Below are 102,909 nucleotides of genomic sequence, written 5' to 3'. Positions count from 1 at the left end.
TACTCAGCAAAAAGGAAAGCTTAAGCAGAACTTACACTATGGATGTACCAGATCAAAGATGCTTCACTGCTGTCAGACATCAGGAAACTCTTGGTGGCAGCATGTGACTGAACGAGCCTGAGGAGCAGGCTTGGCATGAATGAACGTAGAAACACCTCCCTGCACCTGCTGGCCATGTTTCTTTTGATCCAGACCAGGATGAAGGTGGCCCTGTGGGATGCAAGAGTACACTGTCACGTCATGTTGAGCTTCCCCATCCCCAAAACCCCCACATCTTTCTCCTCAGGGTTAGTGTCAATTCATTCTTCACTCAGATTATTTTTGTGCTAGGGATGGCCCTGACCCACATGTGGGACCTTGCACTTGGCCTTGTTGATCACGAGATTGGCACAGGCCCATCTCTCAAGCCTGTCCAGGTCCCTCTGTATGGCTTAATGCTGAGCTCAGCCCAGCAGGTACACAACTGTCTCACACTGGGGAGCCCAGAACTGAACACAGCACCCCAGATGTGTCCTCATCAGTGCTGAGTATTTCCTTCCACCTTCCTTGCCAGTCTGAGCAGCAGAAAAGGCCTTGGCTCTGTGCAAGCACAGCTCAGCAATAAAGAACCCCTAATGTTTACATGGAGATTCTGGTGAGAAGAAGGGAATCAGTATATTGTTAGCAGAGGAAACATTTCCATCTACTTCTCTATGTACTGGTAATGGTGAGAAAGAGGAGGTTTATTCCGAATGTTTCCATTGATGTTTTAGACTAGGAGATACAGGAGGACATCCTGTCCTGCTTGTTCTATTAGAGATATTTTTGTTTTACACTAGAGCATGTGTTTTTGAGCTTTTGAGCAATGGCTTTGGTTAAAGGAACTTACACCAGCCAGGAATAATATCTGTGATCTCTGTCTCTCGCTGGGAAGTGATTCTTGCTTCCCTTTGGTCCTTGCTCCTGGGATTTGTTAATCTCTGGCCAGGGGTAAACCAGGCCTCTTAGGATGCAGGTGCATGTTGGCCTCATGAACCCAATGCAATGTCCTGACAGCCCCTGGAGCTGTTCTGAAGTTTTTAAAAAATCCTAACTCTCTCCAGCTCTGATGTTACAAGGGGGTATAGCATCAAAAGAGGCAGTGTTCCCAGTCTCATCTAGATTTGCATTGATGTGATCCTGCCATTCCTTCAGAAAATTAAATATTTGTGTTTATTAAAAAGCTAAGAGCAATTATCTGGAGTTAACAAGGACTTCTGCAATTAGACTCACTCCTGAGATTAAGAACTTTTCTAGCTGGTGATTGGTTCTCTCCCCAGTTCTCTACAGCCCAGTATCTCCCCTGGGAGGGACTCAGCTAAACACAAAGGCCTAGTTAAAACTTGGTGAAACTCTACTGCCTTGGGACCTATGCACTCAGTGTCTTGGAAAGAAACTTCATTGAGAAGAGGGAATAGGCAGCAAGGGAAGTGAGCAAGGGCACAGGGGAAGAGCTGAAGAAACTGAAAGACAGAGGTAAATTGAAGATATTTATAATATCAGTGACTGCAGACTGACATGCTGCAGTCAGTTCCTGATCTGTCCCAATTTAGGATCAAAGTAATCTGCTCATTAGCACAAGAATAATGGTCTTGTTTCAGAGCAGATTTGCTGTGAGGCCTGAAGCATTATACCTGTTATGTCCAGGGCTGATTCCAGAGAAGGTCAGTTCTGTGAGGACTTTGGCAAACAGGCTGGCAGAAAGGCAGGGCAGCAAGGTCATAGAATCACAGAAAATCCTGAGTTGGAAGGGACCTGCCAGGATCATCCAGTCCAGCCCCTGGCCCTGCACAGGACACCCCAAGAGTCACAACATGTGTCTGAGAGCATTGTCCAGACATTTCCTGAGCTCAGACAGACTTGGTGCAGAGACCACTTCCCACGGGAGCCTGTTCCAGTGCCCAACCACCCTCTGGGTGAAAAAGTTTTTCCTGATATCCAACCTAAACCTCCCCTTACTCAGCTCCAGCCATTTCCTCAAGTCCTGTCACTGGTCATGAGAGGGAAGAGATCAGTACCTGCCCCTCTCTGCCCCTCGGGACGATGGTGAAGACCACAATGAGGTCTGACCTCAGTGTCCTCTGCCCCGCAGCAGAGCTCTACAGCTTCAAAGGAACCTCTTCACAGGAGCAGCACACAGGAGCCACACGATCCCAAACGATGCCATTGTCCAGTGGAGGGCTTCAAAGAGGATGAGGCGACCGGAGAATCCCTCTTAGGAGGACAGGCTGAGGTAGCTGGGTCTGGTCATCCTTGAGAAGACTGGGAGGGGATTTTATCACCATATATGAGTACCTGGAGGGAGGCTGTGTAGCAGGGCATTCCCCCCACAAGAGCTTATCTGTTGTTTGTTACCCAGTCAGGTAACTCAACCAGGCCAAGCTGTCCTGTAGAGAGTTATTTTGGTGCCATTTGGTTAACGCTGGCCTGGAATCTCGCAGCTGCCCAAAAACATCTCACTGTTGAAGCAAGATCTGGGAGATAAGCTGGATTTCTGACAGACACACACCTCGCTTTACAAACTTTATAAAAGCTACACCAAACTTTCACAAAGCAGAAATCTTCTACACATTCCATGGACATGTGTGGAGTTTCTCCTGTGAGCAGGGATGCTGCTTTGTACTTTCTCCCCTGAGGTTAAGTGAAGGAATCTGTACATTATCACCATTTCTCTGGTAAATTACATTTCACTAATGTAATTAGTGCTAATCAATTCTATTTCTTTTGCTAGCTTTAGTATGGGTACCTTGATATAGTGCACTGTTTTATGTTATGCTGTCATCTACTGGTAGTTCTTCAGGTTATTTTCTAGTTGCATCAACAGTGATATAAAATATGTCTCAAATATGCTTTTATATTTAAAATCAGAGATGAGATTTGAAAATATGATGAATTAAATCTTTTATTGGTGGCTCATTTTCTTTTTTAATTAATGCTGAAAAATATTCTACATTTTTCTGGTTTAATTGATTTTTTTGGGTACAAATTAAGATGTAATTAAAAACAAACATGTTAAGCTTCTGTAAAGAGTTACACCTTATAATTTTTCTGTGGAATTACAAACTCTCAAGATAAAAATTCATATGACATCAAATTAAGAACACTGGACTTTTATGATGCTTGTTTTTACAATTTTCAGGAATGAAGGATTAATTTAAGGAGTAATTCATGTCCCTAACTTCCTAATATCATTTAAGTTTTGAGGATTTAATATAAAGAATTTTATACACAGTTACAGAGCATTGCAGTGGTTACGTTCTTCAAATGTCTAGACTTGGTCTAACATGTTTAAAACAATTACTCTAAAATTAAAGAAAGATCTTTGGGACAGTGGGGCAGGAATGCAATTTTGCACACTTTTTTTTTTTTTTTCCCCCCCAATAACAATCTCAGAATTAATAATCACTACTCATCAATTTCCTGGGCTCTACATTATAGCCTGAATTATGTCCTCTCCTTTCCCCAAAGAAATTTACTAAACATCTTCAGGAAATAAATGCAACTTGATGAAAACTTATTCTTCTCAGTTCTTTCAGTAAAATCAGGCTCCTGAATATTACTCTTTTGTTCAAAAAGTCAGAAGTATGTAAAACACAATTTTAAAGTTTCTGAAAAATAGTAAGGAAAAGAAAAATTAAACAGAAAAAGGTTTATTTATTTAAGAATTTCTTAAGTATGTGGAAGAAGTTTCCTTCCAAAATCTTACCATAGCTTCTAACACTCCCTCTTACAATTGAAAATCTCCACTCTTCTCCCTCTTTCCTCCCCAAAAGCTGGAGTGTTATTGGGAATTATCTGGAAATTAATCTTACTGAACAAGAATTTAGAGTGAAAAATACCACTATGAACACCTGAAACAAAGCAAATATTCTATTTCATTTCCACACTGAACTAATTTTTCTCCATTTTTTCCTCAGGGCTCCTTTCACCTCCTTATTCCTCAAACTATAAATAACAGGATTCAATAAAGGAGTCACCACAGAATAAGAAAGTGAGAGGAACTTGTCAACAGATGCACAGTAGCTGTATTTTGGCCGCAAATACATGGAACCTGCAGTACCATAAAAAAGAGTCACAACCAAGAGGTGTGAGGAGCAAGTGGAAAATGCTTTCTGCTGGCTCTCAGCTGATGCCATCTGAAGAATTGTGGAAATGATACGAATATAGGAATAAATGATCAGTAAGAAAGGACTCAGAATAGCAAAGACAGCCACCACAATGACTTGGATTTCACTTGGAAAAGTGTTGCCACAAAGCAGGTCCAAGAAGGGCTGAATCTCACAGAAAAAGTGGTTGATGGCAGAACCACACAAGGGTGAGCTGAACGTTATGAGGGTGTGTACTAAGCCCACAGCAGTTCCACAAATGTAAGTTCCAGCAACCAGGCTTCTGCAGACCCTGCTGTTCATGATAATTGTGTAATGCAAGGGGTAGCAAATTGCAAAATAACGATCAAGGGACATGGCAGCCAAGAGAAAACATTCAGCAACTCCAAAGAAAAGGAAAAAAAACATTTGCATTGCACATCTTGTCTTGGAAATACTTACTGTTCCCACCATCAGATTCTCAAGAATAGTTGGGATAATGACTGACAAATAGCAGATATCCAAACAGGACAGCTGAGTGAGGAAGAAATACATAGGGGTATGAAGAGTTTTATCACAATTTATTACAAAAGCTATCACGGTGTTGGCCATCAAGGTGAGAATATAAAGAGATAATACAACTACAAAAAGAAAAGGATGCAAATGAGAGATTTCAGAAAAACCCAGGAGTCTGAATTCACTCACTCCACTGAGGTTCCCAAGGATCATCCTTCTTTGGTACCTAGTGGAACTCTCTTCGTTTAGTGTTCAGTGGCTGATGAAGCTGCAAACAGCCAGGCAAATCTGCAACCAAAATACAACTGCATGATTGAACAGACAAAAGGATGACTAGCATTTAGAAACCATCCAGATTTTGAAGAGATCTTCTGAACAGATTATAAAAGTTTCTAAAGAACATAAGGTAGTCTCATGCATATATTTTTTGTCTCTGTTTTTGACTGATTCTTCTTCTTTCATATCATTGCCTTTAAACTTTGCGTACTCACTACTGTCTTCAAATGCTCAGCTACCATTTTTACCCTGTAGAACAAGAAAAAAAATTACAGCACATATCTTTTTATTGATTAAACAGTTTAAGTCGCAATATCATCAGTAGCAACATTAGAATATAACAAAGGTAATTTCTCTGCTACCTTTTGTGGAGTGTGGGGGAAGAAGAGGAAGGAAAACAACCCCTAAATTATGAGGTCTCCAGAAAAGCTTTCTACTCGGAGCACTCTGCAGTGAAGCAGAAGAGATGCTTTTCCACAGTGCTTTATACTATATATACATATATATATGTGTGTGTGTGTGTTTATGAAGTCCACTGAGACTGGCTAGTGCTGATTGGAGCAATAAGGAATAGTTGTTAGAGGCTGGCTAAATATGATCCATGTAGATTAGTTGACTCACAGACACCTCTAGTTTTACACAGCTTGGAAAGCATTTCTATATAAACCCAGATATCCTACTGCAATCTTGAGATCTGGCTTTTACTTTGCAGTAATTACTATTACTTCATAATGCAGCCAAATTAATGACAGAGTTGCTACACAGGCTTACCACACTTAAGCTTTCTCAGTCAAATTTGAAGGTAAAGCAAAGATGCAGTCTACATTCATTTGGGGATAAGGGACATAAGACTCACTCGTTACCAATCTTAATCTTTATTGTGTCCTATTAAAAGTTCTTTTTTATGGAGCTGTTGTTGGGTTTATTACGTGGTTTCTTATTCAGATCCATTAGCAACCCTGCATCGTCTCTCTCACCACAACGCCCCTCTCAATGCCAAAGGGATTGATTAAAAGCTGAATTACTGGCTGATACTCACATTTCCAGTCTTAAGACATCTCACTCAGTCTGATCCTTTTTCACCTGGCCTTAGGACTGTCTTTGCCCACTTTTATCCTTAGTCATTGACTGCAGAGTGACCTCTGCATCACAGTCACATTCTGTGAACAGCAGAAAGAAAGTGATTTTGTAGGGAAGAACCACCTAATGTGATGTAGGTGTCTTCTGTATGATAAGGTGACAGCTCAGAAGTGCAGTATCTTTGTTTAATTAAACAGAAATACAATATGATTCACATAAATAAAGACAGAAATCCATAGAGGAAAATTTCTGAGAAATCTGAAGGACCTATCTGAGATGGCATGATGTGTTCTCTCACGGCAGAAGGACAGGTGGAATACAAATAATGCCTGAAGAGTTGCATTCATGCAGCTCATGAAGCAGGAGACACACACGAGGAGCACACAGAACCTCTTGGGCATAAGCACAGGGTAGAGCAAGGGGTTGCAGATGGTTATAAAGCACCATGTGGGCTTAGAGCCAGCAGGGAGCATTCTCCTGTCCCTGCAGTGCAGAACAGAAGAGAGGAGCTGTGCGTGCTGTGTGGGATATGATTTTTGTGTCAGCTAAAAAGGTCACGAGTGTGCCAGGTATGATGATGGTGGAGCAGCTGGCATCGGCATCTGAGAAGAAAAGGCTGCTGCTGAAGAAGTACATGGGGGTGTGGAGCTTGGAGTCAAGCTGGATGAGCACAGTCATCCCCAGATTTCCCACCAGGGTCAACAGATAGATCAGTAGGAACACCGTGAAGAGAAGGACCTGCAACTTCAGCTTGTCTGTGAGTCCCAGAAAGACAAACTCAGTCACCACAGTGTGATTCCCTTCTGCCACCTAGTGCGGGGGGAAGAATCAAGATTACACTGCAAAAGACAAGGTAAAAGAGACTGGTACACAATGAAAGAATAATTTTATGTATCTTCCTACTCGTGTTTTTCGAGTTCTGAACTCAAAGTATCTCATAGGCATTTTCTGCCTTTTAGAGGTCTTTATTCTTTCCATGTACTCTGAAAGAGTCTGCTTATTAAGGCTAAAAATAAGCTTTCTGAGCCCAGGAACAAAAAACTTTAAAAAGACCTTTCAAGAACTGATTTTTACCACTTTCCTTTTCCAAAGAAGAGTAAATTTTACTTATGCAATGATGTAACCAATGTATTTTGGTCTAATTTGTTCATTAAAATCTACAGTACTACAGATTTCCCATGGTCCCTAGTCACTTTTGTTTCTTCTTAAAAATTAATGTTATTTAGTTTTCTGCCAAAGATTAAACCAAATTTTCCCACTGTAATTTAATTGAAAAAAAATTTTATGTCCCCCCCTTCCATTGTGGGCAGAAGAAAATCACTTTTCCCCTTCCACCATTTCATAGAACCATAAAATCATAGAATATCTCAAGCTGGAATGGACCCATAATGTTCATCCAGTCCAATTCCCTGCTCCTTGCAGAAGTTCTCAGTGGTGAATGAAGAATAGACATGCTTCAGACAAAGTGTGTCAGAGAAGCCCTCCTGTCAAGTCAGCAGGAACAGAAGGGACACTCTTGCTTTCTAAACTCCTTCTCAGAGAGGAGTCCGGATGCAGCTGGATCCCATCCCAGCCCCAGACTCCTCAACAGTTGAGCGGCGCGGCCCGGCCCGGCCCGCACAGCCCCGAACGCGACCCCGGGAAGAGCGCGCGGGCACCAGCAGCCCCGACAATTCCAACACGGGAGCGACCGAAAGAGAGAGCAAAGAGGCAGCGAGACAGAAAACAGCAGCCACTCGGAAAAAGGAAAAGATCATAGTAACTAAGACCTTAGGGATAGTAAAATGGTATAATGTTAAGCAAAATTATGGTTTTATAACAAGGTGTGACAACCAGCAAGACATATTCGTGCATAGAACTGCTATTAAAAAGAATAACCCTGAAAAATGCATCCCAAGCTTGGGAGATGGAGAGGTGGTGGAATTTAATATTGTACTAGGGAGAAAAGGGTTACAAGCATCGCAGGTCACTGGGCCTGATGGTGTTCCTGTAAAAGGCAGTATATATGCAAAAAATCGTAGTCATGTTAGACAATATCTCCATTGTAAGCCCCCCCTACAGTTTCCCTTTCCTAATCCCACCTTTCCCTTTTACCCTATGTCCTATTACCCCCAGTGTATTCCCAATCCGTTTTTTCATCCATGGTTCCCCTCACAAAACCATGCTTTTGCCAATTGTTTCCCCAAAAATCCCTTTCCAATGCCGAGTGGGGGATGAAAAGGGGGAGGGAAGAAGTTAAACCCTCTCCTGCCTCAGTTTCCCCACAAAGCATGCTCAGAGAATTCTGTCTCCCTTCTGTCAGCCCTAAGATGTCCCACAGAATCTGTTTGGACATTTAAAGACTCAGGAGGGTGGCTTGTTTTGTTTTGAAACTGTTCTTGTTATGTTTATCCAGTTGTTTTCATTCTCCTTTTATTAAAATAAAACGGGTGAGGTGTTGGGGTCCCTCCCCCGCCGTGTAGCCCTGGGAGAGGGGCCCTGAGGGCACAGACACGGGGTTTCCCTGCCCCTGCTCAGCCTCGTTCCCATTGGTTGGTTTGTGTTCCCTGCGCGGGCAGAAGGACCCTTGGTCCCGTGACTGGAACAGTTCCTGGGCAGAGCTCCGGCCATGCGGCTGGAGAAATAAACATCTCTGAAACAGCTATCAAGAATCTGTCTGTCCATATATATTTCCTTTCCACGGGACTCCTGGTTTGGTATATGCATGTTGCAGGATCCCCACTGCAACAACAGTTTATGTCTAAAGGGTTACAGAGATGTAATTGAGCCTGTGTACAACTTTGTCCCATGGGATTAAGGATTTGGCAAACCAAATACATTTATATAAATAAAATGAAGTATTTATTTAAATTAATTGCAATGATTAAGCAAAATAACTAAATCAGAATTATTTGCCAGATAGTAAAGGTGGCCATAGTGTACAGTATACTAGTGTAGTAGAGTGCACTATTTTTGAAGTAATAGAGGAGCAACTATATTAAATCTAGCAAAAGAATTACTAAGTAGAGATTCATGTTACCCATACAACAACCATGAGCAAACCTATTTTGCTCAGCCTTGAGAAGTGACCTTAAGGGGCTTCCCTTCTCAAGGGAGGGATCTTCACATGCCTCAGGGAGGTGTGCTAGGAGTTCTTGTCATGCAAGAGTGGGAGTGCCTTTTACAGCATAAAGTGATTGGCTGCCAGTCATATACATTTTTAGGTTATGTGTTGTCAGGTTTAAAATATGCTTTGCTGCTGAAAAAGGTGTTAGCAGCTCTTTGGGTTCTTCCACTTGGCACTTCTGACTCCCGTATGAGGGCCTGGACGTCCTTGCTGCTCCCACCCTCAAATCAGGGAGTACCTGTTTTGCACATCCTCTTGGTGTTGGAAATGATATAACTTTACTAATACCTTTTCTAATTAATTGTTTTAATTAAGTTTTCTAATTAATTGTTTTAATTAATCATAAGCAGTGTAATTTTCCACTGTCATATGCCACTGGAGTCAACATTTAGCAAGGTTTGTCATAAGCTGCTACAGTGGGAACGCAGCTTGGGAAAACTCCTGAAGCTTCAAGTTTTGCTAAAACAATTGTAATCAACCTTGATCTGCTTCAATGATCTCAGACCTGGAAGAGAGATATATTGCTGAAGCTGGACACAAGGAATTTATGAACCACAAGCCCAATTTGCAGAACCCTGAGATAAGGAGGAAACTAACACAGAAAATTCAGCAATTGCACCATAATCCCATTGTCCTGGGTTCAGCTAGGGTAAAGTTAATTTCTTCTCAGTAGCTGTTCCAGTGCTGTGGTTTGGATTCAGAATGAGAATGGTGTTGATAACACACTGAAGTTTTGGGTTCTGCTGTCATGTTTATCTTAAGTCAAGGAATGTTTTTCTCCTTGTCTTCTGCTCTGCCAGTGAGGAGGTTCACAAAAGAACCTGGGAGGAAGCACAGCTGGGACAGGTGACCTGAGCTGACCAAAGGGATGTCCCACATCACAGAACATCATGCCTGGTATATAAACTGGGAGGAGCTGCCTAGAAGGGCAGCTGATCTTGGCTGGGGAAGGGGGCTCTGGCATCAGTCAGCAGGTGGTGTGCAACTGCATTGTGCATCACTTGCTTGGTTCCTTTTCATTATCATTATTAATTACTACTATTGTTGCATTTAACTTTATTTTCAATTATTAAACAGTTCTTAATTCAACATACAACTTTTACTTCAAATCTCCTCCCCATTCCACCAGTGAGGGGAGAAGAAGAGGTGGTTGAGCAAGCAGCTGCGTGGTGCTTAATTTCCATCTGGGTTTAAACCACAATACCTCTCTATCTGGGAAAAAGATAATAAAAAGACTGAAAATGTGGACTAATTAGCATGAGAAGCAAGAAGTCAATAACCAATAGAAGACAGAAAACTAATTAATGAAGAGCATTATGCAATTTATAGCCAATGAACATTAATTTCTTTGCTAAAATGTATAAATAGTGCAAAGTTTTGAAAGAGTGTGTGCATGTTTAGAGGAGCCCTGTAATAAAGTAATGCCTGCTTTCTAATACTAAAAGTAGTATTAGAGAGCTTGATTTATCCTGATGTTTTCAGTGACAATGGTGGGTATGACAGTTTGGTCAAGCTGGTCTCAGCATTCTTTAACACTAAAAACAGGAGACCCTCCTTGCTCAAGCTATTACTGGTAAAGTGTAAACAAGCCACAGTTGGAGCTGCTGTATCCCTGCTTAGGCAGAGTGTCCTGCTCCAGCTGGCCCAGCTCCCCGAGCAGCACAGTCCATCACTTTAGACTGTAAAATGGGACAGACGTTGTCTTGGGGTGACCTTATGATGTGTATCCCATATCACTGCCTATGCCCCGAAATTAATTTTTGTGCCTTTCTATGCCTCCAAACTGAGCCTGAGAGGAGGAAGGAAAAAACTGAGCAAAACTTTCTCAAAGCAGTTTGCAGCTTGTTCAAGGTCACATAAAGATAGCACGTTATTTTTCCCCAGCTGGGGCGGGGGGAGCGAGGAAGCACCCGGCTGGCTGCTTTCCAGTCAGCTTTTGGCCAGTTTTTTCCAGTTTCTTGTTCTCCGGAGAGAGACTGACAGTTGAACTTTTCCTTCTCTGGAATTTCGGATTTTCTCCCTTTTCTACTGGACTGCTTGATTGCTTTAACATCAGAGCACATCGGGAGGACTTTCCACTGGGCACAGAGGGCCTGGCCCCGGCCCAAGCCCCAGCTCCGAGGAGACCAAAGGGAGGACTCGAACACTTTCCCAGGTTTTTCCTCTACAGCGAAAGATTTTACCATTTAACATTATTTTCCTTCCCATGTGTTTGGTAAATAAATAGTTTTATCTTCTTCACTTTCCTTTGAGGAAAATTTATTTTTTCCCGAACCTGGTGGGGGAGGGGTGGTTGTGCCTTCTCTCAGAGGATATATTTCTAAATTTGGCCAAACCGGAACAGACTTCTAACACCCCCCTTCCCCGAGTGTGTGTGGACATTCCTCCCCTGAGTGGGGACACCCAGCAAGGTTTCGCCGTGAGAAAAAGAGACTTGTCCAGGGCTGTTGGCAAGGGTCTCTACTTAATATTTATTTTCTAGCTTTAATACAATTGCTTCAATATTGCTTCCAAATACTGTACTATATTAGCAGCTATAACCATCTACACTGTGGAATAAAGAATTCTAATTAAAGCCTTTTAGTCTAATCACTAGCATCATCATCCATTTAAATAAGTTGTTCCCTCATGTCTGAGAAGGTGTGTTGAGAAAACAAGGGCACCTTTGCTAAAAAATGCAGTGCTAATCTTCCATTCTGCTTCAGCCAGGGCCATAACCTCCCAGAGTGCCCTGAGCACTTGTTTGACATGGATCTCTGGGGCATGGAAACCCTCCTCTTCCTCCGTGAAGGGTAGTGGTCTGTGCACTGCACAAACCGTCTGCGGAGATCATAGCCCCACTGTGAGGATCTTCTCTGCTCTGTCCACCTTGGTTGGGTTTGCTGCCGACCAGCCCTGAGCATGGGAGGCCGCCTGAAGCTGGTGTTGGAGGGCCCTGGAACTGCATTATCCACTGGGACTTCGTCACAGTGTGGAGGACTTGTTCTCCCCCTCTTCCTCTTGCTCAGTGAGGGCTGGTGGTCTGTGCACTGCATGAACTGGCTGCGGCCATCACAGCCCTGCTGTGGGAATCTTCTCTGCTCTCTTGGTCGGGTTTGCTCCCGAGCAGCCCTGAGCATGGGAGGCTGCCTGAAGCTGGTGTTGGAGGGCCCTGGAACTGCCCTAGGGGTTTGGTCACAACATGGAGAACTTGTTCTCTGCCTCTTCCTGTTCCTTGATGAGGGGTCATAGTCTGCGTGTCGCACCAAGCGGCTGCGGAGGTCGTAGTCCCGCCGCATGGATCTGCTCATCTCTCTCTGCCTCAGCTGGGTTTGCTCCTGAGCAGCCCTGAGGGGAGCAGCCCACTGGAAGCTCCTGTTGGAAGGTCCTGAAGCTGCACCATCCCTGGGAGCACGGCCACAGCTTGGAGGGCCAGTTCTCCTCCCTGCGGAGTGGTCACAGTCCGTGGTGTCCACAAACGAGCTGTGGACATTCCTGCCCCACAGCGAGGATCTGCTCCGGGCCTGCTCCCTGCCAGTGTCTTCCACGCCCAGCGCCACATCCTGCAAAGAGAGCTGTGGAGAGTTCCTGCCCTTTCCTCCTGAGAGGACCAGAGTCACTGGGGAACCCCCAGAAGTTCTGGGAGGGGACATTTCACTGGAGGGCTGCCAAGGCCAAAGGGCCAAAGGCACACAAATAGGATGGAACCAGGTGGGATGGTTTGAGAGGAAGCAGCATTGTGGCTGTGAAGAATGCTGCAGTGTGGGAGGGAAAAGGAGAAATGTTGAGATCCTAGAAAGAAATCAACTGCTCCTCTGGTGCCCTGACCACCTCCCCAGAGTTACCTTAGTCCTACCAGGCAAACCCTGTGGTCCAATAGAAGCCACCTGGCTGCTGGCTGCCCACTGCCTGAGGAAGGAAGGGGCATATGGTGGTGCCAGCGAGGAAGAAGCCCTTTCTCCAATTTTCAGATCAGAGCATCTGGAGAAAAAAAGAGTGATCTCTGTTTTGGGCTGTTGTTGCAGCCTCCTCTGGGGTTCAGTCATTTTCTTGGAGAGGTTTCTATGACAAAGAGAAGACTTAACCAAGGCCACTAATAGAAAATTCAGCTTCCCACCCAGTCTTCCCACTCAGCCTGCTCCTATCCCAGCAAAACCTCATCTTTATACCTTCTACAGCCTCCATTTCATAAATCCACACACTTGTTTGGGTTGGAAGGGACCTTAAAGCTCATTTTGTTCCACCCCCCTGTCATGGGCAGGAATACCCTACAGTAGACCAGGTTTCTCCAAGCCCTGTCCAACCTGGCCTTGAATACTTCCAGGGCCAGGGCACCCCAGCTTCTTCTGGCAGCCTGTGCCAGGGCCTCACCACCCTTCAACTGAAGCATTTCTTCCTAATATCCAATGTAAACCTGCCCTGGCTCAGCTGAAAACCTATACCCTTCATCCTGGCCAACGCTCCCCGATAAAGAGTCCCTCCCCATCTTTCCTGGCGAGCCCCTTTAAGTTCTCTCCCTCTTCTCTACATAAGTCCAGCATCAGAAAGCAGACAAGTAGCAGGTTACATCAGGGCAGCAGCCTGAAGGACAGATACGGGGCAGTACAGATTTTGAATGGTGCAGGTAGCAATTGCATTCAATGAGGAAAACACTCAGGAGTGTGAGAAGCAAAACAATAAACAGGGAAAAGGAAACGTCTTCTGAATGCTGGTTATTACCTGGCATAAAACAGCAGGTAGGCTTGCTGCCTGAGAGCTGTGTCAATGCAACGAAGCTCCACAGACTCATCATCCATCTGGTACCACAGTCCGTCGCTGGCCTGTAAAAAAATAGGAAAGGATGTCTGCATGGTTTCTCTCTGAAAACACAGGCAGAAAATTACCAAAGAGTATGTCAAAACAAATCCAGTCCAGCCCCTAAGGAAACCTTCTGCCCCAAAACCTTGTCTGTCAGTAACACTAATGGGGAAGTTTATCTTCCCCAGCCCACATTTTTCCCCATTGGAAAGGAAGGAAGTTGCTCTTTACCTTTGTGTAGCAGAAATAGTGTCCTCCATAGCAGCTGACCCCACTGTGCACCAGGACGGCGTATAAGGAGTAATGGAGGGGTTCCCCATCTGCCTGAGACATGTATGGGCGAAGATCCAAGTACTCGGGGTACTGCACAACCTACAGAGACACCGAGGGGGCTCAGAAGTGATCCTGATCCGTCACATGAAATAGCCTGCCAAGTCCAGGGGCCACAGGTGTGTAAATACATCTTTGGGGCTCATGAACAGCTGGTTTTCCATAAAGTCTGCGTGGCAGGAAACTGTTCTTGGCCAAAGCAGCTCTGCTGGAGAAGAGCGCTTGCCTGTCTTCCCAAGGGAATTTTTCTCTCCCCAGAAGGGAACACGACTAACCCAACAAAAGTGACTTGTGACAAGGGTACTGCTCTAGGAAATCTGCTCCAGGAAGAGAAAGCTGCACACCAGCTGTGTACACACCTTGCTGATCTTCCCGCCGGTGAAACAGTCAAACCTTTTCAGACACACCGTGAGAACCTTGGGTGCACAATGGATTGTGAACCTCTTGGAGGCGGCAACATTCTTCTTACACCTTGAAACAAAGCACAGACCCCAGTGCTGAAATGCACCCAATCCTCCCCCAAGGTGGCCAGGCAACCTTTCCTGTCTCACACAGCTTTTGCTATCCTAAGGTACTCACTGCCATATTTTAAAAAAGCTGCATCTCATTCGTGTGCAGTAAACCTCCATGAGAAGATGCCTTCTCCCCAGTGACATGCAGCCCCCTCCCACAGGACCTCATGTTAATATGTTCTTAGTAATCATCTTACTTGCTACATTTAAAGCAGTTTTCACCATCCAGGTGCTCGGGAGTCACAAAGTCCTCCAGAGCTCCAGTGAGGGACGAGGCTGCCTGGAGGAGTGAGAAATGAGCGCACTGAGCTGTGGGAAATGCCCTCACCCAAACACTTCCCAGGAGTTCACAAGAAGACCTCTGTAGCTGATGCTGAAGAGACCCACCATGAACCTGCAAGCAGTGTTCAGAAGGAGGCAGAAGGAGAGTGGGATGCTGAACATTTCCCTGTGTCCCAGGGGCTCCTAGAGCCGTCAGGAGCTGCCTCCCTGTCCCACTGCTCAGTTCAACTAATGACAGTGTGCAGGGCCATCAGTGGTGCAAACAATCCAATCCATCAGTCTGGGAGCCAGACAGGTGTTTAGGAGGGCAAAGGGAAGAAGGATGAGGATGTATCAAGGGTGCAGAGAGAATAATGCTGCTTGTTGAGCTTAGAGACAGCACCCACGGCCTCTGCAGGAGGACACCACCCATTTCCCTTCCCACCCACCACCAAGATCTCTTATGTTCACAGTCTACATTTTCGTAGACTACATGTGTTGACTCTGGAAAGCTACAGGGGCCTTGGGATGTCTTGAAGCACAATTGCAAAGCCTCTTACTTTGATATCCAAAGGGACATCCAGGAACGCCTCGTAGGAATCAGAAACGGCTTTGCAGCTGAAGCAGGTGACTGGAAGGAAAAATCCAAATGCTGAGCAATGGGGAGCTGACTGACATTGCCCATTTACACGTGTTTTACCTGTCCCACCAGTCCCAGGACCAACTGTAAGGCACAGGCAGACAGAAGGGCACAGGCAATGTTTAAGAGAGCAATATTTGTGGAAACGTACCTCTGGATCTCAGAAAGCCCCCAAATATTTGATGGACAATGGTAGTAGACTGAGAAGAGATGTCCAAGCTGGAAACAAGTGGTAAGACAGAGCATTATCTCCTCCAAGAATTTTGCTTTGCCTGAAAGCCCTTGGTTTAGGTTTTCCTTGATGGGAGCCCATCAAGCAGTCCAAAGGGCTCAGAACTTTGTAAGGGTAATTTGCTTGTGCTTACTCGCTGCTTGCACTCAGACAAGCTGTCTGCATGGCATTGACAGTACAGCATAAGAAGTCATGGGCATCTTCCTCCCTGCCAAGCTGAAAATGTTCTCCTATGCCTAAGAAAGAAGTTTGTAGTTCTCTCATACAAGAAGGGAACAAAACCTGTCAAAGCACCTGGAATGACTTACATCTGAACGCCTTGAGGACAGCCAGAGGCAGGATGGCATTGACAGAGGAATGCAAGACCTTGTTAACGTGTGTTTCCATGATGCACATCATGCAGAAACCTTGCTGGTGACCTGAAGAGAGAAGGAGGGAAGGTCCTCAGGTTAGCAAAATACCCATAGCAGTGGGATACTCCTCCTCTTCCACTCCCACTCCAGTGCAATACTCCACCCCTCCCAATGTCCCAACGATCCCAGGGCATTTTAGCGTGCAGAAAATGTTCTTAAGAGGGATGCTAAACTGACAGAAGTTTTCTGTGCAATAAGCCAAGAGGGTTTAACTTGCAGGAATAGAGACCTGGAGCTAGAAAGAGGTGCCCTCATGAAGAGTATGACAGCTGCATAGGACAAGTGCCTTCTAGGCTTGAATGTTCAAAGAACATAAACTCATGGGGCTGAAAAAGGGCTGCTGTTCTCCTAAATCAAATTCCAGATTCCGGGAATCTTTGGGATTTAATTATTAGATTGGCAAGGAGATGCTCCTAAAAGCACTCACAGGCCTGGCTGTGCTCTCGGGAGAGCAGGTAGTTGGCCAGTGGGGGGGTGTAGGTCAAGCACTGCAGGACAGCATTGAGGAAGCATGTGTTGCCCACGTTGAGGAGTCCTGCTCCAGCACTCTGTCTCTGCTGCCAGACCATGCAAATCTTCTCCGGTGGAAAGAGGATTCTTTTTGGAGGAGCCATTCCCTCAGCAATGACTGCAGAGAAATTCCATTTGAAAAGAGATGAGATGAAGAACGAAAGCATATTTAAACTTTGAGCTCTCTACACAAGCACTCAGGACAACCAGGTCAAACCTTCAACTCAATATCAGGGGAAGCCTGGCACTGCCATTGAAATTTACTGGCTTGGAAAAGTCTGTCCCCCTGCTTACTTTGCCAAGAGTCCAACAAACCCAGATCTGATTTCTTGGCCTCAGGCTACCTTCCTTTCTCACTAGAGCAATAGACTGGATTATCAGGTCAAGCTTTCCCTTTTCCTGATCGTAACTTAATGAAAACAAGCAAGGACTGAACACAGAAGGTGACTCAAAGGATGTCAGACCTCTCTATGAGCAATGATGTTTCAAAGCCTTGTACATAGTGGCAAAAGAGAGACAAAAGGTGTTTTCCTGTGACTAATCATAAAGTCAAAAATCACCCGGGTCAGTCTGGCTGCTCTCAGGAAACATCCCAGAGTTCACTCTAGATTGTGAGCACATCATTCTGGGATCTGACCACCAGCCATGTCAGCTGTCTGTGGGAATTCAGAAAGTCCAAACATGCTGGTGAAGTTGATACTCACAGGAATTGTTCCCTGTTGTGGCCATTGCCTCTCTCAGGAACAGAGGACAAAGCTCTGGATGACCAAGGACGTCAGGACACGCTCCAGAAAGAGATCAGTGTCAATCCCACCACCTGATTGCAAATAAATTACTGTAGCTCACCAAAAGTGTGAAAACTCCAAATAAACACAACCTATAGAACAGCAAATGCCATCAAGTGTTTCAGAGGTGCTCGTACTGCTGCCGAACTGCAGGCTCACACCCTTATGATCAGTGCCAGAGCCCCAGTTCACAGCAGCTTCAAAGGTCCTTTTGAAGTGCTCCAGTACATGTTACCTTCTCTGAAGAGGCCCTGCTGCTGCTCTCCTGCCACTGCATCAGCAGCAGAGCTCTCTGGCTTTCCCACCTCCTATGCAGGAGTTACCAGCTTTCAGCCACTAATTTAACTACTGCCTTTGCTGCTCTCCTTTTCCTGTCTCGCTCCCTCCTGCAGCAGGCAAGGTGGGCTTTTTTGGGTTGACTCTAGGCTGAGTCCAGCCCCTCAGACTACAGTCACCCCCTACTTACCTATCCGAGGCTATAGTAAAGAAACAAGAATCAGCAAATAGGAACTCTACCCTAGCCCATATCTGGTCAGCCTATAAAGGTGTAACAGCTCAGCCTACAGCTAGGAAGGTATAAACCAGCCTAGACTTTTATCCCATATCTCCTTCCTCTGTGATCTATCCCAAGAGTCAAATCATAATCACCTTTGGGAGATGAAAGGTGAGGAGGACAGTAAACAACAAATTTGTTTAAAAGACAGGCACACGAGCAGCAGAGGAAGAAGCCGAGTGATCCTGAAGGCCAGCCTGCTTTCAGGACACCAAGCACTGGGCAGGTGAGGTCACAATCACTGGAGAGGTGCCACATCTCTGCCCCTCTGTGACACGAGGCCATAGAACCACATGGTTCCCAAGCACACAAAAATCCACATGGCTCCTCTCGCAGGTGGAAGTCACCAGGACTCCCCTGTGCTGCTGATGAAGAGCTGCTCATCTGCTGGCATAAGTAAAATATAGTCAGTAAAAGCCTGCCAAGACTAACGAGTAAAGGCCCCCAAGAGCTGTCACAAGCCTGGTCACAGTTTTGTGTGGTGCACAGGGTGCTGGGGATTTCTGTCCCACTCCTCCCAGGCACAGTCCTGTGCCTGTGAGACTCGTGCAGCAAAGCACCCAAGGTTCATTTCCAATGAATTTTATCTGCCCTCAAGGTACACCCACGGGCTGACCCTGGACTGGCACCACCAAAGGGACCCTTCAGAGGCTGCGCTGGGTGAACCTTGGCTGGCTGCCCCCACCCAGCTGCTGTCTCTCCTGGGCAGGTTTTTAGCACCTTGACATTTACTCCTTCCTCCAGGCTTGGTTAGGTTTTGATCAGACACAGCTTTAGCCATGTTGGAACCCAAAGCGCAGGGAATGTTTCTCTGCCTATCCTGAGGGATCCATCCCCCCAGGGAAACGCTCTTTTTAACCTTCATCCATGGAGAGAGCTGCCAAGGCTTTGGGATGAATTAGAATCTACAAGGGTGTGAGTTAGATTATAGTACAATATATAGTTTGTCACAGGGTGAAAAATTTAAAGTTGTAGGTTTATTAGTATGGTAAGTGGATGAAGACAAAATGGAGGATCCCTGTGGTTTTTCAGGTCTCTTCCTTCTTCTTTACCTACTCCATTTCCTGCAGTGTTGGTAGCACAGGATGATTGGTTAGGAAATGCCACAGCACAGGCCACAAGAATGGATAGTTCATTAGGCATTGGTAGAACAGTCAAAAGAATGTACATTCTTAGTGACAATTGGGTGATTTATCTTTAAAAAGGCCTTGAGTTTCCTGCATTTTGTCTTTTGGTACTCGCTCTGCTTCATGCTATTCAGCAGCATGTAAGTTACTGATAAGATACAACAAACAACCTGAAGACCAAGAAGATCCAAAAGTCCCGTTCATCTCTTACTCCTGGCAAGGACTTTCTCCCCCATCCAGGGAGGACACGTGGGGGTTGAGAACTGCCACAAGCCAGATTCCCACTCAGGGTGGCTGCAGGCAGTTTTGTTCCTGGTGCATTTAACACAGTTTTGGGCTCTCCTCTGGACACCTGGAGTTCTGACCAGCTCTGCCCAGCAGGCAGTTGGTGTTTCTTGCGCTCCAAGGAGGCAGCTGGTTGCTGTTCACCCCCACTTGACCCGGCTGCTTTGGGCCCTGCACAGCCTGGGCCAGCAAGTTCCACCCATTTCTGCTCAGGGCAGGTGGTTTTACCCAGCTCAGCCCAGTTCAGCTGGCTCCCCCTCCAGTCATGGGGTTCCTTTTTTATGGCTTGGGCCATCCAGTTGGGGCACAGCCTTGCTCAGATGGCTTTTTTCATCGTGTCTTGCAATGGCTGGTTTCCCCCATCCTTTTTTTGCCCCTTACCCAGACAGGGGCTCTGGATTTACTCCTGCATTACACCTGCTCAGGTGACTCTTTGTGCCCCTGCCCTAAGCTGCTGTTTGGGTCCTGCATTGTTGCCCTCGCAGCAGCACTTTGGGAACTCTGATGGAGGCAATTAATGATGGCACCTGTGACCACTGCCCCGCTCATATGGGGGCACGGTAGTTTTTGAAATTATATAACTTTAAAAATTAACTTTTAATTATTTTTAATTACCTTTTAAATAATTATTTAATTAATCATAGCCAGCATATTAATCATAAGCAGTGTGTTAGCTTTAATTCACTTTTAGCCAGCATTTAGCAAAGCTGCTATTGTGGGAACAGAGTTTGGGAAAATTACTGACATTTTAAAGTTTTGCTAAACTAACCCTTATATGCCTCGATGAGCACAGTCTGGAGAGAGAGATGTATTGCTGAAATTGGACACAAGGGATGCAGAATTTATAGGCCACAAGGACATTCTGCAGAAACCAGAAGACAAAGAAGAGACCAACAAAGACCATCCAGCACATAACAGAAAACGCTGCTATATTGTGATTGTTGTATCGATATGCCAAGCCAAGGATTAAGATTTTCCCCAGCCTGCAGAGGGTCCAGGTGATGAAGCACCATAATAAAACTGCTCCCACCAGAGGTTTGGTCTGCTCCCTCGGAGCTGGGGGGAAGCTGCAGCTTTATGGAGGCAGGTCTGCTTTCTGCACTTCATGTTGATGCCTCATCAAAACCACTGCAAGATTTAGACACAAATCAAAGGGTAAGCGACAAAGAAGGCTCCTGACTGCCTTAACAAAACAGACTTTGTATCCTGATTGCTCCCTTTAGGCTGCAGCACTTCCATGGTCAGAAAGCTGCTCAGCCTGCCTGAGGCCAGACACAGCCCAGGGAGAGCTCGGCCCTGCTGATTTACCAAGGTATGAATATCGATCTAATATTGGTATCCAACTGAGATGGACAAAAACTCTCTAACAGTTTAGAAAGTGCATGTTTTATTTGGCACCGGGCACTGCTTGGGATAGCTCCCTAAGACACAGGGCCCCGATCCAAGCAAACACAGTACCTTTTATTCCCAAATATTATGAATATCCACAATACAAATGCATATTCATAACATTAACACCTCCCATTCTCTGCTTCATATGGAAATGAGCTTAAATGTCATTAAGCATGCATAGTGTGTGATCTGAATGGAGTCAGTGGTCTTGAATTGGGTCAGTGGTCCCAAAAAAGATGAAGTAACTCATCTTCCTCACTTTGACCTTTTTGCTTCTCTGAACTTTAACAATCCTAATTACTTTAGTGACCTCTAAGTTTCTTCTTGCGTGACTTTTGGATGGGTTCCCATCAAGGGAGGGAATTGGTAATTGTCCTTGTTCCCTACACCAACTTATCAAAGTTTCTATTCCTCGTTCTAAGCACAGCTAAGCAAACATGCAAATGACAGATCATCAGTTATTTGATAATCAGTTACTAACATCTAAAACCCTATTTCAGGTCCAGCTCTCCTATTTTAATTAACTCTTACTGGGCCCAAGCCTACAACTGAAATCCCAAGCCTATGACTAAAACCTTTATGTTTCCTCTAAATCTATGTTTCACTGCCCTTGGTCACCGGGCACCCCAGGCTGGCACCAGGGCCCCTCTCCTCCCTGGGGGGACCCTCCCTGCGCACAAAGGAGCGAGGCCAAGGCTGGGGGGGAGACGAGGCCGGGGGGGAGCGAGGCCGGGGCGGCGTGGGCCGTTCTAGTCAGGCGCTGCGCGGGCAGCCCCCGTCGCTGTGGTGACGGGGACCTTCCATGCAGGCGGCGCGCACGATGATCCCCAAGACCGTTCTAGTCAGGCGCTGAGCGGGCAGCCCTCGTCGCTATGGTGGTGGGGACCTTCGATGCGGGCGGCGCGCACGATGGCGGCCCCCGGCCGGGGAGCTCCGGTTCCCACGGGCGAACCGTGGGAGTTGTTTTGGGGCGGGTTGAGAAGGGAGGTACCAGGGTGGGGAGAGTTCTCGGCCCCGGGGCTCCACACGTGTTTGGCAGGGCGGCTCGGGACCCAAAGCGCTGGAAATTTCCTGCTCTCCGCGCCCTCTTCTCTCCCCAGCCCACGGTCCCCCGCCTGCGTTAGGCAGAGCAGTTGCCGTCCCTGGGGCTCTGCGTGGTCAGGCCGCGTGGTTCTCCCATCTCGGGTGATTGGGCAAAGCGAGTCCTTGGTGTGAGTTTGACATTGCCCACCCAAACTGCCGCAGGAGCGCCGGGCTGTTTGGGGGAGTTGGGGGTGTTCTGAAGACGCGGCTGGAGCCTTGCTCTGAGGGACTGGGAGAGGCCCAGCAGCACGGAGCCAGCCTGGCCGGTGCAGAGGGCCACCGAGCAGGAGACAAAACCTGTTCTGGAGAGGTGCCACTGGCCGCAACAGCAAATGAGGAAATCTTCCTCTCCCGTCAGCTCAGAAGTAGCAGTGGGTGTGATCAGCGGCGTTTGATCCCCCTGTAGCGTGGAGGTGGAGATGGGAACAGCCTGTACACGGGCTGGCTGGAGCAGGGGAGGGCTGGGGCGCTGCAGTGGTCAGTGGGACGTGGGACAGGCCTGGTCAGTGCAGATCAGATGCTCTGGCACCTCTGTTTGGAGGCACGAGGCATCTCAGGGGCTGGAGGCCCAGCTGGTGTCAGGAGAGGCTGCGCTCACCGGTGCCTCTGAAGTTGAGAATCCCTCTCTGATTCCCTTGCGGCTCAGGTGCCATTTCCCAAACCTGCCTCTGCCTTTAGTGTGCCTTGAGAAAGCCCAGCTCAGACCTGCTTCGTTTTCTAGTGAGGGGATTTGTCTTTCTCCCCAGGCTGCAGAACCCAGGAGCAGGGTACCATGTGTGTACAGTTGGGTGTTTTCCTTTCAAGGACCGCTGGGGCTTTGGTCCTGTGTAAATGCATGGGGCAGAGGGTGGGGGACACTGGGATCAGGTGGCAGTGCTGGCTGCTGGAATGTTTCAGGATCCTTGGCTGCAAGCTGCAGCTGAGTGCACTCTGAAATTCCTGAACCACAGATGCTCACCTGCCTCTCCCATCAAGTGGCTTTGTTTTTTGGGGTCCTATATTTCTTTCTTGTTTTCTTTCACAAATCCAGGGAAAATCATATGCATTTTTTTTTCAGTTCCTCCCCTCACCTAATCCCCTAGCTGCTTGTTTGGAGGCCTCTTGCAGCCCCTGATACTGAAGCAGTCTTTTTGGGGTTACCCAGGGATCCTGAGAGACTGCGGGGTGAGAGCTCACAGATTCAATGCTGCTTGTGGCCAGGGCCTAAGGGAATGGCAAGCAGCTGGCTCGCTGCAGAGAGAGATCTCATTTCTGGCTAAGTGAACCCATTTCTGGCTCTTACTCGCAAATCAAGCCCAGGCAGTTCTCTCTAGACTGCCTGCACGTGCTTGGTGAGTGCACCTGTGTCAACACCTTTAATTTTTATTTTTTTTGGACTCCACTGATGATGTGCTTGATGACCTTCTGGGATCCCATGGCAAAATGAACCTTCTTTTCAGCTGCAAGGGTAGCACCTTCACTACTCCCCTTCTGCAGGAGGTGCCGCCACATCAGCCATTGACCCTCTCCAGGCGAGTGAAGCGGGGTGGACAGGAGAGCACAGCATTTCCCAGAGTCAGAGGCTGTGGAACCTGAGCTTGGGGAGGCAAAGTGGAGTTCATCTCATATTAAAAGCCTCTGTGGCCTATGGGGAGACAGCAGATCTCCCTCTGGAGAGCCTAGGTCAGGAATATGCCACAGCCCAGCCTTCCTGGGTGCACTTCAGGTAAGGTGGTGTAGGAAGGACCTTCACCCAAAGCTTTGGGTTTTCCCACTGCTTCTCCCAGATGCAGCAGGATGTCAGAAAAGGCCCCAAAGCACAGAGGATTTCCAGTGAAGAAGACACTGGGAGGAGTTGGACATGTGTTCTTCCACTCCATAAAATGAGGAAAACCAGGGGCCAGAGTGAGAGCTGAGGAGCTTCTGAAGTCTGCTAATCTCTGCTGACTGCCCTCCCTGGCATGCAGGGATCCAGTGGCTCTGGCACAGACCCCAAAGCTGTGCTGCAGATGATGAAGGTGAATGTCCTGGTTCTGGCCAGGATGGGGCATGGCCAGGACCTGGAGGTTATTCTGTACCACCTCACATCCCTTTCCAGGGACAGGGGAAGAAGTCCCCTCTGGGTCACATGCTGGTGGCCTGGTCAGGTATTGCCAGGCTCTAGGGGCTGGATGGTTGCATGTGAATTGTTCCACTCCCCTGTACACTCCATTATTAATATTGGTGCTGATACTGTTCATTTTCTTATTTAATTGCTGTTTCCAGTGTATTGTTCTTGTCTCAACCCATGATCTTTACCTTTTGTGCCTCTAATTCTCCTCTCAAGGTCACTGCAGAAGGGAGGGGAAGGGGAGAGGGGAGTGAGCAGCATGTGGTTTGCAGTGTTCCGGTGGGAACGCTGGATTGGGGAATACCATTCCTAAATCGCAGCAGTGAGTGCATGAACATTCTCCATCTCGGCCCCTCGTGCTCTGCAGCCACGACCTCCAGCACCAGCCTCCAAAACGAGAGGCAGTGCTGAGGCATTTGCAGTACTCACCCTGCTCCAAACATGGAAGATGTATAAAGAGGCTCACAAGGGCTTCCCTATGGCATTGAAACTGCTGTCAGCTTCTCACACACTCTGACACAGTCAGCAATTTCTGTTGCAACACTCAGGAGTTTCCCAGGTTTGTTCCACTGGCTAAGGCTCATTTGCCTTAACACATCCCCCCAAGTTGTTGGCATGTGGCATTGTTCCTTCCTGTCCTCTTCCTAGCCTTGATGTGCCAGTTTTCACCATCCTGTGGTGGCTCTGAGCACCCTCTCTGACCAAACACTCCCTTTGGAGAGACCCTCTCCCTTTGTGCCAGATTTGTCTGCCCAGGGCATTGTTTTGCAGGTGCCAGGCACGGGACTCCCTTGCCTTGCCTTGAAGGGATCTTCAAGGTCCCTTCCAACCCAAACCATTCTGTGGTTCTCTGAGGCTGTGGCCTTTCCCTGCCCTCTGAGGGCACCGTGCCCAGAACCTGGAACCAGCCACTCTGTGACATCAGCCCCGTGGTCATGGGTGCCATGGGCCCTGCAGCTGCTGCAGGCACTTGGGTCAGTGGCTGCACTGGAAGAGACAAGCTTTTGTTTCTTGAAGCTTACACACGCCACAGGCAGTGATGAATCTGCTGTACCTCTTCATCCTGCTGGCTGCGTACATGCCTGCACATGGCACCTGGGACACCTGCAGGTACGGCCCCGGGCTCTGGGAGGGTGCTTGTCCCCCGTTGCCACACCCCATGTCTTCCCAAACCCCTTGTGGAGCCTCCTTGCCCCAGGTGCTGGGACAAAGGCACAGCGTGAGCAGCAGCAGCCCGTGGGCAGGGCACCAATGACCTTCTGCTTACAGAGGGACCTGCGGGCTCCGGCCCATGGCTTCTGACTATGACTCCATAGCTTCTGACTACAGCATGCCACACGTCGTGGGTGCCACAGGTGCCCAGCCAGGGGCCTGGCCCTGGATTGTCAGCATCCAGGATCCCAGGAAAATAGGCACCGGGCATACGTGCGGAGGGTCCCTCATCAGCCCACGGTGGGTCCTTACAGCAGCCCACTGCTTCATCCGGGTCAGGTGAGGAGGAGCAAGTGATGAGGACATCCCCACAACTCAAACAGTTGCCCAGGCTGCAGCACCACATACTGCTCCCATCCTGTTTCCCTGCATTGTGCCCAGTGCCTCGGCCCTGCAGAGCCCAACTGAGGGCCTGCTCGGAAGGCTGGGCTTGTGCCACTGCTGCCCAGCAGCCTCCAGCGTGGCATTCCCAGAGCCTCAGGCATGCTAGGGCAGTCACACTCTCTGCTGCTCTGCTTTCCCCTCTGCTGCTCTGCTTTCCCCTCTGCCTCGGGAAGCAGAAGGCAGGGGGGTGCTGAGCTGCCACGGCCCAGGGCTCTGCTCCCTCTCACCCCTCTCTCTGCCTTCCAGGAATGTCACCATGTGGCGAGTGCTGATCGGGGCCACCCGGCTGACTCACCTGGGCCCCGGCGCGCAGGTGCGCCACGTGAAGCGGCTCCTGACTCACCAACACTACGCTGCTGCTTCACAGCAGAACGACATCGCCCTGCTGGAATTGGACCAGCCCGCGGAGTGCAGTGAATACGTCCAGCTTGCCTGTGTGCCCAATGCCTCGCTTACTGTGTCAGAGCTGAAAACCTGCTACATTGCTGGCTGGGGTTCTGCCAGTGCAAAAGGTGAGTTCCCAAAAGGGACCTGTGCCCTGCAGGCAAGCTGAGCACACCGGAGAAATGGGTTGGGCTTCCTGACAGCAGAGACCAAAGTCAGGCTGTAGGATGTATGCCTCTGGAGAGATGGGCCTGGCCCGCTCCCCAAAGCCAGACAGAAAGGACATGGCACTTCAACAGCTGCTCCAGGGGCAAAGCCTTAGGGAAGGACTTCACCCCCAGACCAGGGAGTAGAACCAGCAGCAAGCTCATTCCTTCCTGTGCTCACAGCTCAGGGACCAAGTGATGTCCTGCAGGAAGCCAAGGTCCGTCTCCTTGATATCCAGCTCGTTAACAGCAGCCAGTGGTATGCTGGGACCATCCACACCCACAACCTGTGTGCTGGCTACCCACGGGGTGGCATCGACACCTGCCAGGTACGAGTGTGCTGTGGGTCAGCCAGCCCCCAGCTGTACCCCCCAGTACCCCATCACCACCATGCAGGCATAGGCCAGCATGTGCTTTGCCTGGAAAATCACTTTTCCAGCCCTGGGTTCCCTCCACTGGTGGAGTTTCCTTCCTTCCCCTTCCCCGTATCTGTGGGTCCGTGCCCAGTGCCCGTGTTCCCAAGGCCTGGCACTCTGCCACAGGTCCAGATGCTGGATCATCCATGCTCTGCACATCCAGGATCACTGTGCAGATACAAGAGGGGGCACTACTTCACAGACACCCAACTGTTCCCAGCTAAGGTTCTGGAGACTCCAGCACCTGAGCAGAGCCCTTTTGTGCTCAGAACACACCTGTGGCAGGAGCTGCAAGAGAGAAGCAAACCTCTAGTGCTGCCAGCAGCCACCCAACAGCACCCTAATCCTCTTTCATCTGCTGCAGGGCGACAGTGGAGGGCCTCTGGTGTGCAAAGATAACAGGGCCAGCTACTTCTGGCTTGTTGGAGTGACCAGCTGGGGAAAAGGTTGTGCCAGAGCAAAACGGCCTGGAGTCTACACCTCCACTCAGCACTTCTACGACTGGATCCTGGTCCAGACGGGCCTGTGCCCATCTGTAACAGCCACTCCAGCACCAGAACCAGGCTTCATCGCAGCCCCCTTCGAACAGCCAGGGCCAACACCAACAGAATTGGGCTGCTCTACGCCCACCCCACATCCACGGCCAGTTGTAACAACCACTCCAATGCCAAAGCCAACCTTCACCTCAAGCCCCTCTCAGCATCCAGGGCCAACACCAACAGAATTGGGCTGCTCTACGCCCGCTCCACATCAGCACCCAACTGTAACAGCCATGCCAACGCCAGAGGCAGCCTTCACCTCAACCCCCTTTGAGCAGCCAAGGCCAATGCCAACGCAACCTCTCCAGCTTCCATCCGCTCCACATCCATACCAGGTACTGGTGCACTTCTTAACGCGGGTGCACGAGATGCTGCAGGACCTAATGGGAAAAAAGACGTGAGCAGCAGGTGAACAGGATCCAGTGCAGGCTGCAGTGCACCGTGACCATTTCTTACTGGGGCAGTGCCTGCTGATCCAAAGACAGCCTCAGGGTCAAAGGCATCCTCTGTCCTGCCCATCTTCCTCCTCTGCATGCACACAAATGCTGAAGTTGATTTAGCTGTGGAAATAAAGTTGCCTATTGTCACTGTTAGCATGTCCTGTGCAAGGCAAGGAGTCCCTGGCCGGGCACCAGCAAAACGAAGCTGTGATGGGAGAAGGGAACACAGGTCACAGGGGCTACAGCTCTTGAGGACAGCAGCTGGGAACAGTTTTAGGCTGCCCATCAGTGGGATCCCTGGGTGTGGGACTTGAAACTGAACTCTCTCATGACTCAGGGGACATGGTTTTAGAAAGACTCAAGGTCTGCACCAAGGACTGTGCAAGGAGCTTGATATCCAGTGGGGAGAGAAGAATCAGGGAGAATTGGACTGCGGGAAAAATGGGAAACCAACAGCACCTTCTCCTCCCACAGCGCCCCGCTGGGAGCCAGAAAAGTGCAAGAAGAGAAGCCACAAGAATCACATTCAGTAGACACACAAAATGATTAGAAGCTAGAAATTACAAAGAAGACCAGAAAGTTGACACCAGGAAAGATGAGAAAGTAGAATACAAAGCAGGCACTAAGAAGATGAATAGAAAGTAAAATAGAAAATATGTATTAGGTGAATATCAAGATATATTCACACACAGGTAGCACAGCCCTGCACTCCCTTCAGTTTATTCTCTATTGTCTTGGAGGTGGTCAGCTGGTTTAGTCTCAAGGGTCTTAGAGGACTAGCTGGCTTTTATATTTTTTACAATGCAGTTTGCTTTTTAACCCCTTTTTATGCTGCTTTGGGTTGTAACCTCCCTTTTTTGGAGGGGCCCTGTATGACCCACCTGCTCCCCCCCACCCACTCCTCCTCCACATCATCGCTGTCCCAGTGACACTGGGGTGCTCCCAGTGACACCCTCACCCTCCCAGGCTCCCCCATTTTTACTCACCTCCAAAAAAAGGCAAAAAATGACTTAAAACTGCCCTGGGCAGCACCTTGCTGATCTAATAATCTAATCTAGTTAATGTCATTTACATCTGTACATGCCCCACCCCCACAAAGGGAGGGAAGCCCCCAAACAGGGGAAGCCCCCCCAGTTCCTGTCCCACAGCAGAGGGGGAGTGTGCCCAAGGATGGTGCCTCATCTCCTGGAGCTGCTTTGCTGTCAACATACCCATGCACATTCGAGTAAAGAATGCTTGAGACCCAAGGTGGTTGGAATTTTATTTTGTAATAATTTTGGCAGTTCTGGACAGTAGGGAGAGTCATCATCATGTAAGACTTCATGCTGTCATCTAAATATTCCATACAAATACAGTTGATAAATGAAAATACAGATTTGAGCACATATGTATTGTTGAAATTCATGTTGAGAACAAATAAACAATGACAAGCAGCAAATCTTATGGCTGCACAAAACGCCATTTTCCAGTTTCACACCGTAGACAGATCAAAAGCAAGAAATAGTTATGCAAGCCAAGCCACTCCTAGCTTGGATACATCACTTTACCATCAAGGAATGCATTGCCAAACAATATGGCCACTGCCACCCCTTTTAAGTTTGACTGAATTTTGTCCACACAAGAGCAGAATTTGATCCTTCTATTGGAGACTGCTTTGCTGGTACTGGTGTTCTGGGGATGAACACCCTGTAAGCTGAGCTACTGAACACTGTTCACAAAACAGCCAGGTGTGTTTATACTTACTAACAACCAGGAAAGAAAAAGCCTCTCTCACAGACAGAGGTGGATTGAGCTGAATAGCAATAAATATCAAATTTACAAAATTACTGAGAATCATATATAAATGGAGAAAGCAAATATAACAAAATGAAAATCAGCAACATCAAAGACATTACCATTAATTAGTAAAACTCTGAGATGTGTAATGACAGAGCATTATTTAGCACTTTGCTTTTATTTACTTACCATGTCTCCAAACTGAAATTTCATTTAGTTGCAGTATAAAACACACCATTAAATTGAGCTACCGATCTCAAGTTTCCTTCACAGTGAGTGGTGATATAGTCATTAAAATTCAACACGGGATCCACCAAATCAAATGCTGAGGTCTAATTCTGGACAGGATAAATGATCATCATGTTTATGAGAGCTCATGTGAGTCCAATGACCCAAAGGTTATTGCACACTGCTTCCTCCACCTGAATGATCATGAATGAGACACTGGGAGCACAGAGCGAGCATGCCACAATCACTGGGAAAGAAGGATGCACCAGGAAGGCCACTTTCCAAAGGGGTCACTGAGAGAGAACTGAACTATGGCTGAGCAGTGTCACATACTCTTCTTGTGTTCAGCTGTTCTGTACACCAGGAACAGTCCAGGATCTGAGCTGCACAAAGCTGTGTTTCAGCTGATGTTACGCCCTTCTTGGTTCCATCTCGGAATGTTTCACTCTCTGACTAAGCATCTGATCCTGGCTTTGTGAAGAAGCCTCTGCATACATGGAAGACAGTGTGGATTTGCAATGAGCATGCTGATAAACATCATCAGGGCAGGAATCTCTTTGGCATGAAAGGGTAACCTCACTGCACCTCAAAGTCCTAGTATGCTACCTAAATTAGATCTGTACAGAACAATTATACAAAAAGGATCATTCTTCCTGAAAGTGGGAAAACCAAGTTATGACTTTACTGTGGAACAACTCTTTCAGGGCAGCAGTCTCAAATGCAGTTTATCAGCAACAACTCCTGTTTCCTAGCTCTTGAAAGACGTGATCAGAGTTCATTTTTCAAAGTTTGGCAGGAAAATTATCTTCCAACTTCACCTCTAGAGCGCCCATACTTGGAAAATCCTTCTGTGACTCAAGATCACTGGTAGACTGAGTCAGAGCCTTGGCCTTTATTTTTAAGGCTTTTAGCTGCATCCTGTCATCACTGTCTTCACCATCATAGATGGGACTCATTTCTTGAATTTTCAAGAGATCTCCAGTACTGGAAGTCTTCTCTGTGTTACTGGAACTCATTCTCGGGGCTCTTTGTGGAAGGCCTTCCTTTCTCAAGCTGATCTTCTGCAGTTTAACAGGAAGCTTGTTCTTCTCTCCTGTAGTATCAACACAGTCAAGTGGACAAACCTGTTCTCTTCTGGTTTTCTTATCAAAAGGACTATTCAAAAGAGATGACTGGGCAAGGTTTTCTTCTTGCTCTTTAACACTGTAAGGAGGAGTGGGGACTTCAAACGTGGCATGAAACTGAGAATAATCAACACGGAAAAAGCCATCTTCCAGAGACATTACTGGGAGGAACCTGTGACCCCAAAGAACTTCATCTTCTGTGTATGAGGTCCTAGCTTGACACGTCATTCCTATGGAAATGGACAAGAGCATGGCATTCTAATGTGAGCAAGCAGAACATAGAACAAAAAATACATGGTAAGGCTGGCAGATAAAAATCAATTGCTGCCAGTAAGCCAACAATTTTATAGATTATAAAATGGGGCAGTTGTTCCTAGACAATCTTCTGACAGTCAGTGGAGTGCCTCTAATTGACTGACTAGATTTTTATGCAAATACTGGATTAAATATTACAGACTTGCAACCAAGCAAAAGCAAAATGTAAAATTAGAACAGTATTAGCTTGTGTGCTGGTTTCAGCTGGGATGGAATTAATTTTCTTCACTGTGTCTAGTACTGGAAGCCTACAATTAGGTCATCCCAAGCTTCTCTTTTCCAGGCTGAACAATCCCAATTCAGCGTTGAGAGAGTAAGTGATACTGTTTCTTGGGAGAAAGAACTATTGCTTGGCAGAGGCTTACAGAATCCTTTGGCAAGGATCAGGTGTTGGGGGAGACAACACTAAATAAAAAACGTAATCTTGCATTTCTTCTGTAGGCTGTGTTACTTTTTCTCCAAACAGTATGTCAAGACAAAAGCTGTGCAGAGACACTGAAGCTGTCTTTCATGCTAAGACACAGGTGGCATTGTAAACTCATTGAAGATTTTGTTCCACTTAGTGCAAACATACATCACTGGTAGTATTTACATGTGTGAACTCACAGCTAAAATGTGTTCTAACCAAGCAAATCTGTTACCATCTCACCACAGCAGCACTCACAATAATTTATACAAATATCCCAGGTGAGCAGAACTTTAACACTTCCTGTCATGGTAATGTCCAGAGACAGAACTAGCAATCAGTAAGCCCAAATTCTGATTTGCTCTCTGGTTACTGCTATATGGATTCTCAAGTGTAAAATGTTTCCTTTCAAATATCCAGACAGGTAATTGCATTCGGGGAGGTTATGAATACATGCTTATCTAAAATAAATGGTTCAGCTGCAGGGTAAGATGAGGCCTCTGCAGGGATCTAAAGACTGCCACACTCAGTGTGAAAGAGTGTTCTGCCCCAGAGGTTTGTGTATTTGGTTAGGGCCAGTGAGTGGAGAGTAATCAGGCAGTGAGATGACTGCACATGGCTGCACCAAAGGGACATCAGTGTTTCCAAGGCAGGAAGGAGGCAGCTGCTAACCTTGCTGAAAGGCCAAGGAAGCTCTTTGGTTAACCAAAGTTTAACAAATCCTCAAAAGAAGGAAGAAGAAGATCAGAATGCTGATGACCATACTGACTGATTTGGACTTTAGCAGTACTCATGGATCGTTGATGAAGAGCTCCTTATACAACTGGAACCCATTTTCACGGGATTCATAGAAGAATTGAGTCCTCAAAACAGAAGGGCACAAAATCAGCTGCCATGTGGACAACACCATACCCAAATTAAAAAAATTTTAAAAAGCCTTCTCATATTTGCCAATAACCACCTATGCCTACAGTTTTTGTGACTATGAGGTCTGTATTTGCACTGTAAAACTGGATTTCTTATTCTGAATTCAATTCAGTGCAAACTATGCTGAAAGAAATTTTGCAGAAATTTTGAAGTTCAACTTTGATTTCAGAGTGGTTGTCCTTAAAACAGAAGCCTCCTGAGAGCGTTGAGTTGTTCCACGTGCCATAGTCAAAGAGTGGCAGGCTGCATCTCTTGCTGGCCACTTTGGGAATTGGCAATGCAGAGCCCTGTGGGGAAGGGAGGACTTTATTGGCCAGTGAGAGCCACTGAAGCTCTGCAGCATATGGTAGGATATGCTGGAGCATCCAGGACTAACAGCTGCCTTGCTAAAAATATCAGCACTGAAAACAAAGACTGAAAATTAGAGCATGCATATTATTCTAAGTCTTACCGGTAGTCTCAACAATTCCTTCGAGGATGACAACTATTTCAAATTGCTCACTTCTCAGTGATCTTTGTGACAGACAAAAGAAGGGGCTCTCTGAGTTAATTTCATGACAGATGGTTAAAGGGGAAACTAAAAACAGCTGGTCGGCTCCAGTTCCAAATCCAACATCCAATTCACACTGGTCTAGCGGCAGAAATTCTCCCTCTGGTGTCTGTCTGGACTAAAGATAAAAAGATGATTGAGTAATCACCATGTGAGGCAAAACATGGAATCAGTGCAATAAAGTTTAAACCCACCTTCTCCGTGACATTACCAGCTACATGTATTAGGTCTGGGGGCTTCATGATGGAGATAAAAGTAATGCTAAATACTATGAGGCTACCTTGCAAGACCAATTTTGACTTTTCTTATTATGCCAGTAGATCTCATCACCACCTACAAACTCTACTATGACACATATATATATATTTATACACTTTGACAAAAATGTCGTGTACCACACTACATGCCTTGTAATGGATGTTCAACATGAATATCCTGTGGCAAAAGCTCTGTTAACAAGACCAAAATCTGCAAGCTGGGCACATTTTGTTCTGTTGTTTGAATTCACGTTTCATTATTTTTGTATGTTACTCTCTTCTGTTTGGCAGACACTGTGATGTACTAACTCAAAGGTAAACATCATAGTAATTGCACAGTACATCTGGTAAGTGACATTTTCACAAAACCATCTGAATTGATACTGATGATGCTATCACCCCTTGCATATTCCACCAACTGGATACTGACCTTAATAATGAACTTGTTATTAAGCTAAGTGCCTCATTTTTCTTTCCATCATTTCATGGGTCCAATAAAAATACAGCTATGATAACTTCCCTCCACCCCATAGTGCTCCCTCCAAATTTTCCTGGTATTCAAAGTATAACTACAAGTTACATCAGTTGGCCAGGCAGCTCCTCACCTGATTGCTTTGAAGGTCTCTGGTGGAAATTGCCCATTAAAATTAGAAGCTTTGCACAGCTGATATAAATCCTATTTAGAATCCTTTCTGTTTATTGTTTGATTAAAAAGCACTCTTTAAGAAGCTGACTATTGATTATAAATAAATATTATTGTAAATTATATTATCGTAAATGAATAAATAAATAGTTTTAATTGTATTGCATTTGTATTGACAAATGTATTGGTTCCACTGCTTGGAAACATCATTCATTGAGAGCAAGCCAAAGGCAGCAGCTTTGCCATCAACTTAGATCTGACTAGTATTCTTTTAAGAAAGCTTCTGTCTTTAAAGAAAATCCCCAAGCAACTCGTGTATCTTCATTTTGTCTCTCCTCTTCACGTGTATCCTAAAAATGCTGACTTTATAACTGCCTGGTATTTACTGGAGATTACATAACCAGCTAGGTAGCTGCTGGAGTACAGCTCCTTATTAAATACAATGCATTATTTCATTTATGTGCTATGTGTTTGTTTTGCCGTTGAGGAAAAAACATTCTTCCTATGTAAGTAACAAAGCTCTCCCCTGCACAAGAGGACAAGAATCAATTTCTCCAGTATTGATGAAGACAGAGAAAACATCAGCTGATTGCGTGTGAAAGCATTTTCACAAATTATTTATGATTTGAAATGTAAAAAGGCTATGAAATAAAAGCCATCAAAACTACTGCTGCATACCAGTGGTGACAGTCTCTGTTATATGCAAAGGGGTAAGCAACCTACTGCAAAAACATCTTTTCTCTTTTCCTGAGGCAAGCTGCAGACTACGCCACTGCTTTTGTTGCCTGGCTACTGTTCCTGCAGTGGGTGCACAAATTGATTGGCCGTGTATGAGCCTTGCTCCAAGGTAACGAGCCTCAACATGAGCTGTATGAACCAACATCTAAATCTCAAATTGTCCCGAAGTCTTATCAAATACATTTACCTGACAAAAATGTGCATATTTGCACAAACTGCTGCCTGACTGACTTAAGAACTGTTTGATCTACAAACCATTTTTCTTTGTGGAAGAGTCTTCGATCAAATCCGTTCAATAATAAACAAACCCAGCGAGGGTGATTAGAGGTAACAGATCTGGGAGAAAGCAGAAGGTTGTGTTTGAGGTATTCAGTATCTTACATACAGGATTGATTTATGCAGGGCATGGAGGATTCTTGAAAAAAACTTGTTTGTTGAATAAAAAGATGTTAACCTGAATGAAGAGAGCTTAATAGCCCCAATACATCCAGGTTCCTAGCCAGTGACCTTTGTTTTACATCTTTACTCAAAGGATCACAAAATAAGGCAGAAGACTACAAACTGCCAACAGTAAGTCTGGAAGGAACACTTGTGATTCTTTATTTTGACCATCCACATAACACAAAGACAAGCAAATTTTGCAGATTAATACATGTTGAACAAGGGCACAATTACTTAGAAATGCCCTGGCTTGCAATTTAAATGTGGTCAGAGATGGATAATCTAAAGGTCTCAAAGAATTTCTCCAAAGGTAAATTTTTTCACAGCTAAGGAAAAAGAAAAAAAAGACTTCTGTGTCTTTAACTTTCTGCCACTGGATGTTTTGGTTTTTATTACAAGGCAGACTTCCACTGCACTTAGTCTGTTTCAGTGTCTGAACAAGCACATCATGACCTTCAGATCTTCCCTCCTATCCTTTATTCATTCTCTTTGCTTTTCTAAACCCTGTTGTTTATGCATCTCTCTTTAAGCGGACATGATGCAGTTTTATGATTATTAACCCTCTGTCAGTTCACTCATTAGAGAACTCACATAATTATGTTTTGATATCCAGGTGAACTAATTAAGCACTGGAGCAGAAAAAGTGGGATGCAAAAGATGCAGCACCATCGAGCTTAATATTGTAGCATGTTGTAGAGAAACGAATCTAAAAAATGCTGAACTGCCCAGCTTGCAAGAAGAGTTATTGTATTTTATATTACTGGAATAACATGATCTTGTTACTTTGATACCATTGCAAAAGATTTGTGTGGAGCTTTTTGGTTGTGACCCTGTACCTGGAGCTCTACTGTAGATAATTCCTAGGATCAGTGCTACTTTTTAATGCAGTTTAGTTTCCCCATGCTGTAAATATGACCTGTGTGAGCTGGGCTTGTTCAGACCAGAGAAGAGAAGGCATAGAGGGGGATCTAACAGAAACATTCCAAAATCTGAGAGGAAGGTGATCAAGAAGACAAAGCCAGGCTTTTCACAGAGGTACCCAGCAGTAACAAGAGAGACAACAGGTGTAAGATAAAACAAGGGAAGTTTGGACTGGGTTGAAGAAAAACATTTTCATCATGACAGTCAAGCAGAAGAAAAGCTTGCCCAGCAAGGCTGTGCATTCTTTTTTCTTAGAGGTTTCCAAAATTATATTGGAAAAAGCCCAAAGTAACTTGGTTTGATCTCTTAGCTCACCACACTTTCAGCAGAAGGTTGGACCAAAGACTTCCTGAAGTTCCTTCCAATCGGAACACTTCTGTAATATTAAAAAATGTATTTTTTTGCACTTTCTGCCCTGCTTATCAATTTATTGAAATCACAGTATAATGGGTCTTCTTACTTATTTCCAATGCCTGTCACCTGCCATCTGCCAACCTTCTGTCACAATTGTTTGCTTTCAGTTTATTTAAAGCTGTTAGTAAGTACAGCCTAAAGAATAGGTGCCTGCTGGTTCTAACCCAAAGCTCACTGCCTCTATGGCTATCATGCTTCACAACTGTATTTTTAAAACTATTGTTAGCACATGTTGAAAACAGGCTATGATGATTTTACATTCCTCAACTTTCTGAATCAAAATGTCCTACACTACTAGCTGAAACACTATGTAGATGACTACACACCAATACTAGTGATATCAGCACACTAGTAAGGTCCAGGAATCAACAGGCAGAAAAATACAGTTCACTGTGACGTTTAAAAATCCAGGACCTGAAACTGCACATTTTCAGCAGCTAGTTCCAAATAGCTTTTTTCTATTTCTTACCCCAGGATTTTGCTTTTTCCAGCTTCTGTAGCACTCAATGTAACTTAGAAATATGTGGGTTTCTGGAAAAGTTTTTGCTGAAACACACAGAATTAGTCTTGTACCTGTTTTCCAAACTCTCCACAACTCAGTCAAAAAAGGGCCTCAGACTTTTGCATGGTATCAATATGCCATGCTGCAGCACAGTCCCTAGACCCAAAGAAAAGCCAGCCCAGTGTGGCAGCACCATTGTAGTCTACTGAATGTATTAGGGGAGGTATCACACTGTCAGTAATTGCCATTCAGACAGACTGAGATTAGTGTACTTTCCTTACAAAGGTAAATCCTCAGAGCTCCACTGGTCTGAGCAAAACACTACATTCACTACTAAATGTATCTCCTATCTCAAGTACGAAAATGTGATGTGTTCCTTCATATTCCTTCACTGTGACACCAGCACAAAAGAAAATTCTAGCTACCTAATCAGGTGCAGCAGAAGTGTGGCAAGATCAGCTGTTAGCAGCACTGCAGGGAAGTACAGGGGACAGAGCTCTAATCACAAAAAGGCAGAATTTGCTGAGGATAGCAAGTGAATTCTGGCATATTCACCACAAGTTTACAGGACACACAAAGCTACCTCAAAGCATCTGATGTAAATTCAAGGGCGATCTGAACAGCCACCACCAGCTACTAGAAAGGTGTGTCCAGTTCAGTGACGAGGATTTACAGAAAGACATGGGAACTAATACCATGCTGACTGAGGGGGCAGCTACTGCACATTCAATTTTAAATCTTCTTCTCTTCATAGCTTGTATTTGCCAAAGGTCACAAAGCAACTTGAAGATAACACATGGGCATGATGATCATACAAAAAAAAAAAAACAAACCAAGAACTACTCAGTGATTCATCATCTGGCCTACAAAACAGCTATCCTAAGACACAGTGGTCATGCAGGTCCATCAAATGTCCTTGAGTTTTCTGTCCCAGTCATCTGCACACCAGCATTGTGTAGCAATAGAATTGTCAGCAGAAAGGACATCAGGTTGTATACTCAGTGTCTTATTTCAAAAGAAAATGAGTTACCCTCTCTGTAAAAACACAATGTGATACCACTTTTATTCCACTTTGACCTGCATTCCATTTTAAATGATGGAATTAAATACTTTAGAGGGGCTTTCTGCTAGAGAGCAACAAAAAACATGGTTCAGCAGGCTTTCCAATTCCTACCAAAATTGCTCCAATGTAACTCATTACAGCTTGTTCCTATACATATCTCCAACTTATTTTTAAATCTTAGCAGATTCTCCATTTTAAGTGGTATTCTGTAGCAAGAAAAATTAACAGCTCAGTCTAGCATTTGGCACAGAACAGAAGGAAAACAGCCTTTCATATTTACCACTGCCCCGTCACCTACTGCTTCATGCTTGTTTATGCAGATTATTAAAAGGCCAGTTGCTCCAAAGAGAGGTTTACCAGACAGAGTACAGAACATTTATAACACTCAAATATGATAGCCTGAAATTAATGTCATCACTGGGACCCAGCTTCTGACAGTTGAGGAGCTTCGGACAGAGCTCCCCACCAAGTGTGCTCCCGTGACAAGACAGAGCTGCTGTGAGATGCTACATTGCTGAGTCTCAGCATGCCATACAGTGCTTTTCTTCCATTTTACTCCAGCCCAATTTATCTTCTGGACTTTCGTGCCTGCAAAATTCTTCTGTCCTCATAATTTTATTTTTTTGGTTGTTATGATCTCCTTTGAATTCCAGTTTTCTTGCATTCTGAATTATACTGACCATTGCCAGTGATTAATAAACAGATACTGGTGACAATCAAAGGTGTTTCCACTAAAGCACCTATACAGTTCCTCTGAAATGCTGTGCGGTCACTAGCTGGAACACTGGGATAAGGAACTGCAAGTTAAAGCTCACCAAGTTTCCCCAAGGGGAAGAAGAGGTCAAGGTTGATTTTTATCCTAGTTTAATATCACCACAAATCAATTCCTTATTCCCAGCCATCATCTGCTAAGCAGCATGCCTTAGTACCCTTCCTTGCAGCTATCCTGCATCCTGACACATCCATCCATCCTGACCAAATCCACTGAAATGCCCCTGGGAGGTCTCTGATGAGACAGTTTTCCCCTATGCCTGCTTGGCTCTTTCACGGCTCCTACATGGACAGCTACACCAAATTCTTCCCTAGTCCTTCATACCACCCCAGTCACACCCTCTCACCCGCATGCCACGGGACCGAACAGCTGTCCCTGGGGCAGGGCAGAGCTGCCAGCAGGCAACAGCAGCAGGGGCTGCACAGGGGAAGCCTCACGCTACCTGCCCTGTGTGCACATCCCTGCACCTGCCCATATCGCCCACTGCCACTCAGGTGCCCTATGCCACCCACTGTCGTGGCAGGCCTTACCTTGATCAGCTTGCAGCGGATCTGGGCAGACACCATGTGGCTGTTGCGGAGGTTGCCGACACGAAACATGAGGCAGAGCTTGGCATCCCGCTGCGAGATGACCGCGGCACGGCTGAACATGAGGGTCTCAGCTCGCTTCTTGGGCTGGGACATCTTGATGAACATGCAGCCGATGAGGAACGCATCGACAACGGAGCCCAGCAGCGACTGGAAGAGGAAAAGCACGATGCCCTCAGGACAGCGCTCCGTAATGTAGCGGTGCCCGTAACCAATGGTGGCCTCGGTCTCTATGAAGAAGAGGAAGGCGGAGGGGAAGTTGTACACGTTGGCCACGCACGGGCTGTACGCGTCGCCGTGCGCCTGGTGCAGGTCACCCCGCAGGTAGGCGATGCCCCACCACATCGAGGCCATGACCAGCCAGGCGACCGTGTAGGTCAGCAGGAAGATGAGCAGGTTCCAGCGCCACTTGAGGTCCACCAGCGTGGTGAAGAGGTCGGAGAGGTAGCGGCTGCTCTCGCCGCCCAGGTTCCCGTGCTGCACGTTGCAGCGCCCGTTCTTGTCCACGAAGCGCTGCCGCTCTCTGCGGGCGCTGCAGCGAGCGAGGCCCACGGCCTGGTACTCGTCCCCAAACTTCCTGCGCACGGCTGACATGCTGCCGGCTGCCGAGGTGCTCCGCGGGCAGGCTGAGGATGCGGCGGGGCGGGCGGGGTGACCGCACCTCGCTGCCTGCGCGCAGCAGCCGCCGGACGCGGCCCCCAGAACACGGGGCGTGCCCGGATGCCCGCGGAGCCGGAGCGCGGCGCTGCCAGCGCTGCCCGCTCGCCAGCAGGGCAGGGGAACGGCCGGAGAAGCCGCGGCTTGAGGGGGGCACACAGCAAGGACCCGGCGGAGTGAGGCGGGTGGGGCGGGGCGAGCCGAGCCGAGCTGGGGCGGGGTGAGTGGGCCGGGGCGGGGCGCGCCGGGTACCGGGGCGGGTGTAACGCCGGGTACCGGGGCGGGTGTAACGCCGGGTACCGGGGCGGGGCGCGCCGGGTACCGGGGCCGGTGTAACGCCGGGGCCCGGGGCCGGTCCAGCGTCGGGCGTGTCTGGCCGAGCCCCGGCGGGCAGGGCGGCGGGGCCTGGAGGAGGCACAGCCGGAGGTGGGTGCTGCTGCGGTCCGGGCGATGGATCGCCGGCGGCTTTTTGCTGCCAGCCGCGTGCGATCAGCGCCTCGTTCCGCCTCAGGGACCCCCGGGGTGAGGCCGAAGGGTGACCGTGCACAGCTCGGTTCACCCTGACGCCCGGCAGCGCAGTTCGGGCTGCCGTCGGTGACAGTGACGATGTGTGCGGCACCGAGCCCTCCGCTGAGAGGCCGCGCTGCCGGCAGCAGTAGGAATTTTAAAGGGAAACCGTGAGGTAGGTCATCTCTTAAACAAAGAAATGCAAAGGTGCTAATCTTCGGCCCGCATTTCAGGTAAAATAAGTATTCCAAGTAAAGCATAGTCTTTACCATAGTGAAGCCTGGTCCATCGGAGTTAGACTGGAATTATGTCTAGGCATTCCTGCTTAACACAGAGAAGCTATTCTAAAGACCCTTTCCTAGATGCTTAAGCGGCTACAATGCAGCTCTCCTGTTTTTGCTGGAAATACTAAATCAGCAGTGTTAAATATTGAAGGCATTAGAAGCTCAAAATGGTGCTATGCAACTGACTTGCCCCTCCACCGCATTTATTATTTTTAATGTCAAAAATAATTAGTATTTTAATTCTCAGCTGTAGATGAACAGGTTTGAACAGCTAGAATACTCTGCAAGCTAAAACTCCTCTGTTCCTAGCCTGTTTCCCAAATAACACAATTTCTTTTCTCAGAAAAAAAACCCCAACCCTACCTCTGTAGAGTCTAGCAGATACTGTGATTTTTCGTGACCCTCACTTTCTGTCTGTCCACTGGCTACCCCCTTCGTTGAGTACAGCTTTTTGTCTTCACCTTTAAGGCCTGGATCGCTTCTTGAGCATGCCCTGCCATCTGTCCTATACGGTCAGCCCGTCAGCTTCTGCTCCCTTGATTTCTGGGCACCATTTGCCCACGTATTTTTGAACACACTTCAACGCCGTGCCCCCTTGGGATGAATCCCTCTATTAAATAAAAAAAAAAAAAAAAAATCGGAAACTCTCTGCAGGGCCCTCTAAGTCTTGCAAAGCCACAGCACACCTAGCAACTGCTAGCTAGTGCACTAGTCGGCGATGCACAACACTCAGTCCCCAAGGGTGACTTCACCAAAGGGGCCTCTGGAAGCCGAGGCAGCGCCCAGGTCCGCACGGCGCCCCGGCGCTCCCCCACGGGAAAGCCGCGTCCGGAGCCGCCACTCCCGGTGCGAAACCCCGGAGCGGAGCTGGCAGGAGCTAAACGTGACGGTGTGCTCACGCCCCGATTTCGCTGCGAACCGCCGGCGTGCACTGCAGGACCAGCCAGGCGGGCTGCACCAGCCCCGGGCAGCCCGGGCGCCGAGCAGGCGACTGGCATCTTGGGGGAGGGAGGGAGGCGTGCGTAGAACGGCTCTGAGGGCGCATGAGCGAGGCGCGCACCGGCTTACGGGGAGCTCCGCGGCCGGCCGGGGCCGCCTCCAGAGCCGCAGGAGCCCAGCCCGGGGCCCGCTCCCGCAGGTAACGGCGGCCCGGCGGCAGCGCTGGTCCCGGGGCGCGGCGCGGTGGCCGCAGCGGCGGCCGGGGCGGCGCCATTTTGCAGCCCGGCGGCGGCGGGCCGGGCTCCGGGGCTGCCTTCGCGGCGCGGGCCCGGCGTGACGGGAGCCCGCGGGTCTGCTGGGTGTGCCTGGCGAGCTCAGTCCGAGGCCGAGGGCTTGGAGCTGTCCCTGGTGGATGTGGGTCCGGAGTGTGTTCGCCGAGTGCGGTCTCGCGGCTCGGGAAGCAGGTCAGGAAGGGCCGTCTCGCTCCTGGCGTGCGGGAGGTCCGGTCCGGAACGTAACCTCGCTCCGTGCGCGGTCGAGCTGTGAGGAGGTCTGGGCCCGCAAGTCTGGCCTCCGGCAGAGTCAGTGGGACCCGAGCTCGGTGGAGCTCACATAAAGCTCTCTCCGGGGCGGGAAAGCCCTTCTCGGGGTTGCCTCGCCGTGCTCTGCTCGTGGGGTGTCAGGCAGGACCCCGAAGCGCCGGTCGCGGGCTGCGCTGGGCCGGGAGCTGCGCCCCTGAGGTGGGGGCTCGGAGGAAGAGTCTGGCCCCGTGGTGCCCAGCAGGGAACGATGTACGATTTTTCTCCGTACTTCGGTCAGCCACTGAGTAGTCTGTCTTTTCGTGCTAGAGCAGGTACGGTACTCCGAGAAAGACAGCTTCACTCAGGTTTGGACGGGAGGCGAAACCCTGTGTGGCGATCAGCTACATCAGCTATGGCCCGATTAGCATACGGATGTGTTTTCTGACAGGATCGCTAGGGCTATGAAAAATGTTAAAACTGCTGTTGCTTTCTGAAAGCAACTATAGTTTTGAGTGGTACAATCTGGATTACAGAAGCTTTATGTTGTGTTAGGCTGTGAACCACAGTAGGTTTATTTTCCAAGGTAATGGGGATATGCCAGATCATACTATGCTTCTGTTTAATCTCCTACTTTGACTCCATGGTGAGCATCAGTTCAGTTTATTTAGCCCTTTCCAAATATTAAAAGTCCTTTTCCTAGATAAGAAAGGTGCTTCAGGCATTCAGTCTTGGGAGCAGTTGGGCAAGGAGATGTGTGAAAAATTAATTAGGGTTTAGGTAGATATTTTCAAAGACAAAAAGTGTATTTGAAGCCTATTCATACTACAGTGATGAGAGGACAGATTGATGGTTTTGAGACCCATCTTGCAAAATATCTCATGCTGGGGCTGATTTTAATACCTTTGAGAGTCAGCCCTGGGTATGGAAAGCTTTTCATCCTTTGGAGTGTTCATTCCAGGCAGTCCTGTGTAACGGGATTTTTACAGAGCATGGAAGATGCCTCTAGGGGAAGCCTCCATTTTGATTGCTGTGCCTAACTCGAGTAATTCTGATGCTCCCGAGTTTGCTGTCAGGTTTTTAAGATGATAAAATGTGTGTTTTCCAGATTTCTGTGTAGGCTGCTTTTTCACCAAGAATCTGGAAAATTACTTGGCTTTTCGTGGGGTTTGGTGCTAAATAGGTTTGACTGTAGGAAGCACACGTTATTGCAAAGATAAAGCATGCAATTGAAGTTCTTTCTCTTAAAAATTTGATATTTAAATATGTGTCAAATGAAATGCCATAGTCAAGGAGCCAAAGCAGTGGAATGAGTTGCCTGTACATTTCTTTTGGCATGAAGTGTGTGTGTGTGTGTGTCAGTGAAATGTTTACTTCTTCTAAGCAATGGGTAATAAGAGTGTTTAAATAAAGGTGTGGTGTATATATAATCCACTGGAGTACAATCCATGGATTAGAGTGAAATTTCAACACTCATTTCATTTACTTAGGGAACTCCAGTTATGTTTTGATGCCCAGATGGATTAATTAATTGTAGTGGTAGAAAATACAGGGTGTAAAACACAGGTGACTGTTGAGCTTAGTATTTCACCAGGTTGTAGAGAAATTCGGGAATGTGGAAAATGCTAAATAAGTCTATGCTAATTTGCCATGCAGTACTATGGTATTTTCAGGCAGCTAGTCAAAAAAATTTGAATTGGCAGACCATCAAACTTGTTTCGTACAATCAAAATATCAGAGGCTTATCTACAAATAGAAACACAAGGAGCATCCTTTATTGTATTCAGCAAAGAGTTGGAGTATGTGTGCTGTTACGGAACTTTATTTTTATGCAAATATTAGTCTAATGGATTTTATAAGCATAAACAAGATTATAAGTGCCCTGAAACAGAATGTCTCATCTTGGACTGGCAATTATAAGCATAGATACAGTTTTGCTTTTTTTACAAATTAAAAAAAAAATTGCTCTGGAGTCATTTGCTCTCAGTGGCAAGAGAAATCTGCAGCAGAAGTATCTAAAGAAATTTCTGAGCAGTAGAAGTAGCCTTATTTTTTATAATATCCATAGTAGCTGTGCCCAAGGTTGATGGAGTGACAGTCCTGCTAGCCTCAGTGAGCTGCACGTAACTGTAGCGTGGTCTTCATCAGAATCCCAGGGACATGGAGATTTCTTTGAGATGTGCTTTTAGGAAGCTCCAGAACATCTTGTCACGTGGCATCTTCCTGCATGCTCTGTTTCTGCATTTGATATTTTCCAGTGCTTTTAAACAGCCCTTCTTTTCTGGTTTTTTTTTTCAGACAGTTATTTAGACCTGTTAAAACTATCTGTCTTGAGAGATACTCTCTTCAGCCTCAGCTTTATCCAAGATACAATATGGTTATTACATAACCTAGTATTTTTCTTTTTGTTACTTGCATAGCAGAATAACTGCAGAACTCGGCTTGATTCAGGTTAAACTGAAAACTGGAGAGAAAGAGGTTCTAGGAATTGGCTATTTTTACATGCTTGACATTTTTCTCTCATGATTGAGCTTAGGTATTATGTTTGCCCATTTCAGGACTGCCTCTGAATCGAAGTTCAGAAAGAAGAAACAATCTGTTGGTTTAAGCTGAACATTTGTCTCTAAGAGCAAAGCCATGCCAGTGCTTTCAGAAGACTCAGGTAACTAATCTGCATGCTTTCAACAGAACAGTGACTGAAATCTTACCATATGTATTTCACACATAAAGTTAATTGAAATTGGAGTAAAATATAATAGAATTAAGATAATTCAACTGGTAATTTTTAGCAATTACCTACATAAAGGAAGGTGGAGTGTAAAAGATGAAAATTAATGAAGTTGGCAGGAAACAGTTTCCTAAGAACCTTAGAGCACCTGAATATATTCTGATAGACCTGAATATATTCTGATCGACAGGCTCAAGTAGACAAACTTGGACCTCTCAGTGTAACAGTGCCTTCTACACCTGCTTAATAAAGATCAGCCCATATATATCTGCTGCTTGCTGTGTCACTTCTTAATATTTTCTGAACAGGGGTTGGTAAACTTTGTTAATATTCTTCCTTTTAACTTAAAGTAACAGTGACTTCATTCAAGGCCACTTCACTAGCTTGTCCAGTATGCTACCCAGGGTGAAGTCACGCATCCTAAATGATACTTAGCATTAAAGCAGAAGTGAGTTTGAGTCTCCTGGATCAAAATGCACTCTGAGAATAGCCACAGGAATAGATTTGAACCCCCTCCCCCTTTTTTTTTTCTTTTTTTATTTCCTATTTTGTTTTGGTCTTGTCTTCCCAGGCATGGTTCACCAGGAAAAACCTAGCATTTGTCTGGCCCTGTGCACTGCAAAATTGGGATATTGATGATTTAAACACTTTTTTAGAAAACTAGCCACAAGCTTTGCTTCCACCACAATGAAAATCTACACCAGTCCTTTCTTCCTCTGGTCAGGCTTCTTGCAGGTGCCTCAGAGGCAGAAAGGGCAGGATAACACTTTTAAGCAAAGTTGCTGGGAAGTAGAGCTGGTACCTGTGCAACAAAGGAGGTCATTCAGTCATTTTGAGAGCCTGCTGTGGCACTAAAAATTCAAAGTTTGTCAGAGGGCTAGTTGTTTTGGAAACAAAGGGTAATAAACATGAAGTGGGAAACATGAAAGATAATGTTTTTCAAGATAAATATTGCTTTGTTAGCTTTTGCCTTGATATGATGCTGTGTTTGCCACTTAGGAAGGGAGCATTGCAAAATGAGGGGTAGGTAAACACAAGTCTCTCTGCAAAGTTGATGGTCACCAATATGGTACCCAAGTAAATGTAGTGACTGCTAAGGCTGCAGTAGAAGGTCCCATGAGAAATGCTGTGTAGAATGTTTGTGTTCTGTCCTGAACCTAAATTTAGGATTGCATGAAACTTTGGCCCTTTTGACATCTCAACTAAGACCCGATTCAAATCATAAAGAGGAAATGGGATTCCTTAGGGATGTCTTCAGTGAAAGGAGTCTCAGCTACCTGATGAAGGTAAAAGTTTACATTTATGTATGTACATTTTCCTTACAGTTTACTTTTTCTCTGTTCCCTTGATTTATCAACTATTTACTTTGCCAAATTTTTTTTTTTTGAGAATTCTGTACCAACCAAAGCATATGTGTGTTTAAGCACAAGGATTAATAATGTTTGACAATTAGCATATTTTGTTCAGAAATAAATTTTTCTGCTCTTCTTGCTAAAATGAAGATACAGTGCCCCATAGCTAAAAAGTAGTGTGAAATGGCTTCATTTGTTCCTTTATGCTCCTAAAGTCTTAACAGATTTTCTGACTGTCTGAAACTACCATGAGCAAAAAGAAAACTAAAAGACTCCTAAACAAAACAAAAATAACCCAAAGAAAATTTATCTGAGATGTGTCAGAAAATAATCTATGTTCATTAAATAGAAAAATATTGCAGTGTAGGTATATTTAGAAAGTTTTGTATCTCTCTGTAGAAATATCCCTGCATAATCTTTTTTCAGATTCATGAAAAACTCCGTCATTATGAAAGACAGAGTCCAACTCCTGTTTTACATAGTGCAGCAGGATTAGTTGAAGATGTGAGTAAAAACTCTTGTCTCATAATTTTCCTGTTATTTCAACCTGCTTTTCTAACAAATCAAAGCTTTGCAATTGTACTATATGTGAACATATTTCTCATCTTCCCCAGCTGCATTGTAATCTGTTGGCCATGATTAATCAAGGAAATGAGAGCTCAAAGATACCAAGTTATTAAATGCCTAGTGAAGATGGACACATTCATGCAGAAGGAAAGGATTTTATTAATGGCCTTCATGAGGGAGAGGCTGCAAAAAGCATTCAGTCCTTTCTTGACAATAGGCTATCCCAGCTAAGCACTCAGTCTTGCATTCAGACTTAAAACCATTACAACCCAAGCAGCATTGCTGTTGACATAGAGTGGTTTGGGTTGGAGGGACCCTGAAAGGTGATCTCATCTGACCACCCAGCCACAGGCAGGCTCACCCACCACTAGATCAGATCGATCAAAGCCCTGTCTAACCTGATTTTGAGTATTTCCAGTAGTGGGGCATCCAAAACTTCTCTGGGCAACCTTGTTCCCAGCATCTCACCACACAGATGTTCTAGCGTATCACCACCTTCATCATAAAAAAATTTCTTCCTTCTATCCAATCGCAATCTGCTCTCTTTCAATTTAAAACTGCTGCCCCATGTCCTGTCACTACAGGCCTTGGTAAAGAGCTTTTCTCTTTCTTGTAAGCCTCCTTTACGTACTGAATGACAGCTGTAAGGTCTCCCCAAAGCTTTATCTTCTCCAAGCTGAACAATCCCAACTGTCTCATCCTTTCCTCATAGGAGAGGTGTTCCAGCCCTCTGAGCATTTTCGTGATCCTCCTGTGGATGCACTCTAACAGGTCTGTGTACTGGGGACTCTGGAACTGGACACTGCTCTAGGTGAGGGGGTCTCAGGAGAACAAGAGGAGAGGGAGAGAATCACCTCCCTTGACCTGCTGGCCACACTTCTCTTCATGCAGTCTGGGATACAGTTGTCTTCCTCGACTGCAAGCACATATTCCCATTGTGTATCTGATGTTTCATCTACCAGGATCCTCAAATCATTCTCCACAGAGATGCTCTCACTCAGTTCATCCCCCAGTCTGTTCACAGAGCAGAGTTGTGTCTTAGATTTGTGTGTAAAACGATGCCATGTGCCTGAAAAAGTGAAATTTACACTGCATTTGATGACTCTTTACGTGCACCTATTTTCTACCGTAGTGTAGGAAAGGGTGGTGGAAGGTTTGGGAGCTTAAATATCTCCCTTTTCAAAGTCAGGAGACCCCAGTGCCCCATCTAAATGTGCAGCATACCCCCTCTCCCTGTTCCCAGATACAGTGCACCACCTCCACAAAAGTCTCAGCATTGCTACCAAGTCATACAAAATTTCCATCTTCAGAATAGCAGAGAAGTTTTTTATAGAACTGTATGACTTCCCTATTTAGAACCCTTAACAGGGTAAGGAAATCTCTTTTGCCTCAATGCATTTTCCCTTCCTCCTCCCTCCTCTGCTTTCTTTCTCCTCCTACCCAAGCAGCCCAGTGCAGGAGTGCCTCCATTATTTCTCTAACCTTTTGTTTAAAAGGCCTGAGACTCCAGGGCATACTTTGGTATCCACGTTTTGCAGGGGAGCAAGGGAAGTGATGTTGTATGTTCCACACAGGTAATACAAAATGATTGGAGAAAGGTTTAAAGTCTTTTATCAAATAATACAAGCACAGAAGTGTTGTTTCAGGGATCATTTACGTATTCCATATAGATTTGAAAATTTCAGAAGTCACTCCTGAAATTATATTGATGGAATAACTCTTAAAATGTATGTTTAGGGATCATGATTCTGATTCCTAATGCTGTCTTCTGTACTATCTAATAAAAATAGCTGAAGAAGCTTTGGTTTCTTTCAGGTTTCATGCACTGTGGACTGGGATGGGTTTTGATCTGTGCGCACTGCTTTGATGGATGATACATGTTAGCAAACACTCGGCAGAAATGTAAATGCATGATCTTGTTCGGTGGACTCCTTTAATTTTGAGGTTGTAAATTTTTATTTTAAAGGTAATAGAAGAGTTGCAGACAGCACCAGTGAATAATGAAGAAAAAGAGCTACTTCAGCTGTTGTCAACACCACATCTCAGGGTAAAAAACACATTGGAGATCTTAACAAAATGCCTTTGCAGAATTGCAGTAGAACATTTTGTATCAGAAAAGTTGTGTTGAAGCATCCCTAGGAGAAAGGAAAAACCTCCTGCAAAGTAGTTCTATTCCACTGGGATTTCCTGCACAGACTTTAGGATGTGAAGGAAATTGAAAAGAGACAGCATTGGCCTTTCCTGCAGAATGCACCACGCTGTCTTCCATTCCTCCCTTCCTTACTGTTTTCTGAGGGACCAGAAAGGAAAAGGATACCTTCTTGCTTTTCGTAGTCCACTTAAAATTTTTTTAGGCTGAGCTTGATTGTTGCCTGGATTTATTTTAAACAGTGGCATATACCAGTATATGGTTTACATGATGGGTAAGATAATTGCTCAATCTGTTTTGGAGGATTTGTGGTGAGGGTAGAAAGGGGGAGGTTTAAGTTTGCTGTAATACTGGAACCATGAGAGCTGGGAATTGCAGTATTACTCCATTACATGACTGTTTTTTATTTCCTTTATGCAGGCAATGCTTGTAGTACATGACACTGTAGCACAGAAGAACTTTGACCCAGCCCTTCCACCTCTACCTGATAATTTTGATGATGATTTTGATGAGGAATCAGTGAAAATTGTTCGCCTAGTGAAAAATAAAGAACCCTTGGTACATATTAGATAATCCATCTCCAGTCATAAAACTTTATAGTGCAAGAGTGTTATTGTGAGTATGCAGGAGATACCTGAAGATGTCATCAAATGGCCTTCAGAAACTGGGAGTGTTCTGAAGCTCATAAAATAACATAAAAAAATTTGGTAAATGCACCTTCAGAATTGTGCATTAAATGGTTTATGGGCATGGGTTTATAATGCCAGTTAGCACAGGAAACATGATGAAGGAACTGTATATTTTGAAGCAATTATGCTTATTATATGTGTTAATTCTTTTCATACTGTGGCTAACTTTCAATGACTTATATTCACTTGCATGAAAGTCAGTGATATATGGCAAGAGTATGTTTGATACCTGTATGTAAGCATTATATTGTCAAGGTGCTAATTTTATACAAATGGAAATGGAAAAATTGATTCCCTAAGAAAAAACAGTTGTGTTGGGAAAGAAATCTGCTTTTTGTGTATTGCAGTAGTAGAAGGGAGCAGTGGCTGAATTCCTGATTAAAGCTTTGTATTGCCAGCAGAGGTAGGAGGAGGAAAAAAATCTCATTACTTGGGTTTTGTTGTTTTTATATATAAAAGTGCTGACTATATTGTATAAAGACTTAGAAGAGGAAGAGAGAAAATCTGTTACAATAAGCTGTTTTGCACACTTGAGTGACTTTGATGACCACAATAATGCAGGAAGTGTAAGCACTTAGCAAAGTCAGCAGAAAGGAAGGTGTGTGCACCTTCCCATAATCACTTTGCATGGGCAAAACTTGATTAATGGTGGAGATCATTAAGGAGAAAGAGAAAATCCATAGAAGAAATTAATTCCAGTTTAAAAGACATAATAGCATACACGTTATTTCACTGGTTGCTGAATTCAGAGCAAATCTCTTACGGTTTTTTGGGTGGGGGGTATGTTTTATTTCAGGGAGCTACCATCAGAAGAGATGAACATACAGGAGCTGTGATTGTAGCAAGGATCATGAGAGGTGGTGCAGCTGATCGCAGTGGTATGATTGCAGTAGTAAATTTCTGAAGTTGCATTTGTAAACCTCTAAAGTTTCCTAAGCATGCACTTAGCATTTCTGTATCTCATCAGTAAGCTGTTAATATAATTACATACGATTTTTTTATTAAAATGGCCATTAGGAAAAAATGAAAACAGATGGAAGAAGTAGGTTTGAGCTTTAAAAGAAAGCAAAGAATGTTTTTTAATCTAGTTGGTTTGTTCAGTGTATCATGCGTTGTTTTCTGTTTGCTTTACTGAGACATTCTTTTATGTCAGTTGACAGTAGCTATATATACAAGTACCACATTTCTTATTGAACTGGATAAACAAACCTAAAACTTGCAGAGCCTCTTCATGGCTTGTTAAAAAAAAATTTAGTCTAGCTTGCTTTCTGGGACTGTGTAGTATTGATCTGTCAGTTGACAGACATGTCATTCCTGCCTTTATAGGCAGCAGCGTGTCCCCTGACTTTATAAGACTTGGTCACACTCATTAAACTATTCCAGTTTTGCATGATACTTAATACTGATCCTAATAGTGATTTTCCAGAGTACCCTGCCACAAGTTGCCTGTCTGCATGCTGCTCTTCTTTGAGACTGTGCTGCATGGAAAGAAAGTGCTGTAAGGAATAAAGGCAGGAGACTTCAAGGCACTCATTTCCAACAAAGGCACTTGGCTCTAGTACTAAATCCATCAGTCTGGATGAGGGAGGAGAGGAAGTACATTCTAATGACTTAGGCTCGACATCACAGGAGTGGTGCTTTCCAGTCTCTAGACCTATTTTAATTTACTTACCATCTTTTCAGGTCTTGTCCATGTTGGAGATGAACTAAGAGAAGTCAATGGTATTACTGTGCTTCACAAACGACCAGAAGAAATAAGTCAGATTTTGGTCTGCACTGATTTTCATTTCAAGATCTTTTCTGTTTGGTGATCTAGTAGTTACAGTAGATGATGAAATTTAACCCTGAGTTTAAAATATAGAGCTAAAAGATGCAATCCCTGCTTGTCTTTGCATTAAGAGTTTTTCTTCTCCCAGTGGATTAGTCTTCTCCTTTTGACTTCAGAAACTTCTGCGAACTGGATTGGTACCAAGTAAGATACAAATACAAAGTTAACGTGTTGCTCTGTCAAGAACTTCCCTTTAATGCTTTGTTTATGACAAGCAAACTGCAAAGTATAAGTACATTCCTAAAGATGATTCGTAGTGTGGTATGTTAGGAAGCTGAAGAAAGTCTTGTCCATGTGTTCAGTAGAGTTGTCAGTCTGTTCTTTACCAGCAGATTCCTGGTGACATGAACAAATTCTTGCTTCAAGCTTCTCTAACATGAACACCCACAAATCTTGGTAGAAAGTGTTGTAGCTCTTCCGCTTCTTTGTCTCTGACTTCCCTCTTGTGGCATGGTTCCCCCTTGTCTTGGTGTGGAGTGGAGTTAGGGACACAGTAAGGAGACTGGCAACACAGAAGACTGGCATCAGTTCCATCACCTAATTTCAATTTAGATCAAAATAATCCCAAATAATGACAATGACTGCATTTATCTTGGGGGGCGGGGGGTTGTTAAAACCACTTTGAAATAGTGTGTAAAGTTTTATTTATGGGGACCTTGGGATGCTATTCATCTGTCCTCTGTAATTTCTAATTACATCTGTCCCATGTGAACTAATGCCTGAAGTGTAACACTTTCCTTTCCATGGTTTATTTTTTGAAGAAAAGCTACAAATGTTTGGCTGTGTTTGCTTTTTAATCTGTGCAGAATTGCAGGTTTATCTACAACACAGTTCATCTCATGCGAAATAAGGCGTCTAAAATAGATAAGATAAACCCATTCTAGACTTCTGAAGGACCTAGAAGTGCTTTTTAGTTCACTGTAACTAATAATTGTCATTTACTAGTAAAGATTTCTAGAGTGAAAGTAGGTGTTTCTTTTATAGATGTTTACATTTCACTCTAACCAGTTAGAGTTTTCTCCAGTTTTATGGAGAAAACACAGCAGTATTTTTCAAAGCAGCATTTTAAAATTATTAGTCTGCAATAATTTAAGTCAGTGTCGTACTAAAAGCCACAGAAGTATTTAATGTCCTGTGAACTGTAGCCCAGAAATTAATGCAGCTGCTAAAAGCAAACAAAGGAATTTTAGTGCAGGTCTTAATATGTTTTAGCCCAGTAGTTCCTGTGGATGTCTCCATGGGCAAGACACTTTTGTGGAGTCATTCAACATCATGCTAGTCTCTGTAATGCAGGTAAATAGTGGATTAGCTTGTCCTGTTAAGAGTTTTGAGAAGGAGACATGCTTAACAGGAGCATGAATAGTCTGCATTGTATCCTTGTCCTGCTTTCAAAGTAAAAATCCATTTCTGTTTTTCTCAGGCTCAATCTCGAGGGTCAATAACATTAAAAATAATTCCAGCCATCAAAGAAGAAGATCGTCTGAAGGACAGCAAGGTATGCAGCTGAAATACTGAAGCACATCTTTACAGCCTGGCATCTCTGTAAATGCACCATTCCTGCTGTTCCAGTGGGAAGTGCCACAGACACAGAATGGAACTACAAAGATAGGAGAGTGGTTTCTTGTGCAGTACCCTTTTATTCAGTAGAATTACTTGCATGACTCTTCTCCTCTTCATCTTGGCACATGTTCTTTTATAACATTTCTGAAATCTAGCCTCTTCTTTTTGGTTCATGTAATTAAATTTGGTGTTCTGCTGTCTCCTCTTACCATGGCAGCTGCAGTCTGTCCATTATCTCTGGGCATTTTGCCACTCGAGTGAAAACGGACCTCTCTGCAAACAGAGCTGCATCCATCATGTGACCCCATCAGCCCACTTCATCTGCCCTCTGTGACCAGCAATAACTTACTGCTCAACTGGCCCTTTACAGGATTCCTCTGTCAGTCTCTCTGCTTCCCTGCTTTTGGTTGCTGAATTTTTCCCTGAAGCCCACAAATCACTTTCTAAAGTGGTTCTGCTGTTATGTGTTAAATAGTTTAAAGATACAAATCCAAAGTTGAACAGTAGATTTTGATGCATTAAAGGAACACTTTAAGGACAGTCTTTACAGCTGGGCAACTTTGCCATAAATCCATTTTTATTGTTTTCTCCCTACCCTTATTTTTTTTCAACCATTTCTTCATTGCATTTTGTACTTCATGTAGGTTGTGATCTGTGTTTCTTGGGACTTTAGTCTTTTGAGTCTCATCTTCCACAATGCCAATATATAATGACTGGGTGTGTGCTGGAAAGTTAATTTATTTTTCTGCATAAGCTTGCTAGGTGTCTGTATTTTTGAGTGCTTGAAGGAGGGATAAAGAGTATATATGGTTAGCAGTGTTAACATTGGGGAAAACCTTTCAAAGGCAGTTTGAAATTCCAGATGATAGGACAAGAAGAAATGACATGTTAACTTTCTTTTAAAGGTGTTTATGAGGGCACTTTTCTGCTATAATCCCAAAGAAGACAGAGCCATTCCTTGCCAGGAAGCTGGGCTGCCATTTAAAAGACGACACGTCCTAGAAGTTGTAAGCCAAGATGATCCCACGTGGTGGCAAGCCAAGCGTGTCGGGGATACCAACCTCAGGGCAGGCTTGATCCCATCTAAACAGTTCCAAGAAAGGTTTGTCAGCAAAGATTACAGATTTTTTTTTTTTTTCTTTCACGTGGATATAGTGTCACATTGATTTTGTGCTGGGTTTTTTTCACAGAAAATGAAGGGCATGGTCATGCCAGGGTAAATACAGCTGCTTAGAGGAAAGTGCTAAAAAGCTGCATCTTCTCCAATTGCATAATAAACTTCCTAGCTTGATTTGGGTAGTTTGCCATTGACTTAATGCTTTGTAGCATGAGGACAGAAGCACTTGCTAAACAAACGTGTATGAAATGAAATGTGGAATATCAGTCTATTGGCTTATGGAGACACTGTATTTCACAGCCTTGTATACTTGCACAGATTTATTGTAACTCTTTTGAATTTATGCCTATAATAATAATAAGGAAAACTTTATCTGATCTTTCTTCTGGCTCCTAAGAGAGTATTTAGCTTGGACCGGGATACCTTCTAGAGCTTGAAGTTTCTCTGTTTTCACAGCAAGATACGTGTATCTTCTAAAGCAAAAATATCCCTCAGTTCTTGTCTTTACAGTACAGAAGTCCTGTATTTGAGAAGGAATCTGTTTTAAGCCACTGGTCTCACTTTGTGATTCTTACTCCACATCACTAGATACGTCATCCTTGGATTGTGGGTGTTAAAGATGTGGGGTATCCAACAGCTGAGCACATCTGATGCTGTTGCCTGCATGCTTTCCATAAGGTTTCTAATTGAGGTCTTGGCTCCACTACATGAAAGCTCCTTTGAAACGTTAGGCAGATTCTGCCTGAGCAGCTGTTTCCTTCTTTCTGGGCATGCATATATGTCAAAAAATGGTGCTGCACTGCTGCACTGCAGTCTTTTTATTTTTTCAGATGTTGTAAACATGTAAAAATGTGGGAATATAGAAATGCTTCGGTATCTGTTTCCCCTGAGTGACTGTATAAATGCCTGAGCAGCATCTTTTGTCTGTTATAAATATTGATCTGTTGCAAAACAACACTTTGGAAGAAATTGTGATTCCAATTGCCAGCAGTGAGGGGTTTCTTGAGGGCTGGATTTCTGTGCTGGATTGTTGGGGTATTTTTAGTGTTGGATTTTTGGTAGGAGGTGTTGAGCAAATAGGAGTTGAGATCTGGTTTGTGATTTTAACACCTAAGGAAATTTTACTTGAGACTCTGTTTGTACATTTTCATATAAGCTGGGTAACTTGGTTTGTTTACTAGTAAATAACAGAAAACTTTAAATTGTTCTGGAAAAAGGTGGATGATTTCTATGTATGCATAGCTGCAATGACTGTTCTGGCCAAAGGTTATCTACTTTTCTTAATGTTGCAAAAAAGATCATGTGGGCAAAAGGGAAATAAAAAAATTGGATTGATAAACTATTGATTTCTGTGCTCTGATATATGAAAGCATAAAATGTTTTAGAATCTTCTCTCTCATTCCCTTACCAGTAACAATCTGTGACTGTCAGTTTTAAAGAAAGTCTTTTAAGTAGTTGAATCAGAGACATTTTAATGTTTTTAAGAAAGAGCACTATTTCATTCTTTATTTTCAATGCTGGGTGTATAACATGCTATAAATCTCTATAATTCTGAGTTTACATATCTAAAATACAATGATTTTCTATTCAGACGACTGATCTACAGAAGAACAACAGGCACTCTGCAGAATTCCAGAACTCCAAAGAAACCATTATGTAAGTCTGTTGTGTTCTTTCAGTGGTGTTTTAACTGATACTAAATTCTCAGTATTTTTCTGTTATTTCAATAAGGATGTGTTTGAGTGTATTTTACCACTGATTGATATTTTGAATACAATCTGCCATTGGTTGATATGCATGGACCCAGGCTGCCACAGGGGAGGATTTGGGTTTGAGCTTTATCCAGTGTTGCTAGTGTCTGTTGTTTTCAAAAAACATAGCTGCTTCTCTTCCTGCTCTCAAGAACATGAAGCCTTATATTTAGATGCCTTAAAATTTGTTAGTGTTCACACTTTTTCTATGGTTTGAAACTTGAAAGTTTCAAGAATAACTTAATGCATACTTCTTGAAATTCTTATATAAGTGCATGAAACTACTTTAAATTCATGTGATTGCTCTAAACTCATATGACAATACAGTGTACCTTTAAAGAAGAGAAAAATCACTGGAGCTGGAAATACAATCTATATTTCAGGCTTAATGTTACAGAGCTGGTCTTCTCTGTCACTGAATTAGTCACAAAAAAAAATGCTACTTGTGAGGAAATTGCCAGTAAGTGATGGAAAGCAGAAGATGGTATGGTTATCCCAAAATGTGTTGCTGTTGCTCCTGGGTGCTTCAGCACAGGCACTCTTGATGTGGGGAGAAGCCCTGTGACTGTGTGAAACCAGGATTGTGCTAGGACTGCCACCCTCATGGAGACAAGGAATCAGGAAATTGTCCCTCTTGAGTAGTATAAGTGAATTGGTGCATGATGAGATACAGGTATTGTTACACTACAAGGAGGGAAGATGCTCAATCAAATTATAAAATAGCATTACTGATTTAAATGAAGCTTTTCCAAATTAGTTTCCATTGCATTCAAATTAGGAGGCATGTAATGAGAATTGCTGCTTAAGCTTTATCTCAGATGTTTTTGAGACAATTAAGCTGATAACTGGTTATAATGCTAAATTCCAGCTCAAAATTCTTTAATCAGTTGATGTGGGTATTGTACTGCAGTATTTTTTTTACACTAGAAAAGCCTGTTAAGCAAATCAAACTAGAAGAACCTTCCTTTCCATTTTCTCTAATTTTGCTCAATTATTTATCCATCTTTTAATATCTTCCCAACTCTGCCTTTCATGCTAACTATAGATGATCAGTCTTCTGACAAAGGTAGGTACTCTCCTAACTCACTTTCTATCCAAATATAAACAACCAATGTATTGTCTAAAATACTTGCTACGATTCCAAAGGGAATAGTAGATGTATTGTTCCTAGGACATTTTCTTCGTGAATTATTATTTAAATTAATCTAATTCAGATTGATGACTTTAAGTAATGATAACTTCCCAGTTTGCTTCTGATTGAAGAGAAAAGATTTGTCTTCTGATACATATTTACACATTCTGTAGGTTTCTGAGTGAGGTTCAAAGTTAAATGCAGTCTTTCTAGCTGGTATGTTTAAAAAATAAAGAAGTATTGGGGTTTAACATTTTAGGGCACCTGTACCAATCCAAAGTGATTTGTCTTCATTGTTCATTTGGACTGCTGTGTTATTTTCATTATGAACAACTGTGTTGGGCTTAAGCAGTTTATATGTCACTGTACCAGACCCCTTCCAAATATCAGGTATTTCCTGTTGAATTCTGTATGCTGTGATTTTTGTTTCACATTACAGTTGCTTCTTGAGGTTCATATTCCAAGCATTAGTATTCCATCACTTTGGTGAAAGTACTAATCATATTCTGTAATTAGAGTATAGCAGTCATGGCCAGCTGTCAAAGCACAAGTCTGAAAGAGCCTACCTTCAAGAGCAGAAAATAGCTCTGATCTCAGCTATGGATTGATGTTATTGCTATTTGTACTTTATCTTATGTAGGCATAATGTTTCAGGAGTACACGTTGGCATTGCTTGATTACAAACCTGCATGCAACTGTTCATTAAAAACCAAAAGCCCTCTCTTGACTGGCACCTTTTGTGAAAGGTTTAAGCTGCATATATTTTTGCTTATGGTTGGGTTTATCCCAGAACCATACACCACCACCTTAAAATGAGTAGAGTTCTGCAGATATTGCAAGGGCACAGGTGCCTAAATGTTAACAAACCAGGTACCCCTCTTTCAGGAAGTGTGAGAACTCGGCAGTTGTCTTAGGATTGCAGTGTATTTTATTGCAGCTAAATATCATGGTTTTGTTATGCACACTTTTAGGGGCCTTGGGGGTGGTTGTAATTTGAGGAGGAATAGATTGGGGATTTGAAACATGTTACTTTACATACAATGCATCTGACCAGAGCATTGTATCTTTTTAATAAAGAATTAATAAGCAATGATAATTTAACTTGGTCAAAATGAAGGGGGTTAGAGTTCCTCTTTGTCATTTCTGATCCCTTTTTTCCAAGCCCAAATGATAATGAAATACCAGAAGAGGCAATTTTCTTACATAATCATACTCATTTATAAAGTTACTCATTAAAAAAAGAGTTCTGTGTTTGTGGAGTCTTCTTTTTTACCTAAGGCTGAGTATCATACTTTTACCAGCAGCACTAATCAAATGTCGTGAATGCTGAAAAGCATAAACTCTGGGAACTGTAAATACCAAGATACAAAATTCTCTAGCTCAATATCAAAGTCAAGGATTTTTTCAAATACAAACCACTAGCCAAGGCAAGTATTGTTTTGGTATCAGTAATGTTTATAGTAAAAAAGTATGTGCAAACAATGCAGGATATTAAATTTCTTTTCCTTGCCAATGAGCCAGACTTGTATCACACGCATTGTCTAAGATATCTCCCTCCTCCCTCTCACTCTCCTTTCCCCTGTCCCCTACCCTGCACTTCCTTGCTTTTTAATTTACAGAAGACTGTGATTGTGAAGGATATTTCAATGGACACTACATAGGTGAGTAACCAAAAACCCCTTACATCTTCCCTAACGCACCCACCCCAAACCAAAATGAAAACAAAAAAACCCCACCAAATAAAACGCCCCAAAAAACCCACTTCCACATTAAAAAATTAAAACTGGACTATGTCTATTAATTTCCCATTAACATTACATTAATAAACTAGATTATCACTGTGAGGAGGCATAATTGGACTTTGGCATAACCAATTCTTGACAGGTTAAGGTTATATGAGGGGTTTTTATTACAGGTTGGGTGCTTGGTTTTCTATCCCATATGCAAACATTTCTCCTCTAATATTAGCATATATGCACTGATTTGATTATAAACGAAATTTGTGGGCATAACTCATATTTGAAGACAATAACTTGTAGCTGAACAAGCTTCAAAATCTGGATAAGTGGAGACATGTCAATATATCTTCTGTTTTTCTGCACAGCTGGTTTACGCAGGAGCTTTAGATTGAGTCGTAAAGAGAAGGAGAACAACGTGAATGAAGGCAAGCAAGCAGAGCAGGCAGATGGAGCTGAGTTCCTAACATACGAAGAAGTCACAAAGTATCAGCAACAGCCTGGTGAACAGCAAAGGCTGGTGGTTTTGATTGGTAAGATACCCAGTTGGTTCAAAATTTTTCATCTTTCTCCCTCTTCCCTTATCCTGCACTTCCAGAAGCTTCCTTTAGATGTTTGGTTCGGGGGTTTTTGTGGTTCTTAAATGTTTTTTCTGATTTTTGTCAGAACTCACTCTTTTATTTTAAATTACATTAAAAACAAAGAAAAAAAAACCAAGGAATCAAACTCACCAAATCCTTGTAAAAATAATGATGCAGGACTATTTCTCATTTTTCTGATTCACTTTCCTTTGGTTGTTACTCCAGCATTTAGTTAGGCTGTCAGAACTACTGATGAAGAGGTAGATGTTAGAATTATCTAACAGGATTTTGCATGCAATTTTAACTCAGCCTGGTGTTGAGCCAGCTTCCCAGGATGCCCTAGAATTCAAAGGTATCTCATAGAACCAACTGCTGAGATTACAGATTTTTTGACTTAAGTGTCTGCCAGAGGATTGTCCAGCAGTTGTTCAAGGAATTCAGTTTGTTCCTGATGATGTTCTTCAAAGCAGAGTATGGCAGACCAGGTCATGAGGTCTCTCATGAAGTGGTTTCTTCAAGCACACTCTGAATCATACTATTTGTGTGAAACTGATACATTTATTTTCTGCTGTATTTCATTTCACACAGAAATCTATCAGTCAGTTTTATTTTATTAGGTTGCTTGGGGGCCAAGTTAAGTGAGCTCAAGCAAAAAGTTGTGTCAGAGAACCCACAGGAGTATGGTGTTGCAGTTCCACGTGAGTAAAACTTACTGACTTGTGTTTGTTGCATCTTTATTCCCTAATTGCTGTCTAATGAATGTGGTGCCATCTGCACTGATGATAAATTGTGTTCTGACTACTGATTTTATGCATATTTATGAAGTACTTCAAATTATTTTTCTCATTGTCATATACTGTGTCTGCCTTTGATAGCTGAATAAATCATTATGTAACTTGGCACACATGCATTTTGGAATTCTGTCAGCTCAGTGGGGTTTTTTTAATTGTGTTTTCCTAAGTGGGCAGATTGCATTTTGCAGTGTCTGTTAAAAGAATGAAAAACCTAATACAGGAAGAAAAAATGGAGTGTGACTTGCAGAGAGAGCTGGTGTGATAAACTAGAATCTTAAGAGTCAGCCAAAACGTTGTGTGTTTAAAAGAGGGTGATTTTTCTAGAGAATAGCATTACAGCTGCAGTTAAAAAAAAAGCAGACAGCAATAAACCAAGTCAAAATTTGGGCAAGATTTTAAGTTATTGATTAGTATATCTAGGCTGTTCAAACAAGCCAGTCAAAGTAATAGAGAAATGAGTGATTCTTGCGTGGCTTTGTGGCTAGAGTTACACTGAGTTTCTTTTACTGGATTATTTTCTAAAAAAAAAGGAATTATCAGACACACACAAAAAAAATCCATTGTTATTTGTATTCCCCAACAAGCTACTTTTTGAATCCAGAAAATTAACATTGAGGGCACTGTTTATATGTTATTTAAGACCTTTAAAAAGTTTTTCAGGCAGACTTCAGTAAGTTAGCAGAAGAACTCAGATGGGTAATTCCTACTTGAATTTAAACACATACAGAAAAAGAATAGCAGACATTACTTTAATGGTCAGGCACAGATTTGTAGAATGATCATCAAAGCTTCTCCTACAGTAATAACAATTACTAAAAGAAATTACACCAAGAGTAAGGGACTCTCATAATTATGCAAACTTCACAGTACTTTGGGAAAACAGCCATCAATATTCTTACTGTAAATTCAAAAGCAGCATAATAGAACTTTATATACGTCCTGGTTTTGTTTTTGAGTTTTCCAAGAAAATGAGAGTCCAGAATTCCAAATAGTTAAGTTACACTGTTTTCTGTAGGATATCCTCTGCTGCATCTACCAGGTGTAAGAAGGATGCTTCCTAATTTCTTTTTGCTAGTTACAGCACTATCGGGAGCAAAACAACTTCATTTTTGGTCATACAGTATTTGGGATTGAATTTAAAACAAAATGATATGGTTTGATTTATATTTTGTTCATTTGAATTTGCCACTGTGTAACTTTCTTGTTGGAGGTCGTGAAAATGTGACTGGAACTAAGTAGAGAAAACGTTTGCAAAGGCTGATATGTCTCCCATGTCTTGCTTCCCTTCTCTTCTAGATACAACAAGGTCAAGGAAAAGTCATGAGAGAGAGGGAGTAGAATACAATTTTGTTTCTAAGCAATCATTTGAGACAGATGTGCAGCAAAACAAGTGAGTTAATTTTAAAATACTGGTATAATTGACTATTTAAAAATATTGCTTGTCCAATCTTACATCATATGAATACCAAAATCAGGTGGCCAGTTGGATTAGCTGTATTAGAAGGGTTCAGCTTTCCAACTAAAAAGCTCTTTATTGAGTCTGGACTGTTAGAGCAAACTCAAAAATTCAGCTAGAAGCCATTTAGCAATAACATTAGTAGGAGGCTCCTGAGTTAGAATTTAAACCTGCATAAGTGCTGTGATTGGTCAGAATTTAATCTAGTGAAAGTAACAGGTATTTAGTTGGGCCTGCTCACTCTCTGTTTAATATGATGGGCCAAAAGTTTTATTCACAAGTCTACTTGAAAGTGTGTGGAAGAGTGAATCTGTGGCTATACTGACCATTCTGTGAGCCTGAGTGTGTTTCCTCACAGTTCAGATTGTTAAGTCTCCCAAAAGATGGAAGAATTGCAGTCCATTTCCTTGCCAGCTTTGTTCTATTTTCTGTGAAAAATATCCTTTCTTCTTCCCCTTTTTGTGCTGATTAGCTACTAGTGATACATGAAGAATTGCTACTAAGCAAGGAAGGGGGAAAAAAGTGGAAAAAATTTAAATCCCTACCCATCTACTCCTGATTTTCTGCCTTTCTCCTCCCTGTTTGACTACTGTGACTTCACGAAACAGCTGTTAAATGTTCTAAGTTAAATATTCTTAATATTTTTTGTAGCTGGTATTTAAAAATGTATTGACTTTTTAGATTTGTGGAACATGGAGAATACAAGGAAAATTTGTACGGTACAAGTCTGGAGGCAATCCGATCTGTGATGGCCAAAAAGAAGGTTTGTTTGGTGGATGTGGTACCTGAAGTAAGTTCTGCAGCTTATTTCAAAGAAAGCAAATATGATTTACTGCTGGCTGACAGAATAGGGCTCTTGGGAAAGCAGTGCAGTGGTTACAGTTCCTACATGTCCAGCTGGTACAGCCTGGATGTCTCTTTAGTAGTTGTCACTGTGGGACTTTTCCCTTGCTGTGGGACTGAAGTGCATCACTGTCCCAGCCTGCTCAGGTCCTGGACAGAATACTTAGAAGAGAGTTGTTTTTTACATTCTAGTTCTGGTTTTTAAAAACACTGGCCAACACACACACACAACACACACCCAGGGCTCTCATTTGTAGGACCTCAAAGATACAGGAACAATTTTTGGGTGCAGATATGGAATACAGTAACATTAGGAATCACCCCAGGACACTAGCATTGTAAGCAGTGCCAGTAGACCTGCTCTTAATACCTTCATGCTGTGAGTTAATACTTGAAATTTTGATTCAGATTTTGTAGCTGGGCTAGGAAAAGACTCGTGGTACTCCCTCAGATGAATTCCAAGTTTAAGATTTGCAGTGTTCGGCTGCTTGAGAGAAGCAAACCATAATTTGCCCATGAAGTCAGGTTTTTTTATACTTGCCTCAGTATTTTTTGCCATGTCCTCACTCCTTGGAATCACAGTGCAAAGCAAGGCAGGTGTGCTGTTAAGGCCATGTTCCATGCACACAAGAGTGTGTTAGCCACTGGCATGAACCTTTGAAGAGCAAAAGATGGCTGTGGTCAGATGTGTAGTACACAGGACTTCACAGTGTGTCAGCTTGTACCAGTGAAACTACTGAAACCAGTCTGAGTCTGTCATTGACATGCAGCAAAAAGAAGTCTGATAACAAAAAATATCTGTTCACAGGCAGTAAAGCACTTGAGGACTCCTGAGTTTAAGCCTTACGTTATCTTCGTGAAGCCTCTCATTTCAGAAAAGAAAAAACATGTCTTAAAATCTCCCATGTCAGAAGAAATCTCAGCCCCCCTTGTAAGTATTCTAATTTCTAATCTCTTCTTTTTAGCCATGAAAGAAGTATTTGGGCTAGCACTTCTGTTACATGAAAGAGCTACTCTTCCATGACAACAAGAGTTAAAGTGGGACCCTGAGTAGGTCCTGTGCACATACAGCCTTTCAGATGGAACTTTAGAATGGAATTTTTGACTCCTTATATACTCAAGTTTTAAAGTAACATGAAGCCAAGTGCCACTCTTCCATATGGATCTGGGTACATCATCAAGGCTGCAGCAGGGGAAGTTGTTACTGAACTCAGATAAACCAGTAGTCATTTTACAGTTCTGATGAGCAGCACCAGCAATGGTAATGCTAGCCAGCTATTTCTTATACCTCCAAAGTGACAGCCACACCAGTGTCACACAGTGTTTTAATGGTGTGCACACAAAACAGTATGTGGATGTCTTCTGAGGATCAAACCTAGATCAGCTGCAAATAGGTGATGTGTAAATCTGAACAAAAACAGAGTGCATAATGTCATTACTTTGGTAACTTGAACTTAAATTTATGTTACAGAACTTTGTTCACTTGGTAAGTTTTTGTGTAAGCCCTCAAAATTACTGAACTTGAGACAGTGCATGCAGCATTCCCTTTCAGTTTTTGAGGAGTGTGGTTTCCATGTCTTAGGTTAGGGCAGCAACTCTGAGTACATAAAGTGCAGCATCACCATTTTATGTCCCTCCTGTAACATATTTCCCCCCTTCCCTAAGGTCTCCTGCATTTTTTGGAACAGCTACCAGTAACATACTGCTCCTTGAGCTCAGTTTCAATATCTTCAATACCTTTTCCTAATGGTAGCAGCTTTTGTTCCATGTTCTTTTCTCACAGTAATGACTCATTGTGCTAATATACTTTAAAATGCTAGTAACTAGAAAGACATGCTGTAAATGTCATACCAACATCTTGTGTTGATCAGCAGGATGAAGAGCAGCAGGAAATTATTAATTCAGCAGCATTCATTGAAGAGCAGTATGGCCATTTAATTGACACTGTACTGGTGAAAGAAGATCTCCAGAGTGCATGTAATGAGCTGAAAAGTGTGTTAGAGAAACTAAACAAGGATTCATTTTGGGTGCCAGTCAGCTGGGTTAGGTCATAGCTTGTTACCATGTTTAAGGGAAAGATTGTATAAAAATGTTTTGTAAATACTTGAAATAGAAAAGGGGAATACGTTGAATTTGCTTCAAAACTGCTGGTCTTATCTAGAAGGCAGTACATAAAGACTGTATGAGGAAAAACAACAAAGTCACAAGCTGACACTGCCTTTCTGAGTCAAAATTTTGAATAGCAGCTGTCCTTAAAGAAGTCGATACTCAGACTAAAGAAGCCAGTCCAATCTTTAGACTGTAAATAGTGCATTTTGTTACAATGGAGTTTTGCAGAGGGTCCCACACTTCCAAAGCATTTTCGTGCTGAGACACTGTGGCTAGAAAAAAAACCTCAGAATAAAGTACCCTTTGGGAACAAGCTTTGGAAGAGTGTTCTTTGGAGAGTGGTTACACCGTGTCAGTTACTCTGAAGTTCAACTGGCCAGGAAAACATGCTTCCCTTCACACAGAAGCATTGATTGGAAATCCTTTCCAGTTAAGCACTAAAAACTAGGCCAGCTGTAGAAGGGGGTTTTGTATGTCCATCACACTTCCCAGTACTCCAAGTTGTCTTGCACCAGTGTTAGGCTGCTCATCTGTAGCTTATGCCCACTTTCCCCTTATCTTTCCACTGACACAGGACAAATGCTAAACAACTTGTGAGTGTACCTGTATGGCTGGCCAGCTCATAAAACATAGATTTTTATAGTGTACATGAAAACAACTGCATATGGTTCTAAAATAGGACATTTAAGAAGCTAAGTTTCTGCAAAACATCTTTGCCTGTGCTACCTGATGGGACACAGCCTTAACACCAGTGGAACAGCTCTAAAAAGGGCGCTAAAAGGAGGAGCCTGAAGTAATAAATTGCTGTGCTACAGCTCAAAATCATCATCCTTCCAGCATTTATGACTTTTGTTCCAAATCTGGTAAAGGGTTCCAGAGTATCTGATTGGCCTGAAGAAGAAATCTTAACTGGTAAAGGATCTTGTATATAGTTGAGGAGACTTGAATATACAGTATTTTTAAGTGGGTCTTAATAAGAAGATGCAGAGATGGTTCTGGAAGTAGCTGTGCTTTATAATTGGGGGGTGTGAGGGGAGAGCATTGTACAGGTGCATGTTAGCTGTAACTAGTTCCTATTCTCACTTGCCTGCTGAGGTCTAATACTTCCTGTGTATTGTGCCCTTTAAACAAGACCTCTTGGTGTACCAGTCTTGTTCCTTATATCTTAACAGTATGATGTTACTCTTTAAGCAGAACTAAAAGTTACATATTAAAAGCACATTTCTTACATACCAGTGTCACTGAATCTACATTATGTCTAGCCCAAAAAGTTGTGTAGAAGAGTCACCCCCATCCATCCTCCCCACCCCTATCCATCCTCTCCAAGTGGCAGCTTTCATGGATGGTCCTGCCTGTGAGCGTTGAGGTCCCATTCCCACTGCTACAAAAAAAAAAAAGAACGTTTTCCAGTCAGGTCTCTGCACTTGTCAGTGCTGCAGCCTGGTGGCCTCAGCAAATGTACGAGGACTCCTTCCCGTGCAGTGGACTGTCAGCTCTGCAGCCGTGTTCCAGCAGAGCCACCAAAAGTAATTTGGCTCCTTAGAGAGGCAATTTGTGACAGATGTACCTTGAGCCTATGAAAAACTGAGTGTAATATTCTAAAAACTATTTCAGTAACAGCATTTCAAACTAAGTCATTTTATGAAAATATTAAATGGCCAGATTGATCTCATCCTCAATCTGTATTTCAGGTTACAGACAGATTTTTATAGTCTGAAAGAAATGTTTAGAAGATTCAGATTTAATTTAAATAAAACTAAGAGTCAGAATTTATTTAAAGCAAGGTTGCTATCCTAATATCTTAAAATATTTTGAACGGCTAGCAGTAAGTAAAGCTGTATGTTTGTTTTATGATCTAACAATCAAATAGTAGAAAGATGCATTAAGAGAAGCAAGGCACAAGTTACATATAAGGTACACCTTAAATTTTCAGTAATTTTAATACAAGTTAGCAAAATACAATATTGCCATTAAAAGTGTAAAAGGTAAAAGATAACTTCATAATGGGGTTGGTGACAGATTCATCCTAGTGGAAAGTCTTCCACAGGCAGCACATTTTCTATTAAACTGAGTTTTATCACTGTGGTTGCTGGAAGAGGATGAGGGTTTGGGTTTGCAGAGAACCACAATGAGTGCAAAACCCACAGCCAGGGTGTGAGGCAGCCCAAAGTGATGCTGCCTGCATTTCATCCTGATCCTTGGTGCAAAGTGTGTGAGAACAGCAGAGGGTCACCTACAGGGCATTGTACAGGAAGTGGGGATTTTCCTGACAAATGTTAGAAAATATATCCTCTTCATGACAACCCTAAAATTAACTAGTAAGTCAGCTACTATCTGGGGCCATGTAGCAATTCTGACTTTTTAAAACCATTCAAAATCGGGAAACTATGTCCACTGCTCAGGGTAACTCCTGATGGCCAATTACATTAAGGGAACTTGGGTGCCTAAAAGCCTCCCATGCCAGCCCAGGGAAGAGAAGCTTTTCAGTAATATTCCAGAAGTGAATATTACCTTATTTATGCTAAGGCAGGAATTCAGCAAAAGTCCATGCTGAATGTCATAAAGCAAGAGCACAATGCTCTAAGCAGCACTATGATTAAATAGTGAAAAATCTGAGAGCTACCAGAAAAATACCTGCAGATAGCAGCAGTGCAGAAGGGGAAGGAGAAACTGTATTTTGTTAATGAATAAAAATGTATTTTGCTAATGAGTTTGTGTTTTGGATCTGCACAACTGATGGCACGTCAACCATGGCACAGATGAGTGCTTGGTATCCCATCCCCACCCCTTTTTTTTGAGTCCCCCCAGTCAGGCAGAACAGCCACCTGTACATTTAGTAAGAGGACAGAATGCCCCACATAAGCCTTCATCCTGCTGTGCTGAAGATTCCATTAGCTGGACTCCCTGCTTCTGTGTGCTCTTATCCCAAAGACTTGGTGTCTGCAGGATCTTTATGACTAACTCCTCAAAGGCATGTTGCACTCCTTCCTGTGTCTTGGCACTGGTCTCTGGAGGAAGGGGGGGAAAAAAAAATATTTTATCTTACTTGCAGGGAGTATATTCTACTTGGTAAAAATTTATTTTGGGACCACAGAGAAGATGGGAGTTTTTTAATGAGTGAGCCTCCTCTCCATTCTCTCTTATGTTGAATAGGATAAACAGGAGTGCATCCCAGTCTGAAGCATCACATTTTTCCACATAAAAAAACCCCACAGTTCCCCATTTTCTCCATGATGGAGAAATAGAAATTGTTCTCAGGTTGTGACAGTAAATCTAGAAAATAATTATTCCATAATGAAGCTGAGAAGCAAAGAATAGAGAGGGAATTATATGTTGTCCCCCTATGTGTTTCAGTTTCTCCTAGAAACCTTTTCAAGAAGCTTTCTCTGTAGAAACTCAGTTTTTCCCCCATCTTTATATCTTCACATTGTACATTTTATTGTTGCTCTAAGAATACTGTCTTTTATGTAGTTGCAACAGAAACCTGGAAATGAAAGATCAGACAAGGTCCTTGCTGACATCAATAAGGAGAAAAATTCCAGTCTTCTGGGCTCTGAATTAAAAAATCCTGTTAGTTTCAAGAAAATATGAAATTCATGTCTGTACAGTACATGCAGTAAATCTGTTTCAGAGAAAAGTGCTTCTAGTTGGAGTCAATGCAGAGCATCTCTGCAAAAAGTTGAAACCTACATCCAAGCATATGAATTACAGCAAAAGGAACCCATATTAATTAGGCATTAAACATATTAACCCATCAACCTGAAATACAATTGCACATTCGTGCTTAGCAATACCAAAATGAACATATGAACACGGAGGTTTTTGTCCCAGAGGTGCATACCTATAAAAAGCAGTGAGTGTTTCCTAGCAAACTGGAGCCCTTCTTTTCTCTCTACTTCACGATCAGGCTGCAGAGACAAATGAAGAACATGACTGAAATAAGCTACACTTGCCACTTTTAACAAATCCCCAGAAAAGCACCACTGCAGAAATGAGGTTTTGTTGAAAGGGAAGAATGTCTGTAAATATGTATTAATGAACTCAATTTTCCCACTCGATAGCTCACAGCCAGGCTGGCTGTTAGGGGGCCAAACTGAACAGTAGCAACATCAAACCACAGAATCACAGAATCTCCTGAGCTGGAAGGGACCCACCAGGATCAAACTCCAGCTCCTGGCCCTGCACACCACAGCCCCAAGAACCACACCATGTGCCAAATCAGCACGAAATGAACGTGTTGCTATGTTCTGACTCAACTAGAAGCAAGATACATGCCAGAAAGGCACAGCAGTTAAGTCAAAAAGGCCTACCAAAGGTTCTGAAACTGAGCACACTTGGAAGGGGGCAGAGGAGAACCCAGTTCAGAGAGCCACACTGAAAGCCTCTTGTTGCAAGGCAAGAGAAAAGCACCTCACTGGTCAATAGGCATCTAAATGTGTCAGAACACCCTAGAAACAAACAGCAAGCAGTGCAGCTCACAGCCACATCACTGCACACTCTAGAGCCATCCAAATCCCCTTCCCCACCACGTGTCAAAACAGAGTCTGGTCAAAAAGAAAGCAGCTGCTGTGCTGCAGTTAACTTCAGGGTTAGACAGCAGTTTTTGGGCAGACCCTTGCACCATCTTAATGCAACATCATCAATTGCATCCCTCCAGGAAAGTTTCCATTAAAATCTTTCACAATATCTGCTTCTAAAATGGTAGAAGTGGAGCCTTCCCAACTAAGTTGCCCAGTATATTGTCTCCTCACACAACAGATGTGTTACTTACAGCAGTTGTCTCACATTGACACGCTCTGATGAGTAAATAATCCGGGGCAGAATGTAAAAGGATGCATTCCCAAACTGACCTTATCGGTTTTATTGCCAACCAACATCTTCACAGTGTTGCTGTTGTACATTTCCAGCTCATTCAGCCATCCCTGTAGTCCTGTGAAAGTGTCTTTCCTTGTAACATCATACACTGAGAACAGAGGAAAAGGAGCTTTACAGCTGTAGAGTCTTGGACAATGTTTACTTCATTGTGACAGAACTTAGTCCACACTTCCTAACTATAAAAACAAAACAGTACTAGAGAATTACAGAAAGAGGCATCAACCTCCTTCTTCCCAGAGCTGGAACACACTGGGCTGTGCTCACCCAAAGTCACTTGAGGATTACAGAACACAAGCAGCTCTGCGAGTGAAAATCAGACTTACCAAGAGAAATATTCTACCTGTTGGTAGTTCTGAATTGGGCCACACGGAATATTTTAAAACGGGTATTTTGTCACCTAATTTAATGTGTAAGTACATGCACACACTGCTGCTAAAAACATGGACTGAGTTAAAAGCTACTTTTGGGCACTGGTAACTTGATAACTGTAGCTACATAAATCACTAAGGTTTAAAAATCATAGTCAGAAAGAGTATTTTGTACAGCAGGGTAAGGGTTTCACAAGCCCTGAAATTGAGAATCCCTTTGTTTTCTAATTGCTGTTGTCACACAGAAAGGGCCTAGCTATCCATTACCTGTGTACAAACCTCAAGTGATACCATAATCACATCAAAAGTGTCTGGGGGGGGAAAAAAAAAAAAGTGAAAACATCATGGGGAAAAGAACACAACACAACCCCTGATTAGCCTTATTACCAGAAAATAATCAAGGTAATAACTACAAAGCTAGTAATTCATCCACTCAACAGCTTGCAGCATGATATCTGTCTTTTTAATTTAAAATGTTTTGAAGCAGCAGTATTTCCTGCCAGTGGTTTTGCATACTCAGTATTTGAGCCAATGAGCAGTAATGTTGTAAAAACCATAATTATTTCTCTGCTGTTCTCAGACAACCTCCTTTTGTAAGAACATGCACATTTAGGAGAAATAAAGACCACGATTTCTGTAATCATGCTTTTCTTCCATTTACTTCGTACCTAAAACAACTCCTTGAGCTCCTCGGTAATAACTGGGAGTCAGAGTTCTAAAGCGCTCCTGTCCTGCTGTGTCCTAGAGAGGGAGGGGGAAAAAAATCCCAAACACACAACATCAAATACATTTAGAACAAAAAAAGGCATTTTAAACTAAACAAGATGAGCAAATTTAAAATTTTCGTGACCAGTAAGGATACATGAAACATTAAGCTACAAGAATGAGGAAAGCAGTCAAAAAACAGCAGCAGCAAATGGCTAAGGGTAGAAAAACACAGAGAGGACTTGATTGAAAGTAAAAAGGATAAGCAGACACCTGTAACATGAGTGAGACAATAGGAAAGTAAAAGGGACTCCAGAGAAATCCATAAAAGACAAGCAGCCACACAGCTAGGTGTAAATGCAGCTGAACTGAAGGAGGTGAGGAGTAACTGATTTTCCAGTGACAGACTCTGCAGGAAAGGAGACAGAGAGGTTCTAAACATCTCCCGTTGCTCCTCTGCCACAAGGAAGACAAATCTAGTTAGACAGAACTACTTCAAGACTGCTACGAACCTAAACAGGTAAGAAATTTAAAACCAGTAGTTTCATTCAATTATTACTGCAGTATGTCTCACTTAAACTCATGAATAAGTAAGAATAAGCAAGGTACTAAGTACAATATAAAATTTTTAAAAAACCCTCAAAACAATAAGGAGGCAACGAATCACACAAATATTTTTGAAAAAAATTTATTTCCTTTTATGTACAGTTTACAATTGATAAACTAACAGCTATATTGTAATTTATTTATTCTTTGTTTAAAAAAAAAAAGAAACTGAAATTGGGAATATACGTACCTAATTCAATTCATTGTTACTAAGGAGATTGTATTTAGGCCCAATTTCTTAATTAGTAATGGCATTTTCTTTCTCGAATACCTATGACCATACACATAAAATCTCTCCTTCCTAAGGCTCTTTCATTCCCCTCAGAAGAATTAAATATTTGTTTTATATTATAAATAACCCTGATCACACAGCTGCAATCTGATTTCAGTCTGCAGATGCTGAAAATACAGCATCAGGAAGTTCAGGACAAATGCTCGAGCTTCCCACTAAATCTGAATGAACCTTTAAAAAGTTCAAGAACAAGGGGTTCTCTGGGGTTTTTTTGCATGCTTTTAACCAAAATAAAGCATCTGGTGTAGTACACACACAGAGTTGCTACACAGCCCCTACAGGCAATCATCCAGCTCATTACCCAGAGCAGCACCTTCCTGCGGTTTACTCGCCTGCCGTGCTTCTGGGTCCCACAGGCATGGAACGCCCGCCTCCCTCGCACGCTAACATCTTCAGAAGTGTAACACTTCACAGAGCCTTTGAGAAACAGCAGGACAGAGTAGTCAAAGCCTCTATAAAACTGAAGGAAGTCCCAAATTTTGACTAATGAAGCCTTTAGAGTGGGGGTTTTTTTGCCTGCAACTACTGCTGTACGATCATGACAGACGCTCATTCCACACGCATTGCAGCCTAAGTACATAATCTCGACATGCAGAAGACTTCAGCAAAGACAGAGGAGGAGAAAGAAAGAGGGAGGGGGAAAAACACACAAAAAGAAGCTCCTGAAGCTTGTACATCTCTCAAAACCCAGCATATTCCCATCTGTCCGGAACAAGACCTACCCATACGGCCAGCTGTACTGCACGGCCCTCCACAACCATTTTCTTCACTTTAAAATCAACACCTAAGACATAAGAAGGAGAGGCTCGTCAGCAGAACTGTCGAACGCCCGTTCTGACCGCCGCCTCCTGCCGCCCTCCCGTCCGCACGATCCCGGCTCCCCTCGGGACCCCAACAAGAACAACCCCAGCCCGCGGGCGGACCCCGGGCTCACCGACGGTGGGTTTCAGACGCGGCTCAAAGGGCGCCGTCCGTGAACCTCCGCAGGAGGCTGTGGGGAGAGAAACCGCGGGCTCAGCCCGGGAGCGCTCGGGGCCCCCCGTGCGGGCCGCGGCAGCACCTGGACTTCCCCACAGCGCTGTCTCCGACCAGCAGCAGCTTCAGGGTGAGGCTTGCAGGCTCCATCGCCGCACTGCACCGGGCCGGGAGCCGTGTAGGAGCAACCCCCGCCAGCACTGCACGCCCGGAGCGAGCCGCTCGCTCCTCTCGGCGATCCGGCCCCGGCAGCTGACGCGGCCCCGCCTATGAGGCGGCGGCCGGGGCCGGGCGGGGCGGGAGCGGGCCAGGCTGGAGCCGCAGCGCCGAGGGGCTTCTGGCTGGCGGCGGAGGCTCGGCCATGGCCGATTACCAGATTTCGGTGGAGGAGCTGAACGACCTCTTGGCTAATGGGAGCGGCTGCTACAGCCTGCCCAGCGCGCACAGCAACGAGGTGGTGCCGCGCATCCACGTGGGGAACGCGTGAGTGCGCCCGAGCGGGGCCCGGGCAGGGGCGCGGAGCAGGCCCGGGCCGGGCGCGGTGTCCGGCAGGCGGAGGGGGCCGGGCCGGGCCGGGCCGGGCCGGGTGCGGTGTCCGGCAGGCGGAGGGGGCCGGGCCGGGCCGGGCCGGGTGCGGTGTCCGGCAGGCGGAGGGGGCCGGGCCGGGCCGGGCCGGGCGGGCCGTGAGGCTCAGGGCGGTCACCGAGCGGCTCCTGGCGCTTTGAGCCGGGGGCGGCCAAGCTGCAGGACGGGATCTGCTGGATCTCTGCGAGCCCTGTGGGGTTTATTCTTTGCACCACATCATGATTCAATTAACTGTTCCAACCCTGTCCTATCCTGCTGATTCTCTTTTCCCTTTTTTGTCTATCTTTGTGCACTTTTTCCCAGTGAAATTTGGGATTGTTTTTTTAATACATGTGTAGTATACTGGGTTCCTGTTCTTATTTTAAGCTTGTACCTCCTAAAGAAATATAAGTCAAGATCATAGACTGTCATTAACTTCTTCCTAAGCCAAACCAAATTATATTTGTTACTGCCTGTTGATGCAGGACATGCACGTCTAGAGATGGGACTGAAATCATTCTCTCAGTAGCCAGTCTGGTGTCTGACAGCCACCATCTCCTTCATATTTGTAACAGTGATCTGGAAAAAAGCAAGTCATAGCTTAAAAGCTGATTTGCGCAGCAAATAATTACAAAATAACTTTGGAGGCAGTTAGCTACTACAGAGTCGTTTTCATTGTTCAGTAACCTATCTTAAATATAGAGTAGGGACTTCAATATGTTCAGATGCAAGGGTGCCCAGGAACAGATAATGCATGTATAAGTTGCACAATGGAAAATCTCTATCTAGTGGAAAGCTTTACTGTTGAGAAGGACTTTTTATGTAATAACTGACAAACAAAAAATACCTGAAGCACCACTGCAGTTTGTGGCCTAAGAACAGTTCAGCTGCTAGTGGCACAAACAGACAAAGTGCAGTTGTATTGTCAGTGCTTTTAAAAGAATGCTGAAAAGTTGTGGAGGGTAGCTAAAGCAAGAAATAACTTTGTGGCTGAAAAAACTATTTCACAACAGGAACAGACAATCTACTTAGTTTGTCAAGACTTAGGAGGCAGTAATATCTTTGAAGCATCCACAGAGAGTTAAGGTAATGCTGAGGTCTAGTTGAATAGATGGATTTCCATTAAGACTTGGGCACTGTGTGGTGAACTTTGATATTCTCGAACTGGAAATAATATTAATTCTTAAGAGGATTCTTTGTATCCAGTGGAGTTGTGGTATATACTGCACTGTAAGTAGCATTTGCTGTATTAGTCATTCTGAAAGAATATGAATCTGTTTTCACATCATTTTGAGCTTCATGCCCTGCTTTTGTACTCTTGTTGTGTGCAATACAGGGTCACGTTTAGGATAACAAGCAACAGAGATTTTATAACAATTAAAATTCACAGAGCAGCCAGAACAAGGGGATTGGAATTCCAATACATTATATAAAAACAATATAATTTGAGCAGGAACTCACAGGAAAAAATTAAAACCTATGAGTGAGATTCAGGAACTTCTGTTGGTTACTTTTTAGAATATTTTGCACAGGGGTGCTGCTGTCTCTCCTTAAAAGTAACTCATCTTTAGGTAAAAATGACAACATAGAGACATTCAGGCTGGTGAGATTAAACTGGGTCATAGTGCAGAATAACAGTTTATCTGTCAAGTGACTTCAAGCAGGGCCAAAGTAATCAATTTTGCAGGCAATACATGAAAGTTAATGAAAATGCAGAGATAAAATGATAACATATTTTGAAAATTATGGGTTTCCACATTACCATGGGTAGTTCTAACCTCTCAAGAAGATCAGACAAAATTTGTGAAGACAAGAGTAAAAATGTGATATCCCTAAGACAAGAATTTTATAGGTGATAGACTAGCACAATTGTATATTTTTCAAACAATAACAAAAGAACAATTTGGGATGCAGTGCAAGTGCACATCATTTTGTGTTTCTGTATAAGTGAAGATGTGTTTCAATGTAACATTTTAATCTGACCAGAAGGGTTGGAATAATTCATTTTTGTCAGGGTTGTAGGTGACATCAGAATGGGGGCAAGAGGGAGCAGTCAGCACACTGGAGGGTGGTAGGCTTTTTATCCAGAACAACCATTCTTGTGAAAACCAGTGTTTTGCCTGAAAATGAGCAGGCTTAGATTCCTGAACTACTGACTAAGGGAATTTGTTTGTGGGGTTTTTCCTGGGAACCTGTAACGATTCTAGCCATGTCTCCGTAACTGTATTTGGTAAAAATGTTCTGGTTATGACTGCCCAATCTTAGTTTTTCTGTCTGCTTTAATGTATGTGGGTAACCCATGAAGTTGTTCTTTGTTCTTAATGTGCCACAAGTGCAGGTGTGTTGTAAGGAGTATGGAGGGGATTCGCCCAAAATTAATATTAAATTTAGTGACTCTGAGGGAAGCGTTGGTAAGAAAACAATTTTGCATGCACTGGACAGTGCAAATTAAAATGTGTTAATAGGCTGGCGTTTTTTGCCATTAAAGACTTGGTTTGTTTGTTTATAATTCCATATGCCTATAGTTCATAGCCTCATGTATCCTTAATTACTGATGAATGGTTCTCCAAAACCTATGTTTTGTGGCTGGTTAAATAATTCTTCTCTGTTCAAAGGGAACACTTCTTACTAGTGTTACTCACAGGACGAGGAACTGTAAATCTTCCATATTGAGAATGGACAAGATTCTGTGATTTTTTTCAGGAGCCAGATGAAGCTGATGTTAGCATCTCTGCTATTTGAAGGAGCTAGCATTTCAACATCCAACATGATGCAGCTGTAATGAAATGTTAAGGATGAGAGAGATCCAAGGACTGTTTGAAAAGGGAGAAACAAATGGCATACAAATTCTCTCTTTTTCACCTCTAGCTATGTAAGAAAATCATCTGTAAAATCTGCAAAAATCATTCACTGGGAATGACTTTGCCTCCAGGGAAGCCTGTTGAGTCTGTTGCCAGATTCAACCATAATTTCAGAATGGGAGTTCCTGTTGATCCTGAACACTATCAGATATATGCTGATCTATATAACATTAATTAAACCATATTCTCACCCTACTAAGTGTATGCACTCGCCGCTGAATTAACACATTTTGGTTTGGCCTTGCTCTGTAGGATTTTTGTGTTGAAAGCAGAATTCTCCAGACACTGAAACTTCTCCCCTGGCACATCTGATGTCCTGCCAGATGGAAAATCTGTCAGCATTTGTTTGGGTAATGAAGTCTTACAAATACTTGGTTCATTGCCATAGTTGCTTGGCACAGACAGCAGAAAATGTAGAAGCTTCAGTCATGCATAAGTCTTCATCCGCTTACACTGGAATTTAAGGGGTGTGCAGTCATCAGGAAGAAAGGAATTCTCAGGTTATTCATGGCCTCGAATTACATCAAAATTCTGAGTGAATGGATTCAGAGATTCATATAGATGTAAATTGACTAATTTGGGTATTTATTTTAAATTTTTTGATTACCTAAGTGCCCAGCCAGAAGCCCTGGATGCGTTGCCATCTCACAGAAACTTGTCCAACATGATACTGCACAAATGCTTATCTGGAGTTCAGCTTAATATTAAGACTTCTTGTATTGGCAATTTATGAGCTGAGCTGTAGGGAGTTTTTAAAAAATACTTCTGTTTCCACATCCAGTTAGACACATACTGAAAGCTGCTTTTAAAAACAATCTGTCTAGGCTACCTCTTTTCACAAAGTGAGCAGGAGCTGAGTTATCCTTCAGCTAAAGCCTTCTGTCACATTCTGCTAATGTTGACCAATGGGGCTTAGATTTTATTAGGAGACCATGTAGTGTGATAAAAGATATGGTGGGTTTTTTTTCTTCCCAGGAAAGGGAGGCAAATATTGTGACTGACATATGGAAATAATCAGACTCAGAATGAATGAAAAGTAGTGGGTTTATGGCAAAAAGGAGTCAGTGCTCTCCTCATATTATTTAATGGTTAGCTCCTCTTACTATAGATTGCATTCCAGGGCACAAGCAGAGATTTGTGCATGATCAGCTGTGTTACTGAGCAGATGGATTGTTTGCCATTGTACATCCTGGAGCTTTTATCAAAGCTTATGGCATTATTACTGGATCTAATTAATTGTCATTGTCAAGCCTGAGAGGCATGATTATTGTGTAGCATCCAGCTCAATTGTTCACTAATAGGGTGGGTCGCTCTTTTAGCCACCTAAAGATGGAAGCTGGTGGTTTTGTTACAATTATTGGAAAAACTGAGGAGTTGGAAAGGACTTAGCTGACCTAAAAGTACAGAGCGCTTTCTTAAGCACTTCAGCATCTTAAACATCACTCATCTGGATTCTTTTACATTCAGATATTGATTTCAGCCAAGACACTGAAAATTGTGGTGAAAACACTGAGTCTCAAAAGTGAATTATATCTCTGTGTTGCTGGCCTCTGGATAGCCTTGTCAGATCTTTCCACTACTTCAAAGGTGTTGAATAGCACAGGGCATAGGACTACACCTCTTAGTAGACCTCAGATGAGTCTTTTGAAGATGCAGTAACATTTACTCAGTTACTTTCTTCCTGTGGCCTGATAAGGAGCCAGTGCTGTTTCACAGTGCTTAAAATTGCCCCCTAAAATGTCAGTTTGTCTGGACTGTCTGCTAGAGTAGCAAGTATTGCTTATCAAGTTCTGCAACACTGGTACTTGACAGTAGAGGCTTTTTGTAACTGGTTTTTAAATTGTTTTATGTGGATAACAGTTAATCTCAGAAGTTAATGTGTTGTCATCCCCAGTATTTTCCTACTTTGGTCAGAATTTTATGTTCAGAAAGTTACAATTTTAAGCCATAGCAGAATCTAGCAGATTTCACTTCCATGTGTGCTTTCCTCGGTCATCAGCCAAGAAAGCAGCGTTCTGTCATGCACAAGCAGTCACCATGGCTCTAAATATTTTTGTGAATTTATCACCAGTAGCTAATTCACTCTTGGGCACAGTATATTTGTCATCTATTAACAGAAAAAAATCAAAGGGTTTGGTTATCAATACCTTCTGAGAACATCATAAATACTGAGATGATTCACCAAAATCTAATCATTTTCTTGACACTTTTTGTCACACAGGTTCATAGCCAAGAACATTATGAGGCTGCAGCGTCTGGGGATAACCCATGTTCTCAATGCAGCAGAGGGGAAATCATTCATGCATGTGAACACTAATGCAGAGTTCTATGAAGGCACAGGCATCAGATACCATGGCATTAAAGCTAACGATACACAGGAATTTAACCTCAGTCGCTATTTTGAGGAGGCAGCTGATTTTATTGAGAAAGCCCTTTCCCAGAAGGATGGTAAGGCAAACTGAAATATCTTTCTACCATGTTTTTTGTGCACTGCATATGTTTCTTAGCAGTTTACTGTTGAAAATGGTTCTTTGCTCATATTATCAACAGAACAATCAAGTGAAAAATTCACATAATGGCCCTGCATCAAAGACACAAGAATACACAATGAGGCAGCTTAGTCTTCTGTTTATACATTTAGGTCTCCAGTACATGGCAAAGGGAACTCTGTCACTGCAGGGTTAACTTCGAAATGGGAAACAGCTGCTGCATCTTATTACAGTTTCTTTTGGGGAAGATATGTTTTTATTTTTCCTTAGAAGTGTTAAAGCACATTAAAAATATTTCTTAAAAAGTAAGTTCAGGGTCAAAAAGTTGTTTAAGGATATTAGAAATTTAAAGGCAGAAGTGATACAAGTAATGCAGGTGCTGAAGAGTACTCACATAACCTGTTACATGGGGTTTTTTCCAAATGTACAATAAGAATAGAGACTGTCACCTTACAGTTTTTATTACATTAAGTCATTACATTATTTTATGTGTTGATTGCCTCTTTATTTCTTAGGATTGCAGAAAAGCTGAAGGTTATATTTGCAATGTTGTTTATTGCCACATTTCTCTATAGTATGTTTCCTCAGAGCAGAAATCCTAGGACACAGTGCAGTGGGACAGATGGTGTTTGTGCTGTCTAACTATTTCAACTTACCAGTTATTTCTACACATGCTTAATTTCTTTCTTGCTTCGTGACTGAGCATTAAATAGGAGTGATGAGAACTGCCACAATTCTAGAAGTTTTTCCTCTGAAATGGGCAAAGGGGTACTGGAGCTGTGATGTGGGTTTTGACAGATGAAAATAAAGTTTACATCCAGTTTGGTGGAGTATGAACAATTCTAAAAATGGAAATGCAGCTCTTGCAGTTAGCATTGTGACTCACTGGAACAGGCTGCAAGAGGAAGGAAGGGTTTGCTGTGCCTCGACTGGACCTGCTCAGTTTGATCTCAGTAGTTGCAGAGTCAATCTCAATTTGCAGCAGCTCTGTTTGCTGATTCTTTCAGTCGTAGTTGTTTTTGTCTACCTTGCCCAGCACTGTTTTCTTAACAGTGGTAAACAAAGAGGAACTTCGGAGCTGGGTGATGTTGGAGCCAGTTTTAAGATTAACTGGCTGCTGCAAATAGTTTGTTTTGTTTGACATTAAAGTGTAGAGTAAGGGTAATGAAGAGAGAAGAGAAGAGAAGAGAAGAGAAGAGAAGAGAAGAGAAGAGAAGAGAAGAGAAGAGAAGAGAAGAGAAGAGAAGAGAAGAGAAGAGAAGAGAAGAGAAGAGGGGTATAATAGTATTCTCCCTCAATTTCATTTTAGTGTTGCAGTGCATGAAGTTCTGGAAGGCAGGTCTGGTATCCTGCAGGTCTGGAAGGCAGCCCTTCAGACACTGCCTTTCACAAAGAAAGGCCAGAAACCTTTTCCTTCTGACCATTTGCAGAAAAGTCAATTCTCTTCCATGTATATAATCAAGAATCTCTAAATTTTGCTTATTTATTACTACAGGCTCTCAAGAAATGTTGAGAATTAATTGTTTTAGCTCTTTACCATGCTAGTGGTTTGCCTTGAGCTGAGAAACTTTTGCTGTTTAAGGCAAATGTAGTAACAGGATTTCTGTTGGGGTGATTCAAAGCAAGTTGTGGTTATGATAAGAGTGGGTGTGTATGGTTCAGATGTTTTCTTGTCTCAAAAAACAGTTTACTCTGGAGAGTAGACTGGGGCCACATGTCCCACTGCATTTGGGAAGGGGGAAATTTCTGTGGCTGGAAAAGCACATCAAAGCAGAAGCAGCTGAGAAACAATAAAATCAGGTTAGATTTCTCAAAGGGAGCTGTGGCCTGCTTTTTTATTTTTGGATACCTCACTATAGGATTTACCCACGTGGTGGGTTAACCTTGGCTGGATACCAGGTGCCCACCAAGCCGTGCCAGCATGTTCCCTCCTCAGCTGGACAGGGAGAGAAAAATACAGCAAAAGGCTCCAGGGTCAAGATAAGGACAGGGAGATCTCCCAGCAATTACCATCACAGGCAAAACAGAATCAACTTGAGGAAGTTAGTTTCACTTAATACCGATCAAATCAGAGTAGGATAATGAGTAACAAAACCAAACCTTAAAATACCTTCCCTCTACCCCTCCTTTCTTTCCATGTTCAGCTTCATTCCCTGTTTTCTGTACCTCCTGATCCCAAGCAGCTCAAGGGGACAGGGAGTGGGAATTGCAGTCAATGCACATTTTCACCTCTCCTTCCTCTTCATTCTCCTCCCCTGTTCCAGTCTCACCCACAGGAGACATCCAAGAGCTTCTCCATCGTGAGGCCTCCCCAGAGGCTGCAGCTTTGCATTAACTGCTGCAGTGTGGGTCCTGTCTTCCATGGGGGGCAGTCCTTCAGGAACAGGCTGCTTTAGTGCAGGTCTGCCTCAGGTTAGCAAGTCCTGCCTGAAAACCTGTTCCAGCATGTGTTCCTCTATCCATGGAGCCACAGGTCCTGCCAGGAACCTGCTCCAGTGCAGGCCTCCCACGGGGTCATGGCCTCCTTTGGGTGTATCCCCCAGCTCTGGCACTGCCCGTGGGCTGCAGGGGGATGTCTGCTCTGCTGTGGCCCTGCATGGGTCACAGGGGGACAGCCTGCCTCACCACGGTCTGCCCCATGGGCTGCAGGGGAATCTTCTCCCCCGTGCCTGAAATACCTTCCCTTCTTCAGTCTTCACTGACCTAGGTGTCTGCAGAGTTTTTTTCACATATTCTCACTCCTCTCATTCACCTGCCATTGTGCAGCAGGTTTTTTTCCCCTTCTTAAATGTGTTACCCCAGAGGTGCTACCACTATCACTGTTTGGTTTGGCTTTGGCAGGTCCATCTTGGATCCAGCTGGCTCTGGCTCTTTTGGACATAGGGGAAACCTCCAGCATCTTCTCACAGAAGGCACCCCTGTAGCCCCTCCACCACCAAAATGCTGCCATGCAAACTCAATACAACCCACCTAATATGTAGAATGAGTTCCCTAATCAATCAGCTGGAAGCATTTTGTTGGTGCTGATGAGCAGCATGGTTAGATAGTTCTGCCTCTTGTTTCTGCACAGTGGCAGCTTCATCTACTTGAGTGTTAATGTGGCTTCGTAAATAGCTGGAGAAATAGCTGGGTATGATGCAACATGGAGTTAGTGTAGCAGTTGGCAGCAATGCAGCAAAAAGGCTGGATGTCTTTGAAGAGATGCAGTACATGGCAAACAGCATATTTGTCTTCAGTGTATTTTAAACTTCTTTTATTCGTGCTCTTTGGTACTGGTCATCTTTAGGAGCAAAGCTTGCCTAAACCACCAAAGACTGGAGAAGTGCAGTAAATAGACACAGTTTGACTCTTGTGATATAGTAGCAAATATGTTTTAGTGAGATTGTTTGATATGCAACCTATTATTTTTTTCTTTTGCATCATCCTTGATCACAGACTGTGTAGCTACTAACAGAGTGACAGCACCTTTCTTCCAACTTCTCCATGTCTCCTGTAGCATTTGGAATTCACAGTTCTCAAGCTGCAAAAGGACTAATATTAATACACTTCATATCCTAGCTGTTTCATATTGCTTTTCAAACATACATTCCACTATAACCCAAATTGTGACCTGTCTCCCCTGCAGGACAAGTGTTTGTGCACTGCCGTGAGGGCTACAGCCGCTCTCCCACGCTGGTCATCGCCTACCTCATGCTCCGGCAGAACATGGATGTCAAGTCTGCCCTCTGCACTGTCCGGCAGAAGCGAGAGATTGGCCCCAACGATGGCTTCCTGAGGCAGCTCTGCCAGCTCAACGAGCGATTAGTGAAGGAGGGCAAGCTCAAGCCCTAGAACAGAGCACTGCAGTATTTTTTTTTTTAAGTTTCTCAAACGTTTAGAGGATGTCTTAGGTGCTTTAGAGACCCAAATTGCAACCACCAACCTAAAGCGAGACAGAATTCCTGCTTGTCTAGTGCAAGTATCTTTCTTGAACTCGGTGACTGTCTTTCAAGATGGTACAAAATTGTGTCACTGTTTGGAGCTGTTGCCATAAAGAGATGTTTTTAGAGGGGTAACTCCAGTGATTACGTCTGTCTTCACATGTATTTCAGTGCCCCTGCAGACTCCATAGCATATGTGGTTTGCATTGACATTCAATGTGATTTATTTAAGGTTTGTCTTTAATCTCACCAGAGCCCCAGTTTCTGGAATCCCCAACACATCTCTTCACTCGCTCTTAATAGGAGCACTGTAATTTCTAAAGCTTCTTTTTCATACACACAGGTGCCTAAAGTTTGAATGTAGGAGCTTCAAGGAATGGAGCAGCATATATACAAATGCACAGATGCACTCACTTAGAAAATGAAGTGTATGCAGTGTTTTGTGTGGATTTATGCAATATGCAGTGTGTGATAGTAAAGTCATTCAGAGCCCATGCTTGATGCACACTGTGTTTCCAAGAACAGTTGTATCTCCTGCTGTTACAATTGACATGAATAGTCTGTTACTAAATGTACTTTCATTTTTATTTTGAAATCATACTAGAAAAAAATGTCAAGAGCAAATGCTGAGAGAAAAACTTGAACAAGGAAGAAATAATATGACTATTTAGAAGTGCTTGTGGTGGATGTATAATTAAGTCCTAAGTATCTGAATATAATGGCTTTCAAAGCTTGTATGAAACTACAGTGTCTTTATCTCTTCTTTACTATCACTGTTTAGTAACACAGAATGGAATGACCACACATGCAGATTACTTCCAGCACAGGTGTGCTTACAAAGCAGTTTGCAGAAGAACACTCTTGACTTCTTGGATTGCTTGCATGGTATCATTAAATAGAAATGAGCATTGTAATGTACCACACTGTATAGGAAATATTTACGTTCTATTAAAATAAAGGATGTCTTGATTCTGTTTGCCATGCAGATGAAATGAGTCATTGCAGTGTTGGGAGAGGGAACTTTGTTTGCACTGTGCCTAAGTGTGTAAATGTGTGCCTGTGAGTTACAGCACTGTCTTGATGCAGATGATCTCCCACTGCAAACTTGGGATTGTTGGTTAAACCATCAGAAGCCGGGGTGGCTGTGTTCCATTCTTACCTGTGCTTTAATGTAGTTCTAGAATGAAAAATCTTAACACAGTTTTAAACAGAAACACTGTGTCTTAGTGACACATGATCCCAGGTCTAGTTTTGTCTGCTCAGTTTAGTAATCAGAAATCACAAAGGACGTCCATACAGTGTTTTACTTCTGTTGCTGGGGTTGTGTGGTTTGGAGATGTGGGAGTGGCAGGGGGAAGTTCTGTGTACCAAGGTAACTTTCTTGAAGTTAAACTGCATTATTCTGCTTGAGCACCAGTCTTACTGTTGCTCCTTCCACAGGAGGGAGCTGCCACTTCAAGTAGCCTTTTCTCTATTGTGTCCTTCAAAGTGACGACTGGGGACCACTCTACACAGTGTTTCCTGTCACATCTCCACTGTCAGTCAGTATTCAGTGTTGCCTTGAATCACGATGGTTCAGTAATAAAAAGCAGTCGTCAATTCCACTAGCTAATTACATACATGTCTGCTTTCTCCCATTAATTCATTTAATCAGGAGTAAATGCTTCTTCAAAATTCCTAGTTGTTAATTTCATGTTGTGTGAAATAGGAGTAGTGGGTTTAGAAATAGGAATACTGGCCTTACCTTTTCTACAATACTGACTTTTCATACTGCAGTCTAATTTATAAATTACCCTTTTAAAATTTTTACTATAAACATAGATTTTTTTGGTCTTGTCTCACACCATGTATTCTTAACACCTATTTGCACTATAAGGAAAAAAAAGGGAAATTCATGTGGATGCACTTTGTCTTTCATCTGTTACTTGGAAGTCAAAATTCCAGTCCATTAAAGAGCTAAGAAACCATCAGGCATTAGACCTTTGTTACTCTTGGATAGATTGTAAGAAGGCTGGTAGTTGTCAGATTAGAACCAGAATGGTTTGTTAAAATTGAGTCTGTTTATCTTATGGCTGTGTTTCTGTAGTTGTCAATATCAAGAAACACTGAAAATCAAAACAAGGGGGAATGTGTTCTTATATTCAATATAATCTTTTACTTCATGGGACACTGGTCACTTTTATGGTAACTCTGGCTCATTTGTCTTAGTAAAATAAAACTGGTTTAGCAAATGTTTTGTAATACAAGGGTGGAGAGGCATAAGTAAGACAATGTTATAAATTAGTTTGGAAGGTGAGACGATATATCGTATTTTAAATTACTGATAGGCAACTCAGTAATGAAACCATTTCTGCTTTTAGAGCAGGCTAAAAATAGTTAGAATGTCAGCCCACTGCTCTATTAATGGATCATACCCTTTCTCTTTTAGTTTTGCTCTCCAACTACAGTCACGTTCAAATTCCTCTGCCCGTTTTAGCTGGCCAAGAAGATCTTGTATGCCTCTAATCCATAGTGATATGCTGTATACTTCTAAATTTCTCCTTCTGATTGTAGAAGGAAAGATTGCATAAAACATGGGAAAGAGAGCTTTCTTTCCATGTAATATGAAATTGAGAAAGTATTGGAAGAAAAGAACTTTTTATTCCTCTGAAATTGCTGTGCACCTGCCCTTTGCTGTGAGATGTTTCTTACAAGAACGCTAATTTAGGAAGATACATTTTAAAAGAACTGTTTGTTGCAAACAGCAACACTCTGTTTTTGGAGTTGAAACTCCTTGGCCACAGCTAAAATAGAGTCATCAGGATTTACATTAATATGTTTGTCCTGAACAGCAGTGTGGTAATTTTTGTGCAGGTAGTACCGTGGAGAAGGGATGGTGTCTCTATAAAATATGCATCTATCATGGAATGAAGATCTCTACCTTGCCAAGTCTAGCACAGTGAAAGAAAAAGCAACAGCTTAGAGTTTTTCATTCTTAAGAGTTAGTGAAGTTAGAGAGGGGGGGAAGAGAGAAGGTGAGAAGCTACTCATACTTTACAACAAGGAACAAAGATGAAAGTTCAGATAGACAAAATGATGATCCATGTAAAACTAAATTCACTTACACTGAACTCTTTCTTAGCTGATGTATAAGTACAGGAAAGAAGTCTGTAACTAAAAATAGCAAACTAAACTAAACTAAAACTAGTGATTAAAAATCAAAAATAATAACATTTTATAGTTCTTTTTTCATCCCTTGGTCCTGCAGTGAGACTACAGTGTTGGCAAGTGTTGTACCCTGGTATGCAACTCTGCACCATGGGTACTGCCAGAAACCACTTCATGAGAGAATGTTGCACTCCTGAAAAGTGAGCATTTCATTAAGTTATTTCAAACTTAGAATTAATAATATCTGAATGCAGAAGTAGCAGCCACAATATGATGTATTGTAATTCCATTTTTGGGTGCCTGTATTAAAATTGGACACCCTTTTCTTCTCCAGTAATTATGATTGGTGATGCGAGTGATGTGAGAATTAATCTTCATAAAAGGCCTTGGAGATGAAAAGCACTGTGTATAAGAGTAATGCATGCTCTCTGAGTTGAAAAACAAATTTGTGTCAAATACACTTTCCTCCTCCTCAGCAAAGAACAACAGCAGAAAGAATATTAGCAATGTTTGTTTTCATCATTCAGATACTTTCATTGAGCTGCCTTCTGTTGTCCAGAACTAATTAAATCTCTGATGCCAGAAGTAGAAGCAGGAGTTTTTACCTTCTTTTATTTTTTATATTAGTTCTGCTAGTTTACTATGATGTTTTAGCACAGAGAGACTATCTAGTGGAATCTTTCTTAGTTTAGCACAGAGGTTTCTTCTAAAATTACTTTCTGAGCTTCACCAATGAGTAAAACCAGAAACAGAACAAGACTGAGAGGTGTCTTTTAAGGACTTGCTGGTGAGAATTAGTGTCCTATTAATTTCTTCTGCAAATAAATCCTGGAAATTATCAACTGTTGGTTGTGTGTTTTAATTCCAATTCCTGTGTGTCGCTGGCTGGCTGACTCACCAGATGGAGCTGTAGGCTTGTTATTCTTCCCTGGAGAGTCATCACTGAGTCCCTGAACAATGCTGTTGTGTGAATCCAGTGTATTCTTATCACTGAAAAAGGCAAGCCACCAGAATGATTTATCAGTCTCTGGTAGGAGAATACTAAGAATCAGTTTGTTTTGGCTGCTTGCAGGAGATCACACCGCAGCACTCAGGCTGTTACATTCACACCGTAGTATGTGACACTGCAAAATTCTGAGACAGCTGGAAGTTGATCGGGAAAGGCTGCATCATGGAAAAATAAACAACCTGTTTGAGAAGCAAAGTTCTTGATCATGTCAAAAACTGAATTCCTGGGCAGTGTGTGAAGTATTGTCACACTGTCCACAGGTAGCTCAGATTGCACGTGTACAGCTTCGGGCTTGGATGCTGAACAGAACCCCCTTTGGCCCAGGTGTGGGCAGAGCGAGCACCTGAAGCTGGAAGTGACTGAACCAATTTAAGAAACTGGTTTAGATGTGCCTACCTTCGTTGTAGGGTTGCAATGCCAGCGTTTCAGGACAGATGCTTGAGTTCAGAAAGCAGCAGCAAAGGATTCAGGCTAAGTACAGGATGCCAGTTAACGCCTTGTACCTGCTCCCCTGATGTGTCTGATTCGCTCTAAGAGCAGTGTACTGGTTTTGGCTGGGGTAGGGTTAATTTTATTCCCAGTGTCTGCTAGGGGGCTGTGTTTAGGATTTGTACTGAAAACAGCGATGATCTTACAGAGATGTTTTTGTTACTGCTGAGCAGGGCTGCCACAGAGCTGAGGCCTTTTCTGCTTCTCGTAGGGCCGTGCTGGGGAGGGGGCAGGGGGTGTGGGAAACTGGGGGGAGACACACTGAGACAGCTGAGCCCAACGGGCCAAATGGATATTCCAGACCATTTGGCACCGTGCTCAGCATATAAAGTGTGTAGTGATGGTGTTAGTCCTCCCAAGTAACAGCCACACGTGGTGGGGTCCTGCTCTCCTGGAGGTGACCGAGCACACCTGCTGCCCATAGGAGGAATTAATGCCTTACTTTGCTTTGCTGCATGAGTGGCTTTTGCTTTTCCTATTACAATGTCTTTATCTCAACCTGCTTTTAGAGCCTTTTTTTAGGTAAGAGCTTTTACCCTTGGGACTCTGTCCCCAGTCCCAGTTGGTGGGGAGTGAGCGAGCGGCAGCGTGGGCTTGGCTCCTGGCTATGGGCAAACCACAACACGTGACTGAGGATGGTATTTTTCAGCTCAGAAAACAGCAGCTCAGTTCTGAATAGAAGGGGTCCAGTATCAGTCCCACCCTGGTAGCTGAGGGCTCATTCTGAGAACACACTATCCTTGATAACTCCTTTTTTTTTTTCCTGTGCTTCATTAAGAGTACAAAAATCTTATTTTTTGTGGGGTGCTGCAGCACAGACCATATCTGCTATGCTGCAGAAAGGACTGTGAGCAGGCAAGCAGCTACAGTATGTGAAAGAATGTTTTTGTAGTTAAGGAATCTGAATCTGTGAGATTTGGGCTCTTTTCTGGCATCTATTAGGCTGCCCTCCTAGCTTATGGACAAGAAGTTTTAAGCCACAGGCTGAGTATAGCTTCTGAATTTTACATTCAGAAATTTTTTTGGTATTATTTCTCCCAGTGGGTTATACAGATAAATGTTAAGACAGTTAATACAGGGGATTGTTTAAGTGCTCAAGAGAAACTACATCAAGAAAATTTTTATGTTTTATGTGACAGGTGATTAAATGAGATTCTCTCTAGAAGGCCTACACTGACAATGATAGCTTTTGGAAATATTCTTTAGGCAGATGTTACAGGAAAAGAAATTAACAGAAGCTGAGATTTGGTGGATACATATAATTCTGAAGGCATTTAAACAGGGGAGTAAATAGGTAGCAATGATTCAGTGATTACCAGTACTCACCTTTCTCCTGCTCTCCTGTTCTGCTTTTCAGCTGTGCTCTGTGATGCCACAAGCTGCCATGTCACTTTGGACAAGGTCTCTATTGGTGGATATCCACACCTGGTGGTATTCCTATCTGACAAAAATAATACCAAAATCTTTGTTTAGTTCCTGGTCCTTCAGGACTTCAAGTCCTTCACAACTTGTTCAGTTTAGCTCTAAGCTAAAAATAGATTTACTTGTAAGTAAGCAAAATTATGTTTAGAAGAACGTTTGCAGTAGATGAGAGTTTGGGTTTCCTGTATTTGTGAGAACATCATTAACTGCTTTGACAAAAGGAGGAAGTTAGTAATGAAAGAAAATCAGTGCCACTGATGATGATGATGATGATTATAGAGGAAAAAGAATCAGCGTATCAGAGGCAAATTACTTGACAACAGTCTGTATTAAAGAATGTATTAAGAATATAACCTGACTGGCTGAGGAGAAAAAGATCTTGTAGAAAGAAAATAGTCTGTTGTATTCCTCCATAAAAACAGAGTCATTTCTGAGGTGGTAGGATGCCTAGGATGTGGGCTGGGGAAGGGAGGAAGGGGGACTGACTGTAAGGGCACACTGTTGCATAAAACACAATGCATGATTTCTTCTAGACATTCTTTGGTGTATTTGGAAAGGAGAGCACTTCTGAGAAGGCTGATTTCTAATTTTGAGCTGAGCAAAAGGCTAGCAATGAAACATCTTACAAGATATTCCAGATGCCACTGTTTTAGGAAAGAACCATTGCAGAGAGCAGCTGTGCTAAAGCTCAGCCTCAGTACCACCGGTGCATCTGCTGGCTGTGCCTGTGTGTGTGTGCCTGAAGAGGTGAAATGTCCCCAGGTCGTTGCTGTTGCTCATGATCAAGGGCACACCGAGGGAGAATGCACCTACAGCTTAAATTTGGTGACACCTCTTTTCTGTACCTGGTCAGGGGAATTGTCAGAATGGAATGCAAGCCATTCTGAGTGTTACAGCAATAGGGGGAAGTCAGACTGAACCATTTTTGAGTCTCTTCTACAGGAAATATTTTTGTGAGAAAGTATGTGACAAGCATGGCAGTAACACACACGTGTCCCTGTACTGCTTTAAGCAAACATTTTGTTTTCAGTAGCTGTGATAGGCTCAGTGTAATATCTAATCTTACTAAAGGCTGAGATGCTTTCTGATTAATGTATTCAGCCTAACATCATTTGCAAATCACTTGAAAGTGTATGTGGTCTTGAGACACAGAAATTATGATATTTTCACCACTATCATCTTGTTTTTGCAAGGAAGAATACCATAGATGAGATTCTAAAACATGATACATAAATCCATCTTAGGCATAGATGCCTTAGACCTAAAGTCATCAGTTCTCTCTTTTTGTTGGTTATATGATGACTGGAAATCAGTCTGGCCATGTTCTTGTGTTTAAAATAAGCAAATGTCCTCTTTCCAACACTTCCACAGGATGTCAGCAGAAGTAGTAGTGTGTGATGAATTTAAAGCAAATGCAAATATGTGTAAGGGGTTTTTTTCCAAGAGTAAAAAATGTGAGAAAGAGCACATCAAAAAGTATGATGTACAACATTCTGGCTGTTTAACCTAAAAAACATATCCCAAGTAACTATTTTAAAGGAAAAGTAAACACAACTTCTCATATTGAAATGAAGCTCTTCCCTGTTTCTTCCAGTATATCTGTGAAACAAAATGTAAAGCACCTTGATTTGGAAAGGGAAAAAAAGCTACCCTAACCCTAATCATTCCCCTGCAGAGGCTGAAAAGCAGAACTCCTGAGCTACAGTTTCTAGATTTACTTACTTTATACAGCAAGCAAGGGAAGAGGAATAACAAGAGCAATAGTAAAAAGTCTGCAAAACCTTTGGAAAAGACAATAGCCAAAGTTCCAAATACGGATGGAGGCAGAAGCAAGTTTTAATTATACCATTGTTAAAAAAAAAACCTGCAGAAAGACTTGTCAGGTTGCAATTCATGGTAGTCTTGTCTATCACCATTTGCTGCCAGGCTCAAAAATTAAATGAATATGAGAAGTTTTTGCATGAAAGTTGTAAAATATTGTCACTAACCCACCCCCACACACCCATTTTATTTCACACTGACAAAAGCTGAGATGAATGAGTTGTTGTCTGGCCCTTCCCACTTTGTATAGTCATTGGCTGGCTTGGTTCTAAAAAGGATTTTAAAAAGGGGAATAATGTGCCTTTGCCTGGGATCTGAGACTGTCAGGGTGCTGAAAAGCTGATCCGTGAGCTGCCACCATGCAGATCTCTTGGGCTGTGTGCGCTGTCTGCGTCGTGACACAAATTACATTTCAGTCTGCTCAAGGGTGGCAGATGTTTAAAAATGATGCTACAGAAATCATTCCTGAGGTCCCTGAAAATACAGAAACACCGATGGAGCAGACTTTCAGCAACAACAACACAATGAATCAGGCAAAACATGGAGGAAGACACATACAACAAACTCCAGACCTGAATGGTAAGAAAAATCTCATTATTGTTTTGGATCATAGCAGAAAATTTGTGAAAGAATACTTGGTATCATATGTGTTTGTTTATTAACACTTTTGGGTGTGGCCCAATTGCTTTAAGTGGTAGGGATTTACATCTACTGTTGAAGAAGTATGAATATAAATATTAGAAAGAATATACTGGAGTTTGCTGATGAAAACATTCTCTGCTGAACATTGCTACTCTGCCCAGCTGCTCTCTGCAGACAACTCCAATACATAAAATCTGTAGTAGATATTACTAACACTTCTCTGTGTTTTGTGAGGAAATATCACAAGTCATCTTTCCCTCTTTAATATTAGGATGGGGCAATGGGTTGACAGTGGAGACAATAATATAAATTCTCAATATTTAGGAACATGCACACCAGTTGTGATTAAGATCACACATCAAAAGTCGCACACTGAGGTTGTGCTCAGTTAAATGAGAGAAGTGTGCTGCTCACTGTCCTTTGCTAACAGACAGATCTTCAGTCAGGTTCCAGCAGCCAAAAATGCTTCATGAATACATGTCACTGCACTTGACCAAATGTCTAACTTTAGCAGTGGTGCAGAGCACAAGGCTTTTGAAGGAGAGACAGAAGTTGGAAAGCTAACACCAAACAGAGAAAGGTAGCTTTAAAAAAGTTTTCTGCTGGAAAATAGGGCAAGCTTGGTCCTCCAACACAAAGCATAAAGCACACAGAGCAACACAGCAACAGACCAAACTTAGAGTTTCCACAGTTGTGCATTGCAGACCTCATTGCCTTCTTTTTCTGGGGACAACTGGAAGGCAATTGTGAATTTCTGCTGCAGCTGTCAGTTAAGGCATTTAAAACCACAGGGTTAACAATATTTTAAAAGAAAAAAAAAAAAGGAGAAGAAGTAATGCTTTTGAGAGTGGGACCTTAAAAGGTTCTTAAATTCGTAAGAGGGAGGGTACTCTGTTTCTCCCAGGCAGCCCCACCAACCACCTGGTCAGAGCAGGTTGGTTTTTTTGCCACATCTGAATATATTCATTTTCTAGCCTCTTACTACTCTGACATCCACTGATGGGAACCTGCCCCTCTGCTATGTGCGTATTTTTTGAAGTGGAAAGGACATTACCTTAAGAAATCGAAGAGTGAAGGAGACTGGGCAGTTGTTAAAGATCCACAATGGTCTTGAATACTTATTTTGTCATCTTTAACATAAGGAATCAAAATTATAATCCAAAGGGGCCAGACCTTTCTGGAACACAGGACCATGAACGATTGTGCACTGTGTTCAACCTGCACACTTACAGGACAGGATATAAATGCACATAATATAACCTAGAGAACTGAGGAAAATGCCTGGATGTTTAACTGTCTGTGCATTATGGTGGTAAAATACACCCTATTCAATGTTTGGTTTTCTTATTACAGACAGGCATCATTTTCTTAGATGCTTAAGGAACTTGGGAGTATTAGACTAAGTGCACATGGAGTTCAATTGCCAGTATTTTTGTCACAGCTGACAAGGATTGTTTAATTTCATTAATGCAGTCCTTCAAACTTTTATAAAATGAAACCTTGCTAGCTGTACTTAGACAAATATAAATCTGAGCACTAAAAGTCCTGTTTCTGTACTTCACATTTCCTGAGGTTTTCCTACCAGAAGCTGAAATGTCTGTACAAATGCTGTTCTGTCATTAATGATTCAGGGTCAGAATTCTCTTTTGCTGAACTAAACCTTGTACACAGTGAGGAGAATGGGCCTAACAGACACAGCCTTCTCTGTGAGCTGACCTTCAAAGGCTTCCACCACAAGTAATGTTCCTGAGTTAAAACTCTCCTTTTGACTAAGAGAAGAATATTAATATGTGTTTATCTAGATGAAGTTGTTTGATAAACACTTAAAAACCAAATATTGTGTCTTCTCAACAAGTCGATTAACCAAGCATGTCATTTGGGAAAAGAGACACTTTTGGGAAAAGTTATGTTGCTATACAGTTGGAAAGTTTCTTAATACTTAATGTTTCATTTGCCTATAGTTATCCATTGAGAAAAAGGAGAGGAAAAAATCTGTAAGGTTCCTAATAGCCAGAAGGTGCCCCTAGCTGTCTGAAGGAAACTATGTGGGACATGTGGAATTATCTCAGAGAGTAGTAAACTTGGAAAAGCTGGTGCCTGGATAGTGGGAATTCCTTAGTGCTGCTGTTACCTGCAATTTCTCTAACCTGGAACACAATATGCAAGATAAAAATCACTTAAGGAACACTTTTTTTGTTGCAAAAGAATTTAAATCTGGAGTCAATATCTGAAGCCAATAGAGTTAAACGAGAGCAGTGGGGGAAAGTGTTGCTCACAGGAGAATACTGTCAAAAAATCCCAGCTGCTGCTGGGGCTGGGCTCCAGCAGCTCCATTTCCCCCCTGCACAATACTGACATGAAAGGTACCTGGTGGATTTTATTCACCAGTTTGTACATTGTTGTTCAAGGGTCTCACAGCTAGAGCAGCCAAATAGTCAGGAACTGCAGGAGTGAGTCCTTTGAGATATTTCTCCTGAAAATCTGCTGTTCAAGACATTCAGCTTGTATGAAGCTCAGAGAGGGATCTGCTACAGAAGCTGTCGTGTTTGACACTGGCCAAACACCAGGCACCCATGAAAGCCACTTGCTCACCCTGCCCTGCCACAGCTGGGCAGAGGAGAGAAAAATTAACTAAGGGTTCATGGGTTGGGATAAGGACTGGGAGAAAACACTCCAAGGGCAAAACAGGCTCAGCTTAGAGGCACAAAGCGAATTCATTACTAACAAAACCAGAGGAGGATAATGCGAAGTAAAGCCTTTAAAAACACCTTTATTCCCAAAACCCCTCCCTCCTTCCCACCGACAGCGCAGGGAGACGGGGCGTGGGGGGTTTGGTGGGAGCTTTCTCAGGGATGGCAGGGAAAGCAGCCAGGCATCATTAACGCGTCCCTCCTTCGCAGATGCCTCCGACTTCAGCTGCCGGGAGATGCGCACCACGCGCTACGTGACGGACGGGCCCTGCCGCAGCCTGAAGCCCGTCAAGGAGCTGCTCTGCTCCGGCCACTGCGAGCCCTCGCACCTCCTGCCCAACTCCATCGGCAGAGGCAAGTGGTGGCGCCAGAATTCCCTGGATTACCGCTGCATCCCCGCCCACAGCCGCACGCAGCGCATCCAGATGGCCTGTCCCCACGAGGAGACTCGGACTTACAAATTCCGAGCTGTCACGTCCTGCAAGTGCAAGCGCTACACTCGCTACCACAACCAGTCTGAGCTCAAGGACTTCGGGAAGGAAGCTGCCAGGCCTCAGAAGAACAAGAAGCCCCATCTCTCCAGAGCCAGGAGCAGCAAATCTAACCAGCACGAGTTAGAAAATGCTTATTAGAAGGTGGCTCTGGGTGACACAGACTAGCAGCTCTGGATGTTTTGTAAACCATCAAAAGGCACTCAGAGGCCACAGCATGATGTTCTGACTGCAGTAGGTTCCAATTCCTTCTGCTAAGCTGGGTCAAAGGCTCACATAGGCAAAAATCTATCAGATTATAGCACTTATGGTCTGATAAGAGAATGAGATAAAGCGAGCTGGAGGTAGCTGGAGGTACCCCTTGGAGGTTCACGGGAGTTTGTGTGTCTTGTGCGAGTAGGAAGGCAGAGGAAAGTGAAGCTGTTATGGTGACAATCACGCTTTGCTAGAAATCATTCCACTCACTTTATGTGAAAAGAATATTGAGATCCCTTTCCCAGACAATGATGCAGGACAAGCTTGCAATTAGGGAAGCACCAGGAGAGTCAGCACTCTCTGAAGGAGCCATAGAAAGTTAGAGGTAACAGGGATTTCAAGTTATGGTGAATGAAATCAAATTGTTGAGAAATTAACACACTATCAGATGTCCTCGTGCACCAGGTGTTTCCTCTCAAACACAGAAATCAAAATCCGACACTAGTGTTCTCAAAACAGAAATAAAAGTGTGACAAATCTGTTTCATACTTTTAATTAAAAGATTATGGGGTCAACAGATTCAAAACTGAGATCTGGCAACTAAAACCATATTGATTTAGGAACAATGATTTGTTTTAGGGACAATTCAACAAATTCTAGTAAGTGGAGCAGATTTATGAAAGGGATGCTCCTCTCAAACCAGATGACCTCACTGATGTTTGTCCTGTAAACAGCTGACAATATACATAGTTTAACATAGAAGATACTGATTATTCCTTATTTCCTAGAACAGGTTCGACTTTAATATCAGCTTAGATACGTCCATTTACATTTTCTGTTCTGTAGAGTTTGGATTATCTGGCCACACACTCTGTAGCACTAAAACTGTGCAAACCAAGCTCTGTGAGTAAGGTGGTGGTTCTGCATTAAAAGTGAGCCTCTGCTAAGTCATGAATTCCTCTAGAAAAGTCTTTAGTAGATGCAGCTTTGGTAAGACTTTAGTTTGGCAGCAACTTTCCTTTACTTGGCATCTCAGCACTCAGACTAATGTTTGTGTTTTTACATTAAAGAATATTGTTAGAAAGTGAATTGTCACATAGTGTATACGTCCTGTAGAACTTATGCTGAAATAATATAAACTGTGGAAATTTGCAATGTTGATAGGTTTTTCAGTTATTTTATGTGGGACCAGAACCTAGAGAGAAAAGGTATCATTTCAGAGAGTGAATTACGTATTTATTTTTTTTCCCAGAAATTATTTATGCAATGTTTTAACTTGTAGAGAATGAGAAGTAATACTGCTTTAAAAATATTAGTCTGTTATTTTTAATTTTAAATACATTGTTAATAAAGTAGAAAGAATGATTAATTATAGAAAGACTCATTGATTTTCAGCTACAGTATAAAGCTGATTTCCTGCAAAGCCAGTGATTTACAGAACAGTCAGGGTGTCAGCTCCAGTTTCTGTGATGGAAGGTGTCGAGGTCCTTAATTCTAACAACCAACACATCCCTAAAGAAACTCCATCCCAGAACTCCCAGTTCTAGTGCATGATGTTTCTCATGGAAAAGGTCTTCCTGGGCAGATGAGTAGCTCAGAACTATTTCTGTATTCTCATTTCTGCTCGCCCTGGGGGAGTGACATTTCCTGATTCATATGTTCACAACCAGATAAAGCCACGGAAGAAAACAATAAATCTGTGAACAGTCAATCAAGATTTCTTGATTGAAATCTGATTGCTTCAGATTTCTTTCATTGAAAAAGAAAAATGTGTGGAATCCCCTTGCAAGGGCTGCCAAGCAACAGCTAAAAATTTTTAGTTTGGTATTGTAAACCTATGCTCATTTTCATTTAGTCTTTAAGAAACATCTTCCAATAAAGCCAGAGAAAACTGAGCTTGGACTGGACATAGCGTGCAGGTCTTTCAACACAGATGTAAAGATGAACAGCTTTTTCAAGACAACCAGTATATAAGGTGTCCTTTTGTTACTATGATTTGATACCTCATATAAAAACCCCAAATAAACCATTGTCAGAACTGCAACAACATTTTCCTGACTTGTCTTTGACGTCATGAATTTGACACTTGGGGCTTAATTTTCAGAATTCAGTATGAGCACCTGCAACTATTGCTGAAGTGAGAAAAGCTGTTCAGTTTTCTGGGAAGGTGTTCCACAGTCTCACAAAGTCACTGGAATATTGTTTTTAAAGTGTTGGTTGTGATTAGCCAGTGAAAGAGACTTGCTCCACTTCATCTCAGACTTCATCCTAGGTTTCAGGCAATTCAGAAGCATCAGGCCTGCTTCAGATGAACCAGTAATGTCTTTCTCCCGAATATTTCACCTGGAAGAGAGCCTCTTCCCCCAGAAAAATGTGTTCTCCCACACAGTTCTTGTCTACCAAAAGTGCCAGTGTTTCCTGCTGGTAAACTGCCACTCAGAATCTTGCATTTTTCTGACTTACAATGTCAGGATTCACTCTTTGCAAGTTATAAAAGCTTTTACAAGGATCCCAGTGGACGAGGAATCCTGGGGCACTTTTACTGCTGTATTTCCTCTCAACACCCATCCTGTTTGCAGTGACTTCTCACTGTTTTACCACAGGTTAAAGGTGGATGAGATGAGCAGTCTGCAGATATGATTGGTCTTCTGTAATCTTACTCCTGAAACATTCACCTCCAACCACCACTTTTGCAATTTATGTTATCAGGAGAGGAGTAGGAAATAGCAGTGTTTTGCTAACAGCTGGAAAAATCAAAATATAGGGTGTTTCAGAGGTAGACTGCTGCTTTCTCCTCCACCCCCACACCCATGTGGGTTCTTTTCAGACAGAGAATTTGGGCTTGTTTATTCATTTATTTATTTATTTTTGCAATCACCCTCATTTTTTTAATCTCTAATATAGATGTGCATGATCTGAGAGGAGATAGCATCCCTGACTGTGGGTTTGAGAAAGTATCTGTAGGAAATCTGAGTTTCTCTTTTACACAGAATTATATCCTTTCAGTTCTTTTCAAAGAATGGACAGTGACCTGCTAGGTGCTATGTGCTCCTTCTACAAAAGCATTAGATGGTTTTTCTTCAGAACTATAAACTCTTCAAACAGGAGTGAATGTCTTCATTGTAATTTTTGCAATAAAACAGCACAATTGTGCATTGTTTAGGTGCTGCTGGGATATAAGTAGTAACAGGTCACTGCTTTTACCTTCCCTTGGCTGGAGCCAGCTGCCTGTCAGAGCTGAACAGCTCCCATAATGGGCAGTCCTCAGAAAAGCAATCAAGTCACTTTTTTTCAGACAGAATTCATGATTTCTCCAAATCTGCTTTTCCCCCCATTTTTATTTCCAACAACTTGTGTAGACCGTGGCACATTCCCTGCAATATACTCACTGGCTTAAAATAGTCAGTGTGCTTACTTCATTTCTTTTCCTGGCAAAAATACAATTCTGCTACTATTCAGTGAAAAGTAAATCTACCAGCAGAAGAATGAGCCTGCTGGTATCCACAAGGCCCCAAAGATTTTGCACAAGGTTCATCTTTTTAATTAGAAATTGCACAATAAAGAGCATAACTTTATCCTAGGCCCAGAAAACACATTACATGTGTGTTCTGCAAGTGTGGTTGAGAAAGTCAGCATTGTGAAACACGGAAGGAATAAACATGTATTTTTTTAGCCATATGACATCAACTTATAATTAGCTTGTTTCACTCAAATTAGTGCAGCCTATGGGCACACAGAGCAACTTTTCTATAATAAACAGCCTCGAAAGCCTTAAATTATCATATAATATATTTATGTGCAGCTGGAGTTTGGATTGAACAGACTGTGCAGCTGTAACCTGAAATTTGATAAACTGGAACTCCCCTTGACAGGCCAGTAATGGAAGTCCACTTTTAAAATAACTCAGCATTTAAAATACAGCCAGCACAAGTTGCAGAACTTGCAACACATGCAGCCAATGTTATTTAGTTACACAAAACTGCAGCTGCTCCCCTTGCAGTCCTAGAGCCATCAAAGGACAATTCAGCTCAAAGTTTTTTCAAGGGATTGACATTCCTCATCTCTTCCCAGAACTGTGGGAACAGTTTTAACACTGAATCTTGGAGAGTTGTAGCATCCAGCAGCAGAGTTTCATGGACAGGGCTCATGATGCCTCAATGCCATTTCATTGAATTAGGAACATGGGGCTTTGCTGTATTTTTTTATATTAGTCACCAAAATGAGTTTTCCACTCGCTAGAGTGTAACAAACATGTAACAAACACAGTGTGTCTGAAGGCCAAAGGGAGGAAGCAATGCTGATTCTTCTGTCTGCCTTAACCATTTCTGATGCTGTATCCTGACCTGGTTATTTCTTTCAATCCTAAAAGCTGTCATTGTTCTTTTATGAGAACAAGTTCTTAGCATTAAAGGAGGATAATAAAACTAACCAGTAAAACCTGAATTGAGGCAAAACTCATCAGCACACGCCCTGCTAATTCTGAAGTGAAAGTATAACACAAAGAGAATCTTCAAAACATCTCACCTTTTACCACATCACAGTGGACAGATAAACGGGACACTTCCAGGCATGGGGCAGCCACAGCTTCTCTGGGCAACCTGTTCCAGTGCCTCACCACCCTCACAGTGAAGAACTTCTTCCTAAAATCAAACCCTCTTCCAGTTTAAACCATTGCCCCTCAATCTATCACTCGACTCCCTGATATAGAGGCTCTGTCCATGTTTCCTGTAGACCCTGTTTAGGTGTTGGAAGACTGCTCTAAGGTCTTCTGGAGCCATAAACATCCATTTTAGCCATCCCAGGTGAGGCAGTGTGTGATGTGAATCAGGGGTTTTTGCCCCATATTGGCCACTTAGATTACAACTGATACCAGTGGGCCTGTCAGGACACTTGGGAACTCACACTTCAGATCGAAATCGTGAATTTTCTTATGAACTTGTGCTGCACCCATGATGTGAACACACTGGTCTGTTCTTGGTGTCCATAAGGGTAATACCATCATTTTCATCTCAAAGGGGAGCAGCTCCAAGTCCTCAACTGAGTCCTGAGTCCCAAATCCTTGACTGAGTTACAAATCCAAGGTCATGCACGTCCCTACTGAGGACTCCCACATCAGGCTGTTTGCAATATTAACCCTAAGGCTCAAGCTTTCTAGTTCATGGCTTTCCAAGCAATTTAAATATACTAAAAGGGTATTTATTTCATGGTTATCAAGCCCCTAAGTTAAACAGACTTCATTATCACTCCACCAACAATTTAATGCTTGTAGCATGAGGTTATTTCAATTACGAAAACAGCTCAGCTCTGGCTAAATAAATAAGTGATGTCATTCTTCATTCAGACCTCCAGATTCTTTGGTATAAAAACTTCCCTTAGGAGAGGTTTTGGGACACCGTGGCTCCTCTGAGACTATTTACATCTCTCAATTTCTCTAATCCCTTCTTCCTTCCTTCCTTCCTCCTGTCTATTTCCTTCCCTTTCACTATAAACTGGCCAGTATTTAACTCTAATGCTTCCAGTCTGCCCAGCATGCTTTTAGAATTGGGTGGTTGTTGGTTTGTTGTTTTGTTGGGGTTTTTTTATAACCAGAAATAAGGCTTAATTTAAGGTAATTACTCTCCCATTTGGAGAGTTTTGCTATTTGCAGGAACTTATTTTTTTTCCCTAGTCAAATTAGCAGGAGAAGTTAGTTTTAAAAGTGATAGTTTTCTCCTAAAATTGTTCTTCAGATTAAGGGTGGCACTCAAAACCAGAAACTTCTCACTCATGTTGCACTTCTGCATGTCTAGAAACAAAAGTAGTGCTATCAGAAAATTATTGAGGGGAGGAAGAGGACAAACAATGACATAGACTTCCAATGAAAATACAATGTGTATTTAAGCCTGATCACCAATTATTATGGGCTTCCAAATAAATTAATCTTCAAATCAGAGGTGTCCAGAGTCCTCCTAGGAGTCAAAAATAAGTCCATTTGCAAAGATACTCTTCTCTAGAACTAGGTTTTTTCAGTAACATCTCTAATATGGTGTTGAGAGCTCACAGTCAGTCATAAGGATTGAACTTGCAGCGGAACAACAGGACTTTGTGGGATGAAAAGTGTTCATAAATGCAAATGTTCAATGGAGCACAGTCCACTGACAGGAATAAGTGAATCGGATATCCTTAGTGGGAAAACTGGCATAATTTCAGAATTCAAGCATCACGTCCTCAAACAGATCCCTTTCTCCAATTTGGAGTGCTGTCTGTCTAACCTGTAAGGATTTTAGCTAGTTTTTCATTATTTTGGGGGTCTGGAACCTCAAAGGGGCCATTGGATGTGTGTGCAACTGGTTTGCAGCACAGTTTGCATAAGAGCAGTAAACTCAGATCGTTTCAAATTTACTTTTCAGCTACACAGCCCTCAAATCTGTAATTCTGGTTTGGTCAGCAGCACCATCACTCTGTGTTCCTGAAAAACACCACCATCATTTTAAAGTAAGTATTACATATAGACATGCCAAAGGACCTTGAATTTGCTTGTATTTCTCTGCAAACAGTGGAAATACAAAATCTAATATATATTTAGAATGCTCTGCTATTTAGAATGCAGATAGAATGACACATGCCAAAGGGAATTCGTGCAAACGTTTTTTATGGGTGGTCTTTGGGGAAATGGCAGGTAGGATAAAATTTATTTGCACCTGGCTATTCAGGGAGACCTCACACACAAGTCTGGTGAAAGGCTGGCCCAGAAAACTTTAAAAAAAAACCCCAAACCAAACCCAAAAAACCCCAATATAAGTAAGAAGAAAGTCATGCCCAAGAGATAACTGCAACTGATCTGGGTTTCAGTGGAGCTGTACTGATTTTTGACATCTGGATCCTAAGACAGTATTTAAAGGAAAATCACCCAGATTGCATTTGTGCAGTTTCAAAAATGATCTTCTATGTATGAAAGGCCAAAAAAGCCATATTAATCAGACAGAACAAGTACATGTAGCAGTAATAACAGAAGGATTTTTCATATCTGCAGCCCATGGCAATTTAAAATTAGTTAATTTTCAAAAAATTCACTGTAAGTTACTGGCCAGTGTATAGACAGACTTAGCTCCAAGTAGCCCAAACATAAAGGATATAGATGTGAAAGAAATAAATGAAAGTAGAATAGGATAAATATATTGCAGTTGTGTGGCAATGTGTTTGTTAAGGAAGAAAAGCAGCTGGAATATTGGCAAGGCAAATCAGGAAAGTTGAAATGGGGTCCAAGTTACTAAATCCATTTTGTTTGACTGACCAAAGCCTTGAGTCCTGTGCATTGTGGGTGTTTTGTGTCCTAAATTACAATATCTGGCAAGAAAAAAAAATCGGGTTTTGTCTTTGATCCTCAGTTAAAGCAGACTGAGAAAATCCCTTAATAATTGGTTAATAGTTCATGGGGCTAAAATTTGTTGTAGCACAATCTGTGGGAACAACACAGGAGAAACATTTCCTGCAGAAAGAATGCTGAAGTTTAATTACTACACATCACATGAGAGAGAATTTCAATTTTTAGGGCCCTGTGTTCAGGCAGTTACTAGGTAGCCAGCTTGTAGTGGAATATTGATGCTTTAGTCTAATCTCTGCTGTGCCAGAGAACAGTGGAGGGGCCTCATTCTCATGATGGGGTAGGAGGAATGCTACACATTTCTTAGGTCTTATCATCATGTACATTGCTATGCCAGGCAGTTTAATTAATAACTGTCGACATCTTGTCATTTATCATTACTGAAACAGGAGGTGAGGACCCTTCCATGTGCATGCTGTACAAATAAATTAAAGTTGTCTCCCCCCGTCTCACGGGTTTGCTGCTGTCACTCACTCGTGTTGTCCTTCCTGCAGTTCAAAGAATTGCATCTTATCTTGCTCCCAGGACTGGGCAGCTATTTGTGTCCTGTAAAACAAAGGCACATGCAAGTCTGGTGGATAATCAACCAGCAATATTGCCAGAGAGAATTAAATTATTGAGTTCACCATAAGATATTTACCACTAGGTTTTAAATGGACAGCAAGGAAGACTGTTTCACAAGCAAAGAAATGCACAGAAATGCGTCCTTGAGATAGTGTGGAAACACCACAGGCAGATAATGATGTCAAAATAAGCTTTTTCACTGACTTCAGGTGTCATTAGAGCAACATCACAAAGCTAAATACTAAATAGCTCCGTATAAGTAAGTTACTCATCTTTATTTGAAATCACATGCACCACTCTGCACATGAATACTCGGAATGGCTCTGGGTACTCTACAAGATTTTGTTTCCAACAGTCAAGCCTAAAAAACTTTCTCCCTGTGATGTTTTACAGGAAAAACCAACTCCAAGTGAAATGACAGAGGTAGTGTGATGGACACACTTCTAAACACTATCCATTTTTGGTAAATAAAAATAAAAGCTTTATTAGATGTGCTCTATCTTCAGGGACACAGCATGCCAGGGACTGTACCCAGGGACACAGGAGCTCCACAGATAATTGTTATTAAAGTTTAAAAAAAACGCAAACTGAACTCCGTTTACTCCGTACAATGCATTGAATTGTGAGAAATGTTCATGTTAATTTGTGATTGCAGACAGAGTTTCCTGTGTCTGTCAAAGACAAATGATGGAGCATCTCAGTTTTCACTTTGCAGGCACGTCTGGCTGGCTGATGGAGCTGCCCCGTTCACGGCTGCTGAAGGGCAGCAGTAAGTGATGGACTCCTGCAGGGACTGCCAGAACCTCCCAG

General features: G+C 43.1%; 7 protein-coding genes and 1 long non-coding RNA gene across 16 annotated transcripts; 4 read left to right on the top strand and 4 right to left on the bottom strand.

Annotated features, from left to right (window-relative positions):
- Positions 1 to 3,893: 3,893 nt before the first annotated feature.
- On the bottom strand, positions 3,894 to 12,713 carry LOC104697833. Its single transcript, XM_019293832.2, has 4 exons — positions 11,899 to 12,713; positions 6,879 to 6,996; positions 6,583 to 6,785; positions 3,894 to 4,629 (listed from the first exon to the last, which is right to left on the bottom strand). Exons 1-4 carry the CDS (start codon positions 12,711 to 12,713, stop codon positions 3,894 to 3,896), a joined length of 1,872 nt encoding a protein of 623 aa, XP_019149377.2.
- Positions 12,714 to 13,785: 1,072 nt separating this feature from the next.
- LOC104697832 lies at positions 13,786 to 14,652 on the bottom strand. The gene is made up of 3 exons (XR_005603685.1): positions 14,547 to 14,652; positions 14,089 to 14,229; positions 13,786 to 13,880 (listed from the first exon to the last, which is right to left on the bottom strand). It is a non-coding gene; the product is annotated as an uncharacterized LOC104697832 (long non-coding RNA).
- A 7,092-nt stretch (positions 14,653 to 21,744) lies between these two features.
- Positions 21,745 to 29,154, top strand: LOC104697783 (acrosin-like). 2 transcript variants are annotated; one of them, XM_010412821.4, is made up of 5 exons: positions 21,745 to 25,179; positions 25,339 to 25,560; positions 25,912 to 26,177; positions 26,439 to 26,584; positions 27,036 to 29,154. In XM_010412821.4, exons 1-5 carry the CDS (start codon positions 25,109 to 25,111, stop codon positions 27,609 to 27,611), a joined length of 1,281 nt encoding a protein of 426 aa, XP_010411123.1. In that variant the 5' UTR covers positions 21,745 to 25,108; the 3' UTR covers positions 27,612 to 29,154. The 2 variants fall into 2 exon arrangements, with proteins under 2 accessions (XP_010411123.1, XP_019149410.1); XM_019293865.3 differs by lacking the exon at positions 25,339 to 25,560.
- LOC104697831 (G protein-activated inward rectifier potassium channel 1-like) lies at positions 28,893 to 40,164 on the bottom strand. Of its 2 annotated transcripts, none has more exons than XM_010412878.2 (3): positions 39,258 to 40,157; positions 32,878 to 33,094; positions 28,893 to 31,008 (listed from the first exon to the last, which is right to left on the bottom strand). In XM_010412878.2, the coding sequence occupies exons 1-3, from the start codon at positions 39,906 to 39,908 to the stop codon at positions 30,437 to 30,439; spliced, it is 1,440 nt and encodes a 479-aa protein (XP_010411180.2). In that variant the 5' UTR covers positions 39,909 to 40,157; the 3' UTR covers positions 28,893 to 30,436. The 2 variants fall into 2 exon arrangements, with proteins under 2 accessions (XP_010411180.2, XP_039421609.1); XM_039565675.1 differs by lacking the exon at positions 28,893 to 31,008 and adding an exon at positions 31,015 to 32,713 and having other exon boundaries at positions 39,258 to 40,164.
- Positions 40,165 to 40,313: 149 nt separating this feature from the next.
- On the top strand, positions 40,314 to 65,841 carry MPP3 (membrane palmitoylated protein 3). Of its 6 annotated transcripts, none has more exons than XM_039565670.1 (19): positions 40,314 to 40,397; positions 44,778 to 44,881; positions 46,115 to 46,233; positions 46,726 to 46,803; positions 48,833 to 48,913; positions 49,436 to 49,573; positions 50,501 to 50,582; positions 51,388 to 51,473; positions 52,953 to 53,027; positions 53,998 to 54,194; positions 55,801 to 55,865; positions 57,006 to 57,026; positions 58,712 to 58,753; positions 59,197 to 59,361; positions 60,027 to 60,107; positions 61,500 to 61,593; positions 62,341 to 62,449; positions 63,311 to 63,433; positions 64,374 to 65,841. In XM_039565670.1, exons 2-19 carry the CDS (start codon positions 44,857 to 44,859, stop codon positions 64,554 to 64,556), a joined length of 1,764 nt encoding a protein of 587 aa, XP_039421604.1. In that variant the 5' UTR covers positions 40,314 to 40,397; positions 44,778 to 44,856; the 3' UTR covers positions 64,557 to 65,841. The 6 variants fall into 6 exon arrangements, with proteins under 6 accessions (XP_039421604.1, XP_039421607.1, XP_039421605.1 ...); XM_039565673.1 differs by lacking the exon at positions 40,314 to 40,397 and adding an exon at positions 41,795 to 41,900 and having other exon boundaries at positions 62,341 to 62,422; XM_039565671.1 differs by lacking the exon at positions 40,314 to 40,397 and adding an exon at positions 41,796 to 41,900 and having other exon boundaries at positions 64,377 to 65,841.
- Positions 65,842 to 66,521: 680 nt separating this feature from the next.
- On the bottom strand, positions 66,522 to 72,688 carry LOC104697782 (ras-related protein Rab-18-B-like). Its single transcript, XM_039565692.1, is given in 8 exon segments — positions 66,522 to 67,619; positions 68,453 to 68,519; positions 69,462 to 69,574; positions 70,523 to 70,595; positions 72,180 to 72,241; positions 72,392 to 72,419; positions 72,421 to 72,448; positions 72,518 to 72,688. Coding segments are annotated over 8 exon segments (636 nt in total). The 5' UTR covers positions 72,583 to 72,688; the 3' UTR covers positions 66,522 to 67,419.
- A 26-nt stretch (positions 72,689 to 72,714) lies between these two features.
- DUSP3 (dual specificity phosphatase 3) lies at positions 72,715 to 83,251 on the top strand. Of its 2 annotated transcripts, none has more exons than XM_039565693.1 (3): positions 72,715 to 72,915; positions 78,079 to 78,305; positions 81,972 to 83,251. In XM_039565693.1, exons 1-3 carry the CDS (start codon positions 72,794 to 72,796, stop codon positions 82,175 to 82,177), a joined length of 555 nt encoding a protein of 184 aa, XP_039421627.1. In that variant the 5' UTR covers positions 72,715 to 72,793; the 3' UTR covers positions 82,178 to 83,251. The 2 variants fall into 2 exon arrangements, with proteins under 2 accessions (XP_039421627.1, XP_039421628.1); XM_039565694.1 differs by having other exon boundaries at positions 72,748 to 72,886.
- Positions 83,252 to 89,103: 5,852 nt separating this feature from the next.
- On the top strand, positions 89,104 to 96,155 carry SOST (sclerostin). The gene is made up of 2 exons (XM_010412813.4): positions 89,104 to 90,733; positions 93,697 to 96,155. The coding sequence occupies exons 1-2, from the start codon at positions 90,514 to 90,516 to the stop codon at positions 94,116 to 94,118; spliced, it is 642 nt and encodes a 213-aa protein (XP_010411115.1). The 5' UTR covers positions 89,104 to 90,513; the 3' UTR covers positions 94,119 to 96,155.
- The last annotated feature ends 6,754 nt before the right edge of the window (positions 96,156 to 102,909 follow it).

This window comes from Corvus cornix, chromosome 27 (assembly GCF_000738735.6).
Source record: "Corvus cornix cornix isolate S_Up_H32 chromosome 27, ASM73873v5, whole genome shotgun sequence".
NCBI classification, from domain to species: Eukaryota; Metazoa; Chordata; class Aves; order Passeriformes; family Corvidae; genus Corvus; species Corvus cornix.
This window is presented reverse-complemented; position numbering and strand designations above follow the sequence as displayed.

Bases quoted from the DNA above. Each gene is read 5' to 3' on its own strand.
- LOC104697783 (XM_010412821.4), top strand. From the start codon at position 25,109: ATGAATCTGCTGTACCTCTTCATCCTGCTGGCTGCGTACATGCCTGCA. The intron at 25,561-25,911 runs GTGAGGAGGAGC...TCTGCCTTCCAG, and splicing joins CACTGCTTCATCCGGGTCAG to GAATGTCACCATGTGGCGAG. The intron at 26,178-26,438 runs GTGAGTTCCCAA...CTGTGCTCACAG, and splicing joins GGGTTCTGCCAGTGCAAAAG to CTCAGGGACCAAGTGATGTC.
- DUSP3 (XM_039565693.1), top strand. From the start codon at position 72,794: ATGGCCGATTACCAGATTTCGGTGGAGGAGCTGAACGACCTCTTGGCT. The intron at 72,916-78,078 runs GTGAGTGCGCCC...TTTGTCACACAG, and splicing joins CGCATCCACGTGGGGAACGC to GTTCATAGCCAAGAACATTA. The intron at 78,306-81,971 runs GTAAGGCAAACT...TCTCCCCTGCAG, and splicing joins AGCCCTTTCCCAGAAGGATG to GACAAGTGTTTGTGCACTGC.
- LOC104697833 (XM_019293832.2), bottom strand. From the start codon at position 12,713: ATGTCCCCTCCCAGAACTTCTGGGGGTTCCCCAGTGACTCTGGTCCTC. The intron at 6,997-11,898 runs GTTTGTGCAGTG...TCCTGGGCTCAG, and splicing joins GGCTATGATCTCCGCAGACG to AAAGCTTATTTTTAGCCTTA. The intron at 6,786-6,878 runs GTAGGAAGATAC...CCCCCGCACTAG, and splicing joins TCAGAACTCGAAAAACACGA to GTGGCAGAAGGGAATCACAC.
- SOST (XM_010412813.4), top strand. From the start codon at position 90,514: ATGCAGATCTCTTGGGCTGTGTGCGCTGTCTGCGTCGTGACACAAATT. The intron at 90,734-93,696 runs GTAAGAAAAATC...CCTCCTTCGCAG, and splicing joins ACAAACTCCAGACCTGAATG to ATGCCTCCGACTTCAGCTGC.
- LOC104697831 (XM_010412878.2), bottom strand. From the start codon at position 39,908: ATGTCAGCCGTGCGCAGGAAGTTTGGGGACGAGTACCAGGCCGTGGGC. The intron at 33,095-39,257 runs GTAAGGCCTGCC...TTTTATCTTTAG, and splicing joins TCCGCTGCAAGCTGATCAAG to TCCAGACAGACACCAGAGGG. The intron at 31,009-32,877 runs GTAAGACTTAGA...CCATTTCCATAG, and splicing joins AGGAATTGTTGAGACTACCG to GAATGACGTGTCAAGCTAGG.
- MPP3 (XM_039565670.1), top strand. From the start codon at position 44,857: ATGCCAGTGCTTTCAGAAGACTCAG. The intron at 48,914-49,435 runs GTAAAAAACACA...TCCTTTATGCAG, and splicing joins TGTCAACACCACATCTCAGG to GCAATGCTTGTAGTACATGA. The intron at 59,362-60,026 runs GTAAGATACCCA...TTATTTTATTAG, and splicing joins AAGGCTGGTGGTTTTGATTG to GTTGCTTGGGGGCCAAGTTA.